The sequence below is a fragment of the Chelonoidis abingdonii genome, chromosome 10 (genome assembly GCF_003597395.2).
Source record: "Chelonoidis abingdonii isolate Lonesome George chromosome 10, CheloAbing_2.0, whole genome shotgun sequence".
NCBI lineage: Eukaryota > Metazoa > Chordata > Testudines > Testudinidae > Chelonoidis > Chelonoidis abingdonii.
Window position 1 is genome coordinate 7,983,689 of NC_133778.1, and position 136,378 is coordinate 8,120,066.

The following is a 136,378-nucleotide window of genomic DNA, read 5'->3' on the forward strand; positions in this document are numbered from 1 at the left end:
TGCAGAAGAGAAGAACGAAGGGGGATTTGATAGCTGCTTTCAACTACCTGAAAGGGGGTTCCAAAAAGGATGGATCTAGACTGTTCTCAGTGGTAGCAGATGACAGAACAAGGAGCAATGGTCTCAAGTTGCAGTGGGGGAGGTTTAGGTTGGATATTAGGAAACACTATTTCACTAGGAGGGTGATGAAGCTGGAATGGGTTACGTAGGGAGGTGGTGGAATCTCCTTCCTTAGAGGTTTTTAAGGTCAGGCTTGACAAAGCCCTGGCTGGGATGATTTAGTTGGTGTTGGTCCTGCTTTGAGCAGGGGATTGGACTAGACGACCTCCTGAGGTCCCTTCCAATCCTGATATTCTACGATTCTATGATTAATCTGACGTATGTACTTAGGATCCATTGTTGAATGTGTCAGAGAAACGAAAATTTCTGACCTGTTCAGGAAATATGTGTATTAACACCTGCTTAAGCATGGAAAAAACAGTTATAAACAGCACAGTCTTTGCAGTAATTCACACACTTAGCAGAGTAATAATTATAATGCTCCATTTTATCAGCTTGATGAGGTTGCGTCTAGGAAATTGTGAGTGTACATGTACAGAGAGAACAGGAATATGACTCTTTCCTTATTCATCCCACATGATGGTTCATGTAGTTCCCCCTGGTCTTGCTAACAAGAGTTTGCTGCAACACAGATTTATTTTAGAGAAGGTTTAGATTGCATTGAAGCTGAAGTACATTAATCCCAAGTGTTGCGCCTGTTCAGAAACCTGCTACAACCACTGAATGATTTCAACTAAATTCATGCCCCTAAGAAGAAAATTTCAAACACGTTTGCAAATCTACTTTTAAAGGAAGAACATGACAGTCTTCAAGCACCGATTTCAGGGCCAAACTCTGCATCCTTTACTGAGCACAGCTCTCATTAAGATCAATGCACCTTTGGCTCAGTTAGGCAGGAATTTTCAAAAGTCTGCAGGTGTCTGAGGAGCACAAATCCCACTGACGGTCAAGAGGACTCTTCAGCTCCTATTTTAGGCACTTGAACAAAATTCCACCATTAGGAACCATGGACTATGCCCTCAGAGAAAAGTTTGTGTATCAACCTGCCAGTTCGCCATGTTATTTCAGCTATGCAACCTGTTTGCTCTTTTGCAAACTGTACCACCAAGTTTCTATATTTCCTCCTCATTCTTTATTATTAGAGAATGTTTACCTGAAGGAAGAAAAAACAAACCCCAAACCAAACCAGGACTTCTAAAAAACTCACCTCATTTGTTTCTCCTGCCCACTAGAAGATAAATCCTCTGTTGGAGTTCTCCCAAAGGTCACGGGTTGCCTTCAGTCCCTATAGGCCCTGTGGTAGCTGTGGAATAGCAGGATTATCACAGCCATTTAACGTGTGCACCACAAGATGCTGCTGGTGCCCCAGACTCTTGTGAAGGATACGACAGAACCAGCTCTGCACGAGGGGCAAAGGAGGATGCATCTGCTTTGGGCTCCTTTTGTGCCAGTGTAACCAGTGGTCACCTTTTCGACCTGCTCAGTTATCCAATATTTGGCATCCCATGGGATGCTTTTGTTAGGAGAAGAAACTGAGGATGGGGTCAGGTATTTCTTTGATACAATCCTGTTTATTTACAAAGAATGTATAAAGTCCTGTTTCCCTGAACCCAGGAGGAATCGAACTACTGGAGGCAGTTTCTTTGCTCTTTCCAGCCAGCACTCTTCCTGTAAAGCGACTTCTCTTCACTTTCTCTCAGGGCCATATTCCCAGTGTTTGTCTTGCTGTTGGCTTGGGTTTTTTTGGTTTCTCTCTGCTTCTGAGTGTTCCTGCTCCCAGATACACACACCTCCATCAGACAATACCCAGTGAAACCCCTCTGCCCAAATAGCTCATTTTCTGACCAGCTTTGCATGTGGCTATGTTTTGGGTGGGGGGTCCTATAGTTCCAGTTATATTATTCCAAAAAGGAGCTTAACTGCTTCTTAGATTTACCCTAAAGGATGGCTGTCACAACCACTAGATTTGATGGTTTCACCCAACTTCCATCATAACACCTGCATAAAGAGGCTTCAAGACAATGGCAAATTGGACCCCAAGCCCAGCCCACTCGACTGGTAATTGTCAGGGGCTACTCAGTGGGACAAACTGACAGAGAGACCCTGTAGAGGGAATCTGAAGGAGCTGAGCCTTCCGGAGCTCACGGAATGGTAAGCCTTTGGGAGAGGCAGGCATGAGTATACCCTAGTTTATTGTTTTTAAATCTGTTTTCTCCTAACTGCCTCTGTTCCTACTAAAGGGTGTATTGCTCTGAGAAGGCTGTTTGGTTACTGGATATCACCATCATTACTCCCAGCAGGAATAAAATCGCAGGAGCTGAAGATAAGTCAGGCCCTGCTGTGGTAATCACGGTTGAGCACAGCAGATTGCAGCCCAGGACCTCGTCTGAGAGTGGGAGAATTCTGTGATTCCACCTTGAAAAAGAGCTGAAGAGTCACTTTGCTACCTTGTGCCTCAGTTTACTCATCTGTAAAATGGGGCTATTGCCCTCTTTTGTAAAGTGCTTGGAGTTCTACTGATGGAAAAACTATATAAGAGGTAGATATGCTTTTATTAGACATGTTGCTCGGTTATCTCTGGTTCTGAATGAAGTATGCCATCTAGTGGCTGCTGTTGATGACTAAATGGAGTTGAAGGGAAATAAGTTCAAATACTGGCAGTTATCTTTTTGAGGAAGGCAGAACAGGCAGGCTTTTAGCATATCATGCGCTAAAATGTCAGCCTCCAGAAAACACCACAGCAAAGCAGCATGGAAAGGTTAGAATAGACTGGAGCTGGTCCAAAAATGTGGTCAGCTTTTCAGAAAAATGTTCACAATTTTTCAGCAACATTTTAAATTACATTTTCACAAAATTTCAACCACCTCTGTAAGCTGGTTGAAAAATGGCAAAATAAATTGGCATGAAACTTCCTTGAAAATTGTGCAATCTTATGCTGAAATACTGGAAATGTCAAAGAGCTGTAGAATGTGCTCCCTTTGTAGATCTGCTCCTGTCAAGAGACAGCCCAGGAGCTAGGTCAGAGATTCAAGAGCGTATTCATGGGTTGAAAGTATTGTCATTCAGCATTGTGCTGCTTTAAGTGATTTAAATCACTAGTCAGGAAGACTCGATTGAATCATGGATTTCTACATAAAAGTGCATTCTTTTTGGTTGTTATAACCTTAATACATATTCTTCACAACTTCACAATTTTGAAAACTTTTCAGATTTGTTTTACAGCTATATCAGAAAATGAATGATTCTTTGGTTATTTCATTTACCAAAGTTAATTGAAGCAGATATTTATGAAGTCATTGGGAGGTGAACTATCTCCAATTCAGCAGGTTAATCATTAATATTTGGAGAATTTTCTTACCATGCTGTAGGGGAACATTAGCAGACAGACATTTAAATTGTTTTATTTAAATAAACAACAACGTTATATATTCTGGATTATTTTCTTCAACAGCAAACATAATATTTTAACAAATCAAGGATATGAATTTTTCAATTTAGTTAAACATTCAAGTTTTTTAAAATCGGGGTTTTTTTGTTAAAGTTGTTTCGAACTAAAATAGTTAAATGAAATATTCTTTTTAAAAAAACAAAAATTAAATAGCAAAAATTATGTCAGCCAGGTCAACATGAGAAACTTAAAATATTGGCTTCTGCAGCTAACTTAGTCATCTTCACCTTCATTTTCCTGTTTGTTCATAATCTGGAAAAGAAAAACAAGCTTTCCTGATTTTCAGGTCCCAAACGATTTCTCAATTTGGAATTAATTCATCCAAAGGAAGAAAATATTCTTTCTGCACCAGCAGAAGAAGCTACTGCTGTTAAAAGTGAGTTTATCACATCAACAGTCTCTGAATCCAAGTGCTTAAGTGACTTCCACCAGTTCACTGGCGTGACTTTCTTTAAAACATCACCAGCAAACACATATTGAATGGTTCACCCTTAGCTCGGAAGTTTATTCTAGTTGGCATTATGGAGGGATGATCGCTGGATGTCCATGTCATAGCCAACTCCTCTTCTTCAACAGTTAAGGTTTGACCCTGGTACCAAATATTGAGAATATCTGTAAGAAAATGAGCTGGAGATAGTGTTTCGTTTTTTTAATGCTTGTAATGAACTCTGCCATTGCATATTTCTCTTTTTAAGATCTCACTTCCAAATTTCAACAGAGTCAGCAATAAACCAGCTATTTCCCTGCATTTTGTTCAAGGCTACAGAAATAGGCTTCAGGCTACTCAGCGTGTGTTCAACATTTCTCATAAGCCCAATGCTGAGAACTTTGGCTGTGACAGTGCCATCTATTTTTTCACAATTTTGTTCACAAACTGTCATCAGATTAAGCCAGTTCTTGATATAGTGCTCAAAACAGTCCACTACTGAGTTCCATCGCACGTCCTGTGGGAGAGTTAGCTTGGTTCCTTCCACTTTTTTCAGAGCAGCTGCTGTAAAGTGGTTGTTACACAAGTATTCTGCAATTTCAACAACATTAGCCTTTATTTCTGGAACACTGAAGTCTTTGGCTAGGTGCATCAAATGAGCACTGCAACTGTATGTTATTAGCCTGGGACTCTCTTCACTCTCTTCTAAATAATTTCTTCTCATCTTGGATACATTTGCAGCATTGTCTGTGACCAAGCTGTATTCTAGACTTTCGAATTTTTTTTCACTGTTTGTTATAGGTTTTACTGCTACTTCTTGTTAGCATTCTGCTGTGTGTGCATTTCCTGACATGTCAATGGTTTCTGTAAGGAAGACATTCCCTTCTTCTGTCGTCACACAAGCACATACAACAGGATCATTGTGGGCGTTGCGCCACCCATCAAGACTCAGGTTCACAATTTCACCCTCTAGACCTTTTGCACACTGCTCAATTTCTCTTTAGCCAGCAATTTGCCTGCAACATCTGCTCTGTTGGGTGGGCTGTATCCTGGTTTTAATGACTGAACCATGTTAATGAAGTGTGGGTTTTCAATCATAGGGAAAGGAGAGTTTGTTGCATAAACAAACTGGACAATTTTTTCATCAATTACCCTTTTTAATAATCTGCTGGTTGTTATCACAGACTTATCTATGGTTGTTTCTGGACGATGGAGATTTTTTTTTCTTTTTACTGCAGGTGATATACTGTGGCTATGTGACATACATGATGTGACTGAAACATTATCATTGGCAGATAACTCTGAAACTATAGAAAATGATGATGATCTTGAAGGTGAATAGTCTTCAGAATCTTCTATGTTGAGGATGGATTCTCTTAAACAAAATAAGTCAATGCTGTTAGTTAATTATTATGACCATACTGCTCATTTAGTGTTACTCATTGCATGCACTGATACTCAGTACTACGTTGAAGGTGAAATTGTAAAAGGAAGATCTGCCTATTTCAGCTATTTATTTTTTTTTTATCACAACTGCATCTAAAATGATAGTATACCATAGAGTAATAACTATATTTTTTGCTCAAACATGAGAATTCAAGACCAGTTCAGAAAGAAGACAGGCAGTCCTTAAGAAAGAAGTATGAAATAAAAAAGTTTACCAACCTGAAGATCCTGCATGTTCAGACATGTTCCTTCCATCATCTTCAATGTAGCTTCCTCCTGAGAAGGAACACTTCTCATGATGTTTCATTCGGACAGCCAGGCCTTGCATTTCTTTGTTGCATTGCTTGAAGTTTGCATGCATGCCTGTCTTACCCACAGGTAGAGGACTTCATTACAATATTCCCAAACTGGGTCTCTTTTACAGCCAGCTGCCATTATAGGTTTTCCCTTCTAGCAAGAGAATAGTATGATAGATCTCAAATCAATGAAGGCTACACTCAGAAAGACCTCAAGACTTCTGGAATATGCTGCTCAAACAGTTTCACTTTTGTTTCCACTGTCTGTCCCTCTCTTCTCATATTTATCTCCAGACTTCGTCTCCTTGTCCAGATCTATTCCGCCCTCAACAATCTTCTATTCATTGAACTTCCTGAAACTTTGCACTTTTAGAGAGAGGTAAGGCATTGACTCTGTGTACACAAATTTGAAAAGGGACAGTAGGGTTGAGGTCTGTTATTTCTCACCTCTATATTTTATTTATTTAAAAACATTTTTGCTGTTAATAAGCATGTTATCTCTGGAGACACAAATCCACAGTCTGAGAACTGCAAAACTAAACATCTCTGATGGTATCTTCTAGATTGAGCACTGAGTCCCACTGGCTAGATAGAAAGATCAACCTAAATAATCTATACGGAAGCCCCTGAAACCCAAGGTTGGGTCCCTAATCCATGAACTATGGGAACTCATTTACAAAACTTTTCTTAAACATTACATGAATATATTGTCTTGTACTATAGAATTAGAATTTATAATCCTTATTCCATGAGATATCTTTGAACTATAATGTATCTTAATTAAAACCATCTTCAGATAGTTTTTTCCTAAAAAAGCATTTTATCAACAAAATCTGTTTTAAATTAAAAAAAAATCTGATTTAAAAAAAAATCATTGATTTTTATCCAGCCTGGTGCAGATCCAGCAGAGGGAGTCTTCATCAGGTATTGCATGCAGTCCTGCTGTGGGGAGATAGATCGGCAGGTACTCAGCAGTGGAAGATACAAAGAAAAGCAGAAGGAATATATTTTGTGAGGCTGCATCTTCTAGTTCCGGAGGGGGAAGATAAGAAGCTGTTTATTTCACCCTCACACACCTAGATACAGATATCCAGTGGGCTGGCTATATATGCCTTTTATCAGTTCCGTAAATTGTTTTATTACACCCAGGGCTGGTGCTACCATTTAGGCAGCCTAGGCAATCGCCTAGGGCGCCAGGATTATTGAGGGGGCGGCATTTTGCCAGGGGGGGCCGCAGGCAGCTCGTTGACCTGCTGCAGGCATGCCTGCGGAGGGTCTGTTGGTCCGCAGCTCCAGTGGAGCTGCAGCAGTCATTCCTGTGGAGGGTCCGTTGGTCCACGGCTCCGGTGGAGCTGGCGCAGTCATGCCTGCGGATGGTCGGTACTCGCGCAGCTCTGGTGGACCGCCCGCAGGCATACCTGCGGCAGCTCCACCGGAGCCACAGACCAACAGACCCTCCACAGGAATGACTGCGCCAGCTCCACCGGAGCCGTGGACCAACGGACCCTCCACAGGAATGACTGCGGCAGCTCTACCGGAGCCGTGGAACAAGCGCGGGGGGCCGCGAAATGGCCGTGCACCTAGGGCGCGAGAAACCCTAGCGCCGGTCCTGATTACACCCTGGACCACATGCTTAGATTGCAGTATAACAAATCCGTACAGCCTTCTGGTTAAGTGTTCACTCTTATTTGTCAACAGCTGAAACAAAATGCCCCTTTCTTCTCAAGGGGAAGGGAGATAACTTGCACTAACATTAATGGGGGAAAGTGTTTTTGGTGAGAGTCATAAGACGCACTGAAAATGGGAAATGGACCCCTCAATAAATTGGAGAGAAAAACAGATATTCTGCAAGAGGCTCGTTCCATCACATCTCTTACCACTTGTGCTGCATATTCCATATTTATCTATGAAACAACAAGCCGCAGAGTAAATTCCCAGGGGCGGGGAGGACGCCACACTAAGAACAAATGTGTTTTGATTTGGCATCTGTGTAAGTGTTTCTGCTTTCCCCATTCCCTGGAGAGTAGAAAGAGCACAGAAATATGTTTCTAAAAAAGAAATGCAGCTTTTTCTCTGTTAGCAGTAAGTGTATTTTGTCTAATTCTAGCAAGTTATTTCCCCCAACTCTCAGGAGCACCAGGACAGGCTATACTAGGGTGACCAGCTATCCCAATTTTATAGGGACTGTCCTGATATTTGAGGCAGTGTCTTATATAGGCACCTATTACCCCCCTACCTCGTCCTGATTTTTCACACTTCCTGTCTGGTCACCCTAGTCTATACCTTGAATCTGTTTGATTGTTGTGAAGTTCCTGGCTCAGGGCGCCAGCGATTACCGTGTTCAGGCTTGGGAAGGAGATTTCCCCTAGGGACAGGGAGAAACAGGCAGTACTTATTTTGTGGGAATGGGGTCGCATTTTCTCCACCCCAGCAATCTTTGCCAGTAACCAGCTCCTCGCAGCAGGCTGCCCTGGCACCTCTCCGGAGAGCAGCTGCAACCCGCAGCAGCCAGTCACCGGCACGTCGCCCAGCACCATTAGGCTTCAGAGTTAACAGCGGCTGCAGCTGCGGCGCCAACCCGGGCGGGCCCCCCAACAGCCTAAAGCTGGGAGCGGGCAGCACCCGGCGCCTCAGCCCGGGCCGCTCGGGTCCGCCCCGGGACCGTCTCCGGCGCAGCGGCCTGCGGGAGCCCGGCCCCGCCCCATATCCCGCTTGGCACGCCCCGGCCCTTGGGGGAGGGGGAACGCGCTGTGCGGCGCCGCGTTCCGGGGAGGGCTATAGCCGCTGCACACACGCCGAGCCCGGCAGCCCGGCCATGGTGGGGAAAGTGAAGCGTCCGCGGCTGCACCAGGCGGCCCCGAGGCTGAGGGGCCCGCGGTATCCGGGCAGCCAGGATGGGGCGGGCGGGACCAGCGGTTGGAGGGCGGAGCCCGGAAAGGTAAAAGGGGTGCACCGGGCGATACCATCTCGTGTGCGGGGAGCCTGTCGGGCTGTACCATCCCGCATGCGGGGAGGGAGGTGGTACGAGTGCGTGGCCGTGCCATGTGCTCTGCCTGGGGGGTGGGCTGTACCATGGCAGCGGAGAGGGGGTGTGGGGAGGGGTCAGAGAGGGGCGGGCTACACCATGCCCGTGGGGGTAGGGGTGCTGGCCAGGGTGGGCTGTGCCAAGCCAGCAAAGGGGGGTACTAGCTGGGGTCGAGGGGAGGCGGGCTGTGCCATGCCAGCGGGGGGGTGTTGGGGAGGAGTGGGCTGCCTGATGCCGGGGGGGCGTGTTGGGGAGCGGCGGGCCGTGCCATGGCAGCAGGGGGGTGTTGGGGAGAGGTGGGCTGCCCGATACCGGCGGTGGCGGTTGGGGAGCGGCGGGCTGGGCCATGGCAGCAGAGGTGGGGGTTGGAGAAAGGTGGGCCGTGCCATGGCAGTGGAGGCGGGGGTTGGGGAGCGGCGGGCCGGGCCATGGCGGGGGAGGTGGGGGTTGGAGAAGAAAGGCGGACCGGACCATGGCAGCGGAGGGGGGTGTTGGAGAAAGGTGGGCCGTGCCATGGGGGGGACGTGGGTTGGGAGCGGCGGGCGGGACCATGGCAGCGGAGGGGGGTGTTGGGGCGGCGGGCGGGACCATGGCAGCGGAGGGGGGTGTTGGGGGGCGGCGGGCGGGACCATGCAGCGGAGGGGGGTGTTGGGGAGGCGGGCGGGGACATGGCAGCGGAGGGGGTGTTGGGGAGCGGCGGCGCGGACCATGGCAGCCGGAGGGTTGGGGAGCGGCGGGCGGGACCATGGCAGCGGAGGGGGTTGTTGGGGAGCGGCGGGCGGGACCATGGCAGCGGAGGGGGTTGTTGGGGAGCAGCGGGCGGGACCATGGCAGCAGAGGGGGGTGTTGGGGAGCAGCGGGCGGGACCATGGCAGCGGAGGGGGGTGTTGGGGAGGAGTGGGGTGCCCGATGCCAGTGGGAGTTGGAGAAAGGCGGGCCGGGCCATGGCAGCGGAGGGGGGGTGTCGGGAAGCGGCGGGCCGGGCCATGCCGGCTGAGGGGCACTATGTGGGGTGACTGAGGCGTGGGGTCTGGCGGGCATGTGCAGTGCTGGTGTAGCTCTAGCACTGGTTTAAGGCATGTCCATGCTCGTGGCTGCTCTGGACCCTCGGCCCGTGTGAGCTGTGGGGCCTCGCAGTGCCCACGCTGACAGCAAGGTGCTGCCTTTGTTACCCAGCACCCTGCAGCGGGAGACCCAGGTGTAGGCTGCTGGGCCTGGCCTCACATCCTGCCACCACATGGGAGCTCTCTGTGCTGTCTCAGCCCGTGTCCTTCGCTAACAGTTGTCTCGCCTGTTCATGTCCTGTCCTCCTTGCTGGAACCTCCTCCACTTTGGCTGTCTCGTCTCCCTCCCAAAGACTGCTGCTAGGCCCAGGTCCATGGCTTGTGTGTGATCACCTCTCTCGTCCAAACGGCTGGTCTTCCCCTGCAACATTCAGCCATGCCCTTCCTCACAGGTCCAACCTCTGCTCTTCCCATAATGCTGGCCTTGATCTCCTTCTTATTTTCCTGCAGGGACCTCTGCTTTCTCCCATCCCTGTCCATCAGGACTTGCAAAGCCGCCCCATCCTCATTTAAATCTCCCCTTGCAACTTGCCTTTGCCTTCATCCCTACGCATGGTTCCTGTTGGCATCAGTTACATTGGTGGCCACTAGAGACTCCAGTCTTCCATTCTGCGGCCAACACTCTGCTCCTTGCTTATGTGTATCTTTACCTGCCTGCTATTTAAATGCTGGGTTGTGAGCTCTTAGGAAAACTCTTGTCACATTCTGGGAGAAGCAGGAAAGACAGTCCATGGTGAGTGGGTGACACTGGGAGGTCTATAGCGACTGTTTGCTTTATAGTTGATCACTGACTTGAGGCAGTAGTGGAGAGTCTGGGAAAAGAGTGTAAAAGCTTTTGATTTAAGGGATTATGTAAGATATTAGTCTCAGCCTTGTTCAGAGCTGTAACAAAAAGTACTCCGTTTAAGTATCTGTAATGACATTAAAAGCAGCAAAGTCTTGTGGCACCTTGTAGACTTACAGACGTATTGGACTATGAGCTTTCGTGGGAGAATACCCACTTCATCGGATGCATATGTAATGACATTGTATGTAATGACATTGACATTGAGCATTTAGTGTATCTGGCACTTTTAATCTTTAAAGTTGTTTACAAACATTTTGGAACATCCCATGAGATACTCTAGAAAAATACTTTAATTTTTTCGTTCACAGAGATAGGAATAAGATGACAAGGCATGGGGCAGGGGGCACTTGCAGGTTTACACTAGTGGAAATGGTGGATTCTCTGTAACTTGAAGTATTTAATCCATGATTTGAGGACTTCAGTAACTCAGCATGAGGTTAGGGGTCTCTTACAGGAATGGGAGAGTGAGGTTCTGTGGCCTGCAATGTGCTGCAGGTCAGACTAGATGATCATGATGGTCCCTACTGGCCTTAAGGTCTACGAGTCTATAAGAAACTTGCCTAAGGACAGACTTGCTATAGAGGTTTTTCGGCAATTCATACAGGAAAGTATCTTCAAGTTAAAACAGTGTGAGGTGTAGGACACCACCCTGGCTTTCTGTTTATTAGCTTTTTGTCCCTTAAAGTTTCCTCATCGTTACTACCACTGGCTCAGCTACACCAGCGGCAGTGATAATGGGAATGCTAGTGCAAACAGGCTGCTGGCTCTGTAAGCACTATGTTGCCTAGACTTGTGGGTAAAAAGGGGTGTGCCTGTCTACCTGATGAAGTGGGCTTTAGCCCACGAAAGCTTATACCCAAATAAATTGGTTAGTCTCTAAGGTGCCACAAGAACTCCTCATTGTTTTTATCTACAGTGGTGCATCTAGTGTCCTCGCACTGGTGGAGCTGAAATGGTGGGGAACTTTGGGAAAAGAAGGCTAGTGTAGGCACAAGCATTGTGAACACGTCACATTCCAGAGTAAGTGGGCAAACTTTAAGCCACTCCCTGGAAATCTGTTTGAGGCACATTCGGGTATTGTCTCAACAAACAGAAAAGCAGATGAGATTGGATCTGTTTTTCAAACCCTGTGTTTAAATATTCCTGAATGGCAGAGACCTATGCATGGCTTATCTTTTTTGTGTGTTTTTTGCAAACTGATTTTTTGCTCTTCTTGATCATGTTTGAAGGCTCACAGTAAGGGCTTGTCTTCACTACAGCTGCTGGTCGATTTAAGCTATGCAATTTGAGTTAGGTTAGCAGCGTAACTCAGGTCAAAGTAGCTTAGATCTACTTATCGCAGGGTCTATGCTACGCTATGTTGACGGGAGATGCTCTCCCGCCAGCATTGCTTCCGACTCTCATTGAGGTAGAGTACTGAAATTGATGGGAGAGTGCTGTCCAGCTGATTGAGCGTCTCTTCACTATACCTGCATCGATTGCAGCAGTGCCAATTTAGCTCATAGTGAAGACAAGCCCTTGGAGTAAGAATCTGTAACCTGAGATCTTGAACAGAGAGTCTAGCTGAGATGTTACATAAATCTTAGCTGCTTACAAGTCCATCTGGCCTGCATTGCTGGTTTTGCGAAAGATGTCAGAGATGTTGACTTTGGTGTGTTGATAGATGGAAGGGAGTGAGACACTACAGGGTTTCTGCACCACTGAAGGTGCTGTGAATTGCTTTCTGTTCGTTAGAGTTCTTAAGAGCATTTCTGTGGAAGACTCTGGAGCACAACCAAAAAGACTTCTCACCAGCAGGGCTTTGCAGTTGAACAGTGGGCACGATCAAATGCCCGTGACTTTTGTCCTATCTGAGGTAAGCAGAATTGGAATTCCTCTTGCCTCAAGGTAAAACAGATGAGCTCATAATAGCAATAGCAAGATGTTGATTTTAGAGATGGAAGAACCTTGAAAATGTCACTTGATCTTCAGACCTATTAAACCAAACTTCAGACTCATTCATAAGAACAGCCATACTGGGTCAGACCAAAGGTCCAGCCAGCCCAGTATCCTGTCGTCTGCCAATGGCCAATCATCAAGTGATCCATCCCCTGTTGCCCATTCCCAGTTTCAAACCCCTTGCACAGGTGGTCGCTAATGGAGTGTTCTGCGTGGCCAGGTGCTCAGCTTGAGACAGCTGGACCCAGGTTGTCAGCAGTGTTGAGCACTCACCTGAACTCCTTAGAATAGGAGTTCCCAAACTTTTTGCTGGCACAACCCCGTTTTAATGAATTATTTCCACCTGGGACCCCAGACAGCCATAGTATGCCATTTTGAAGAGCAAGGTGGTGCTCTCCGCACAGCATGGCCTTGCATGCACCAGAATGTGAGGTCACATCACAAGGAGGACGCAATTTTGCTGTTCAGAAGGCATCCTCTGCATCCCATGGCGTCGTGCGTATGGAGTATGTGAGTTCATGGGGTGCAGAGGATGCCATTTTGTAGAGGAAAATAGCATCCTCCATGAATAGTGACCTCACACACATTGTACATGCGAGGTCACTCTATACAGAGCAAAATGGCATCTTGTGCACAGTAGAGATCACCATCACCCCGAAAGGGGTTGTGGCCTACCATTTGGGAACCACTGCATTAGAAGTTGTGGTTGCTTAGCACCTCAGGCAACCTGGCAGTGCCATTGGCTGTCTCTGTGGACTTCCCGTTTCCCTCTATAAAATGGGAACAGTGCTTACCCACGGACCTCACTGGGCTGTTAGATTTCTGTGCCCTGCTTTGAATGTAGAAAAGCTACAAAAATGCACAGTATGCAGAAAAATTAGGGGTGTGCGATCACTGAGGCACCTGAAGTTAATAGTCACTTGTGGAATTTGGCTTTAAATTTCCCAGTCATTTCCCCTGCTGTAAAGCCCCTCACCGTTTCACAGGAGTGTTGTGCAGCTAATTCATTATTGTTTGTGAGGCTTGGATGATACAGCAGTCAGCACCATAGAGTTAACGAGGAAATTAATAATTCTGTATTTGGTCCAGGGTTTGATTGGCATGCAGTGAGTGAAGCAGGGACCACATATTGAGAGATGAGGATAAAGACAAATATTGAACAGCTACCTCTTCTTCCACAAGCCCATCCACCCAGTGCACTGAATGAGGCAGGGGTCCTCTGGAAAAGCTAGTATTCGATCATACAATCAATTAAAGATTGTATCACAATGCACATGCACAGGGGGACTAAACTAAAGATTGCACTATCAGCCTTAATTTTAGCTTTCCTAACTTTTGGGTGCTTGGCTTTGCAACTTAAACAACAGTCTTTGAATGTGGTTGTATTTGTGTGTTGCTAGACTCTAGCCAACAGAAAATGGATTGTTCCATCAGATTCTTCCAAGTGATGCAGGGAATGTTCATGCATCAGTAACACGAAAGGGCCTAAGGAGGCATGTCACATGTACAGTAAGAGAGAGATTGAATTTTCATGCTCTCCTCTATTTGGCTCTTATTACCATATCCTTGTGTAGCTGAGTATGACATTTTCTGTTAAAATCTGCCTTGGTGTCTCCCTCTTTGTTAATCACACAACAACTCTCATATGCAGTGATCCTGATAGTGTGTGTTTAATGTGTATGTGGGGGGAGGAGTTCATCTGTCATCTTTCACCCTCCGCCATCTCCTCTTCCCCCACACCTTGTTGCCTGCATGAGTCACAGGACTGTTTTCTCATTGAAGGAGTATAATTTGTGGTGCAGGTGCAGTTAATGTTTTGGGGCCTGCTCAGCCAAATCTGAGTAATCTCTTCTTCAGACTTCTTAAATATGCTAATATTAAAAAGCAAGGTGCAAAATTCTACATTTCTATGACTGTTCCGTGTGTAGTACTGTAACATCACGGTATCCCAGGGGTGGGCAAACTTTTTGGCCCAAGGGCCACATCAGGGAATAGAAATTGTATGGTGGGCCATGAATGCTCACGAAATTGGGGTTGGGGTGCTGGAGGAGGTTTAGGCTCTGGGGTGGGGCTGGGATGAGGAGTTTGGGGTGTAGGAGAGTGCTCTGGGCTGGGACCAAAGGGTTCGGAGGGGGATCAGGACTGGGGCAGCGGTACAAGAAGGGGTTCAGGTCCTGGCTGAGGGTGTGGGCTCTGGGGTGGGGCTGGGGAGGAGAGGTTTGGGATGCAGGTGGGTGCTCTGAGCTGGGATTGGGGGTTGGGGCCTGACGAGAGGCTTGGGGGTGCAGGATCCGAGCAGCGCTTACCTCACGCGGCTCCCGGAAGCAGTGGCATGTCCCTTTGGCTCCTACATGGAGGTGCAGCCAGGTGGCTCTGCGTGTTGCTATGTCTGCAGGCACTGCCCCCCGCAGTTCCCATTGGAGTGCCAGAGGGGGCCATTGGAGTGCATAGGAGCCAGAGCGGGGCCATGCCGCGGCTTCTGGGAGCCGTGTGGTGCAGCCCCGGCCCAGTGCCCCTGCCGGAGCAGGGCCGAGCTGTGTGGTGCGGCTCCCGATACTGCGCCCTGGCTGGAGCGCCAGAGCAGGGCCGAGCCATGTGGAGCGGCCCCCACCCTGCGCCCTAGCGGGAGCTCGCAAGCCAGCTTAAAATGGCTTGCAGGCTGGAGTTTGCCCACCTCGCTGTATCCCTTTGTTTAACTAAGGACATGTACCCTGCAGAAAAATCAGAAGTCTGAATAAGAGAACTATGCTTCATGAAGTCCCTTCATTTTCTTTTCACCCTCATGTTTACTGAATGAGATCTAGAACATTGCTGGAAGAATGCTATGGAAACAACTAAGAGAGCAACAGTGAACATGTGGCTTTCAGAGGCCACATTTGCAAGCTTTTCCCTGCAACCATGAGGGCTAGAAACTTAACTTCTTTTTACAGCCAAGATTCTCAAAATCACATGACTCCAGTAGCTGGGCCTTTGAATATTATGAGGTTTGTATTACTGAAGAGCTGGGAACAGTACAGGTCTCTGCGGTGAAATAGCTGTCCTTCTCTCTGATTTGTTCTGTGCTCTCGTTTCTAGATGGAGTCTCTTTTGACAACACACCATTAAGTAGGAACTTGCACTTCCTTCATTGTGTTGAGGTAGTGTCTGTTTTTAAATGTCTGTGATGTAGCCTAGGGTGTAATCTGGACTGTTGAATGGCTGTGTCCCTTTAATTCTCCAGCCCAGGGTGTCTTTTACGCTGCTCTGCTAGTGAAAAGCCACCAGCGTGTAAAGTCACTTCCAGCCAAGTTACATGAATGCCCTTCCAGCTACCCATCAACTACATAGAGGGTGATACCTGCAAACTCTTGGTCCCAGCTTTGCACCCAAGAAATGTACATCTTGCACTGTCCAGCATTCTGCTGAACAATGCAAGCTCATTAATAGCCTGTCATTTCATCAAAAGAAATGATTGTGCACCAGCCTTTGTTAACGAGAGTAGAGATTCCCCAAACTCTTCAACCAAAACGCGCTGGTGTAGATAAAACAAGTTTATTAACTAAAGGAAGATAGATTCTAAGTGATAAGACATAAAAGATAAACACGCAAGCTGTTTCCTAAGTTTTCTCCAAGGTGAATTGTTCTAAAAGCAAAATAGTTTGTCTCACTCACATGCCGTCAGCAGTCTGTACTGGCTGGAGAAACCTCTAGGCTGGACCACTCCCCCCAGTTCCAAAAGCTTCCTTTGTCTTCTAAGCCATCTTGCTGCCATGGGTAGAGATGCGGGAAGAGAGGTGGTTGGGGGACCTTTTTTCCCCCCTTATATCCTGACCCATTTTTTCCAGAAAAGTCCTTGCTGGGTCATGGGGTCAGACAGTTCTGTGCTGTCCGTGAGCTGCCTTCTGTTCTTCAGGTGAATTGTACATTTCTAGTTTACAACTTCCCTGCTAGTAAATCTCCCATTAAACAGATAATGGCCTTTTAGCACCTAGCTGGCAAGCCAGTGTGCTTTTGTCTTTGAGAAAATGGTCTGAGGGCATTACCCAGACCTACAGTATATTTCAGTAACAATCATAAGTAAAATCTCATAGCTCCACATATAGTGTTGATACACCCATTTTAACAGGACAATGATGTTCAGTAGATTATGCATTTTCAAAGGATACCTCACAAGGCATACATTGTACACAGTATAACCATATAAAAGTGGTGAACGTGGAATGCAGGGTGTCTGACTGTCTTGAATGTGTGTGTGACCCAGAAGCACATTGGTGGTTCACTGCTTTGTGTCAGCAACTCTTGCCAGGCCTGACAAACTGACTACACCCAACACATTGCTGTTATGATACCAAATGAAAGCCGGTGACACGTTAGTCGGTAATATCATCGTGAAGTGTATGTATTAACACTCCAGGAGGAATTATGGATACTCACTGATGATAGGCTTTGAAGTCTAACAAAACAAAGGGAGAAACAGGTTTTCTTTCAAATGAGAGGTAAAATTATTTTCTCCCTGTCTATAAAGTAAATTGAGCAGAATGATGTCAGAGACAATGGGCAGTTCATACTGGAGGGACAAAATATGCGGATGTGAAATCAGCAGGCGTTCATCCAGAGTCTGGTGACAGACTGTACACTTTGGGGAATGTAAGGAGAAGGAAAAAGACACGTTGGTGATCCGTCCCTGAGGGGACAAAGAGACCAGTGCTGTCTGTATCTGTGAAGGGTGGATCCCCTACCATGTTGGGGTGGGGCAATGTTAAAAGGTTGCTTTAGGTAAGAAGTGCCTTTAGTCAAGGATGGTAGCTGAAGTTAAATTTTAGTCTCACAGGGTGTCCTGCTGTTTTATTTGCAACCATTTCCGTCTCTCTTATTCTTGCTTAGTATCACTTAAATTTCAGCTCTTGGGTAATAAACTTCTCTTTGTTAGAACCTAAGTATATCTCAGTGCTGTTATATTAAGCGGAGTGTGAATTCCTTGTTCAGCCAAGCAAGCTTGTGTGTGAGTGCCCAGTGATGGGCTGGATGCTGCAAGGAGAGGCCTGTGGAGCACTGAGGCACTGAAGTGCTCCAAGGGTTAACCTGTAAGGCAAAGCTAGGACTGGTGGAGTCCCAAGGAATGTGTGATGCTGGCCAGCAAACTGGAATGGCAGGGAGCTGTTACCCTGTTTAGCAGTAGCAGATCCCTTTCACACTGAGACATAATAGGGGGACTTACATTTCTGGTTGCTCAGAGAAAGTGCCATAGCTTGGAATCCTATTGAAAAATGAAGAGTCTGTTTTAAGAGAAGGTGGTTATAAAACCAAGGTTGCTGTGTCAGTCCAGAAGAGAAGAGGGAAAAGGCCAGACACCTTGTCACAACATATAACCAACGAATTTAGGAAAGGCTCAATGGAAGAAGCTGAATTTTTTTTTTTTTCTGCATGTCTATAGGAAAAAAACCATGGCCCATTGTCTCATAAGAACAACCATACTGGGTCAGACCAAAGGTCCATCTAGCCCAGTATCCTGTCTTCCAACAGTGGCCAATGCCTGGTGCTTGAGAGGGGATGAACAGAACAGGCAATCATCAAGTGATCCATCCTCTGTCGCCCATGCCCAGCTTCTGGCAGACACAGGCTAGGGACACTTCAGAGCATGGTTTTGCGTCCCTGCCTGTCCTGACTAATACCCACCGGTGGACCTATCCTCCATGCATTCATCCAGTTCTCTTTTTTGAACTCTTATAGTTTTGGCCTTCACAATATCCTGTGGCAAAGAGTTCCACAGGCTGACTGTGCATTGTGTGAAGAAATACTTCCTTTTGTTTGTTTTACACCTGCTACCTGTTAATTTCATTTGGTGACCCCTAGCTCTTGTGTTATGAGAAGGAGTAAATAGCACTTTCTCCACACCAGGCTTGATTTTATAGATCTCTAGCATGTCGCTCCTTAATCGTCCCTTTTCCAAAATGAAAAGTCTCAGTTTTATTAATCTCTCCTCATATCTGTTCCTTCCTCCTAATAATCTTTTTGCCCTTTTCTGTACCTCTTCCAATTCTTTTTTGAGATGGGATGACCAGATCTGCACGCGGCATTCAAGGTGTGGTATACCGTGGATTTATATAGAGGCAATACGATATTTTCTGTCTATTATCTATCCCTTTCTTAATGATTTCCAGCATTCTGTTCTCTGTTTTGACTGATGCCGCACATTGAGTGGATGTTTTCAGAGAACTATCCAAAATGACTCCAAGATCTTTTTCTTGAGTGGTAACAGTTAATTCAGACCCCATCATTTTATATGTATAGCTGGGATTATGTTTTCCAATGTGCATTACTTTGAATTTCATCTGCCATTTTGTTGCCCAGTCACCTTACATTGCTTCACTTGCTCTTAATAATCTTGTAGTGAGCTCTTGTTCCATCTTTTCCTTGGCAAAGAGCTCATTTGGAATAGCAGTGAATAGAGAGTAGCAGTGGTAAGAAAGGGACAGTCCAGAGAGAAAACAGAGTGTTGACAGTACGTTTTCTGTCCTTTGTAACTCCCACCACCCCGCTTCCTGTGGTTGGGTGAGCCTGCTCTGTGGCCTGCAGGGGTGGCCCTAGCTGTTCTGCCAGCCAGGGTGGAAAACATTTTCGTTCTCACACCCCCAGACAAACAAACAGTGGCTAGCCAGTCAGGAGCAGAGGGGGAAAAGGGCTGAGCAGCACAGCAGTTCAGTGTTCCTTTCTGGAGGGCACCTAGGACGACTGCGTTGCTTGTCTGCCCTAGAACCAGCCCTGATGGTCTGTCCTTCAGTAATGCTGGAGGAGTTCAATGTTGCTTCTCAGCTCGGTGGGTTATGCAGTAGTTATAGGTGGATGCCAGGACTGAGAAGGTTGGAGACTGCTCTTTTAGTCCTGCAGTACTGTGCCCACACTAGGGGGTGTATTGGTATAATTGTTACGGTAAGAAATGATTCTCTTAACCACCGACAGTCAGAAGACAAAAGAATCATCTGCCTGGACACCGCGAAGTGGATGAAACCACACTGTTGATCATTACATAGATTGCTTCAGAAAAAAAATGACTGAAATCCTTAACAAGCTTCATATCTACCACAGTCTCTCCACCGCAGAGAGGACGGCCATGCAGTCTCTGAAATCCAGCCACCAGACAGTGATCAAACCAGCAGACAGAGGGCATGCCATTGTAATCCTCAACCATGATGGCAACGTTAACAAGGCCACTGACAACTCTCTGACACCACTTACTATAAAGAACCCAAAGAAGACCCCCACACCACAATTTACCCAGGAATTTAAGGATATCATCAAATCCTTCTCCCTCAAAAATCCAAGAGAAACTCTATAAACTCATCCCCCATGAACTCAGCCCAGCAACCTTCTACATGCTTCCTAAGATATACAAACAAAGGAATCCAGGCAGACCCATCATATCTGGCCACGGCACTCTTACTGAAGGAATATTGGGATTCATAGAAACCATCCTCAAGCCCCTCACCACACAAAGGGCCAGCATCCTCCAGGACACAACTGACTTCTGAACTGCAACATTAACAACCTCCTTCAGAACACCATCCTCACCACTGTGGATGTCACCTCCCTGTACACCAACATCCCTCACAATGACAGCATAGCTGTCTGCCATAAATATTTACGAGACAATCAACAAACTTCAGATCTCCACTGCAAACAAATTGCCAAACTCATCCATGTCTTCCTCACCCGTTACTGTTTTACATTCAATGGTGAACACTTTGTCCAAACCATGGGAAGAACCATGGGTACTAGGATGTCTTTCCAATATGCCAGCCTCTTCATGGGCCACCTTGAAGAAGAATTTCCGAACAAATGCATCACGAAACCAATGATAACCTCAGATACATCAACGATATTTTCATCCTCTTGACAGACGACCTAAATGCCCTGATAGATTTCCTCCACAGCTTCAATAACCACCGTTAAGCTCTCTCTGGAACACTCCCACACGATCACCAACTTCCTTGGACCCCCCAATAGCTTCAACAATGGAACTCTACAGAAAACTGTGTACAAGAAACCCCTGGATCACCGCAACTTCATAGTTCCCATAACCACCCCAAACACACCAACCAATCTGCTATCTACAGCCAGGCACTCGGCTGCCACAGAATATACTCTGAGGAGAAAGTCTGGGATACCCATCTTAAAAAAACGACAGCAACGACTCCTAACCAAAACAATCATGCCACTACAGAAACCATGTGCAGACCAGGGGCTGGCTCTACAAAAGTTAGGTGTCTAATGATGCAGAGAGGTGCCTAGTGGGGTTTTCAAAAGCACCTAATTGGGTTCAGTGCCTAACTCTTATTGGCTCAGAAGTCAGATGCCCAACCTTCTCAGTTCTTCTGCAAATGCCACTAGGCACCTCTGCAGTTTTGCCTTTGCGATCTAGTGCCAGGCCTTAGGAAGGAGCTGCTTGCCGTACTTCCTCTGGCAGGCAGGGTGGGATGATTGTGGGTAATGATAGCATTATGTGTTTGTTTTTTTTCAGTGTGAGTAAGCTGTGGTTTGGTTTTGTCTATGGGTGATGGTGAAATTCCCCATGGAAATGCTTGCTCAAACTTGGAAGTGCTGAAAATCTAGCAGGGAAGCTTGCTCTTAGGAGACTTGCAGTCCTTTTTCCAGACTGAAGGGGCTTGGCTAACCAAACAAGATGACACCTCTGGTGGCTACTTGTGGCTGTCCTTAAATGTGCTTAGAAGAGACTGTGACACTCTGTACCCTAAAGCAAGACCCTGGCACCCCCAAATTCACCATAGTGATAGAATTAGAATATGTTTTGTACAAAATATGCTTTGTAAGGGATCATTCTAAATGTCTTGATCTGTTGAACATTAATATCTTGTTGGATTGTATATGCTATAATTGTATCAGAAGTTGTGAATATTGACCATGTACCAGTATTTAAAATATGTTTGTTCCTGGGGTGACACCCAGAAGGTAGTTTACATCCAGTCTAGCCAGCACATTGCGAATGGACTATTCAAGCTGTTTGCCCATTAAGTAACACCATAGGCCTTAGAAGAAGCTAATGTCCACCCAGTGGACAATGGCTGCTATGACTCATCGACGCATGCAAAGGCATGTGACCAGGGCATATGACACTGGACTCCATTTTGTGCCTGTAGTTTTGCACAAACTGTGCTGTGGGCTTTGTTTGGGACAATGAAATTCTTGCCACATGGGAGAAGCTATAAAAAGAGGAAGTGATGTAATCTCTCCCCAGAACTTAACACCTGGAACAAAGACTGGACTGGGAAAGTGGTCCCAGGCAGGAAAGGAGGAATCCTAGCCTGTATATGGAAGATTGGTGAACTGTTTGTACCACCAGGGTGAGACACTGCTTGATTCAAATCCTGTCTAGTGTATAGAATTTAGATTGCAATTTTGTTTTATTTCTTAGATAACCTGCTTTGATCTGTACGCTATTACTTATAATCACTTGAAATCTATCAGTAGTTAATAAATCTGTTTTATATTTTACCTAAAAACAGTGTAGTTTGAGTGAAGTTCATGAAAAAAGCCTTAGCTTAGTTAATACAATCCTGTGCATATCCTCTCCACGTTGATGGAGGGGCAGACTGGAAAATAAACTTACACTGGTCAAGTTTTTGACTTGGACAGGACAGTGCAGCTCTGGAGTTCCTCGGCTGGGGAGCTGTGGGGAGCTGGCTGGAGCCTCTCTCTTGTTGGTTCATGAGTCGCTGGTGGAAGCTGGGTGTGTCCCTGCCTGTGAATGCTTGTGTGAGTGCAGGACCTTGAGGGATTTGCAGCTCGTCACATTATCACAGCGTGAGAGGCAGTGCAGGTTGGTGAGACAGAGGGCTCAGCAGTACCCCAGTTCCAGGTTGTACCCTGGGAATGCCCATCACAGAGACCCATAAATATTTATAGTAAAAACCAATGAGCTAGAAACCAGTAGTTTGGCTGTGTCCTCTGAGGCATGGTGCACACTTACGTACCATGAACCAATTATTTTATTCCTCTCAATGTTAAAGTGTGTGTTTAATTTTGTCTTTGGCTCAGGACTGGGCTTTTTTGTCCTCTGATGTCTTTGCTGGGATGAAGATTGATCCCAAAACTCTGGTGAAGAAGTTGGATTTGGACTCCCGAAGCGTTGTCTCAGCCCAGACAGGTAAGGGGTGCTCAGTAGGGAGCATTAACTGCTAGAGTGAGCACCTCTCTTCTGTAAGAGAGAGGAGGTGCTTGTACCTGCTGCGGGTTTGGCTGGATTTCAGTCACTTGGTTGTGATCTCAGGTCTGAGGTTCTGCACCCACTGGGATCTTGTATCATGCTCATAGCTAGGCATATAGCATGTGCATGTTGAATCAGGTGACCACAAGCAGCAGACATGAAGAAGTCAGTTCTATTATTCCTTTGCACCTCTGAGCCCAGATGAAATCTGGTGGTGGCCTGAAGGAAAAGCAGGTGTGCAATTACAGAATATACACGTGTTTGCAGTTGGCTACTGTTTGAATCCGCACTATCTTAGGTTGTGGAAAGACTCCTACGGGTAACCTCACTTACCCTAGCTGTGTTTGGATGTGTGTGTTCAGCATCTGGCCTTGCAGTGCCTGTGAACAATTAATACAGGGAGAATGAAACCACCTGCTAAATTCTGACCCAGGTATGACCTTGGGTCCCAGGAGAGGGTTTTAAAACTGGGTTCTGAGTGAGAGTTGGAGGCAGCAGTTAAGCGTTTGCCTTGCTATTCATTGAATCTTCCCTGACCTTCCTTGGGTCCGTCATAAAACAAACTGTGAGAAGAGAGTCTGTGGCAGGGAGGGAGGGAGAAGAGTGGGGACTGGGAGGGAGCACTGTGGACCCTCATCTGTTCTGTCTCCACAGGACGGGGAGACGTCTCCCTAAACTGCCCGGTGGCAGGTCAAGCTGATTCCACTCTCGCGTCCCTAAGCAGAAAGTGGCTGCAATGCTAATCTCTGTCCTGGGGCTGGAGACTATGGCTCAATGTACACTGATTCTCATAAGCATTTTCTTGTCCAAGTTTATTTTTTTCTTGCAAATTAACAGTGGTAACAAATAGCATACAGTGTCTTTGCTTTCCTTCACCATTACAGCTAGTCTGAGTCCTCTTGTTATCAAACGGGCTATAAACAAAACCTGCCAGTATTCTAGGCAAGATAATGACTGGTGGTGAATTGGAGCAGTCAGAGTGCACAGATTGATTGATTTGTGTTGGTACGGTGGAGTGAGGGAGCAGCAAGGTTGGACAGGGACACATTAGCCCACGAAGGCAGCCTTCTGTACAGGTTTTGTTCCATGACTGACTTGTATTGTCTGTGTATATATGTGTGTGTGTTGTACATAACTTACTTTCTAATCTGAGTAAACCATAGTCTGTCGCAGGCTGGCATCTGCAGTCTTAGTCTCGCATTGCAGACCACAGCTGTCCGCTGCTTTATAAATAGCCCTGTGCTGGTCTCCGTGGAGCGCTGCTGGTGCAGATGTGCAGTGCCTGCCTGTATTTAACCCTCCCCGCAGATTCTAAAGGCTGTTTTCTTCTAGACAGCGACTCGCTGACCCCCCCCACCCTCTGTTCAGTCTCTTCCTTTTGATTGATGCTTTTGGGGCCGCAGGCTGGGGCTGTGACTGGAGACCAGTGGGGCAGAAAGGAAGTGCTTTTTCTTCCCTTCACTGACGGCTGTGCCCCTTCCTCTTGTGTTGCTCTGGAACCCTGGGGCTGGCTTGATTTGGAAATCAGTTCATGTTTTTTGTGTGAATTCAGTGAACTGTGGCTGGGTCTTGCCTGCAGCAGCTGAGCACCCCAGAGGTAGAACAGAAGGGTCAGCAGTATTAGAGGTATGTGCTTTGTCCTCAGGGATCTCTGTGCTCAGGGGAGAGCATCCTCCCATGGGGAGTTCAGCCTGATTTCTCCTGTGGTCTTGGCTCTGTGGGTGGGGCTGAACAGGAATTCTCCTACACACGCTGTTATTTTAAGGCTCAGTAGAAAAGCCCAGAAGTGTTTCTCTCCCACTCACTTTCCCAGCCCTGAGAAGGTCAGGTTCACAGACTCTGCCGGTACCCTGCTGCAGGTCCATGAAGAGCGCAGGAGAGGCTGGATTTCGCTCCATTTGAAAGCTGCTACGGTGCATTTGAAGCTGTTGTTTCCTGATGCCCATGCTGCAGGAAAGTGCCGCACTCTGTAAGCCCGACGCGGCCTGGGCTGCCTGATCCTGCCCGGAGCTGTGTGAATCCCAATGTACTGTGGGCAGCGTCTCACGCAGAGCTCTTGTCTGGCTCCCAGCTATGTGCTAGCCTCTGCAGTGGGGCCGCTGTGCAGAAGTGAACGCGGGAGCCAGGCAAAGCCCCATTGGCTGCTTGGGGTGCTTCCGGGACTGGAAGGGGCCTCGCCATCGGCAAGAGTCAGGAATGGCCTTTCCGCTGGGGAAGAGGTGGATTTGGGCTCCAGCCGCTGTGGCACCGGTGCGCTCTGTGTGGTCAGGCTCCGTCTACACTGCCAAAACCCACCACGGCAGCGTCTCAGAGCCGGGCCTATCGGCTTGCTGCAATGCTAGCAATAGCAGTGTCGGAGATGGTGCTCGGGGGCCGGGGTGTGGGGGTGACGGCACCCGTGCTCCTGCCAAGGGGGAACAGCCACACCGCTATGTCTAGCGCTGCAGCGCGAGCCCCAGGCTGCAGACCCGGACTCCGAGGCTGGTGCTGCTTGCATGGTTTCCTGGTTTGCAGTGTAGACACAGGCCCAGTGGCCAGGGAGTGAGAGGCCCCGTCTCTGCAGTTCCTGGCTAGTCAGGAGTATGGAATGACTCTTAGTGCTTCCGAACTGGTCAGAGACAGAGAGTCCAACAGCTGCTGCCCTGGGGGGCTGTGTGGGAGGGACAAAGGGCCCTGGGGTTCCCCTTCCTATTTCCCTGTGGAGAATGAGACTGGCTGCCGCAGTCTCTGCTTCCCACCAGTGGTCTCGCCGACCCATCTCCCAGGTGTCCCGGGTCTCCTCTTCTTCTCTCCTCTCCCGCGTCCTGAGTCCTGCCCTCTGGCTCCCCACATTCCCTTGAGGTCGTTCCCGTCCCCCCCCCCGCCCTCCCAGCAGCCAATCTCTACTGCTGGGGTGGGGCCCAGCCACCAGACCAGACTGTCTCCTTTCCATGTCTGCAGGAGGATGTTTTTGACCCCCACTGCTCCTGAGTGCAGCTGGGGGGAGGGAGGAGGCAGGAACAGGTTGTCAGCTCCCTGGGCAGGGACAGTCTTTGTACAGCATCTGGCCCTGTGGGGCCTTTGGTGAAGCCTGGGGTTCCTGGGCATTAGGATCATCATCTTCCCCGGGTGGCCAGCTGCAGAGGTGCTCTGCCCGTGGCTTTGGGTTGGTGGCGCTCTTCTTTAGCAGCTGATCTGTATCAGTGGCTTCTTCCCTTTCACCCCTTCCTAGGGGACAGCAGCTGGGCTGGCTTTTTTGTTAGGTGGAGAGCAGGGGGACTCGAAGTTGTCAGGGGGCTGTCGCCCCTCCATTGCTAGGCCCATGCTCCCCACCTTCCTGCACAGTTTCCTGGCTGCTGTCCTATGGTTTCACACCAGTAGCAATAGCAGCGTAGGAGGACATGAAGACTTGCCCCCCCTCTTCTCTCTGGAAGGGATAGCAAGGTGCTAGCATGGCTCTGAGCCCCTGTTATTGCAAGGGAGAGGGGTGTGTTTCTAATACACACACATTGGAAGCAGCGCCACTTCCCCCTACCCAACCTCCCAAACCCCAAGGGACTTAATTCTCACCGCCACCTTGCCCTAACTGGCCATTTGGCCAGCGATGGCGGTCCTGCCGGCTGTGATTGTTCTGCCCGCCGAGGAGAGTGGCAGCTGTAGCTATTCTCGCATTGTGTCTGAGGAACCTTGCCCAGGTCTCTCTCAAATGCACAGCCGCAGCACCAGTGCTGAGAGGTGTCTGCGGCAGGAACACAGGCACGTTGGGGGCTGAAAGGAGACTCAACCAGAGCATGCTCGGCCTTGGTCTGTAGCTATGTACCCAGCGGGGAGCCAGTAGCCGGGCAAGGAGCAGAGTGGGGCAGAAGCTAGGTTCCCAGTGGGGAGCTGGTTGCAGGTTGGGAGGGGGTAGCTATGTTCCCGGTGGGCAGCCGGTAGCCAGGGGTTAGGGGGAAGAGCTACCTTCCTGGTAGCTGGGGCAGGGGGAGAGCTAGGTTCCCGGCAGGGAGCCGGTAGCAGGGTGGGAAGCGGGGAGGGAGCTAGGTTCCCGGCGGGGAGCCGGTAGCAGGGCGGGAAGCGGGGAGGGAGCTAAGGTTCCCGGCATGGCCGGTACAGGGCGGGAAGCGGGGAGGGAGCTAGGTTCCCGGCGGGAGCCGGTAGCAGGGCGGGACACCGGGAGAAGAGCTAGGTTCCCGGCGGGGAGCCGGTAGCAGGGCGGGAAGCGGGGAGGGAGCTAGGTTCCCGGCGGGAGCCGGTAGCAGGCGGGAGCGGGAGGGAGCTAGGGTTCCCGGCGGGGAGCCGGTAGCAGGGCGGGAAGAGGGAGGGAGCAAGGTTCCCGGCGGGGAGGCAGTAGCTGGGAGGGAGGGAGTAGCTAGGATTCCAGTGGGGAGCCGAGAGCCGGGTGGTAGCTGGGCTCTCGGTGGGGAGCTGCACACTGAGCTGAGAGCCTGGGCTCCCCACACTGGCCCTTTTCAGTCGGTAGAAATGTTCCTGTTGATTACAGGCACGTTGCCTTTTTCCATTTATTTATATATTTTGGCTGGCACCCTTGGCTGTAACATCACTCCACAGTGAGTCCCTCTTACCCTTTGCACTGAAGGGTTTGGCCAAGCTCGTGAGCAATGTGCTGCTGTGCACTGGCCAAGGCCTTGCAGCGTTACGCACGGAATGAATGTGAATGTGTCCAGTCGGCATTAGCAGTCGTTTCACCAGAACTCTTCACGATCTCTGCAGAGAGCCGAGGAGAAGAAAATGAAAATTAATGTATAAAGACAAAGAAACGTGCACCCTTTTGGTGCGCGTTAAAAAAGAAAGTGTGTGTGTTCATGTGTGAAGCTCTGCTGGTCATCCTTGCTCACTCGGCCGAGTACCATTCATACCAAAGCTCCCTGGAGCTGGTTCTCCAGCGCTGGTGCATCTTGACCGCCACACCCTGGTTGATAACAGCAGCCAGCGTGGGAGCCTCTACTAGCTAGTTAAGCTCTTGAGTCACTCACTCTTTGAATGATGACTTTCTGCTGGTACAGTTGAGTTTAGACACTGCCAGTGTGTAAGTCAGATGCCTTCCCATAGTCTAAGCTAGGCAAAGCCGTGTTCTGCTTCTATGAGAGAGTAACTCTCAGCCGATTGAGCCCCTGCAGCGTGGGAATTAGCTATTTCTGACAGAGGCAGGAATGACGGAGGGTGAGGAGTTTTGCTCTGGCATTCTTTATTCACATGTGCTTCTTGAAATTGAGATACCAGTGTTGATCTGACAGCCCATCACCCTGTAACCCCTTTCTCCAAGAGTAGATGAAGCAGCAGCTGTGGAATGCCATGAACATGGGACTACCCTGAGAAACCTCCCTCTCCCTCTGCCTTCACCTCCGACTCGCTGGGCATGGGAATGGCCACAAGAAGTGCCACTGGGAAGGAGCAGAAGGTCCAACTGGTTAGGTTAGAATCTCAAGTGAAGCATTTAGGTTTGATTTCCTGACTGACAGCCTTGGAGCGGGGTGGGAAAACTTTTTGACCTGAGGGCCACATCTGGGTATGGAAATTGTATGGCGGGCCATGAATGCTCATGAAATTGGGGGTTGGAAGGCAGGAGGGCTCCGGCTGGGTGTGCGGGCTGGGGCTGGGGCAGGGGGTTGGGGCATGGGAGAAGATCGGGGGGGCAGGCTCCGGGCAGCACTTACCTCAAGCAGCTCCCAGAAACAGTGGCATGTCCTTCCTCTGGCTCCTTTGCGGAGGCAAGGCCAGGTGTCTCTGCGCACTGCCTTGTCCCCAGGCACCGCCCCTGCAGCTCCCATTCGCTGCGGTTCCTGGTCCATGGGTGCTGCGGGGACTGCGCTTGGGGTGGGGGCAGCATGCAGAGACCCCTGGCTGCCCCTACACATAAGAGCCGGAGCGGGTATGAGCCCCTGCTTTTGGGAACTGTGCAGAGTGGGGCAAGCCCCTAACCCTGCTTCCCGGCGGGAGCTCGAGGGCTGGATTAAAATGTCTGGAGGGCTGGATGTGGCACCCAGGCCATGGTTTGCCCACCTCTGCCTTAGAGGAACAGCTCCTCGTCGCTTTTCTTGCTGTGATGGATGGGCTAATGCTACAGGCAGCTTTGTGCTCATTCTGCTGTATCTGACACTGAGGGCAGCACTGTTTCCTCAGGGGCCTTTGGCTCTCATGCTGCTCAGCCAGGCTGATCCTCTCTCTGCCGTGGGCTGCATTTGTGCCTCTTGTATTGTTCCCCCTTTCTGCAGTCCCCTGGCATCTTGTCTGAAATGCCCAGCCCCCCCCTGACCAGGTGTATTAGGGTGAGGTCATTCTGACAGAGACTATAGGCATCTTGCATTCCTTGAACATGGTGAACAAAATTCAGTATTTGGGGTGGGGGAACTGCCGCTGAATAGTGTTAAGTGCTGGGCTCTAGTGGCCCTCCTTGTTCCGACGTGGGGAAGGCTGCCTGCGCTCCAAGGGGAGTACAGAAGATATTTGACTGCTTCTTTACAGGCGCCCTGCTGCCCAGCACGTTTCATTGTCACGCTCCTGTTTACTGCGAGGGGCTTTCCAGTCGTGGGAGCTGGGCGCAGCAATCCTTGTTTATCTCCGAGTCACAGGCTAGATTCTCCTGGGTCGTCATTCCAGGCAGGCATCTCTGAACTCGTGGTACTACTTGCATCTCAAGAACTCGGCTCTACCACCATGGGGAAATGGTGTTTTCTCATTACTTCCTGAGTCCCCTCTGCCACCCCAGGCAGGTTGCCTTCAGAGTCTCAGGAAGGCTGTTTATTGGGCCACTGGGAAGGAAACCGACCTCTAGCAATGATTCTGCATCACAAACAGGCCCCTTTAGCTTTCCCATCCAGCGCCTGAGGGTGGCCATGCGGGCAGCTTTCTGAACTGTGCTCAGCTGTTTCTACCCTACCCTACCAGTGTGGCGTTTAGGTTCCTGGTCTACATAAAGGCCAGATGGTAGCGACGTTTAATGTCTTCATTTAGCTGAAGTAACTCTCCTGCATATGGCACAAAGTAGAAAATATCTGCCCAGCTGGCAATTGAAGCCCCAGAGATCATCTCTGTGCATTTTGGTTGGAGAAACAGCTGACTGACTTTCCCTGGAGGGTCCAAGTTGATGGCATGGTTTGCACCTAGGAAGTGCACAGACAGCTGTGGCCTCTGCCTTGCTGTCCCTGCCCTGTCGCATCTCAGCTGCTCTCGGTGCTGCTGAAATGCAGACAACGGGCTCTGCTGTGCTTGGTGCTGTACCCAGATATAGCAGAAACAACCCCCGCCCGAATGCGCATGCAGTGAAAAACCCCCCCAGCAGGGGGGGTGACTGCTGGCCAGGCTGGGGCAGGGAGCGTGGGGCAGGGGACAAGGGCCATGCTCTTCCCTAGGCGAGTAAGCGCACAATTGGCGGCTAGCAGCTTGTAACGTACGAGAGGTATGAAAAGGGCTACGTGGGTGGCTGCTCCTCCCTGCCTGGGGGCGTCTGCTATTGATGTGGGGGAGCAGACGTCTGTGGATGTGAGTCGGCCTTTGCTGAAGGAAGGGTGGAGGGTGGTGAGGCTGCAATGCTGCCTTAACCCACTGGGGGGAGTTTAGGTTCAAGCCAAGGCCCAGCAATAGGGAACCCGGCAGCTGAGCTGGGAAAATGTTTGTCCTCTGCACTCAGCTGAACTCATCAGCGCTGTTCATCTCACTGTTCGCCAGGCGGGGCCAACACTAGGCTCTGGGTCGGGCAGGGCATTTCACGACTCTGCAGCTCCCGGTCACCCTCGACTTGGATCCCAGCTCCCAATTTCATTTATTTCCCGGAGGGGGGATGTGACTTTCTCAGGCTCCAGGAAGCCTTTCCCCACAGCCCTGCTCGTGTGTGTAACAGAACCGAGTACTCTTTGGGCATGAGAGAGAGGCTCTGTCATTCCTCGCTTCCTGCCTGCTGCTGTCCCAGGTGGATTCCCAGAGCTCCCCACACGAGCTGTGTTTGCTTTTCAGGAGGGAGTAAGTCAGCGTCCTTTGTTCAGCCACTCAGGTAACCCCTTAAGGGATCCAATCGGAGATGGGCAAGTCAGGGCCTTCACTCTGTTTACGGATCTGAATCTGGTGCATGGCCAGTTGGTGGAGCCGCTTTGAACCCGAATTGACTCTTCTCTGTGGTCCTGGGGCCATGACGGCGTAGCTGTGGCTGAACTGCTCGGTAGGAGTTACACCTGCCTTGCTCTGGTGCTGTCAGTCCGGCACCTCTGTGGGGAGAGTGAGAATGTTCCATCCCCATGTGTCCAGCTCCCCCCTTGCTCTTCATGCACTGCCCTCCCCCTGAAAGCCTTCCTGCTTGCGTAAGATTCCCATCGAAACCCGTCACTTCTTGGCCTCGGGCAGGCTCATCCCACCAGCCCCTGAGGGTCAAGGGATCCTCTGCCCAGGAGACTTACAGAAACTCTTGGATCTCTTTGATCCATTTATAGGGAGAATCCCAGTGAAGAAACTGCATTTCCTAAGCCTTTGTCCCAGGGATAGTTGCATTGCTCCCTGCGGCCAGATTGCTTGTTCTAGCAGGACTGTCGCACCCATTCTACCAGGGCAATGACGGCCTCTAAACCCTTCTGCGTGGGGCTTCCCGAACTGCTGTGTGAAACTCCGCACACACTGTCTCTCCTCACAGCTCTCCACAGCCAGCAGCTGCATCTAGCTGTGTGGGGCCATTAGTCTCCTTCTCCGTCGCGCTCTCCAGCTCTCCTCCTTTGGCTTGTTGCTGTTTGTAGGCCTAGAGAATGGAGCAGTTACCGGAAGGAGGCAGCTAAGTTATTTACCAGTCACTGGAGTTCTTCAAAGTGCACACGACTTCCCTCCTGCCCCCATTGCGTGGCATTGCCTGGCCTTGAATTCATTCTCAGTCCGGGAGGCTGGGAGCTCTGTGCCTGCCAGAGGGGATTCTGCATTCACCCTGCTCACGCTGGAGTAAGGCACTGCTTAGTGAGCCAAGGGCATCCCACTGGCCCTGCATGGTTCAGGGCACATGCTAGTCACCGCGCCCCCTCTGGGCTTAGAGAGTCTAGCCCCACATGGCCCAGCGCCCGACTGCGAAAATGGCTCTGTGGAGGCCATGCTGTGGGAGGACCCATCTGCCCTCTGAAGGGCTAGCCTTGGCTCTGCCTAGGCGTAGCCCTGAGGTGATATTGGGTTACTGTGAGATGGGTGGGTGAGGGGTGGAAGGCGCGGGGAGTGAGATCAGCCTCTGACAGAAGAAACTGCGTGGACCTGTTGGCATCAGTCCCAGGGTGAGGGCAGTGCTGGAGAGAGTGCCGTGTCCATGTGCCTGCATGGCCAGCAGTCCGTCTCCCAGCCTATTCCCACTGCCTGGGCTTCTCTCCCGCACACCCTTCCTGAGGTGCCCTGGGGGCCGTTTCCTGCCCACGCAGTCACTGACCCTGCTCCTGCCAGATCCCTGACTGTCCTTCCTGTGTCCCAGCCTCTCTCCTCTCCCAGTAGCCTCTCGGATCTGCTGCTTCCTCCTCGGGCTCTGTGGCTGCTCTCCTGGTTCTCTTCTCCCTCAAATGGTTCCCGGCAGCACCCCCTGCTCACAGCTTGTCATCCTCGCGGTCCTACCATTGGTCTGCTTGGCTTCGCCATGCGTCCTCGTTTACTCTCTGGCTTTGGCTGCCAACTCAGTGGGGACAATGCCCACTGAACATTTCCAGTGCCAGCCTCTCCTGCTCTACCATCTCTCCAAGCCTTGCCTCTGCTCTGGCTGCCTTTCACATTACAGCTGCAGCTCCCTGCATTCTGGCCTTCTCACTGCTAATCTTGTGCCCTGTGCAGAACGCCCTTGCCCAAAACCTAGCCTGCCCTGGCTTGTCTCAAAGCCTTTGCTAGCTACCCATTGCTCAAGCTCCAGGCCCCACTGGCATGGCATTGCCCATCTCTGCCATGCTCACTCCTCGCTCTGCCTCTCAGCCCACGGCATTAAAACCTGCCCCTTCTCCATACAGCCTCCCTGGGATAATGCCCCACAAGCTCTGCGCCTGCAGGGGAAAGAATGTTCCTACAACCTTCAGTTCTGGGCCTTCCTCCAGCTCCCCAGCGTGTGTCTGTGAGACAGGAACATGTCTTCCTCTGGGGCCTGGGCACTGCTCAGCAGTGCAAGGCGGAAGGCAGGGTTCCTCACCTCGGCTTCAGAAGCTTTACAGTCTGGTTTTGGTCCTATTTCAGTTTCAGCGAACACGCCCTTCCTCCATGTCAGCAATCCCGGTTTTAAACTATTGCTGCTTTTTTTAAGTTCAAGGATGGGATAGTTTTAAAGCTTGTTTTGCTCAGTGTCCTTGGCACAGAGCATTGTGAGATCATCAGGAGTTTGCTACTGTCAGGTTCCTTCAGTATTTATATTCTGTTAATAGCTGTCGTGCCTGCTCACTGTGTGCTTTGGACTGTGTTATGTCCTACTGTGCTGCTCTCAGAAACAGAAAGGGAGGGAAAACTGTTCGTTGTTCTGTGAGATCTTCAACAGAAGAACTAAGGCCTTGTCTGCACTGGGAATTGAACAACACAACTTTTGTCTTTCAGAGGTGTTAAAAACACGCACACAGACACACACAAGTTTTGCCGACAAGCGCTGGTGTGAACAGCACTTTGTCGGCAGGAGGGGAAGCAGAGGGCTGGGAGCCAGTTACGGTTCCTTGGTCTCAGCTGGGGCCTACTCTCCCTTGTACTGGCGGGGGGTACTGAGCCTGCCGTGTGTCCAAGGCCTGCCCCAGCACACGCAGGCCTAGGGGCTGCCAGGAGGGAGGCGTGTGAGCTGGGGTACGCCCCGCACAGGGCAATCCTTGCCAGAGGTCTAGGGGGTGATTTCTGCTCCCGTGGCATTGCCTGAGCTGCACAGAGGGAGCAGAACCGGCCCCAGAGTGTCAGTTCTGGCCTCCTGAGCTGTGTAAAACAATACGTTCCACCCCCCGCAGATAAGGTTGGCAGTTACGGCAGCCCCGCACTCTGGCTGAGGCAGTCTCATTCCCAAGAGTGCACTGCACTGGTTCCTGCTCCCTCAGCTTGGCGGGTTGTGGGGCTCTGTAGGACTGCGTGTTTATGTAAAAACCCACACTGTTACATGGGCTTCAAGCAGAGCCTGTCTGTGGAGTAGAATGGCCATCCTGAAATGGTGACCCATGATGTACTCCTGGAGAGCAGGCAAGGCCCCAGAGGCATGGCCCTCCTCCCTTCTGGCTGCTTCTGCGTTGCATAAAAACCTGGATTCCTTCCGAAGCAGCTGGAACAAGAGGAGTTGGCATCATCTGCGTCCAGCAGGAGGCACTGTGATAAAAAGAGAAGATCCTGGAGCTGCTGCTCAGCCTGGAGTCAGGAGCCTCACAGGGGATAGAGCCCCCTTGGGACACGATGGGAGGGAGCCCTGGCAGCGTGTGCAGGGAGAGGAGAAGGGCAGGTTGGCAGGGATGACACTGTGATTGTGTTCCATAGGGACGTAACACCTGCTAGTTAGACGCTGTTCAGGTCCATAACTACCCTCCTCTTCCATTGTTCTGCACAGGGTTGTCCTAGCCAGGCTGGTCCCAGGATATCCGAGAGACAAGGTGCGGGAGGGAATATCTCTTATTGGACCAACTTCTGGTGGTGAGAGACAAGCTTTCGGGCCACACAGAGCTCTTCATGTCTCTCTCGCCAACAGAAGTTGCTCCAATACTAGGTATTACTTCACCCCTAGCCATTCCCACAGTGACTGGAGTGTGGGTGAAAGGGGAGGGGGCTCGTAAGGGCAGGCCACATGTTTGAACACCCCTGTAATAAAGGCTGTAGAACAGGAATGTGCAGGGAGAAGGGAAAGGCTCGCTGGGCTGAAGGGAGCGAGATGCGCTCCCCACAAGATAATGAAATGCAACTCCAAGTGGATGGTGTGACTCTACATGGCTGTGTCCTCTTAGAAAACCTGACGTTGGCAGTTGCTTCGGAGTGCACTAAAGGAGAGATCGTTTTGTTCCTCCTTTCAATCCCTTGCAGAAAGGTGTGAGTGTAATTTTTCACTGCTGTCACGTCCTGCTTCCTATGACACCCCTTTGGCTTTTGCTTAATTTACGTGGGATTAAAATGGCAAATGTTCTGCAGGAAACAACACCACCTGGATCTCGTCACATTGGAAACAATTTACTTCTAAAGCAAGGCGCCTGCCTCAGTAGCTGCCTGGAGAGTTCAGTGTTGTGCTTAATGACTTGATTGGGGACAGGCCAGTGTTTTTTGCACACTGGCCTAATCTCCTTTTTCCCACTGCCTGAAGAAGGGCCCTATGCCCAAGTGTCATCTCAGATCCGCTTCTCAGAGGCTGTCTCAAAACACAAGCCGACTTAGCACCAGTCTGGTTCACATCACAGTTGTGATGAGTCGCCCTGGTGGCAGTCTGCTCTGTTTCAGCCCTCCTGTCCCTTGCTGTGGAGATTACACTGTGTGTACAAAGCCCCATTTAGGAATAGTTCATTCCCAGCACCCCTTCCCTGTCGGTGCGAGAGAGAGGGTGAACCCCCTGGCAGAGAGGAGATGAAGAAGCGAATCTCCAGGGCTTTTCTACCAATGCACTGCAATTGCTGTATCTCCTTGCTGCTGTTCTGCTGCATCTCCTTGCTGTTGGCAGTAATTTAAGGACAGTTTGACTCATCTACAGCTGGGCTCAAGGGATGTCAGAGGTGATCTGGAAAGCTGTGATCCTGGAGTGCTGGCCTCATGTAAAGCACAATGAACTGCCTTAGCCACTCTGCAATCTGAGCACTTGGGCTCAGGGCTGGTCGAAGGCTTCCGGCTGCTTGGGCTAGCAGACACCGGCTGCTTGTGCGTTCTTCAGAACTGCTGTAAGTCCTGGCAGCCCAGCCCTACCACTTGTGCAGCAAGAAAGAGGCTCTGGGATACACTGCTTACTGGGGTGCAGTGTGGGTGAGGCAGTCACAAATGGCAAATGCACAGTAAACCAAAATTAAAAACAATTTAAATTTAAAAAATGCAAAAGCCATGGGATTTTACCTCTGTAATACACAGCATGGTATGATTTATGTTAGACAAGTTATGGCGGGAATGTTCAGCCCTGGCCACTAGATCTACAGTGTCAGGATTGTCTGAGCCCAGAGCAGCCCCAGCTGACTTCATTGAGGATTCATAGAATCATAGAATATCAGGGTTGGATGGGACCTCAGAGGTATCTAGTCCAACCCCCTGCTCAAAGCAGGACGAATTCCCAACTAAATCATCCCAGCCAGGGCTTTGTCAAGCCTGACCTTAAAAACCTCTAAGGAAGGAGATTCCACCACCTCCCTAGATAACCCATTCCAGTGCTTCGCCACGCTCCTAGTGAAATAGTGTTTCCTAATATCCAGCCTAAACCTTCCCCACTGCAACTTGAGACCATTGCTACTTGATCTGTAATCAGAAACCACTGAGAACAGAAAAGCTCCATCCTCTTTGGAACCCCCTTTCAGGTACTTGAAAGCAGCTATCAAATCCACCCTCATTCTTCTCTTCTGCAGACTAAACAATCCCAGTTTCCTCAGCCTTTCCTCATAAGTTGTGTGCTCCAGCCCCCTAATCATTTTTGTTGCCCTTGGCTGGACTCTCTCCAGTTTTTCCACATCCTTTTTGTAGTGTGGGGCCCAAAACTGGATGCAGTGTTCCAGATGTGGCTCCGCCAGTGCCGAATAGAGGGGAATGATCACATCCCTCAATCTGTTGACAATGCTCCTACTAATACAGCCCAATATGCTGTTAGCCTTCTTGGCAACAAGGGCACACTGCTGACTCATATCCAGCTTCTCGTCCTCTGTAATCCCCACGTCCTTTTCTGCAGAACTGCTGCTTAGCCAGCCAGTCCCCAGCCTGTAGCAGTGCATGGGATTTTTCCATTCTAAGAACAGAACTGTGCACTTGTCCTTGTTGAACCTCATCAGATTTCTTTTGGCCCAATCCTCCAATTTGTCTAGGTCACTCTGGACCCTATCCCAACCCTCCAGCGTATCTACCCCTGCCCACAGCTTAGTGTCATCCGCGAACTTGCTGAGGGTGCAATTCATCCCATCATCCAGATTATTAATGAAGATGTTAAACAAAACAGGCCCCAGGACCGACCCTTGGGGCACTCCGCTTGATACCGGCTGCCAACTAGACATGGAGCCATTGATCACTACCCACTGAACCCAACAATCTAGCCAGCTTCCTCTCCACCTTATAGTCCATTCGTCCAGCCCATACTTCTTAAATTTGATTCACTTGTGCTCTAGGCTTCTGAAAGCCAGGCTGCTGCTCTTTAGATCCCTGAGGGAGTCCAGCTTTGGGCCCCTTGTTTGAGAACTTTGCCCTAAATCTCTCAGCATCAGCATAAGCTTCGAGAGAGAAGCACTTGGGTTGGGCCTTTTCTCAAATGGTAGATCTAAGCTCTGTTCCCTGCTGCTGCGTAATTCACAGAGTTCAGCTTCCTTAGCTGTTGGCAGGTCTGGATTTATACCTTAGGTGCCCCTAGCTGACCTTCGTGTTTTCCATAAGAAATGAAACTTTTAACTCATTTTTAACTTTTAGATGCTCCTAGAATGCTGACGCCCCTAGGCACTTCCCTGCTGTGCCTAACTGGAAATCCGGTCCTGGCTGTTGGCTAGATTGCTGTGCCTGGTGAGAGAGAGAGAAATGCAGTGAGGCCAGCCAGCAGGTAACGCTCCTGTAATCCAGTGCTCACTGGAGAGGTTGTAGCACTTAGTGACTCAGGGAGATGTGCCCTGTGATTCCCTGGATCTGTCACTGATCCCGCTCGAATTGGAATGGGATCATACTGCGCTTGTAACTCCAGCACGTGCTCCTGGGACAGAGAGCATGGGAAGACGGCAGTGTCCGTGCCTGTCTAGAGTAAAGGAGGGCTCTCTTTCCTTGCAGAGCATCGGTTAATTTGTTTTCATGAGATGATTTCCTGTTTAAAATGTACTGGTTTGTCAGTGTTGGAAATGCTTCTTTCATGGAGTTGGAGAGAGTACCCCAAAGTTGAAGCCTAAGTCACCCCTTCTCAGGAATGCTGTTAATCCACTGACCATGAGATAGCTACCTGTGCCTTGTAATGAAAAGTCTATAAAGAACTTGGATTAAAGAGAGAAGAAGGGGTGTACGGAGATCTAGGAGCTGAGACTGTTGGCCATACTTGCAGCATGGGGGACTGTAGCCTAGAAAGCTGTGAATCTGAAAAGGATTTAGGGATCCTGGTAAATAACCAGTTTAGCAGGAAGGGATAATATGATATTTGGTTGTATAAACACAGGAATATCACCCAGGTTTAAGGAGGTGGTATTACCTCTGTATGTGGGATTAGTGAGACAACAGCTGGAAAACTGTGTCCAGTTCTGGTGTTCACACTTCTTAAAAAGGATACTGTGAAACTGGTAAGGGCTCAGCCATGACTTGTGGTTGGGAAAATGCAACTTCTGATGAGACTAAAGGAGCTCAGTCTGTCTGTTTTCAAACAGAAGGAAGATCTAGATGAAGATGTCTGACATTAGAGGCCCTTTAATATAGTGGACAAAGTCATATGAGGTTCAGTGGCTGGAAGCAGGAGTTGGACAAACTGAACTAAGACTCAGGGTCTTGAGTGAGGGCTATTAACCAGTGAAACAGCGTTCGGAGGGAAGTGGTCAAGTTGTCATCCTGGGAAATCTCTAGGGGGGAGTTTCAGAAGCACCTAAGAATTTAGGTATAAAAATCAATGGGATGTTATGCGCCTAACCCCGTTATTTACTTTTGAAAATCCCACCCTTATCAGCACTGTCTGTTCATCCAATGTATGCTCTAGTTCAACCACATGTTATTGGAGTGGGCGGTGGTTGCTCAGTGCGGAAGAACAATTCCTTCCACTGCAGAAATCGCTGGGAGAGTTTCTCTGGCTCGTGCTGTGCAGGAGGTCAGGCTGGCGAATCCCTGTTGTGCTATCTCATCTTAACACCTGCGTTGTGTCAGGTGCCTTGACTTCCCTTTGTGGAAAATTAGGGCATTGTACAGCAGAAGAATGGTCTAACTCAGTGTCTCATGTCAGACTGTAGAAATAGATTCCATATTGTGAAGTACACGGGAAGAATTAATTGAGTGCTTTATTCTAGTACCAGCTAAGACTTGGAGCCTAAACTTTAGCAACAAAAAAACAATCCTCCATTCTCTGTAGTCCTGGGCACATATAAACGTCTACAATTCTCATATTGGACAAATGCAAAGTCTGAGCTGCCGGGAATGCCACAGTACTCCTTAGGGGGACCAGGCTGTGCAGTTCTGGGGAGAACCTGCCATGATCTCCCTCCTCTAGAGCGCTTGTCCTTGGAACTCTGTTCAGGTCTCCCAGCGGGTAGTGAGAAATAGGGTTCAGTGAACTACTCAGTGTGTTCCTATTACGGCTGATAATTCTTGCAATGTCATCTACCTGACGTGTTCCCTGACTTGATGAGTAGGGCTGTCTTGATATGGCTGGGGGACCGGTTGCTGCGCTTGTAACTGATATCTGGCTGCCAGGTGAGTCATCCACCCTACTAGTTGCCAAGGCAAAACTCTCACAGGCTGCTGCAGCAGCAGCCTTTATAAGGTTATTTTAGCTTGCATGCAGGGGAAGGGTGGAACCAGGCATGTTCTATGGACATTAAGGGTGGTGAATGTGTGGCTGTGAATGTCTAGAATATGAAATCCACCCTGGTAGGTTTGTGCTCTGAGGTCTCTGACGATTCCTTGTCTTACAGGGCTCAGTTCTACAAGAGCTGGCCACGATCCAACACACCACTTCAGTGTCTGCCTTAGCTTTAAGCACATGGCTAGTCCCACGGGCTGCTTAAGTGCTTTGTTGAATGGGGGCCTGAGTGCGCCGCACCTCCAGCCCTCTGTGGGACATGACCGCTGGGCGACTAGGATGGTTTTCTCTTACCAAACCAGCTCAGCATGGTCAGGTCTCATTACTGACTTCAAAATCCATCAGCCTTCCTTTGGAGAGGGCCAGAGCACTATTACTGCAAGAGAAGGCAAGTACTGGAGTTGCTGTCGTCGCTTTTGGAATTTTTCGTAACTCTGACATAACCCTGCGATTCTGATATTACCAGCTCTGTAAAGAGACTGAGGGCAGTACTTTGCTCTTACAGCCCCAGTTCCAGGTCGACCCCCGCACAGGGCACAAAGGGAACAATTAACCAGTGAGAGAACCTAAAGCGATGATCCCCTTGTGAAAGGAGCTGGGCTGACCGCTCTGGAGAGCTAGAGTCCAGTCTTTATCAACAGAATGGGGACAGCCCAGAGAGGTGTGTTGAGCTATCAAGTATATTTCTGGGCTTCGCATGGTGGGAGCTGAATATTTAATTCCCAGTCTGTTTGGGAAACAGGCAGAGAATGCCAGGGAGCAGAATGAAAGGCATGTGAAGGAAATATCCCCTTCTTTACCTCTGGGCTCTCCTGGCCCTGATTTAGAGGGCATGGCCATTTGGGATGAGAGGGTATCAAGTCTTCTCTCTTTTGCCCGTGTCCGCAGGAATGCCCAGTGCGAGTGGGTGCACTTTCCATTGATACAGGATTGAGATAACTCGCTCATTTCCCAGAGAGGGAATGCCAGTACGCATAAGGTGGTAACACCTTTTACTCGCTGCTGACTCAGATCAGGTTTGAATCTGTAACCGAGAGGCCATGTATCTAACTACTGATCCCTAGAAACAGCCAGTCCTATAATAATCTCTTACAAACAAATTAAGCATAATCTATGTTACTCTTCTCTGGAAGTTTATCCTTAAATGGAATACTAATAGGGTTAATTTACTGGAAGTCTCCTGCGAGTATTCAGTCCCTTAGTGAGAGCACTTCAGTTACAATGGAGATGGCATTTAGAGTTATAATTATGGGAAAACAGGATACTCTCCAGAACATGGAGTCTTCCATGCCTCTCAAACCCCTCCCTGCCTGGCTATCTGGCATTTCCCAAGGAGCATAGGGGTTTTCACCTCTGTGCTGGGCCCTGTTCTGCTCTGGGAATCTATGGACTAGCAGAGCAGGATTACAAGTGTTCTTTGTACACAGTATGTAGAGATTTAATTTCTTACTACCCTTGGGGTGAAATGCGGCCATAGAGGCTGCTGAGAAGTGACATTATTGGTACAAGGGGGATGTCATGGTGGGCATCTGCTATAGACTACCTCATCTTCCTGGTCCGGTTGACGAGGCTTTCTTCGGGCAACTAACAGAAGTTTCCAGATCACAGGCCCTGGGTCTCATGAGGCATATCAATCACCCTGACACGTGCTGGGAGAGCAATACAGCAGTGCAGAGACAATCCAGGAAGTTTTTGGAGAGTGTTGAGGACAACTTCCTGGTGCAAGTGCTGGAGGAACCAACTAGGGGCCGTGCTCCTCTTGACCTGCTACTCACAAACAGGGAAAAATTAATAGGGGAAGCAATGGAGGGGAACCTGGGAGACAGTGACCATGAGATGGTCGAGTTCAGGATCCTGACAAAAGGAAGAAAAGAGAGCAGCAGAATATGGACCCTGGACTTCAGAAAAGCAGACTTTGATTCCCACAGGGAACTGATGGGCAGAATCCCTGCTTTGAACAGGGGATTGGACTATATGACCTCTTGAGGTCTCTTCCAACCCTAATATTCTATGATTCTGTGATCCCCTGGAAGGCTAATATGACGGGGGTGCAGGGGAAAGAAGTCCAGGAGAGCTGGTTGTATTTTAAAGAAGCCTTATTGAGGGCGCAGGAACAAGGGCGGTTCCAAAGAGGATGGAGCTCGGCTGTTCTCTGTGGTGGTAGATGACAGAGCAAGAAGCAATGGTTTCAGCATGCAGGGGGGGAGGTCTTGGTTGGATATTAGGAAAAACTGTCACTAGAAGGGTGGTGAAGCACTGGAATGGGTTACCTAGGGAGGTGGTGGAATCTCCTTCCTTAGAGGTTTTTAAGGCCTGGTTTGACAAAGCCCTGGCTGGGTTGTTTTAGTGGGGGACTGGTCCTGCTTTGAGCAGGGGGTTGGACTAGATGACCTCCTGTGGTCCCTTCCAACCTAATCTTCTATGATTCTATGATACTTTATTTATAGTGTGTTTGGTGACAATGGATAATTTGGCTTTAACACTGCAACTAAGAGGTTAAAGAGAGGGAAACCTTCTTTTATATCCCTTACCTCTGTATTGTTGGGTTTTTTTTAATGGGTGGTATATTAAAGCCCAATGACTCGTATTTCAGAAATGTATTTGGCAGCTATACATGATAGATGTAAAGCAGAGGTCCCCAAGCTGAGGGGTGTGCTCCCCTAGGGGGCACAGAGGAACGTTTGTGGGGGCTGGGCCCATCCAGCCCCACCACATCCCCAGCTCTGCTCAGGCCCTGCTCCCAGCCCCAGCCCCACCTCCAGCTATGGCCCAAGCCTCGGCCCCCTTACTACTGTCTGCGTCCCCCCATCCTGAGCCACAGCCCCTGCTCCTGGGGCGGGGATGCGGACAAGGTAAGGGGGGGTGGCGTGACCCTGAAAAGTCTGGAAATCGTTGATCTAAAGAGATGTTGTTCCTCCTGAGTTCTGAAAGATAATCCAGCAGAGATTAAATGGCTAGTGCTCCAGGCATGTTACAGTTGTAACTTCAGCCAGACTTACAGTTGCCCAAGGTAGCCATGTAAACCAGGTTGGCTGCATGGCACGGGCTGTGAGCTTCTTGTGAAGAAAGAGAAGCCAGTCCTTTTGGAGAGTTGTTCCCATATGAAACAGAGCCTAAGCCTGTGCCCTGTTACAAATCGGGACACAGAAATAGCTGTGTGTGTTGGGAGTTGAGAGCACAATGAAGTGGACGGTTTTCAGGGCTCTGGGTGGCGTATGGTGTGGACAGGTAGGAAAGATGGCTTTATTGTGTATGTGTGTGTAGTGTCCGTGCCAGTCACACCATATTGACTGACCTGATCACTCTCCCTTTGTGCAGAGTGATGGCAAGAAAAAAGAAAATCTGCCTGACTGTAGCAAAATAATTTGTGCATCCTCTGCTGGGAAGCTCCATCTGCACACAGGCTAAACAGACTGCAGCAGTGTGTGTGACTACAACTCCACTTGTATGGTGTCTTTCATTTTCAGATGTTCATTTACTTCAGTTTTTGTGTGATTTCCCTCCTCCCCCTTTTATTCGTGTTGAAATTACAAAGTTATTTTTAAATGCTGCTTATCGTAAATATGCTCCCAGCTGCTCTGAATACAAGCTGGGTCTCAAATGCGTTAGAAAATTACTACTACCTTTAGAATGGCAAGAATACCATGGGGGAGACAGCAGCCAGGGAGGAGAGAAATGTGAACTGTGCTGGAAAGCGGATGAGGCAGGAAGATAGATGGAGGCTGTTCCATACTGCGGGAGCCATCAGACTAAAAATAGAAACCAAAATCTCAGATTCAAGTACCTTATTCAGCCAGTGCATTTATTTGCTTTAGAACATCAGTAATGATTTCTGGGCAATTCCTGCGTCTCTTGAGTCTCGTTGGTGCTCTGGTATCACCGATTGCTGTGTAGTCTCTGGGAGACGCAGGCCATTTTGAATGGCACAATTCATGACCCGGCATGATGGATGGTGTTGCTATTCATCTGGTCGAGTCCCAGTCCTCTCTCTCCTTCCTGAGGCACTTTTCCGGATCTTTCTGTGTGCACAATGGCTTTAGGTCCCTTGTCTGCACCATTGTTCTGTGTATGCAGATCACACACATTTATTTGCATATGCTCTCTGTATGGGCACTGGGATTCTAACGGCCTCACGTTTTCTACCTTCGTGCTACACAGACGGATGGGCAAATTTGCCCAAGGTCAGCAAAACCAAGAATTCACAGTGACTAGATTTGGTGTCAAACAGCATTTCTGTTGCTTTGCCCTTTCGAGTCTTTATTCCCTGGACTTTGGCTGCTGCTGTTCAGTGCTTCCCACGAGGGGTGCCAAGACCAGGAGACGAATTCGTTTTCTTGGCTGTGATTTTAGTTCTCATCCTGGAGGGCATCCCGTAACGAGGCAAACCATCCCTGTGTGTCAGATCACCTGCTCCGTGTGAGAATGCTTGTTCTGGTAATGTGTGCAGTTATTGGGATTGATAAGGTTGACCCAGAGGGTGTGGTTTCTGCATTGGGAGTCATCTGCTGGAGTCAGTGCAGCGCTGCCGTGGTCTGGCAGAGGGAGTCAGAGCTCAGGGGTGTCGGGGAGCTGAGACGGCTCCTGTGGGTGCAATGGAACCTGGCAATTGCCAGACTGGATTAGAGGCCAGGTCCGTCTAGCCCAGAGTCCTGTCTCTGACAGTGCTCAGCACCCTGTGCTTCAGAGGAGGGGGTAAGAGCCCTGCAGAGACAGGGGTGGGATAATCTGCGTAATTGCTGCTAGTTAGAGGTTGGCTTGAGCCTGGCAGCGTGAGGTTTATTATCCCTTCCATGAGTCTTTATTCTAACAACTCTGGTTATTCATGTTCCTCATGTAAATACCGAGTCCCTTTGTTCACTTCAGTGCCTTCACCTGGTGTGGTTCCACTGTCTGATTTCATATCAGGTGAAACCGGTTTTTTATCCTTTGAATGAGCAGGCCTAACCCATGGGTACTGCCCAGATCATCAGGAAATGTCTGTGACTGCTTGTTTGCCAAATGCAGCCGGTGTGCCCTAGGGAGAGAGGTCCAGCGACAGGGAGATACAGGAGACTGCTGTGCTCATTTGCTTATTGATACACAGAAAGCTCTGAGCTGGGAAAGAAATTTCATAGTGGGGAAGCTCTGTGTAAGTCCTGGGAACACACCCAAAGGGCTGACACTTCTCGACACTGTGTTTCTGTGGCCTGCACATCCTGATTGTGGCTGGTATTCTCCTCTGCTCCTGTGTGCATGTGCGTAGGGGTGTTGTAGGAAGTAAACAGAGCCGGGTATCCTTTCTGATTTGAAGCGCACATGCTGTAGGTGTTAAATAATATGGACGTTAGGGGGCAGTGAAAAGCTCTGCCTTTTTCTAGGTCAGTTCTCTATTTCTGCAAGACGTCTTTTTCTGCAGGACACGGACACACACACACACACACACACACGCTCCATTTTCTCCTTATTTGTCCTCTTGTGCAGCCAGCCACGAAACTGGGGCATGTGTGCAAAAACTTTGCCCCGTTGCAAATGGTTCAGGGATTTCTCTGGTAGTAAAACTTGCCTCTCAGAAGCTGTTTGGGGGCAAAAGAAAAAAAATGAAATGAGAGAGACCTGGAGTTGGGCAGCATTAAAACAGGCAGGCTAATGCAGCATGGGCATGTGAAAGGCATCACAGACGTGTGGTTAGCAACCAACTTGCTTTCCACATTGCCTAATTCTTGGTTGGACTGTGTCCATTCAGCAGCTATTTGATTGTCCACTGCACCAAGCTCCCCCAGCTGCTCCCTCCTTTGTCCCCTCTCAGGCCACGTCTACACTACGCACGAAAATCGATTTTAGATACGCAATTTCAGCTACGAGAATAGCGTAGCTGAAATCGAATATCTAAAATCGATTTACTTACCCGTCTTCACCGCGCGGGATCGATGTGCACGGCTCGCCATGTCGATTCCGGAACTCCGTTTGTTTTGGTGGAGTTCCGGAATCGATCTAAGCGCGCTCTGGGATCGATATATCCCGTCCAGATCAGACGCGATATATCGATCCCCAAGCAATCGATTTTAACGCGCCAATACGGCGCGTAGTCTAGACGGGGTGTCAGAAAATGCGTACATCAGCCGACTCTTTATGGGAAGGCATTTTTGAATGAGGTTTGCATGTGGGCCTCTGGAGTATAACTCCTGTCAATAAATCCAGCACAACTTTTACAGGGCAGGCGAAGCCGGGACTCTCAGCCCAATGTCACATTGCTTTTATTGAATGTACTATGTAATGTGCATAATAGAATGTCAGTGCTGCTTGGCTTTGCCGTTGTCGACAATGACGCACCAGCTAGGACAGAGGCTGTCTGGAAACCCTGGCTGGAGGTGAATTGCTCTGGCGCATGTTCTGCTTAGCAGTGGTTCTCAAATGGTGATGCTGCCCACCCCCAGGGACACATACAAATCCAAGGCACTGGAATGGCAGGGAGAAGGGATCTTAGGCTTTAGCAAAATTACCTGCTAGTGAGCAACAGTCAGATTGGCTTCTGCTGGGTCTTCAGCAGAAACAAGCTACAGTAGCAAGACCAGATGGAGGCTTCCAAAATGTACAAATATATGGTTTCCAGGGAAGAGACCCCTCTCCTGCCCCCGGTTACTCTTCCCTAGATCAAGCAGTTTAGCAAAGTCCAAGTCTGTTTGTATGGGAGGGATGTCGTGAGTTGGAGGAGATACATTTCTGTGACTGCAAAAATGCATCTGTGCAGCTGCTTCTCATTAGACTTTGTAAACTGCAGCTTCCTTCCTCGTCCAGGAATTTTGCCGGGCGCTCTAGAGATCAGGCAGTAGTTTGCTCAGCCTGTCCCCAGCCCTGTGTATTCTTCGCACTTGCTGACACATTACCTGGGAAGGCTCTAGTGCAGGGGGATCCCTGGATTGTTTCATCCTGCCCCACCTCATCCTGGCAGGGTGTTATACAGAACCCCTTTCTGCTTGATTTTGCTGCTGTTTGAACAGGTTGTGGCTATTAATGCGAGACTAGGGGAAAATGGCAGTGAAGTGGATGGGGAGGAACCAACATGTCAGGCAATGGAGTAGTGAAGTGGAACAAGGCTTTGAAAATCAGAGGCATTACATTCGACAGCTCTTTAATGGCAAAGCCTTGTTTTCAAATTGTGTGGGTATTATTTTGCATAGTTATTCACTAGTGAAGGAGAAGGACTTTGAAGTCAACAGATAAAACAGGTTTAACTTAATGTGGAACAAGAAAGCCATAAGGTGCATCTCCGTTAAACGTACAGAAAGAGACTCTAAACACAGAACAGACTGATCTGTGTTGGGCAGTGAGGGATGCTGGGATTTGTCCCAGCCGTTCTTTGTACAAAGAAAAATACTTCTTGACAATGTCTCTAGTGAAACTTTGACGCGTCTTCCAGGGCTGTCTCACTTCTCCTGAACAGAATGGGCTGCTTTCTTGGGACTTGGGTCCCTCCCTTGTTGTTTGAAGAATGTGTGCATGTTTTTGTTTGGAGAGGAGGAAGGGGATATTGGCTTTTCAAAGGATTATTTTGGGCACAAAGATAAATATGGCAATGTCACTGTGCAGGGAAAGGTCCTGTTTAAAGGGCCATGGTCATGTGCCTGACTCCCTAATTGTGAACAATACGTACGCGGCGGTTCTCATCCATAGACCCAAAGCACTTTGCCCAGGAGGGGAAATATCAGTCTCCCCATTCTACAGCTGCGGAAGTTGAAGCCAGAGAGATGAAGTGAATGTGCAAAGGTCACACAGTGGGTGGGAATGGGTCTGTATTGGCTCAGTTTGCTGTCCTACCCCTGGATGGTGCTGCGGCCCATGGGATCTGTGGATGGTTGGCATCTCTGGAGATCAGGCCCAAGATGTCTTGGCTCAGGCGCCTGGAATTAGTGGATGCCCTTTAGCATGTGGGCATTTTTGCAACAGTTTTCTGACCTGTGCGAGCCCAGGAGGGTCATTGCCGGCCTCCTCATGAGGTGGTGCCTGCTAATCAGGTATGGAGCCAGTAGTGGAGGAGGCTGAGATTTTATATTTTACAGCGCACTTCCACCATTGTTATGGCAGTCCAGTCCTTCTGGGAGAGCTGGTGGAAATGTGGCAGCGGGTGGTTGACGGCACTTTCCTCACCGTCCTTGTATAACCCTGTTCAGAGCAGGCTGGTGTGCTATGCCCACCAGCATTCTGAGCACCACCAGCATCCTGTCTGGAGACCTTGGGCAGAACGCCCTGGGGTATGCAGCAGTGCACGTGTGGCTAGCACTAGGATTGCACTTGTCCTGGTGGAGAGCAAAGGGGTGGCTGAAGAGAAGATAGACGATGCTGCTGTCTTCCTGCTCTGTGTTTCCGTTTTACAGATGGGGAGACTGAGGCCTGGTGCCAGGAACAGACCTCTGAGCTCCTGGGTGTCCTTTCACCACGAGCTCTGCGGTGGGTGAGCCAGAGAACTGAGCTGTGCAGTGGGCGTTGTCCATTCAGCGGTGAGAGCTGGGGTACTGCATTGTCTGGTGGGGTTATCACAGGGAGTCTCACTATAGAAGCTCAGTGTCTGGTTTAGAGCGTGAAGAGCAGCATGCTGGAAAGGAAACGTGATCCCTGTCTTAGTAGAGCGGCAGGCTGGAGTATTTCTGGTGTGTATGTACTCTTGGGCAGTAGAGTGAGCGGAGCCCTGGGGCTTGTCAGGCAGATCTCCATGGCTGATCTTTAGTGCTGGAGGCTGCCGTAAGTAACACAGTGGGGTGCGTGTGAGGGTGGCTGTGTGGGAGAGGGGGTGCGTGTGAGGGTGGCTATGTGGTGAGGGGAGGGCGCCGGCGGCGCATGTGCGAGGAGGCTGTGTGGTGAGGGGAGGGCGCCGGCGGGGCACATGTGAGTGTGGCTGTGTGGTGAGGGGAGGGGAGGGCGCCAGCGGGATGCGTGCGAGGGTGGCTGTGTGGTCAGGGGAGGGCGCCGGTGGGGCGCGTGCGAGGGTGGCTGTGTGGTGAGAGAGTCTTGCTCTGTGTTTCGCTGAGCCTGCTGCTGTCTCTGGTGGCAGCAGGGAGTGTGAGGGCACATGCCAAGTGCTTGAGGCTCAGAGCCCTCTGTTGTGTTTTTTCTCCTCACGCTGCTGTGTTTCCATGTCAGGGACCAGTCTGGGGGGAATGAGTGTCTCCTCGTCAGCAGGCTCAGAGACAGAGCTAAGGGAGCAGACCAGGACCTGCCAGAAAGGGTTAGGTGCTCTCTCCCCTCGAGAGAGCCAGAGTCTGGCAGCTGCTGCTGCTTCCTCCCTCTCCCCCAAATGATCCAAATATTATACAGGTTTGAGTCAAGTTGGAAGCTGACAGACTCAGCAGCAGAGCAAGGGTCATGCACAGGAAACCTGCTGGAAGGGCTCAGGGGGTTTCTGAAAGGTCCTCTGACAAGCTCGTAATGTCCACCTGTGAGAGGTGGGAGTAGCTGCAGTACCAGTCCTCCCATTTTGTGTGTGTGCTTGGGCAGGGCCCTTAAAACCCAACCACCCAGTGTCCTCGTGCAGACAGTCTCTGCGTGCCTCCCGGAGCAGGGGGCTTGGCTTCGGCATCAAGATGATCTCTGGTTGGCTTGAGAGGGGAAGGATGATCCCTCGCACTACAGGACACGGGGTGACAGTCTCTGGCAGGACGTCAGGCTAGATACTCATAATGGTCCCTTTGGCTTTAAAACTAGGACTTGCCCATTCTGGGAGAAAGAGCCCGGATAGAACGAAAGCAACTTCCCCACCAAGCTTTGAAGGGCTCGAGCAGACTGGCTTCATGGAGGGGACAGTCTGTGCTCCTGCCCACGGGGATGTGGAGGGGGACGGGGAAATAAAGTAAATGTCAGTCACTCAGCGCCTCTGGGATGAGTGGTGTTTTGTCTCAGACTAAATTCTTGGAAGACTTGCCCTGATGGAGGAACCAAGGGGAGTTCACGCTTATCAGTCTGCGTTTCTCTCCTAGATTCTGTAGTCTGCTGCAGGGTGTCTCATGAACCAGGTTACTCAGAGGTTTTATGGCTAGAAGGAATCATTATGATCATATAATCTGCTCCTCTGCCTAGCAGGGACCATGGTATTTCAGTCATTCCTGCAGTCGTCAGTAATTTGTAGCGGAACTAGAGCTTATTCTGTAGAAGGGTACCGAGCCTGGCTCCAGTGAGAGAATTTGCCGTATCTGGTGGTGGTTTAGTCCACTGTTCAGTTCTCTCCCTGTTAAAAACGTGCATTTTGTCTCCAGTCTGAATGTGTCTAGCGTCTCCTTTCAGCCAAGATCTGTTGTACCTTTGTCTGCTGGGTGAAAGACCCTGCAGCAGCACCAGGTGCCTTCTCCCTGTGATAGGCACGTGGAGACTGTGACCACATTGGCTTGTGCCCTTCGCTCTGAGAAGCTAAGCAGACTAAAGGGATGCCAGCTGCCATTATCGGGAGTGCTTTTTCAGACTGTGAGTAATTCCTCTAGCTCTTTTCTGCCCCCTTTCCACTTTGTCAGTGTCCTTTTTGAAGGTGTAGACCCCAGAACTGGGCTCAGGATTTCACCAGGGCTGTGTCTTACCAGTACGGTATGGCCATGCTGGCCTTTCCAGGGGCGGCGGTGAAGGAGTGGCAGTCCAGTTGTCTCCAGCTGGGTGAGTAATGGGCCCCTCCGTCCCAGATCCAGCACACTCCTTCTAACTCACACTTGTTCTTGGCCTCATTGTTGCAGCTCTCTGCACCGCCTTCGTTTTAGTAAAGCTACATGAACCGTGTGGTGCTAATGGATCTGGCCATGTGAAAAGTGGCCAGCGTCTGTCCAGTGATCAACCTGCTGATTTTAGAAACAATGAATGTGTGTTGGCACTAAACAGGCTGGCTGGGGGTTAGGGAAGCCCTGGCATGGGTAGAGGCTAAAAATATCTTCTCGCTTTCCACAGTGGTGAAGCAAGTGAGTGGAGAAGAGGGAAATTAATCAGTGTAAATGTAAAGTGCAGAAGGAGGTCTGTGAGTTTGCCCTTTGCCTCCCCCTGTACTGTAAAACGTGGTGGGTTTTTGGGTTTCTATAACTCTTAGCAGCTGCAGATTGCTGGATTAACTCATGATGTGTAGTTATGCAATAGATTAGTGTGTTGCCCTTCCCTCTTCTGTTCTGACCTCTCTTTTGCAAAGATGTAAAAATCAAGGGCAAGCTCTGACATGTGATTACCTTTTTCATTTTCTTTTGAACGCATGGAGTGTTCTGGTAGCAGAGAAAACTAACCACAGGGAGATTGAGAATGGATGTGTTAAAAGAACGCCAAGGAAATCTGCCAGAAAAATAGATTTAATCAGTGCTTCCAGTAACCTGGTAGAAAATGTTTCTTGGGTCCTAATTAGCTCCAAGATAAAAGTTCTGAGTAATTACTTCATGCAGCTTTTTAATCAGAGCAACAGGGAGCTCTTAAGATCTCTGCTGCTTCTCCTTGTGTAATTTCATTGATATCTGTGCCCCGTCTCTGTTCCCATGGCGTCAGATGGACAGAATGTGAGTGGGTCTGCTGAGCTACTGTTTGAACTAACTTCTTTCAAAATGAGGGTGCAGAAACCGCAGTCCATGAGCAGCACATCTAGAGGAAGTGCTGAGTGGTCAGCCTGACTATGGACTAGCAACAAAACTAGCCCTGTATCCTGGGGTATAGTCACCTGTGTATTCACTGATGAGTAAACGCCATTCGCTCCATGATACCGATGGCGTAGCTTGGACGTGTTGGTTAAGGCCCAAGTTTTCAAAAGTGGCTTCTCATTTTGGGCGCTGGAGTTTTTGGGTGGGCAGCATTAAATAGTTAAGGAATGATTGTGGCAGAGCATCTGCTGCTGTCAGTGACCCAGCTGGAGTTGTGGTTACACACCATGCAGTGTCGAGGCAGACACAGGGATTTTCCTCCCAGCTCTAGGGTCCCTGCCTAGCACCGGATCCACTGACTCCAGTTTTAGTGCAGTTGGCCCTTTGTGTGGTTTCTCAGCAGATGCTTTGGTTGCTTCCCTGGTGAAGCAGCCCATCCCAGCACCTTCGCTGCATGGCTAGGAAGTATGTGAAAGCACTGTCGAGTGTTTCCATTCACGGACACAGACTGATCAGATCCTGAATCATTACAGTGCTGATCAGTAGTGGTGGATGTGACATCTGTGATCAAACGTGTGCAAGTCTCTAGGGGGCCAAGCAGTGGGCTAGAAGAACTCTTCATATAAATCCAGACAGGAGGAGGGAGAGGGCAATTAGTCTGGGGATAGAGAGTTAGGGGAGCCCCTTTCTAGATAGGTTTCAGAGTAGCAACCGTGTTAGTCTGTATCCACGCAAAGAACAGGAGTACTTGTGGCACCTTAGAGACTAACACATTTATTTGAGCATAAGCTTTAGATACTTTCTGTGGCACTGACCATGTCGATGGTCAATGCTGCCCAGCCACCCTAGAAGCTTCTCCAAATGCAGCGGTGGCACATGCTAAGAGCTGCCTTCCCTCCCCTCTTGGTGTTCACCAACTTCCCCCTGGTGAAACGTTTTCACTCATTGGAATTCTGTATACTCCCACACACCCCTTCATTTCCCCACCACATGGGAGCCGATAAGTAGCTCCGATCAGGAGACACAGCTCCAAAAAATCCCCACCCCAAACTCCTGTGCACCTGTGGTGGTTCTTGAAAATGCTGCTCTCTGGGTGTTTTGCTGTGGGTGTTTTACTGTGGATTGGACAAAGCCCCCCCCCCCCCCATATCACTGATTTACTTATTCCAAGATCCAGGGGAAGTGAAGCTGACGTGGCAAGTAATATGCCAAATGCTGTCCATTATGTTACCAAGGTGGTTCTGCAGCGTTGCTCCAAATGTGTTAAGTGACATGTCCTGCTGGAGCCTGCAGCTAAACTCAGAGTTGGAGACTGATGGCTAAAAGGACTTTGACAAGTGTCCATAGTAAAGGGCCCAGACTTCTTTGGGACCCTTTAGATACCCTTGCAGCAGTGGTCAAACAAGGCAACAGAATGTGAAGAACCATTAGGAAAAGGACAGACAATAAGACAGAACCTTTCCTAATGTCGCTATATAAATCCATGGAACGCCCACGCCTTGAATACGGCATGCAGGGCTGGTCACTCCATCTCAAAATAAATGTATATAGAATGGGAAAAGGCACAGTGAAGAAAACAAAAATGCTTAGGGGTATGGAACAAATTACTGAGGAGAGATTAATGAGCCTGGGACTTTTCATCTTGGAAAAGAGATGGCTGTGGGGGGATACAGTAGAGGTCTATAAAATCATGACTAGTGTGGAGGAAGTACATAAGGAAGTGTTATTTACTGCTTCTCGTAACACAAGAACCCAATGAAACTACTAGGCAGCAGGTTTAAAACAAAAGGAAGGATTTCTTCACGCAATGTACAATCAAACTGTGGAACTCTTTTCCAGAGGATATTGTGAAGGCCAGGACTATATCAGGGTTCAAAAAAGAATTAGATAAGTTCATGGCGAATAGGTTGCTCAGTGGTGGATAGAGCACTCAATGGCTATTAGCCAGGATGGGCAGGGATGCCGGGCCATGCTCTGGGCTAGATGGACCATTGGTCTGACCTAATATGGCCATTCGTATGTCTCTCTCCATCGTCTGCAGAGTCCTCTTAAATGCCTGAGAATAAGAAACCTTTCTGCAAGTTTGACAATCTGTTTTTCAGCCACTGATGCCTTGTCTCCTGCGTTTTTTCCAATTTCCCCCTCTCCCCTCATTTATGCACCAGCATCACCAAAGATGGCAGTAAAATGCAAGTAATGTTGTTTTGTCAGTTCATTGTTACAGCAGTCAGCCAAGGAAGCCTAAGAGCACAAAACACTTCTTTTCTATCGCACTGGTGTGAATGCTGCCGCTTCATTTTAAAATTTCTGGGCTACAGTATGCTAGGTCTCAAAGAAACGAAAGAGTGTTTAGGTGAGGAGTGCCAGGGCTGGTTCCAGGCACCAGCTTATCAAGCAGGTGCTTGGGGCGGCCACTCCGGAGTGGGACGGCACTTTCAAGGATTCGGTGGCAATTCGGTGGAGGGTCCCTCACTCCTGCTCGGAGCAAAGGACCTCCTGCTGAATTGCTGCAGATCGCGATCGTGGCTTTTTTGGGGAGGCTGCTGGGGGCAGCAAAACCCCTGGAGCTGGCTCTGAGGAGTGCTACTGTAGCCCCTTAAACTAGGGGCTTGTCTGCGCAAACATTTCGTTCACGGTAAGCTGGGGTGTACAGCTCCCCACGCAAGCCTGCTGCGCACTAAAGTGACTCACTGCAGTTTGGTCTATTCCTGGTTCAATGCGGGAGCTGATCGGAGTGTGCTAAGAAACTGCTGGTGTGCATCAGCAGGGTCCACAAGGCAGGCGCATGCAGGGGAGAGTTCCATCAACTAAATGGTTGCTCAGCCAAGCCCTAATTGCACGTTGGGCTGAGCCTAGTCACATGGGGCCAAATAGGAGCTTGTCCAGCGATTGCCGCGGGACTAGGGTTTAACCCGTTTTCCCTTTCATCTAGTGACAATATGATTTGGAGGGAAACATACATAGTGTGTGCTAGGAAGTCATCCCAAAGAATCGAATGCCTGGAACCAAACTCAGCAGAGCATATCGTGATTCCTTCCGCAGCCCGCTTCACCCTCACAGTGAGAATTCCTAAGGACCTGGTTGCTCTGGGTTCTGAGCACAGCAGAGAGAGGAGTGTGGTGCTGCCCAGACGTCAAAAGCTGCTCCACAGCGGTTTGCTAACGCACGAGCTTTTAGTGAATCTTAGGGAGGAGATGCAGCCATTCCAGGTTTCTCACTCCGAGACGGACTGTGCAGGTTTTGTCTGGAAGGTGAGTGCTGCGGCCAAGAGTGGGAGCATGGGCCCAGCACTGTTCAGGCACAGAAAGCTGGTTTTTAAAACGGAAGGCAGTGGAATTATTGATGTTTGGCTGTGTGAGGAAATAGTATCCCAGCGCCCCGGGCTGACCTGCCACTCAGAAACAACTGTTTGTCTGAAGGTCAAGTGGTAAGTGGATACAAAGGTCAACCAAGTAGGGCTGAAATCAATTGGATTAATTACCATGGACCGAAGAGTCAGCCCCCCTCATTTAATTATTCACACTCCCACAAGAAATGGAGAGTGCTCAGACTTCCGTCGCCGAAGGCACCAGTCCCGGGAGCTCACTTCTTAGGAGTTGGAACACGTGTTCTGCGAAGGATTGAACTTAACTCTGCCTCTCTTCCCAGCAAATGGAGTCATTCTGCTAAGTAACTTCTGGTGGCCTATCTGGCACCTGGTTCTATTGATGGCCCTGGTGTTTGACAAAGTGCAGCTTGTGTTCCGTAGTTCTGCTGGGCTGGGAGCATTCAGGGTTTGGCTTGTTCGCAGGACAGGATTTCAGCTGGGAGTTGGGAGGAAGGAGCCCCTCACCCTAGGGTAGGAGCAGGGATGCTCCCTGGCCTTCTGCAGAGGGCAGAGTGGGAGACCAAAGGGGGCCAGGCTGAGGGTTAACTAACGTGTCTCTGTTTTGTAGCCGCACAAAGACCCGGGCAATAGATGGGATTCAATTAAGTGTTACGCGACTGGGGTTCAAAGCAGGAATATTAAAATACGAGCCTGCTTAATGTCTCTGAAAAGCTCGTTTTTGGGGCGGGGAAAGCCCAGTGCAACACTACTGATGCCCCACTACACATTAGGGTAAATAAGTTCTGGACACACAACTCTCACCGGATCCCTTGCACTAACTAGTTTTGCTTGCTCGTGTAACTTGCATCTTTGGTTTCTTTGTAAACATTCTGTGGAGCGCCTCTGCGTTCAGCACTACTCTGCCACTCTTGTGTGGCTATGGATCACCTGAGCTTTTTATTTCTGTCAGTCACCCTGTTGCCTTTGTGTGTTACAGTGATGTTTAGCGCACACCTGAGAAGTGACTGCCAAGGGACTGGTGCCCAGAGGGTTCTTCTGAAGGGAGGGGGCTTGGGTGTTCTTGCAGAACCTTTGTTGTTTGTGGTGCTGTCTGGGAAGGGAAGGGCCAACTTTCAGCTCCTGGGTGGGATGTGTCGGACTGGCCGCCGTAAAAAGATGTTTTCTTTGTAATCTGGGCACGATGGACCCACTGGTATCCAGTCGACTCCAAGTCCATATCGAGTATGCTCGGTTTACAAGTAAAGGGGGAGGGATAGCTCAGTGGTTTGAGCATTGGCCTGTTAAACGCAGGGTTGTGAGTTCAGTCTTTGAGGGGGCCATTACGGGATCTGGGGCAAAAAAAAAAATACTTGGGGATTGGTCCTGCTTTGGACTAGATACCTTCTGAGGTCCCTTCCAACCCTGATACTCTGTGATGCCTGTTTTGCACACACAGCCAGGGCTTGGTGAGCCAGGCTGGGCTCTGTTCTCTCATGTGTCTCCACTCTCACTAAAGCTGTCACTGTGACACCCATGCAGCCCCACTCCTCCCACTGACATAGCACTTATGCCGGCGTAATTTATGTCTCAGGGGATGGTTTTTTCACTCTTTTATGCCAACATAAGCTGTAGTGTAGACAAGGCCTTAGTCTGGTTACAGAAGCTGGAGCCTGAGCGGGCTGGGTCATTCAGCTTCTCCCGCCCCCTACTTTAATTTGTACACCCCCCTCATGGCAGGAGCTGTGGCGGCTGCGTGCCTCATCCTCCTGGCTGGCTTGTTTGTCAGGCAAAGGGGAAACTTGATTGGTACATTCTTAGATTCAATGGGAAAAAAGGTTCATTCCTCTGCTCCATGAGCTGGTGTTAACGCAGCCCAGAAACAGTAAATCTGATGTTGGGACTGTGGGCTGCAACTAACTGCAGTTCTTGTGCCTTTCCCACCTAGCTGCCCTTCGTGCTTTATTTCCTAGTAGCCTCTGACACCTTACCCACGTTCGGGGGAGAGCTGGGCCATGCTTGTGGACAGGGCCGCTCTGGCGCACTGAAGCCTCGAAGAACTCGCTTTGACACCACGGCCGGCTGGCCGGCTGTCAGCACTGGTGCAGAGTACCTGGTCCTTGGAAACATTTTGGCGACGTGATTAAAAAAGAAATGTGTGGAAAGCATCAGGGCAAGAGGCTACATTTCAGGGTCTTTCGTTGTTTCCCTGTGTGCTTGTCTGAACAGTATGCGGCATGCTGGGGTATAAATCTCCCACTCGCTGACTGTCCACTGGACACTAGTGTGCTGTGATCTGCCCTGCTTTGGAACAGGAGTAGCTCCAAAGCAGGACAGAACCTGTAGTGTGTGTCAGCAGGGTCCATGTGGCCAGTTAGCCTGCGGCACGCTGGTGCAAGATGGGTTTACGTCCCAGTGTGCAAGGCACTAGCTGTTCGTCTGGCCAGGCCCTTAGTTGTTATCCTCTAATACTCCAGTCTCCTCCGTGCTGGAGAGTGAACGGCACCTTTACTTCTAGGATTGTGATGGCATGTTCCAGGAGGGAGGGGTTTTGATCTCCCTGCAGAACTACTGTTGGAGCAGATTTGTCTAATGCCATGACAGTTCAGGTAATCTGCTTAGTCATTTAGGCAGACACAAGGTCATGCTAGTCCCAGATTACAGCCTCTCATCCCTTCATTATTATTTTAGTGTGAATTTAATGGATTATTGAAAAACAGATTTTTTTCCCCAGGAGGAGCACGGGGAAAGAGGAGGATACAGTGGTTTTTATTTCTTTCCACTAAGCAAACTGCTGAAATCCACCCAAGATCCCTTGAAATATCAGAATATAAAAATCTGTCGGCCAAGGCACTTTCTTCCATTGCCAGTTATACGTCCTTCTCAGGGTGAGCCTCCAGGACAGGGGCATGGTGGTAAAACTGGACATGTTGGAAGCCATTCTCTAGTCTCTGGACTTGCCTATGAAAAGGGCTCCCCGTGGCAGTGAAACGTGGTGCTGCCAATACTCTTGTTATGCCAGAGCACCCCCAGTACCTCCCTAGGCTGGCTCTCTGGCTCCTCATGTCCCCATCATGTTATAGTTTGGATGTCTGGGGTTTACCCCCCCCCAAGCTTTATCAGAAATCTGGATTTGCTGTTAATGGCAGACTCAAGTACTTGGGGGAATTTCATATGAATCCTTTCCTAGCAGAAGCCAAAAAAAGAGCAAATACCTTTCACACATGGACCGAAACAGTTCTGCAGAAACCAGATGATTCAAGCTTTTTGCTTGGTACCTGGAGACCAGGAAAGCATAATTTAAAACATCCCCAAATGTGCATGTGCCTACAACAGTGATTACCCAGAATCTCCTCTGTAGCACGTCCTCATGCATTCCTTCCCCTACACAACCAGCACCACCACGTGCTGCCCCAGAGTGGCATGGAGGTAAGCAGGATTAGCTGTTTGTCTGGGGGGGGGTGATCCAGCATGAAATTGTGCTCAGGGCCGTGTCTTTGTAAAGGGTGTGTGTGGCCAGGAGTGCGAGGCAGTGCTGTAGCATTGCAGTGCCAGTCACAGCCTGGCCGTATACCCTTGGCGGTATGTGTAAGGTTACCGACCATTCTGGAGAAATGCTCAGAAGATCGCTGTCTGGTTTGCCTTTCCCTGGACACAGGGTAATTAAAGCTAATACCAATAGTCAAATCAAATTTGGCATCTTGGAGCTGGCTTCCTGGTTTTTCTCCAGCTACAGTAAGACATAATTAAAGATAGGAACAGATCAATAGCAGTGTTAGCTAGTGGGAGCTCTTTGTTTGATAGCTTTGTAAAGAAGACTCCGTAGCACTGGGGGAAAGTCCTTGGCAGAGCACAGGCCAGAACAGCCCCTGCAGAGGGAGGTGGTAGTGTCAGCATCCCCACAAGTGGGTGCTGTCCTGGGTCCAGAGGGATCGCTGTAGGATGAGGGTCTGAACTGCAGTGCCCAGAATCATGGGATCTCACTCCCGATCTGAGGCCTCTTCAGGCTACCATAATATTAAAGAATTCCTGCTCTTCCTTGGCTTCCTGCTGACACGTTTTGCACTGAACAGCTGTCTGCTGGGAATTGAGCTCTGATTATTGACATTTCACTTTACTTGTTAAAAGAATGAGTTGTACTTGTTACAGTAGTGCGTGGGGCTCCGGTCAGGGCCCCCTTGTCCCAAGGCATTCAGACACAGCAGATCTGAGCGCAGTGCCACAGAGGACAGCAATGACCTGCGGGCGCTAGTGGCCTACAAAGGATCTGTCACGTTTCTAAGCCCCAAATCAATAGAGTCCCTTTATTAGATGTCACTTATATTGGCTCTGCTCTTGGCTCAGCCCAGGGCTTCCTGCTGGAGTGGGAGGTACTTCTCCCTGTTGTTCTATAAACCTGGTTTTGAGGGGTTTAGCATTCGCCTGTGCTAATTCACATCAGGCTAAAGAAAGGGCAGAGAGCTGGTTAGTCTAGAGAGGCATGTTGCTATTAAATATTTGTCAGTGTTCTGTAAAATGTGGGGTAAAGGGAAGTGTGATGGCTTTGAGCTTCTTCTCAGTCTGTAGTAACCGGCTGTCTTTGGCCTCTTGCCTTAGTCTTATGTAGCTGGCCATATAAAGTGCTCTGGGCCTCCTTGCTCAGTGCCCAGGACCGTCTGTGTTAACGCTCCCCACATTGCGTGTTGGTTTTCCCAGTGACGCTGTGAGCCCTGCCTTTCCATGTCATTAACAGAGAAGTCAATTAGTAATTGATTTATTTCCCTAGTTCCATTAGAGAGAAGTAATCCAATATTCCATGCATCCTACCCGTCAACAACTGAACACCTTCCCAACCCACTCCTTTCCCCTCCCCTATTGCTGCTGCCCTCTCAGGGAGACTGGTAACTGGGAATGTTTGAAGAGTCTGGGTTTTTCCGGTAAGATCCTGTGGGCCAAAGAAAAGCTGAGACAAGGGCTGATTTTCTTAGCTGACCCATTTTCAATTGACAAGAACAGATTTAAATTTTTTATTAAAGCTAATATTAAAAAAATTATATAATACATAGGTTGGGAAAAGAGTGTCTGTACATCTGGGTATAGTGCTTGGATTATTCACAAATACAAAATTTTTTTTTAAAGTCATATGATAATAGAATGCATAATCAGCAATAATTCAAATTTAGGTGAATAGATTTAACAATACAGTTTAGCTATTAGAATACGAATACTCAGGTACATCACTCATGAAAAGCTGAAGAGAGATTTGGTTGTGAAAAGCAAAATATATCAGCAAGTGAAGATTGTCCCTCAGTAATTGAGAATTAGGATAGGTGGTCCATTTAGAGAAAAAAAACAGTCCATCAAGAAAGTATTTGAATTCCTTTCCGGTCTCCACTTCTCATCTGCATTCTGGCTCATCCCTCCTGGTATTGCCGATGTCCGGTGTTATATGTAGATGTCCCTCGACCACCTGGTGGCATCCGATACCGTGAGTTGCCACATCAGCCGAGCGTAGCGTTGACCGATTCTGCATTCTTTCAGCACTTGCTCGTTACCAGGGTCCCATGCGCCAAAGGCTCCGACGATCAGTTTGTGTGTCTGGACCTGGGAACCCTTAACTCCCAAAGTGTCGGCCAGAAGGGCATATTTCTCTACCTTTCGAGCTTGGGCATCATGAAAGGCTGGACTCCTGTTCTCTAATGGCACTGTGACATCCACCATGATGATCTTCTTCTAGTCCTCGGTGATGACTATGTCCGGTTGCAGTTGGCTGTCGATTCCAGGGATGGCTGAGTTTACGGCAACCTTCCCTACGGGTGACCGGATGGCTTTGGCTAGGCAATCTTGGATGGTGTTGTGTCACAGCTGCCAAGCTCTTGAATGGGGCTTGCAGCTACTCAGGATGTGAAATAGCATCTCGTTGGCATTGCCACACTTCCTGTATTGCTTGTCCCAATTCCCATGGCAGAAAGCTCCATTCAGGGGGATGCAGTTGAGCCAGGCCCTGTGGATGAACCTCCAGTTGGCAAATCGGGTGAAGCCGCCCCTGGGGAGGAAGTGGTTGCTGACGTTCCATGTGCACGTCACCTCAAAGGCCTTGCCCTGGTCTCGCTTTCATGTATTGGCAGCAGATGGCATCCTTCAGAGTTCTCTTCAGCATGGTTCTAGCTCTTGGAGTGATGATAGTATAATCTACATTCTTCACCTGTGGCACTAGGACTCCCAGCTCCTGGCATTCCTTGCACCGCGTCCAGTGGCAGCTGATACACTTCTTCAGTGGTTGTGTAGTGTTGCGGGCACGAGTCCAGAGCAAAGCAAAGTCTCCCGTCTCTTCCAAATCCACCTTCCAGCGAGCCACTCAGGTGGGTGGCGACATCTTCGTTGGAGTGGGTTCTGGCAATTTGCATCTTGACGGCATCCTGCAGAGCGCTCTCTGCGATGTTCCTCACCGTGGCGTCCAGACACGTCAGAAGGCGGAAGACGTGAAAGATCACACATTTGAGGGACATTAAATATAAAAAAGAATAGGCATATCTCCATATATTATTATCTCATAGAACTGGAAGGGACCCTGAAAGGTCATGGAGTCTAGCCGCCTGCCTTCACTAGCAGGATCAAGTACTGATTTTGCCCCAGATCCCTAAGTGGCCCCCTCAAGGACTGAACTCACAGCCCTGGGTTTAGCTGGCCAGTGCTCAAACCACTGAGCTATCCCTTCCTGCCTGTGTGAGATGTACACCAGTTCATTGCTGGCCCTCTGGGGAAGAAACATCCACTTCTTCACCAGCTGCCTTGTTCAGAGGTACCTTCACCACAGCAGGTGCCCTAAAGATGAGTGAGATATGGAGGAACAAGGAGGTCTTCAAGGCATTGATCTTTTTGCTATGGTGCCAGTAGGGAGGAGTTGTTCCTGGCCACATCATGTAGGATCTCTGTGATGGTATCCTCAGATGTCTACTGGATGCAGAAACCCATCGGCATGCCAAGTTGTTGGTCTGCTTGCCTGTCGGCGAGGAAGATCATGGGTTCACACTGGATCTGAAAAGATGTCGCCTGGACCGAATCCCTTCTACTGCCATCGATATGTAGGGATGCACGCTTCCTGGCATTGAAGCGGAGTTCCATCCAGTTAGCAGCCTGGCTGGTGATGTCAAGTATTTGTTGGGAGACTTTCGGGGTTGTCTGCGATCAGGATCAGGTTGTCTGTGTAGGCCAGGATATTCACTGTGTTGTCGTATAGATCGAAATTGCTGGAGATCACTCATGAGCGGCTCCATGGCTGAATTGAAAACTATGGGACTCAGTGGGCAGCCTTGCTTCATGTCACTATGGATAGGAATTTCGGGCATCTATCCCTCCATGGAGTAGATGGTGGTGGTGCAGCTTTCATACAGTTTCCAGACCAGTTGGAGAAAGTTTTCTCTCTGTGTTGGTGACTCACTGATTTACCTCTTTACTCAGGACCTCTCTCTCTCTCTTGCTGTCTCTCCAGAGTCAAATCTCCACCTGCCTTTGACATCTCCTTGTGGATATTCAGCTGTCAACTAAAATATAATATGGCTACATCCCAGCTCCTTCTCCTCACTCCCTTTCTCTGTCACGGTGGAGAACACCACTGTCCTCCCTGTCACTTCACCCATAATCTCAGCTCTGGTTTTTTGACTCGTCCCTCTCTTTTGAAACAACACCCACACATCAATCTTTCTGCTTCTTCCTGCACTAAAACCTCTGGGATCTGACCATTCCTGTCTGCCCACACTGCCAAAACTTTTCTTGTCTAAGCCCTGAGCATCGTTACGTTCTTGGGATGGTTCTTATGCTTAAGTTAGTGATTTGTACTCTCAACTCCATCTAGCTCCAGTTTTTTGCCTGGGAATATAGAGAGGTATTGATTGCCTTAAGTCAATGGAAAGCAAAGAGATTGCTGAACAATCAAACTGGCTCATGCATTAATTCTGTTACTGCTCTAGAAAACCTGTGTACACACAGATTTAAACTGCTTCTCCGTGGTTTAAAAAATGTGTGCCTGTGTATGTATGTTTTCGTTTTCCTCTTTAATTGCAGTAATTACTTTGGCCCAAGGCACATCCTGGGGATTGATGATCTGCTGGAGTTCTTCGAGTGATTGCTCATGTGTATTCCACAATAGATGTGCATGCTCGTCAGGCGTAGCAGGACCCATAGGGGAGCATCCCAGTGACCCCTGAAGTGGCGCCTCTGTGGTGCGGTATAAAGGGCGCTGCGCGCTCCCCCCACCCTCAGTTCCTTCTTGCAGCCAGTGAAGATGCATTGGAACTGCTCTGCTCCAGGTTTGCTGTAGCTCGTCCCCAAAACTGCTTGTTCATTCAGTGTATGGTACCTGTAGTTAGTTGTTTAGTTTAGAGCGCCCAGGCTGAGTCATGCCCCATGTCCTGGGTTTTAAGTCGCACAACAACACTTGTAGGCAATCTGTGCCACTGAGTGATCCACACACAGACTGTCTATGCTGTTTGAGGGAAACCCATCTCAGTGATCGCTGCAAGATTTGCAAGTCGTTTAAGCCTCAGACCAAGAGCGAAAGGGACATTAGGCTCCAGGCTGTCCTGATGGAGTCGGCGCTGACCCTGGCTCCGCTGTGCTGCTCCGAGTCAGTGCATGGCGACCCTCTGGTGCCATCGACTTGTCAGCACCGCTCCCTGGCCATGGGGCAGGCCAATAAGGCTAGGAAGAGGCCGCCTTCGCCACGGCACCGGAGTAAACCTGAGACAGAGGCTAGACCCACGTCGGGCAGTCCCTGATCCCCACTGGCCTCTAGGCCTCCGACTCAACTCAAGCGGAGTAGTTGGCCTATTCAGAACAGGCCTCCCCGGATATGCAAATGCCATCCACACGGAGGCCTTGCAGGCAGCCTGGGATGTTATGTCCATGCCGGTACCAGGAGCACTGCCGATATCAGCCATGCACTCCAGAGGCAAGCCACCGCTGGGATCTCCGCAGTCGCCCCCGGCTTGGTACTGGTCTCAGTTGAGGGAATGTTCCTGACGCCGTTTGCTGCCCAGTGGCTGTTCAGGGCAAAGTCGTCGTGGATCGTCCTCGACACCCACCAGGCTGCTGTCTGGCTGGGTTCCATCTGACCAAGACTCTGGGCACTGCTCTGCCTCGAGGAGTGAACTCCGACAGAACCGAGGCTGACGTCGCCAAAGGTCCTTGTCTTGGAGGGGTTTTTGCAGCCAGTTACAGCACAAGTGTTGACATTGTTCCAGTTCGCTGTCCTGCTCCAGGACCCCACCATGGCAACGGTATCGCCTCCACCGCCCTGGGCGTCAATCACCTTCGTCTTGCCATCATGGGTCCAACCACTGGAGCCAATTGCGAAGCAGCTGTTACTGACGGTACCTCCATGTACCTCCAGGTACAGATCGCGGTCCCATGGTCGGCATCGCTCCCGGTGCCGCCGCTCCTCCTAGTCCAGGGACAGCAGCAGGTTGTATGTAAGCCTGGCCTCCCTTCGTAGTCGTCCATCGATGGGTCATGCCAGCCAGACCGAAGAGCCGGCTCCACCGGTGCCAGAGCAGGTGCAGTGGCACTGGACCCTGTGGCCGGCCCAATAGTACCAGTGGGCACCGTGGCCCCCAAAGCAGCCCCCAATGGGGGCCTGCTCGGTGGCCAAAGCTTCAGAAGCACCATTGGCCTCCCTCTCCACCTCTGAGAACGGAATCAGTGGGACGTACATCCTTGGCACCATGCCCAGAGAATGACCAGGTGGTGAACCCTCCGGTGCCAGTCGACATCCAAAGTACCACACCAGCCTCCTCACCCTCCCTGAATGAGGCAATTATGGCCCCTCCTCCCTCCATCGCACAAGAGGACTTTAGGGCCCTCCAAGAACTCTTAAAAAGAGTGGCATCAAGCCTCCACCTCCAAGCAGAGGAGCTGGAGGAGCCCTCACACTCCCTGTTTAATGTGCTGTCCTCCTCCGCACTGGGAAGCATGGCCTTGCCTCTCCATGAAGAAGTGGCAAAAATTTCAAATACCCTGTGCCAAACCCCAGCCTCACTGGGCCCCCATCTCTAAGAGAGCGGAACACAAGCATTTTGTACCTGCCAAGGGACATGAATGCTAATACACCCACCCTGCTTCTAACTCCCTGGTGGTTGAGTCGGTCAGCCACAGTGAACGGCAGGGCCAACCAGCCCCTGCCCCAAAAAATAAAGGTTCAAGGAGGCTGGACTCTTTGGGAAGGAAAATTTTATTTGTGCTCGAGCTTCCAGTTACGGGTGGTGAACTACCAGACTCTCCTGGGCTGGTATGAGTTCAATCTGTGGGGCTCCCTGCCCAAGTTCAAGGACTCCCTCCAGGAATGTGATAGGAAGGAGTTCAAAGCTCTGGTGGAGGAGGGTACAGCGGCTGCCAGGGCAACTTTGCAGGCAGCTTCAGATGCACCGGACACAGCTGCGGTGTCCACGAGAAGGGTGTCGTGGCTTCTGCTCCCTGGGCTGTCCAGAGAGGCGCAGACCGCTCTGCAGGACCTACCGTTTGACCGGAAAACACTGTTTGCGGAACAAATGGATATAAAGCTGCATGGCCTGAAAGACTCCTGCACAACTCTCCAGACTCTGGGTCTCAGGTTTAGCCGGAGCTGGAACATAAAGTTCAAGCCACAGCAGACTCCTGCTCAGGCCACCCACCCAAAATACGAGATCGCTTATAAGAAGTCGCGGGACTATAAGAGGTGCCCCCAGAGGCAGTCTCGGCCTGTCCCTCAGCCTGGGTCCTCCAAGAGCAAGCAAGCGGGGAAAAGGCAGTTTTGATGGGAAGCCCGGGGGTGCTCTGCCACTTCTCATCAGGGATTCACCCTCAGTAAAGCTTCCCTTCTCCAATCGGTTGTGTGCTTTCCTTCTGGAGTGGTCGTAGCTGACCTCGGACCGATGGGTCCTCAACACCATCTCCTGGGGCTACACCCTCCAGTTTACTTCCTCTTTGCCCCTGTCCCTCCTGGGGGACCCCTCTCATGAAGCTCTGCTTGAGCAGGAAGTGGGGCAGCTCCTGGGCTTAGGAGCGGTGGAAGCAGTACTGAGGAGTTCAAGGGCAAAGGGTGCTACTCCCGCTATTTCCTTATCCCGAAGGCTCAGGCCCATCTTGGACCTGCGAGGCCTGAGCCAGTACATGGTGAAGCTCAAGTTCCGCATGTTCCCTGGCCTCTGTCATCTCCTCCCTCGAGCTGCAGGACGCGTACTTCCACATCCATATATTTGAGAGGCACAGGCTCTTCCTCCATTTCATGGTCAGGCAGGAACACTGCCAATTTACGGTCCTCCCGTTTGGCCTGTCCACTGCTCCCAGGATATTCACAAAATGTATGTTGGTGGTGGCAGCCTACCTCAGGCACCAAGGGATCAGATCTTCTCCTATCTGGATGATTGGTTGGTCAAGGACAGCTCCCGGTTGCAGGTGCGGGATCACATGGTGCTCCTTCTGTCCACGTGCACCACTTTGGGTAAACAACACCAAGTCCACATTAGTCCCGGTACAACGCATAGAGTTTATTGCGGCAGTCCTGGACGCTTCATTGGCCAGAGCCTCCCTTCCACCAGATAGGTTCATTGACACGGTCACAAGGTTTCCGGTGACAACAGCCAGAGCGTGCCTCCAGCTCTTGGGTCACATGTCGGCGTGCATGCATGTGGTCCGTCACGCCAGACTCAGGATGAGGCCCCTTCACCTCTGGTTGGTCTCGGAGTTCTCCCAGGCCAGTGACAGGGTGGACAAAGTCCTCACGGTACCCGAGTCAGTGATCACCTCCCTACGGTGGTGGTCCTCCCCAAGAAACATACTCCAAGGGGTCCTGTTCAGGGGCAGGACCCCGTTGCTGGAGTTGGTGTCCGACGCGTCAGACCTGGGATGGGGGGCCCATGTGGGGAATGTTCAGACCCGAGATCTGTGGTCAGCTCAGAATCTGACCTCCACATAAACCTCAAGGAGCTCAGAGCGGTACAGCTGGCATGCATGGCTTTCTGCTCGCACCTGGAGGGCTGGGTGGTCAGGGTCCTCATGGACAACATGGCCTTGATGTTCTACATCAACAGGCAAGGTGAGGCCCGATCCTCTGCCCTCTGCCGCAAAGCCCTCAGGCTGTGAGATTTTTATATAGCCCACGACATCTGCCTACAGACCTTCCATCTGCCGGGCGCCCGGAACACGTGGGTGGATCGCTTGAGCAGGGACTTCTCCTCTCAGCACGAGTGGTCTCTCCACCCAGAAGTGGTGCACAGACTTCCAAGTGTGGGGAACTCCCCAGGTGGACCTGTTTGCGACTCAGCAGAACGATTGCTGCCCCTTGTTCTGCTCAATGGGGGGGTGCTATCTCCAAGGCCTTCCTGCTGTCCTGGTCAGGCCAGTTTCTCTATGCCCTTTCCCCCATTCCCACTGATCGGCAAGGTCCTGGAAAAGATAAAGATGGACAAGGCCCGGGTCCTTCTGATTGCCCCGGCATGGCCCAGGCAGCATTGGTACAGGACCCTTATGGGCCTGGCGGTCATCCCACCGTGGCCGTTGCTGTCCCACCTGGACCTGCTCTCCCAGGACCGGGGCTGCCTCCTCCACCCCCACCTAGTGGCACTCCACCTCACAGCGTGGCTGCCCAGTGGTTAGGTTGAGAGGAAAGGACATGCTCAGATGGGGTTCAATGCGTCCTAAAAGGCAGGCGGAGCTCCATGCGCTGAGCCTACTTGGCAAAGTGGTCTCTGTTTTCCAGATGGGCAGACGAAGGGGGCGTTTCCTCGATGGCTGCCCCGATCCAGCTTATTTTGGACTATTTCCTCCACCTTAGAGCCCAGGGCCTGGCGCCCTCGTCAGTCAAGGTGCACATGGCAGCCATATCGGCCTTCCATCCACCGGTGCAGGGCCACACGATATTCTCCCATGCTGTGACTGGCCGATTCCTTAAGGGGTTGGATTGTCTCTTCCTGTATGTTAGGCCCCCTGTCCCGCAGTGGGATGTATACCTGGTGTTGGCCCATCTCACGGGGGCCCCCGTTTGAGCCACTAGGCATGTGCTCCTGGTCACACCTCTCGTGGAAGATGGCCTTCCTGGTTGCGATCACGTTGGCTAGATGGGTCTCGGACCTCAGGACCCTGGCCTCCAAGCCCCTGTTCATCGTGTTTCATAAAGATAAGGTCCAGCTCCACTCACACCTCTCATTTCTTCCGAAGGTGGTCTCTGCCTATCACATGGGTCAGGACGTTTTTCTGCTGGTCCTCTGCCCCAAACCCCATGCATCTAGTGAGGAGCACAGCCTCCATACGCTGGATGTGAGACAGGCTCTGGCTTTCTACCCAGAGTGAACTAAGCTGTTCAGAAAGTCCTTGCAACTGTTCATCGCCTCGGTCGAGCGCGTGAAGGGTCGGCCAATCTCCACTCAGCAGCTCTCCAGCTGGTCACCTTGTGCACCCAGACCTGTTATGACCTGGCGGGAATCCCGCCGCCACCCATTGTGAGGGCACACTCGACTCGGGTGCTGGCCTCATCGCCTGCCGTTTTGGCCCACGTCCTCATTCAGGACATTTGTAGGGCTGCCACGTAGTCTTCAGTTCACACGTTCACCTCGCACTATGGGATCATCTCCCAGACCAGGGATGATGCTGGGTTCAGTGGGGCTGTGCTCTGTCTTGAGAATTTGTGAACTCCTCCCACCTCCAGCAGATATAGCTTGGAATCACCTGTTGTGAAATACACATGAGCAATCGCTCGAAGAGAAGACAGTTCCCTTTTCCGTAACTGGTGTTCTTCAAGATGTGTTGCTCATGTCTATTCCACATCCTACCCTCTTCCCCTCTGTCGGAGTTGTCTGGCAAGAAGGAACTGAGGGTGGAGGGAGCGCACAGCTCCCCTTATACCGCACCAGGTAGGCGCCACTCCAGGGGTTGGGGGGGGCGCTCCCCCCCCACGGGTACTGCTAGGGGGAAAACTTCCAGCACTGATGCATGTGGCGAGCATGCACAGTGACTGTGGAATAGACATGAGCAGCACATCTCGAAGAACACCAGTTACGGAAAAGGGAACTGTCTTTTACTTGACCTCCGTTGTTGCTTGGGTGTTGCCAGCCAGTCATCAAATCCCAGGAAACGTCCTGTGCTCCCTCAGTAGTTGTGGCTTAAATTCTGTTGGTTTTTCAGTGCACAGGTTCAAGTACACCTCTATCCCAATATAACGTGGTCCTTGGGAGACAAAAAATCTCACCGTGTTATACCGTGTTACAGTGGGGTAGGGAGAGGGACCACTTTTACTGCTCCCTGCCCCAGCTTCTTACTCCCCAGGCTTGCCACGCCGGTCAGCTGTTTGGCCACCTGCAAGCCTGGAAGTAGGGGGGGAAAGGGAGTGGCACACACAGGGGAGGAGGTGGAGATGAGCTGGAGTGGGGAGCAGTTCCTCTGCGACCCCCGCCCCCGGTTACTTGCTGCTCACCTCTGCTCCATCTCCTCCCATGAGCGCACTGCAGCTCTGTTCCTCCCTCCACCCCCCAGGCTTGCCGGGCCAATCAGCTCTTTTGCATGGCAAGCCTGGGAGGGAGGGGGGAGAAGAGGAGCTGCAGCATGCTCGTGGGAGGAGGCGGAGGTAGAGGTGAGCTGGGGCACAGGGGCTGCAGCAAGTAATAGGGGCGGGGCGCAGAGGAACCGCTCCCCTCCCTAGCTTGCCTCTGCTCTGCCAGCTCCTTCTCCTCTCACGAGCACGTGAGCACGTCGCTCAGCTCTTCTTCTCCTCCCCTCCAGGCTTGCCGTGCAAAACAGCTGATTGGCACGACAAGCCTGGGAGGGAGGGGGAAAGCAGAGCTGTGGTGCACACGTGGGAGGAGGTGGGGCGGAGGTGAGCTGGGGCAGGGAGCAGTTCCTTTGACCGGCCCCTTACTTGCACAGAGGAACCGATTGCGGTAACACGAATTTGGATACAATGAAGTAAAGCAGCTCTGTCCCCTGGAGCGCTGCTTTACCGCGTTCTAGCTGAATTCGCATTATATCGGGGTAGAGGTGTACTGCGCAATCACAATTCCCAGCCGTTTGGGTGCCTCTGTTAGAGCCTCGCAGGAGGACTGGGATCCCGCAGGACCCACTGCCATAATCGCAGGAGGGGTAAAATGTGCTTTCTTGTGGGCAGGATGGGGTGGGCAAAGAAACCAGACTGCGGGAATTTGCAGGAAAACACTAAATATCTCATCAGGTTACCAAGAGTGGCCTATTTGGGAAATTGCTAATTGTTGTGTTTGAGCTTCTCTTTTCTATCCGTGTTTATCTCCCTCACTGCAGATCCGGTGTAGTGCACCGGCTCAAGTCAGGGCAGCGAATCACACTCATAGGTTTTGTTTTTCTGATGCTCCCTAAAGCCATCCAGGGGACCTTTGTTTTGTTTTGTTTTAAATGAAGGTTTTAAGACTTACATTTAAGGGAGGGCTAGAAAGAGATTTGATGTCTGTTATAATGAGTTGAAGTATTGTTTTATGTGGTTTAAGCAAGACTTGTTTTATTCTTTTAGTGGTAAAAATTGAGTCTGAATTCTGTAATATGTTAACCGACTGTGGGCTTTTTTAGTAGCCTGGGGGATCTCTCTTGCGGGATCTAAGGTTTTTGCGGGTGGGAATGGAATAAAAATGCAAGAAACAATATGGGAGCAGGTGGGAGTGGGGATTGCGGGGGGTGAAGGGGTTAAAAAATAGGCCGGCACAGGGCTCTACCTCCTTTCTAACTGTCTAACAAAAGACATGGAATCTCTTTCTTTGTTTGTGGAGGAGCCGATGGCAGGAATGTTGCTCTCAGCGATGGATGATGGACGGGCGGTTATTTCCACAAGAGGCTTTCCTCTACCAACCCTCCTTCTCAGAGAGGGACGGAATTAATGAGCCTCAGTCTCTTAGTTGTAACTACTGAACGTTGTAATGTCAGTCAAAGGCTTGGTAGCCCAGATTGTCTTGGCATAACTGGAGGGAGGGTGGTACCTGTAATTCTGCTATCTCAAGAAGTCAGGCTTAAACCGTGTGGTTTTTCTGCTGTAGAAGTCCTGGTACATGGATTCCATCCAGCAAGCAGCTATGAAATCATTGTACCGAGCAGGTGTTGGAAATGAACATTATATCTGAGACATAAGCAATGCCAAGGCAACCGTATTTCATACAGTACTCAGTGTTCAATGTTCCCCCACAAAAAAGCTATTTCTTTAGAAAACAAAAAATCCTGTACCAGTTCAATGCTAACGGTATGTGAAATTAATTAAAAGGCAAGTTTAGTATTGCGTTAATAGCCTCGATGCCATAATTGCGATCTAATTAATTTAAAATTAGGAAAAAGACTTGTATACAGGGGCCCCTCAAAACCTAGTAGCTACTGGCCTACTGGAGAGTTAATCCAGCCCTGCCTGTGAGTATCTGCTGGAAATAAATATTTACTAAGAGGCTCTTCAGTCTGGCAGGGAAAGATCTGATATGCTCCAATGGCTGGAAGCTGAAGCTAGACACATCCAGACTGAAATCAAGGTGCACATTTTTAACAGTGGGAGTAATTAACCATTGGGACAATTTACCCAGGGTTGCAGTGAATTCTCCATCACTGTTCATTTTTAAAGCAAGACTGGATGCTTTTCTAAAGGATCTGCGCTGGGAATTATGTTGAGGAATCTCTCTGGCCTGTGCTATGCAGGAGATCCGACTAGGTGATCAGAGTGGTCCCTTCTGGCCTAGGAACTGATGGAAAAAGCCTTTCCCAAGCTGATAGCTGCACTGGTAACTTGCCATGAGCCCAAGGGCTGCAGTTTAATTGAAATGAAATGGAAGAGACTGATTAGACTTAAAGCCAATGGGTATTGGCCCAAGCACGTAATGCTCAAGTTTGAGCGGTGTGGCCTCCTGCTTGGCTGAAGCTGGGATGCTGCATCTCTGCTGTGACCTGGAATGCCACTCGCAGCCCTCCTGAGGGAGTTGTGCGCCGTCGGATGTTTTGGTGCACAATCACCCCAAGCACCCTTAAAATACTAATCGCCATGGTACCCTGTAGCTGAGAGCCACTGCATAGTGCGTGGCGTGGATTAATGAATTGAGGAGTGCTCTCTTGTCGGGGCATGCGTAGCCTTCAAGCCTCTATTGCAGAACTTCTTTTGGCCCTGGGCACATTCTGGACTTTGCTCAAAGTCCACCTCCTGGTCAGCAGAGAGTCTGCAAAGGTAATCCAGAAATGCCACGCGAGGAGCACAAATGCAGAGGAGAGCCGTGGTTAGCGCCGGGGTCTGACTGAAAACAGAGGCTGTGACCTGCCTCTAGGGATGTCTGTAGAGGTGTAAGCACTTCCTCCACACTCATTCTCTCTCTCTCAGGGTGGCGCTCTGTTGTACCTAGATAATGTTACTGCTGAGTCAGGATATGCCAAAGCTAAATTTGTCTGCGGAATCTTAACTTCTGCCCCTCTTTGTGTGTGGTTTAATTACACTCACATACTATTTCTCAAAGAACACAAATATTATACAATATTTTTCCTTTAAACCTAGACACAGAAATAGAGTGTCTTGTAATCTTATTTTTCATTGATAGTTTTATGTTTAGGCAAATTGCATGTCTTAAATGCTGTAGTATTTCACTATTGAACAAAGCAGAAAGGAGCATGTTCTAGGACAACCTATTTTATAGGGCAGGCTGGGAATTTTGTTTCAACTTTTTTTGTTGGGAAATGTCAGTTTGTCAAAACCAAAATTGTTTGTGGGGAAGGGTCAGTTTCAATGAATTTCTTTTTTGGAAGAGTTTCAAAACGGTCAAATCTCCTCATCTTGACATTCTTCCAGATGAAGAGTTCTAGATTTCAATTTGAAATGACTTTTTGTTTAGAAATATAAATTAATTATAGTAATAAAATAGATTTAACAAATTAAAGGTTGAAGTGTAAATGAAACATTTTGATTGACCTGACCATACTGTTTCTTTGGCAGATTGTGTGCTCGCTCTTTTTTTTTTTTTTTTTTTTTTTTTTTTTTTTTTTTTTTTTTTTTTTTTGAGACTTTGACTTTTTGTTCCTATTTAGGACTGCAAAAAAATTCAAATCCTTGAAAACTTTGCCAGGCCAAGAACAGCATTTCCTGCCCAATGCTAGTATTTTAGGAGTTCTTTTGGCAACCTTGTACTATTCCTATTTCTTTTCATCTGGCAGTGCAATGTTCCGACAATGCAACCTGTTCTGTTATGTGCATGCACACCTGCACCATGCGGTTCTCTCCCATCTGGGTCAGCTACGTGCACCCTACCACAGCTGTACTCTTCCCAGGGCTGGGGTGTACAATATTACGAGTCGTGACTCAGTCCAAGAGATCCCAGTGTTCACTGAAATATTCAAAGGCCTTGCCTTTTTGGAAGCGCTGCCTCCTGTCAAAGCCCAGGGTCTGTCCCTAGCTATTTTGGTGCTAGCGCTTTTTGTCTAATGTTAGAAAATATTCACATCATTTCACAGTCACCCTTCTCCACAGCTTGAACTGTTTTTCCTCAAACTTTCTAAAAGATATCGCTATATAAATCGTTCCCAACTCTGAGCCTGGAATAGCTCGGTGAGAAAGAGCAAACACTTCAAAAAAAGATAGGGCCACTGGAAAACGGAGGACTCCATATGCAGCCTAACCTGTAGCATTTGCTGCTGCCCCTGCTATAATTAGGTAATGCATAACAGTCTTGCAATTCACCCTGAAGGCACCGATATCTTTCTGTTGCCACCCTGCTGGGCTTTTCTTCCTGTAACAGATAAAAGCTTATACGTTTGCTTGTCCATGCTCACAGTTCCATCCTGCAGACAGCTGTAGGGTGAAAGTGTTAGTTGTTCTGCTGGGTGCCTGAAAATGTCTACATAGGAGCAGCTCGTTCGCTATAGCCTCTGCTGTGTTCTCTGCTGGCTCCCTTTGTGCTGCGCGCTGCAAGCTCCAGTCCCATCCCAGATATAGTTTTAATCTGCAGCTTGGTTTAGACACTACCATTATCATGATGTGTGCCACTCTCCTGAATTAAACAGTAGCCTGAGAAGGCAGGAAGCACATGTATTCATTATATTTAAAAATAATCGTGTAAAACCAACAGCTGAGATAAGATGCACTCAGAATCTACAGACCAGCAGTGGAGACATCCAGGAATGTTCCCATCCAACTCAAATGCAAACAAGGTTTTCTCACAATAAAATCCTTTGGCATGCAACCACTTAATCTGTGCATTCAGAGACGAAACAAATTTAGCCATCCGAACAGCACAGGTTTCTGAAGGGGCTGAGGAGACTTGCTCCAACATTAGGGGGAGCACAACATACAGTAGTGCCAATGTATAAATACCTTCAGAGAGGAAAATGCTAGGTACTAAGGCCTCTTTGATCTGGCAGAGAAAGCAGAACACGAGCCAGTAGTTGGAATCTGAAGCCAGACAAATTCAAACTGGAAATAAAGCACAAATGTTTCACAGCAAGGGTGATTAGCCACTGGACTAATCTACCCAGGGAAGTGTTGGGTTTTCCATCTCTTGAATCCTTCCAGTTGCAACTGGCTGCCCTGCTGGAAGCTGTGCTTTGTTGGGCTCAATACAGGGAAACTGGTGAAGTGTGATGGCCTGTGTTATACAGGAGCTGAGACGAGATGGTTTAGTGGTCCCTACTGACCTTAAACTCTGTGACAATGACAGTGGAAGTTCCCAAGAATCATCCTGCTGTGAGACTTTGGCATTCGCAATGAGGTGTCTCAAGCAGTGGCCCAAAGTCTCCTCTCTACCCTTCCACACTTGGAATCCTACAGCAGTTTCCATACTTTCCTGGGTCAGGCCTTTGAACTGGCCTTGGATGTAGGGAAGAGAAAAATTACCCTTTCAGTTCTGATTAGACTACCACCTTCCAGAGGTAGAGACCAGACTCTCCCAGTCTCTGAGCAAGAGGAATGTCCTGTCGTCATGGTGTATCGCAGAAAGCTCCCGGAACCAATTAAATACAAACATGTCAATAAACGAAGTTTACCCAAGTGAGATATCAACTAGCAGAGACACTGGCCACTCTGACACGGAAACAGTTCCTCCCTTGCATTACTCCTATGGATCTCGATGGCAGATGAAGCCGTAAAGAAGAAAATACGTGCATCAGTGGTGAAAAATATAAGCAGATACTTTGCCTCAGCCCTGAAATTCCTTGTGCTGGTGTCTTAGACTTCAGAAGAGGCCAAGAGATCCTACTTCTTCATCATAAGTCACTAAATTGCATCTCACTGAACTATTCTTGGGCGTGAATGGTTTTGCCAGCCTTTGCTTAGCTCCAGAACTAAGTAGCAACCATGCTCCCCATCAAGAATTCTGCCTGCCATACAGGAGAATTTGCCTGCATTCCAGATGACTTCCCTGGATGCCAGGAACCTTGCCTTGAGTTCAGATCCAATCATAGGATGTCTTCTCTGTCAGAACTCCCTCCCTGTCTAGAGAGGAAGGATGATCCAGTGGCTAAGGCACTAAATTGGGGCCCTGGCGACCTGCTCTGCTCTCTTCCTTGCTCTGCCACATCCTCCCCATGTGACCTTGGTCAAATCACTTAGTTTCTCTGTGCTTCGGTTCCCCAGCTGTATCCTGGGAGTAATTGACCTGGGGCTGTAGGATAAACACATTAATGACTGCGAGGCGATCAGACACTGTGGTAACGGGGGCCACAGAAAGACCTCTGATGGGAAATCCTGCAAGTACTGATGGAAATCCCAGACTCTACCTAGCCCTCTGATCCTTGCCTTCCTGGCCATGAGCGTATCCTCTTCTCTTTCTGTACAGAGGTAACTAAATCATCACCCCTGAAGTTCACAGTAGACTGACCAGTAATGAAATAGGAAACAAACAAGGAAGGCTGCTGGATGCATTCGACCCCAGACTCTCCCCTCTCATTCTTGCACGTGCTGAAACACTAATGGAGGTCTTCCGTTAGCTTCGGCTGCCTGCTGCCAGTCAGCCATGCTGATGGTGCCGTCAGCAAGGGGCATTCAGATCATTGCTGGATCTCTCTGTGGAATGAGACCATCACATGGAATGAGACCATCGCTATGGAATGCTGCTGTCCCCCCGTAAAGAGGTAATGCACTAAGGGGCCTGCTGCGCTTTCTTCCAGGCCCACCCCACTTGGGGGCTGTTTCTCTGTCCTTGGAGTCCCTCTGTGGAGTGCCACCAGGCTCGAGTGTCTCCTCCTGCCCTGCTCACACTTCGTGTGGAGCTGCTGGGGGAGACTGGGGGACGACACAGACTCAAAGCCATCAATGAAGCGCTGACACTCAGTTATCCACCTTCCCTACGTCCCCAGCAGAGCATTGTCTCGCAGCTCTGCAGAGGTGATACTGGGAGGGGTGCTTTGGAGGTCTCGTCATCACCTCTGACGCCATCAGGTCCTCAGGTTAGTTCTTGGCCTCAGAGTCTTCTCAGATAGCGATGGTGGTGAAACGTGCCTTCCTGCACTGTGCCAAGGCTGTCCCGTTCGGACGTGCCTGTGGGGGCTTGCAGTGAATCGCAGCTATTGCAATGCAGTCTCACTTGGGGAGAAAGCGCCACTGGGTTCTGAATGCAGCAGCTTGCCTACTTCAGGCAGGCAGGCAGGCCTCAGAGCCTGTCGCTCTGGGAGATTGCACAAAAGCCTGGGAACGTTTCCAAGCTCTGAGCTGTACCAAGTGCTCAGAAGGAGCCTGATGCAGTCACTCAGAAGGAAATCAAGGGCAGTCTCTGTGTCGAAAGGTGTAACGTTGGCTCTTTCCTGGAGGTGTGGCTTGAACACATCAAACGGCCACACCTTTCTCATAGGGATTTTTCCTCTAATTTAACCTGCTCTCTGGAGATGCAAGGTGTTTGTGTGTGTGCAGGGGGGGATGTAGTTCAGAAAGGGGGTATTCCCTTGTCTCTCTCATTTGTTTAACTAATTCAGAATTGTATTTAACAAAGGCAAACAGTGAAGGTTGCACGGATTCCTCACGCGTCCTGGGTGCCCAGTCAGGATTTCACAGCCAGAGACTCTCCATAATTGTGGAGGTTCCCAGACTCCTGATCCCTTTTACGCCTTCTGTGAGAAAGTCGAGTGATGGGTAATTAAGTGACTTGTGTGCGGAATGGAAGGTTTTGGGGAGAGGTTTTAAAATGCAGGCCTGCAAGGCATTGTCAAAAGGGCTGTCACAATTTCCTCTCACATCACTAAACCCGGAGGAGTCTGAACTGTTGGTAAACGTGGCTGTTTCTGGGCCCTGCAGGAGAAATCAGACAGCTTCCTGGCTTTGTCTGGTGTTTCAACTCTGGGAACTTCTGTCGGACCTCAGTGGAGGCCGTTGTCCTCATTCTCCGCGGTTGTAGGAGCTCCGTGTTAGCATCATTCCCCATTGCCCCACCCACACACAACGTCTCCTGTGCGAGCTACCCTCTTTATTGTAAAGGAGCACTTTATTCATTGTCCCAGGGGACTCCTGTGGCTGTCTCCGGTCCACATGGCAGTGGGTGCAGGGATTGCCTGCGATGTCACAAAGCATGGAATGTTGGGTAGAAAAGACGGTGACCAGTCCAGAGAACAGGCTGCCCCTTGGCGCTCTTGGACAACGCTGAATTGGATGGCAGCAATAAGGAGCTGGTCTGTCCCTGCGGCTTCTGCAGACATTATGGGGAACTTGCTACCCAAGTGGGGAGGGGGAGAGCTTAGAACTGTGTATCTCCGTTGTGTCCCTGGCGGAGTTCTCTCTTCACGTTGTGAGAACAAACCAATGACTCACTGCCCTGGAGGTACTTACCAAAGGAGCACTGTTGCCAAGGCACTTTTTAAACTCTTGCTGAGTGAAGGCAGGTTTCTCATGTACAGGCAGCCAGGAACGTGTGTGTCTGCTCCCCTCTTGGCACAAATATCGGATGGATTCGAAGTGGGGTGGGTCTGTCTGCGTCACAGTTGTCTCTGTTGGGGTTATGAGCTAGGACACTGGGGAACTTGCATGTGAACAGAGGGCAAAGGAGCAGCTTTGTATTCCATGGATGCTGGAAACTAGAATGGAACTATGCGATAAAAAGGCATTTCTGCCTGGATGCCCTTTGTCTTTTAAATCAGTCAGGGTAATGCTTCACGCCTGCCCATCTTTCTCTGCAGCGTAAGCCTGTTCACATTGCCCCTGCAGACCATGGGAATGTTGTTTGGAAAACCCCATCAGTGGATGAGGATGGGACGAGAGAAGGAAAACTGGTTTCAAAGCATGGATGTGCCAGCCTAGGTCAATTCGTGACAACTTTGGTGTGTGCTGGAGTGTTTGCCCCTTGTTTCTTCCTGTGCCGTAGCTCAGAGACTTCTATGAAGCTCTGCAGCACTTGAGTATGGTGGAGGCATGGCAGTGACATTCCAACGCTTTCCACTGGACGTCTGCTCCTTCGATTGCCAAGAGTTCTGCTGCCTCTTTTTCAGGTCATTGTTCAGTGTGTATCTCTCTCCCACCTTCCTCCTCTGCACTCCGGCCTGTTCTGTTACTTGTGAGAAAAGTGCATGAACCAGGATATTTCCCCAGTGTCTGACAAGAGGCTGATTAAACACTGTGCCGGAGAAGAGAGACTGGTCTAACAAATGCCCCTTCTGAACGTCGCCTGGGAAATCCTTGGTAGCTGGGAACTGTTCATTGGTTAGGCTGGCCTTCAGCTACCGTAAGTCAGTCTGTTGGCACTGTGGCAGATTCTGATAGGTGCGACTCAGCGTGAGTAAGGCTTACTCTGGAAGTAGTCCTATTGAAGTCCATGAGACTGCTTGTGGAATAAGGTATCAGAATCTGACCAATAGCAAGTAGATACGTAAGCAGTTTGTGTGTGTGTGTGTGTGTGTGTGTGTGTGTAAAAATAGGTACAACTGTATTCATGAATACAGCAGACCTTTGGACTCTTTAAAAGGGCTTGCCCATTAGAACCTTCCCTTACAGAAATGTATTGTCCTGATATTGAACTTCTCTCTGTAACCATTCCATATTCGGCTGGCTGTTTAAAAATCTAGCAGAGGAGAATTTTATTTTTAAGTCAGCTGTGGTAACCAAGTGAAAACGGATGGACTTTCCTTTGGAGCCCTTGCTGTTAGATTTCTGTAAATTAGACTAATCTGATGCTGACGCTCTTCCTTTCATTAGAGCCTCTGCTGCGCTCGCTGGCTCACTCTTGCTACCGACATGCACAATGTCATCTCCAGTTTCATTAAAAGTATATTCAAAGGAATTCAAGTCAAGCTGCCTCTTTTGTTGCACCATTATTGCTGCCGCCACGGCCTTTTAATTCAGGTCTTGTGTCCAGTGTACCAGTAACACACAATACTCTGCACTCTTTCAGCTGCTGGGAGGGAACCGGCAAAGCAGGAACTGCAATGGCCAGCTTAACCAGTTGAAAATCAAGTTTCATTTTGCACTTTGATAATTGCAAGTATGGAGATGATTTGGTTTCACACTAGCTGTAAGAGATAGGGCAGAAGTGAACAGAGAGAAGGGGATGGCAGGAGGGGGTGACAATCTGGGACAAGGAGGAGAGGGGCAATGTTGGACTGTTAGGTCCTAAGTAGGAGAATCCACCTACAGTGTGGGTTTCTGGATAACTTGACTGGCTTTTCTAGAGACAAGTGGGACAAGAGTGTGTGTGTTTGTGAAATGAACAGCATGAATGGGAAGTCTGAGACTCACTTGATCCTTCCAGAAGCAGCTGTTGGTGTCTGAGCTGTAAAAGTCACAAAGGTCTTTGTCAAATGTAAACCCCGCAAGCCTGGTCTACACAGCTTACGTTGACCTACCTCTGTAACCGTTACACTGAAATGTGGCTTCCACTGATGTAACTCGCCCACTACACCAACGTAATAACTCCACCTCTGCGAAAGGTGTAGTGCTTAGGCGATGTAGTTAGTGTGATAACAGTGTCCATGTAGACGCTGTGTTGCTTACACTGACCATTGCTGCCTTTCAGAAGCCGTCCCACAGTGCCCCACACTTACAGTTAAATCGGTGCAAGCGCTCCTGATGGGAACGTGCACCGCTGACATAAGGAGCGTAGTGTGGACACGCAAAAGCAATTTAATGACTGCGGTGGCTGTACGTCGCCATAACTTAGGTTGACTCAATTTTGTAGTGTAGATTTGCCCTCGGTCTGTTTGGCCTCCCCCGTCTCTCATGCAGTAGTTCCTCCTCACCTGGTTCCTCGCTAATTCCCACTGCTGTAATTTCATAGCCACAAAGCCACTCCAGAGGGAGATCTCAGAAGCACGCAAAGGATTTAGGAGCACAAATACTGTCAAAGCATGATGCTCGGGCAGGCAAGCACAGCCCATTCGGCCCGTCCCAATCCCCTTTGTTCTCACACATGGTGAAGGCACCGTCAGGGCTCTCTCCTTCCAGCTGTTGGACTTCTGCCCTTGTGACTGATTGGGCAGGGGCAGAGGATTAACTCTGCCATCACTTAGACAGGCTGACAGTTCATTGTTCAAGCAGCTCTGCTTGTGAGCCTGTCTGCGCCCCACTGGACAGCCTGGAAATCGTATCCTGGACATTGAACGTTTGTTTGTTTGACTTCACACGCAGCATTCGAGATGGCGTCTTAATAGTGGCTAAGGAGAGGTTGAACTCTAGCTAGCGAAGTGAGTGCTCTCCTGGTAGCCATTTTCACAGCAGAGGCCGAGTGCCCGCACGAAGGGAGACATGTTTTTTCTGTGTCCTTTGAACAAACATCAAATGGTGCAAAGACTCTGAATAACAGGACAGAGAAAGGAAAGCGCACAATGACCAAGTGGATCTGATTGTACCTCCCACCTGCTTCTCAGTGGCCATGGCCTTCCCCCGACCGTTGGTCCTGGGTCAGACCTGAGCTGGCATGTACACGATGGTCATCAAGCATTGTTAGTGCCCTGCTTTTGTCAGTGAATGATAAGGGGGGCCTAGTTCACTCCGGGCCAGAAACCAGGGGCCAAAATCCTCCTTGAACATGGTTCCTGCTCTGTCCCTTTCACGCAACTTGGCCAGAGAACGCGAGAATGTTCTAAGCTAGAACCCAGGCCTTTAAACAGAGCTGAAACGGTTTGGTTCCCCCCTGCCCCCGCTGTTACTTGGCCAAACCTTGGGGTGGCTGGTACTGTTTCTAATGTTTATACAGCTCCACAAGTTCACGTGGTACTTTACAGAAATAAACCATCTCCCCCAGACAAGCAGAGGAAACGGGCACCAGGCTAGGGAGGGAGCGGGTGTTAAAGCAGAGATGTTGTGAGTCCTGTTTCTAAGCTCCAGGAGGCGTTGCAGGGGGAGAGCGGCACACTGGGTGCGCTTGCCACAGGGCTCCTGTGTTAGGCTTGTTACTAGAATTCCTGTTTTCTCTTCCATTGGTGTACGGCAACACTGGCAGTGCTACTGCAGTCAAGGACCCTTTGCTGCTGGAGTCTTCCTACTCCCTGGTTAGTGGTTTGTTTTCTGGTGCGATGTCCCTTGGGAGAGGCGGGAACAGCATCCATGTGTGGTAATGTTCCAGGCCTTAGCTAGTGAGCTGGAGGGACAGCAAGCCAGGTCTGTGCCATCGAGCAGGGGGTGTGGTGCAGTCTGTCTGCTGACCCAGCCCACGGGTTTGCTGCGCGGTCAGTGGGAGGTCCTACTGTGCTGTTTGGTTTGCCATTAGATTTTAGGTACCATTTTCCAGACTCGCTAGTGACACCGTTTTCTCAGACTAAGCACAAAGTAGGCTCTGATCCTGCAGCTGTTCAGTGCTCGCTCTCGCTGGGCAGTTAGGAGTGCTAGAGACAGTCTCTGCCCTCAAGAGCTTGCTGGCGCACTGGATGCACCAAACAGTAGCACACAGAGAGCTCCAACGTACAGATCTGGGTTAGGTTTCTTTTCCCTAACCCATCTCGTTCCAGGCCGGGGGCCTCCACCACAGTGTCCTTCCACTCAGTGCAGCCTGACAATGTTGTGGTGCTTTTATGACCCCTCCCTAGTGTGTCTGACTCCCACCGTACACATCTACTGGGCCATGTGGCCCTGGAAGCAGCATTCCCCCCCGCTGTGCTCTCTGACTGTCCCGATGGCTTTAAAGCTGTGCTGTTGTGATTGGGCTCCAGCCAGCCCTGCGTCTCTGCAGCTCAGTGCTCCCCGTTCACCACTGCCCCACTGGTCCATGTCCTCGGGCAGTGGAGGGTAGGGGGAGGAGGGCGGCGGGCAGTGGTGAGCTGGAGCAGGTTCCCAAGAACTGGTTGTTAAAATTAGACCTCCATGAAGAACCGGTTGTTAAAGGGCCAGGGGGTGGGCAAAGAACTCCGGTCTGTGGGCTGGACCATCCTGTTGCTCCCAGGATTCCCAGCTGCAGAGGCTGAGGCTCCCCCGGCCCTTCCCCTGCTTCCCCCCAGCTGCAGTGTGGCCAGTCTCCGGCATCAGCTGGGCAGCTCAGCTGAGCTCTGGAGTTGCTTTGAGCTGCCAGCAAAGTAAGAGGGTAGGGGACTGCAAGTTCTAGGGCTGCTGGGGGGGCAAGAGGGGCAATTTGCCCCGGGCCCTGCAGGGGCTCCCGGCCCCACAAGTATGTCGCCACCTGCCGCGGCCCCTCCCTTGCTCCTCCCCCTTAAATCAGAACTTTTTATAGGGAACCGGTTGTTAAAATTTTGGTAGCTCATCATTGGCAGCTTGTACCTTCCCGTGCCCTGAATGAGGCTGCTGCCAGCTGGGGAGTGACTGGGTGTGGCAGGGGAGGGTCAGCTGGCTTCCCACCACCATACTGCTGCTCCGCGGCTGTGTCACATCTGTCTCTGCAGGGGAGCTGTGGCTGTCCTGGGGAGTTGGCTCGTGGGTTCTGCCATGTGTCCTGGGAGACAGGTGGCAGACTGGAGCAGTGAGTGGAAATGCAAGGCTGTGCTGCTGGGATCTGGCTCCTCCGTTTGGCTTGAGTATAAATGAAGGCAACCCCCTTAGGTTCTGGAGCTTCTCCTGCTTGTCCCAGCTAAAGAGGCATGGCAGCTTGGCCAGGAACAGTCACACCCTGTTGCAGGCTGCTCGCTGAGAGACTGCGCGGCACGTGGCACAGCCCGGGGAGCAGGGCCAGTTGCTAATGTCAGGTGGAAGGAAAGATGGAAATGAACGTGATGGGTTGACCCGTGTAACTGGGAACGTGGTGGAGGCTTGGGCAGTTCGGGCAGGGAAGGCACAAAGGAGGGGTACTGAGGGACTCGAGCGGCTGCTGGCCCTGGTTGTGCTGAGGGCATCTTGCCATTCGACTTCCACGCGGCATTGTCTGATGCTTCTCCGGTAGCGCAAACCAAGTCAGGTGACTTTCAGGCCCTCCGGATTGGCTAGCTTGGAAAAACCACCTTACCTGGGAGCCTCTCCATTGCAGGTTGGACACCGAAGGAATGCAGCCACTTCCCTGAATTGGAGCCCTTTCAGTTCCTGCTGGAAGCCAAGTTCCCCCACCCCTCTTTGCTAATGGACTTCAGGCATTGAGCTGGTGCCTCTTCACTGAAGTCAAGGGCAAAAAACCCAACAACGGCAATGGGAACGTTGTTGTTGGTTGTTGTTATTAATGACTGTTAATCGCTCCACAGGAGTTCAGGACACGATCTAGTGAAAGATCATGTCACCACTCCAGTAATGGAATAACATTTGTAACACCATTACAATTAATGAGAGCGACAGTGAAACCCCAAGAAAGTTACGTCTTTCCAAACACACTTTCTTACTGTGTTGTTTCTTGTTTCTGGCTGCCTGACTCTCTAAGAATTGCAGCCTTTCTGCGATGAATTAAAACTCTGCATTTGCAATGACACTTTATTGAATTTCTGGATTTCCCCCTCTCCTATTCCTGTAAATTGCAGAAGCTGCAGTGTCTTAATAGGATTACACATTTCTGTGAACAGGATTCAGCCTCTCTGGTCTTACAGAGACACTGATGATCTCTTCTGTTTGAAAAGGTTATTAGCTGGACAAATCCTCACACGAGGAAAATGAAATAAGGAAGAAGTGACTTTACTGTGCAACCGCATGAATGTTATCCGTGCTTAGCGAGCGCTGTCTGCACGGGTAGACACAGTCCCTCCTCACAGGCCTGTCTCCTGAAGGTGACCCCATTTTCTCTCATTTGCTCCCTTTTCCATCCTTACCTTAGTTCTAGCTCAACAGCCGCCGTCCTTCTGGCTGAAGAGGGGAGGAACCGATCCCTGTGGACAGCATTTGTGTCACTTCCTAGGGGTGATGCCACAGAGGTGTGTGGCTCTCCCTTCCCAACAGGGAAGCCTGTTTAAGGGGCAGCTTCTTGGCCTCCAGCAAGGAGCTACCCCAGGCCCAACATCACTCTGACTGCTAAGGTGTACGTGTAGCGTGTGCCATATCCCTTCACAGACCTAAAGTGACACGTAGAACTGGCAGCAGAGCATGATTTGGGCTTGGCTTTCTTTAAAGGGACACGCTCGGCTGGGAAATCACACTTCTCTGGCAATTGTCAACAGTCAGTAAACAGTTAGAGTCAGCGCGTAAGATCACAATAATGGAAAGAAACTGACAGAAAAGAAAAACCATTTTCAGTGCATGTACTGTGTGCATGTGACAGCAGCTGGCATACAGTCAGTTTCTCTGCTTCCCCAGTGAAATCAAGGTGGAAGCAGAAAAACCTGATTGTGCTTGAAAGGAAGATGTTTCAAGACCCTTTCAGGGGATGCTATTGAAAGGGGGTTCTGCCAGCATTTGGAGTTCTTAAAACTCACTCCATTTAACACACAGGGCCAGATCCACTGACCACACCATCCTCTGTGCTGCTCAAGCCATGTACGAGGCCCCAAAGCTGGCCAGATCTTCCCAGTGGGCATAGAACTAGCATAACCAGCTCCTAGATCACCTTGCCTGCTATTGACCCCTTCGGGGAGGAAGCACATGACCAGATCCTCAGCGGGCTCCTTGGGACCTGTAAATATCCGGCATAGCGCTTAGAGCAGCCCTCTGCTCTTGAGCCAGGAGCAGGAGGAGGGTGCTGTACCTGGCTCGCCTTCCCCTCAACCCACCTGCGTCCCACTTCCACTGGGTACAGTGCGGCGTCATGTCCGTTAAACTTCTTGCAACCTCAGATCAGTCCCTGAGCCTTTGTAATGGCAGCAGGTAATAGAAATTGGCAGACCAGCATGTCCCTCTGGCCAGCGGAGAAACCGAGATTTGTTAATGGTCTTACTCTGACCCAGCCGCCCTTAGCAGGCAGTAAACCGCTGAGGCTGAGCGGCTGCCTAGCCTGAGAAGGCAGGGCTGATTCTGGTCTCACTTGGCCTCACTCTGCGTTTCTCAGCATGACCAGAGAGCTGTGCTGGCAGGACAGACGGGGGCCTCTCCAGGAAGTGGGGAGTAATCAGGGAACTAAGAGAGGGGCTAGACATGTCTCTGAATAATTCTGTATGTCGCTGCCATTTGATCATGTGCTTTATCGTTGGACTAGGAAAACATGCCTCTAGCAAGCAAGGGTGGCACTTCTTAGGGACTAGTGGGGCTAGTTCTGGCCAATGAGGCCACAGATATCCGTTAACTGGAGACTGTCCGGAGAGCTGTGCAATCTACAGAGCTGGCTGAAAACGGTGCTCTGTGTTTCACAGAAAGTGTAGAGGGAAAACCAATATGTTTCGTTTTTTCATGGAATCTTTCACCTGTTTCTGAATTTTCTAGAAAACGTTTGAGAAGGTTTGATTGAGGGGCAGAAGGAGGGCCTCACTTCCCCCTCTTTCCAGCAGGGGAGAAGGAGGTGGGGGTTTCCAGCCTGTTTTCTTTATTGAAAAACAAAAAATTTCCACACAACTGAAACTGTTTCTTGATTTTCTGCCTTGTCTGAAAACCCCCTTTTTGGAGTGAGAGATTTCCGGCAGGTCCAGCGGCATGGCTGAAGCTGTGCAGTCCTGGCTGGCAGCAGGACTTCCTGGTTCTACCATGCATGCACTTCTAGCTGCAGAGAGCAGCTTGTCCAGGGCCAGATCCTCCATTGGCGTAAATTGGGGTTGATCTGTCGAAATTGCCTGCAGCCCCATTGGCTATAGTGGGTTTCTTGTTCTGAGTGTCTTGCAAATCACCAGATCTGAATTTGAAATGTGCCCCTTCATTTCTTTGGAGGTAGAGCAGACCTGAGGCTGGAATGGGGCAAAAATGATCGAACAATTTTTTTCTCATAAAAAGCCTTGGAGGCTGGGGGCAGAGCTGTGCAGCAATCGGCGTACTGTCTGCTTCTGCTTCCAACCATGTGCTCTGTTTTGTTACAACTCCTCTTTACGCTCCGCGCTTGTGTGTGGATTAGTCCAAGTTGTGCGATTCCTGGGGGTTAGGACTGGCTTGTATGTGCCCAGGGAGTAGAAGGCTCGATTAAGGAGTCAGTGGCTTCTGTTTCACAATGTTCCCTTTTGCTTCATGGAGACGCAATACTGGGCAGCCAGGTTGTGCTATTCTCTAGAGCCAGCCAGGACAGCGCTTCATGCAGGTGCATTCAGTCTTCACTGAGCTGCACTTTGGTTATCGCGCTGGCTAGGATCCCCATACGACGCTGAGTGGTAAAGGGGAGCTTTGACTTGTTCCTCTGAAACCGGATTAACAAACATGGACTACCCTTTCCGTCTGCTTGAGGCTCCTCTCCTGAGAGAGCAGTTCAGAAGCGGGCTCAGTCTCGTGATGGGCTGTATTTGGACTTTCATCATGCAGCAGCAAAAACGATGCCGCTGTTTCTTTCTGTTCATTACCAAGCTGTAACCGTAGAATGGCCAAGATGCCCCATGTGAGTCTGACCAGCACAGCAGCTCGTTTGGACGTGGACAGTAGCAATCGCTGAATCGTTTAGCAATGTGGTGAGGAGGAGGAAATAGTGGAGGCTGCCAAAATGTTCAAATGTGGGTGCCAAAGGCCCCATCACTCCTCATTGGGCATGTAAGTAAAAGTATTTGATTTTCCAAGGTGTTGCGTGCCAGCAGCTCTGGCTGGAGTCTGTGGGAGATGTGCGTGCGCCGCATCCTTAAATATCAGGTCACTGAAATGCCCTCATTTAGGAGCGCAGAGGTGTGGAAATCTTAATGGGTCCAGTTTGGTTCTGCCTTGAAAAGTGCCTGTGAAAAACCTGTTGTGTGGGGCTCCATGTTCCTTGTCTCTCATGGCTTTCTGTATGCCCTGTTGCCAAGGCAAAAGACGTTTATTTCTGCTTTCCAGCTCCACAGGCTCACCCTGGACTGTCAGACTCAAGCTGGAATCTTTCCACCTCCTGGATCATCCCTAGCAATAAAGAAGCAGCAGACTAAACTGAGCTGTCAGTTACACTTGTGCAGCTCTGCTAGTCTTCGCCAGGTTTACATAGGAGTAACTGACTGTATAATGAGGAGAAAAATAAGGACATAATTTGCCCTGCAGATCAACTTTATTTTCTGGTGATGAGTGAGATGGAAAAGACCCAGCTTGCTAGAGAAGGCACCTAGCCTTGACAATCAGGGCACGTTAGATAGGGAAATCAGAGATACCCAATGAATAGGAAACACTCCAATGCCAATTATAGAGTAACTTTTCTGGAGAGAACTATGTGTCAAAACTCCTGCTATTATGGGAAGAATTCTCAGCTGTTCCTTGAATTAGTGTGGTTTCGCTTTCCAGTCATTTCTCTTGTACCAAAGTCAGATTGTCTGTCTGAAATCTGGATTTAGGAGCTGAGCTGTACCCTGAAAGAGAAGAGCACGTCCCGTGGTGAAATTGTACACCAGCTGAAAGGAGCAGTGCCGCCCTGCATGGGCAGGAGCTAGGCCTGGGGAGCGTGCGCAGCCGGCACTCGGGGCTATGGACGGAGACCAGTGGGAACGATACCTGCACGCTGGTGTAGTGCACAGTGAAGAGGGAGGTTGGAGAGCGGGCTCAGTGCACGGGGGATGTGCCTGCTGTGATTCGTGCACACTAGTCAGGGCTCATCTCTACTGATAGGTAAACACGGGCTGAGCCCCCTTGGTGAGCTGCTTCCCACCTACTAATGCAGCCCAAGCACTTTCTCTCCACAGTGGGGGCACTTGTTGGGCTAACCAGTTTAAGGAGAAAACTCTGAATTGCCACAATTCCCACCACCCCCACTCCTTTGACATCGGGCGCAGCGATCCCCCTACAGCTCCTTCAGCCTCTCCAGCTCTAGTTCTCCTCTTGGCTGGAAGCAGGTGGAATTTGGTGGGTGTCTTTCAAATGTGGCTGGCCTCCCCCTTCCAGTGTCAGGGTGGCCCCGACCACTCCTGGAAGCTGCAGTGTGCTTTTCTGAAGTTCACCTAACCACTTGCATGGCTGATCACTGTGTTGTTACTCTTCTATTGTCATGTCCATCTAACTTAACTGGATACAGTTGCTCCCTTCCCCAGAGTGGGCGACTGGCCTGTGCTGCAGTGTGTAGTCACAACTGACACCTCTTATTCTTGGATTCAGCTTCAACAGGCAGAATCCCACTGGCTCTGTTCCTGCTTTCCTTGCTGTCCAATGAAAGGCTGCAGGAGAGCCTCGATAACTTTCCATTATCCTCCCAGGAGGCAACTGGAACTGCAGGCTCTGGACTAGAGTCTCAGCTGCTCTCAGCTAGGGATATCCAATGCAAAAGAGCCAGATCGCTTCTCAGGATCTGTTCCTCTGTCTCCAGCCCTGTTATTAAGGGAGCGCCAGCCCCTTGCTGCCCTATCCGAATGGCATCTGAGCTTTGCTCACAGAATGATCTCCTCACTTGCGCAGTCTTCAGCAGCAGCAGAGAGGATCTCTCATCCACTGCCCTATATTCTAGGTCAATTTTATTACCACTGCGTTGACCTCTGTATGTTAACTGGGCATTGTCCTTCCTTATTCCAGTCTGCTGGCCTTGAAGCAACGCTCCTCCACTTTTTGATTTCTTTGGCCACAGCAAAACCATTTAAAGCTCAGTTATTCTTTCTGACACTTGGCTAGTGTGGTGTTCATTTTGGTGCACATCATCCTTATTTTGTTGCCATCTCCACTGACACAGCAGTATCCGCGTGCAGAATTGTGGCTCTGGAGACACCAGGGGGTTCATATTTGATTTGTCTGTCTGCCAAGAAATGTGCCATCGATCCACATTCTAGTCCTGCACCACCTGTTCCTTAGGAAGGTTGTGCCTGATGTACGATCTGAGGCTCAGCTATGTCAGAGAAGGGGCATCTTGGCTTTAACTGGCATTTTTCATCTGGCTTTGAGATGAAATTGTGAAGTAAGCTCTCTTGATTGTTGGCTGCACACAATAACGCAGCCAGGGCCCTGCCTTCTCACCTACTTGCTGTGGAAGCAATACCAGCCGGGGCTGGAAGGTTGGAGACTGGAGTTGTCTGGGCCACACCAGTGAAGATCTGTAGGCCAGAGTTAATCGTCAGGTCCTAGCTTGTCTCAGTGGGAGCCCCCTGCTGCCGCCCAGGGTTCGGCAGGTGCAATAATTACAGCATTGACAGATGTCCATAGAGTCGCCGCACCAGCACCCCAGGAGTTGCCAGCAAGTCTGCAGAGGAGTGGGACTCTCAACTGGATTTTGGCATGTCTGCTCCATGTGTTGAGGAAAGGACCAAGAGTGGTCAAACATTATCACCAGATAAGTAGGTTAGAGCTCAGAAGCGATTGGTTGGTTGTTCCGAAGACCTGCGGCTGGCAATGAGCTAACCAAGTGGCGAGATGGAAAGAAGATGGCACCGAATTTCAGTGCATTCAGTTTAAATCTCCACTTCAAAAAGTAGTTGGCCACGGTGTGAAGGTCAGATGGCGGGCAGATCTCCAGCTCCTCAAAACTCTTTGTGGCTACTGCCAGGCAGGGGTCAGCAGTGCACACAAACCTAGCTGCTGAGGCAGGTGGCAGGTGAGCTCTGGGTGCATGTGTATGTATATTAAAGAGCATCGAAGCGCATTGAGCTCCCTGGGGACATCTCTTGTCTGTATGACATGAGTTGACGATCACAGTCCCGTTAGAAATCATCTGCCTGATAAACTCTTCAAGTCTTTTGTCTAGGACCATGGGGGATAATTTTAGGACTAGTCCATAGTGCCAGCTGTGTTGTATGCTGACAAAAGGTCAACCAAAACAGTGCTGACTTTCTGTCTGGCCTTAGTGGCACCCTCAGAACAAGAGTTCTGACTGATCTCTTGATTCTGGTCACTATGGTCCAGTCAGAACCCTGCCTGGTAATGAGATACATGTGGGGCAATTAAAGGCAACGGTCATTTAAGCACCAGTGTATTGAGTGACGCTGATCTGAGTAATTGGGTTGATAGTTTCCGGGTCATTGACCTTCCTTCCAGGCTTGAGAAATGCCCCTACATGTGACCTTCACCAGGTCTTGGGAACCAGGCAAGTACTAGAGACTCTTTGCAGACTTTCATCCCAAGATGAGCTCATACGATGCCAGAACTCTCCATGGATGTTGTCAAGTCCAGGAGCCTCGTAAGGCTTGGAGAAAGAAATGGCTGATCCCAGTTCTTCCTTAGTGAATGGCTGGGATAAGCAGGAGGGATTGATCGAACGTTTGAGAGCAGACAATACCTTCCAGTCGTGATTTCGGTAATTCTTGGTTGTCTGTTGGCCACAAGTGGGCTGCCACAGCATTTGCTGAGACGTGTCAGGCATTTAGGAGTCTCCTCCACCCGAAGGTGATGAAGACTCCGAGTCCTACAGTTTGAGGGCACCAAGTGCAGACTCTCAACACATTCATACCACTTTTTCTGCCTCGTAACACTAAGATGTTCCATTAGCATATTAGTGGCTGGTTTTGTCCCCTCAGGCGAAGCAGATTGCCTCTCCTTTGTGTAGAGGTCATCACAGGTCCCAGCTGGGGTTATGTGCCCTGTGAAAAACATGTGGAATCGACTTTCTCGCCACGCTTAGCTAAGTCTCACCGAAGAGCTTGTGAGACAGGTTCCCAACATTAGCCACATGCCGTGGCTCCCTGACTCTGAGGAGTCTGTCTCTCTCTTCTCTGAGGTGGTTCCAACTGGCACACCAAAAGTTCTGTCTCTTGGCTGTGTTCATCTCAGCCGCTGTAATCTCTAGCTCTGCTATCGCCGTTAAGAAGGGGCAACGCTGAGACTGTGAGTAATTTCCAAGTGTTCACTCAGCGATTGAAAATGAAGCCACCTACAGAGGTGAAAACAAGAACCCCAATGGGCTGAATGGGAAGTAGGACACTTCTTGGGATCACAATGGCAAGATAGGCCCAATCAATGAGAGTTTTGCTATTAGGAGACTCAGTGGGATGGCTGGAGTTCTTGGGAAGTGAACTGAAATTTCCACACACCACTGCAGGGTAAAGAACAAGAGCGAGTCCTGCGTCTTGCCACTGTTCATAAGGGGGCAGGAAACATTTTTGAACTTGGCACTGTTCGCAAGTATTGCAGTGTCAGGTGGTGATGTCACCTTCCTCCGATTGTCCAAGTTCTTGAAACTTAAGTCCAGGTTTCACATAAGTGCAAATCTGAGTGGTCAGTGATGAGTGAGAGCTGCAGTCTGGTAAGCCCTGATTTCTGGCTGAGACTCCATGCTGGAATGGGTTTCTTGAAGCAATAAAATGTCTGTGATGATTACGGTTAAGATTCTGTCCATGTTTATTTCTAGTAAAAGTCACGGACGGGTCGTGGGCAGTAAACAAACATTCATGGAAGCCTGTGACCTGTCTGTGACTTAAAAATAATGGGGGAGACTGACAGCTCCAGGGCTGGCAGCTTACAGCTCAGGATCTCTGCTACCCGCAGCGACTCAGAGCTGCAGGGCCCCTGCTCCCTGTGGCAGCTGACAGCTCGGGGACCCCATGGCGGGTCAGAGCTCAGGGGCCCTGCGATAGCTGACAGCTCCGGCCTGGGGCACGGGGCTGAAGTTGAAGTGGAAAATGTCCTGGAGGTCTCTGAAAGTCATGGAATCCGTGACCTCCATGACAAAAACCTTAGCCTTGGGGATGATGTTAGCAGTTAGCAGCCGAAGAGCCTGACGCTTAGGGGCAGAGCTGCCTTCTGGATTCAGCTGTAAGATTGTTAAAGTCCCCACAACCCTTGTGGTCCCTTCTCACGCTGATTCTATGGCTGAGATATCAGGCTTGGTCCCTCCCCTCCTGGGGGTTAAGGGGTTAATGGAAGATGCCAGCAGGACAGCTCCTGCCATTGTTAAAGAGCTACAGTCTCTGTATAACTCTTCTCTTTGACATTGCTGGGGCTGGGGGTGGACACCGTTTATTTCCTGGATAGGGATCTTTCCCGACATGCTCTACAGACTGCGCCCAGTGTGTGGATAGCCCCAAATAGCCCCATCCCAGAGCTTGACTTCATTAACAAAAGGAACACAAAGTTCAGCTAAAATCTTCTCCCGGGCTTTGCAGCTCCTGTGGGCCCACTCAGCCCAGACCCTAGGTCCTCTGTCTAGAGAGCACTTGCCCATTTGTACATCCATGTGCCCCACACCGCCAGCCTGTGGCAGGAGGGTGCCTTTGTGTATCTGCTACGCTACAGAGCCATTCATGCAAAGTCTTGCAATACAGCATTGCCAACCCCTGCAGGAGTCACCGGAGGGGGGAGGTGTCCAAGAAACCCTACCACTACAGCTAGGCTAAGAGAGATCTTTATATATAGCAGAGGGAGGCAGCAATTCTGGGGCTGCTTTTTCATATCCTGCATTTATATAGAAGATCTATAATTTAATACAGACTATTAAAAAAAAAAAAAAGCCCCAGAATTGTGGCTTTTGTATCTGCTTCGTGCTGAATACAGAAACCCATGAGCAAAGTCTGTCTGATGGGGCATTAGGGAGGCCAGAATTTGAAATGCTACCTGCTGGCATCTATAGAGGGACCATGTTTCCCTGTGTTGAGTACAGGACACTTGGTAAAATTACTCATATTCAAAGGCGTTCAGCGGCACTCAGTCAGAACTAAGCAGTACAAACGTTCAAATTAACATCAAGTTGACTGAGCCTCTGTTAAAAAGAATTACTGCGTAGTTGGATTCTTTTTATTTATCTCATCTTTAAGGCTTTAGGGTTCACACACGCACACGTGGGGAGAGGTGACACATCCACACTCCTGTACATCTCTCTCAGCGGGGTGGGGAAGGGTGACTGACTGACTGCAACCCTCCCTGCCTGGAGCTTTCTGCCCTCCAGACCTGACTGGGTTCCCGGGAGGGACCCGCCTCACCTGGTGCCATGTGTCCCTGGGGGGGTGGGCAGCACACAGGATCATATGTCCCCCTCTCCAGATTTCTGCCAGGGTTCACACCAAAATGTGGTCCTTTTGGTACTGTACAGACGGGAAGGGACAGGAGCTACTTCCAGCCACTGGGTGTGTGTGTGTGGGAGAATGATCTGGCGTGATATGGAGGAGCACCAGGGCTGTGGGGTGAAGGGGCAAAGGGAGAGAACAGCGAGAGGGGGCGCATGTGAAGGGCTGATGGCAGCAGAGGCGACATGTAACTGGCTGGCGCCTGACCAGACTCACCAACCGCCACAGAGCGCAGCCAGTGCCGGCTGGAAACGAGATGGGGGTGGGGCCCTGTTGGCCGAGAGCTGGCAACAGCGGGGACTGTGCTGACGGACCGGCAGCGGGAGCAACCAGCCCTGTGCGCTGCAGCTGTGCCTGCCCCCCTCATCCAAACTCCTAGAAACTTTGCACACCCACCCGCATCGTCAGCCACTGGACACTCTCCCTCCCCCACTGCTGGTGGGCGGGCAGCTGGCAAGCAGAGATCTGGCCAGCAGCATCACCCACCAGTACTGGTCGGGGGGACAGAAAATACGGGACAATTTGCCTGTTTTTAAGAAAAAGTTGGGACACCTGCAGGAGGACTTAAATGCTTTAAAAATGGGACCTCTGGTTACCTTATGGCTTCTACGACGTCTCCAAACTAACCGTCCCACCTCCTTGGTCTTTGTCGGGCGTGTGTACTCTCACTGCCATGGCTGTGGTGGCTTCTGGGGGCAGAGGGATGAAGGAGATCTGCAGTGGCAGATGGATTGCATTGAATGTGCCAGTACAGAAATGGGCAGCAAGCCAGCCGGCAGGTGATAGGAATGCCTTGTCTAGCTGACGGGTAGGGGCAGGTTTAGCCACCTCCTTATGATGGTGATCTTATGAATAACTTCCCAGCTAGCTTATTTGTAACTTTATTGCTAATGATTTTTCTAGGAAGAGAAGAGAATGTTTGTTAATGTTGCTGCATTTGTAGCCATTCCTGGGGCATGCAGGGGGTTGTGGTGTGGATGCCTTTCCCCGCCCCTCTCTCCCATTCAGAAACCTTTCAATTAAAGGGATCTCAAACAAGTTTAAAGCAATGCTTTATAATGAAAAGAGAAATTACCCTCTATTGCTCAACACCCTCTTAAACGCGGTGCGTGTGTGCAGCATTTGGAGGGAAGAATAGCTTTTTCCGGGTTTGTGTTCCTGTTGTATGACTGGCGCTGAAATTAACACATCTGTTGTCGTTCAACTTCCATTGATATGGTACCCCATTGTGCCAGAACATTGTGTTTGTGCAACAGCAATGTGGACGACATAACCTCAGCAGCATTCTGGGAAGAGCGTTTGTTAAATCACAGCTCCTGCAGAACTGACCCAAAAATGGGGGCTATGCTCTGCTTTGTGGACTTTGCATAGTATTTGGAGCTCTCCAGTTTAGTTAAATTGTCCTCATTACATTGTAACGATACCAATAATAACCGTTTTTATCATGAGCTGCCTGATATATGCTGTTACTGTCCCGGTTCCTGGAGTCATGGGATTTGGTGATCATCTGTTTTCTTTCCTTTTCTTAAGTAAATTCCTAGCCCTCATGGCTAGGGTGGAAATTTGAAAACATGATCTGAGTGAACCCGGAAGGCTCAAAACCAAACAGAACCCAAGAGGTATTAATAGTTTTTAAGCCAATCTCATGATCGTTTGGGGCCTGACCCATACGATTTGAGTGCAGGGGTTGGGGAGCACCGAGATAACTGCAACTGCAAGGTAAAATAGCTCTTTAGTCTACCAAGCGTGACAGTCAGTGTTCCTTCACCTACAGCCACTCAGCAATACAGGAATGGAATGGAAAATGAGGCTTTTCTCATCTGTCACAAAAGCAGCATCTGGAGAGATGCAGAGAGTAGGAAGCTGGCATTTTGATGCAGGAGGCACCAAGCCTTTTGTGCGTTTACAGTTAAAATGTTCCCTACTGCATAGATCCCACAGAAAAACACCTCCCACTAAGAGGAGTAAGTGTCAAGGTTATAGAATGTAACTAGCACACAATGAATGTAAGTAGGTGTGTGCTGACTTTGTTCTCTGACCAAGGTTTTAAGGGCTAATTTCACTAGACTGCTTCTAGAAGGAAAAAAGAAACCCAAACCCTCTGGATTTCCCTTAATAACAGAAGTACAATGGAGCAGGAGTTTGTCTTGGGCTCTCAGAGGTGCCTGTGAGCTGACAGAAAGTAAAAGCTATGCTGAGAGAGCATGGGCTGTAATTAAACAGGTGGAGGAATTTATTGTCTGAAACATTTCTGAGCTGCCAGTTGCTTTGTGCATATTGGAAAAGCATCAGTTGCTTTTTCCTTCGGCTGCCGTGATGTTGGAGGAAGAGGCGTGTGAGTGGCTGTGCTGTGCCATAGCCCAGGAGCGCCTGCAGACTGCAACACTAGGGCTGTGATGGCAGCTGGCCAGAAGCAAGTTGTGTAACTTGCATAGCGTGGAGCCCACTGTGGGGGGCGTTGGCTTGAATCTGGAGGTGAGGCCCCTGGCTGCAGAAGCAGATCCTGGCAACAGCAATCCCTGAAGCCTTGCTTGTGCACTGAAGAACAAGCCAACTATGGAGTCACTCTGTGGGCTCGTGTAGTTCTTGGGCCCCTCCTGGCTCCTGGAGTGAGACTCCAGCATAACTGAGGTGTCCTGAGAGGTAGGGTCTAGTAGCACCCGCTATCTAGATGTATGACATACTGTTATTCCAGCCGCTGTTTTCGACTGCTCCTCATTCATGGTGTTGGGTCTTGAGCTGAAGTTTCCAGGCTTAGCTTTGCCTGAAGGAGAGAGAGTTTGTTGTTGAAGTCTGAGCAAATCTTTTCAGCAGCATCCGATTTGAATGAAGATGGAGGGACCCAGCTCACCCTGATTTCAGGAATGGGGAGAGACTGGGAGGGTGCCCCAGAATTGAGGAGGGAGGAGACAAAGAAATGAGCACCTGTAGGGTGGGGGAAAGACCTTGGAGAAGAGAGATGTGGGACTCCTCATATGGCCCCTTTGTGTGTGGAGCCCAGAAGAGAGGGGGCAGCTCTGCTCCAGAAGGTTATGGAGTGTGTGTGGGGAACAGGGCGACTCTCCCCTCCTCCCACCACCAAACCTTACAAGAGAGTTGCAGGCCAAGCAGCGCTTTGCTCCTTACTTGTCTTCAGCAAGAAGCCAACCACTGCTGGGGGATGTTGTAAGGGTGGAGTGTAGTGGGAAGGAGGTTTCTGGGGTCTGATAGGGGACCCCTGTTTGTCTGGAGACTCTTCCAGACTCCTAGAAGCTTATCCAAAGCCCAACTCTTCCGTCCTGGATTTGAGCTGCTCACTAACATACATGGATACTCAGCTCCCTGGGGCTCAGGTGGAGAACGGGCCCTGAAGACTTCTGTGACTTGGCACACCCATGTGTGCCGGGTGGGCGTGGTAGCCAGTATTTTGCAAGAGGGCCAAGATTGGTTTGGCAGGATACAAAGGTGCAAGTCTGTGCTTCTGAGCATGCTCCCCATGAGCAGATAGAGACACCCCCTCTTTGTGCTGTCCCGTTGCCCTGCCTGCTTTTACCCCGGGCACCACAGCATCCATACTCGAAGGAAGCCATTTTGGGGAGCGGGCAGGGGAGCACATTAGTGAGACAGCCCTGCCCAGGGTGGGGAGTTGTGGGGAGCTGTCCCCCTCTGCCCAGCATCAGGCACCCCAGGGTGCTGTAGAGATGGCACAACAGGGTTGGGCTGAATGCCTTTGCTGTGTACACAGGCGTGTACTTCCCTGCGCTGTCCCCCTAAGCATGCACAGCTGACTCCACATCCCCCTTTCTGAAATGGGGGGAAGAACACACCTGTATCTGAAGAACAACACGCGACAGCAGTGATATAGCCAGATGGAGCAAGTCCTGCGAAGGGCCAGGCAGACGGCCCAAACCAGCAGCGTGGGTTGGGTTTATTCTGCCCTTGTAAGAGTAGCTACTTATCCTTGGACTGTCTTGGATTCTCAAGATCTTCTGTGATCCCCCAGGAATGCAGGAGCCCGTCCGTCTCTGTTGGCAGTGTCCTGGCAGGGAGAGGATCTGAAGGGGGACATGGCAGTGTGGGCAGTGGGCTGTTGCTCACAGGGTCAGTCTCAAGACAGTGTGCACTGGAGATCCACCTGGCCATGCAACAAGATAATGCGAGTTCTGACAGATGATTCCTGCTGGCACAGCAGGATCAAGGGCTTCTGGCACGTCCCTGCGCTCTCCCCTCTTCTTGTGAATCGTTTCTCTAGATGTGAGCTCCTGAAGGCAGAGCTGCCAAGGGTTTGACCCTGTGGAGCCTGTCGCAGTCCCTCTTCTCACACCACATAGAGATCAGAGCTCCAGCATGCCAGGGTCGGGGTGAATGCAAGGCTGTCTCGCCTGCTTGTTCTGTGCCCTTGTGGTCATGCTGAACATTCACAATTCACTGCATAGGTGCTGAGGTGGGGACAGTGCACAGGACAGAGGTTGCAGCTGTTTCAGTGAAGTAAACCTAGAGAAATGTTCCCCCTTCTCTCCAACCCCCAAAAATGCCTTGGCATCCAGCAGAAGAGGACAGCCCCAGCTGACAATAGCCCTGCCTCATTCACTGCCTGTCCTGGGCGTAAATAACTCTCATGAACTCTGGCCTGCACAGGGCAGCACTCAGGAGTAGAAGATGCTACACATGTCCAGATAAAGTGACAGAAAAATGTTGTATTTTATTATATTTTAATTTTTTGTTTAATTGATTATACCTTCCCATACAGCCTTTAACACTGGCAGTTCCTGGCTTGCGTCTGTATCTGTGTGACTTCAACACCCAATCGCTGTTTGTATGCAATGTATGTTCGGGGGGTATTAACAGTGACAGGGCTCAGCATGTGTGAGACACACGAACACGTGCCCTGCTTGGAGGAGCCCCGCCCAGGACAGTGCATGCATGGCTGAAAGGATGGCTTCCCAGGTCCTGGTCCTGCCTTCAGTTCAGCATAACCAGATGATTTCTCCCGTGGACATTACTGGCTCCATGTGGGCTCAGAGGTCCAGCTGCAGGCAGGGGCCCTGCAGTTTAAATTCCTGCTGATCACAAACAGTATACGGAGCGTGTACTGGGATGGAGTTAACATTGCTGCTGGACCCTCTCTGCTGTGTGACCTGGCTGTGCAGGTTTAGCTCTGGGATCTAACATAGCTCTAACACAGTGGGGTTCTTGTGTTTCTGTCTAATTAAAGTATTTACATTTCAGGATAAAAAGCCTCAACACTTTAAAGAGACTTTGCTCTCTGCCCATTGGATTCTTTTCTCCCCAGTCTGTGAGTAATTTCCTGTTGGGACTTTTGCAGGGAGCCCTATAATTTGGCCAAGCAGGCAGCGTTTGAGTTCCCTTGAATATTCTGCTTCAGTTTGGCAAAAATAAATATCTGAATTACTGTTATTACTAAAGCTAGGTAGCTGGTTGTGGTCTTTCTCATTAACAAATCATACCAGGCGCTGTTTTCCAGAGAAGTAATGAACATGTTTTCAGACAGGAAAAAACCACCACTAAAATACAGAACCGTTCGGTAAGTATTAGTCAGCAATGAATGTTAAGTGTGTTTTTGTCAATTCTGGGCAGTTGTTCAGCAATCGTTGGGATATTTTATTATTCATATTCCATCCTGTTCTAGTGATTCACTCTTGCTTTCCGGTGCTTCAGTCACAAGGATTTAGTGCAAGGAAGCAGTGTCTGGAAATCAGTCAGTGGGAGCATAAGTAGGTGAAACCACAGATCAAGGCCTCAATCATGTAGGCATATTCCTGTGCTTGGCTTTATGCACATAGGCAGTCCCACAAAAGCCAATGGGGCTAGTCACGTGCTTTAGTCACATGCTGAACTTCAGTATGTACAGGTTCAAGGGCTAAATGTGTACCCAGCAGTGAACACAGGGTGCTTTTGTGACTGTCTGTACCCTATGTTCATCCTTTTTACAAGACTGTGATAAATTTTGTACAAAATATGCTATGTGAGGTATCATTTGAAAACTCATTATCTACTGAACATTATTGTCTTGGTAGAATAATCCAATGGACTATCACTTGGTTAAGCGGTCATTCTTTGTCAGGAAAAAGGGTGTGAGCGAGAAATTTACATGTTGGCAAAGAAACAGCTGGAAGTTCCCAACCCACAGGCTTGCTGTTGTCTGATCCCCAGCTGGAGATGATTCTCAAAGAAGAGAAATGCTGCAAGAAAGGGGAGCAAACTTCTCAGATTACCTCTCTCCCCTCATTTCTATTCATGGCGTCAACAGCATTTGAAAGACAAAAGGAAGCATCACTGAACTGGGGTACGGGTTCTGGCTGAAAGAATCCAGCCAGACTGCTCTAAACATGTGGCGAGAGAAACCTTTTTGCTTTGATTTCACTTAACTTGTAAAGTTAGGTAGTAGTTTTCGTTTTACCTTTTCTCTCTTTGTAACCAATTCTGACTTTTATGCCTCATTACTTGTAATCACTTAAAATCTAACTTTCTGTTGGTAAACTTGTTTGTTGTTTTATCTAAACCAGTATGTGTTTGTACTGAAGTGTTTGGGAAACTTCATTTGAGATAACAGGGTCTGTGCATATTATTTTCTATTAATGAAATGACAGACTTTCTATGAGCTTGTGTTGTTCAGAAGGAAAGAGCTGGGCAGCACAATACATGCATTTCTGGAGACCAGTCTGGGACTGGGAATTTGCTGCTGTCACTTTGCAATGTAAGGAGTGGCTGGCTAGAACACTCGTAGATAACTCAGCTGGGAGTGATTTACATGCTAGAGGCTGTGTGAGAGCGGGCCAGGAGTGGTGGTTCTCGCAGAGAAGCAGCGTAAAAGACCCTCCGGGTTGGAGAATTGAGGGGACACAGCTGTTCAGTAGTCCAGATTGTACCCAGGGGAATGTCACAGCTTTATCGGATGTTTTAGTCAAGAGACAAAGACATTGATGCTAACTTCTTCCGCCATGACAAATACTACCCTATGATCCTAACCATAGTGAACACACTCCAGTGTCCAGAGAGGGTTTTATTTCTTCGGTAACTGCAGTGGATGTAACGTGGGGTTTTGGTTTGTGTTTTAGCCACAGGAAAATACAACTCGAAAACAAAAACCTGATCTAATTGAAGCCTGATTTAAGTTTTCATAGTCTAAAATACCAAAATATTTATTTCCTCTTTCTACAGAACCTACGTTTATTTTTAAAATCTAGCCTCTGTCGGAAAGTCTTGATATAGAGAAAGGTATCATTACATTCTCTCTCTCTCTCTTTTTAACACTATAAAATTTCATTTAATATTGTATCCCTGCCTTAGAATTCTACAGGATGGTTTAAACAAAACTGCAGAAACGCTGTCTTCTGTTGACTTGTATAGGCTTTTAGAGAATTGTTGACAGAACCCTACTACATTTCTGTGAAATCCTATTGGGTTGATCCATCTTTGAGAAAAGAGGGAGGTTGTAAATCGCCTGTTTATATATTTTTCCCATGTTTAAGAATAGTTCCTCTGCACGGAAGAGGCAGCAAACACGAAGCAAATAACTCCTTAGCACGCAAAGTTCTTCCTCTGTCAACATTCCCAGGGCTATGGTCCATCCTGGGACAGACATGTACCGTAGCTGCTTTTGTGGGAAGCTGATTGTAGTCAGGTTTTCCTCTCGTGCCATAAGGTAAAATTCTTCAGTCCCTTTTGTTTTCTGCAGTACTAGACTTCAGAATGCAGATGTTCATTTTCAGCTGGATGACTGGCTGTTGGCCTCGCTCTTAGGCAGGGCTGGCACCAGCACAGCAAGCAGGTACCTGGGACGGCCAAGGGGAAGGGACGGCACATCCGGCTCTTCGGCGGTGAGTCTCTCAGTCCCTCTCAGAGGGAAGGACCTGCCACCGAAGAATGAAGCAGCAGCGGAAAAGCTGCCATCGAAGTGCTGCCAATCGCAGCTTTTTTTTTCCCCCTCCCCTCTTGGGGCGGCAAAAACGCTGGAGCTGCTCTTAGGCACACAGATTATTGTTATTAATTAGTGCCCAGCTGCCGCCACCAAGATCCCAAGTAAGGGGCAGCCCCTTTCTCAAAGAGCTCGCAGTGAGGGGAGGGAAACAGGCACTCAGAGGAAAGCGTCTTGTCCAAGGTCACACAGCAGGTCAGTAATAGAGATGGGAATCGAACGAGGTCTCCAGACTCCCAGTCCAGTGGCACAGCCAGCGGGCCATGCTGCCTTCTCAGTCCAAATGTATCAATAGATCCTTTTGGTAGTGTCAGGCCGGGACAAGCAGGGAGCGTGTTTCTAGGGGATGATTGCACTTCTGGCCCTCTTGAGTCATCTTGCGGTGTCTTGCAGAGTCGTTTCGTGCCTTACTACCTAAGGTGTCTCATAGCTCTGAGCAGTGGATAAACCTGTGTTTGTAATGTGCTGCCCCCTCCCTAGCTCGCGCATGTTCCCTGTAGCGCACCGCTGAGCGCTTAGTGCAGTCTAGTGTTGGATGGCCAGCAGCTTCCACTCCCTCCTTGGAGACTTTGGTGGCACAGCAGTAGTAGACTTTGCTTTAAGGAAATCGTCTTGTTTACCAGGCTCAGTTTCCCCTCTGAATGTTTCCCATTTGTGCTCATTGTACCCCTCTGACTGTCCTAGTCCTTTCCTGTCCTCCCTTCTTGTTTGAGCTCTTCAAGCTCTTACACGTTGCTATGGTGCTTCCCCATTGAGCCAAGCTAAGTGCGAGTCTGCAGCGTTTTCCTACGAGCAAGTCCTTGTTCATCATGTTTGCTGCTCTTCTCTGAATAGTGTGTTGAGTTCTTCCTGGGGTTTGAGGGCAACACTAACTAGGGGTAGTCTCAGGATGCCTCAGTCTGTACAGCCCCAAATCACATGGGCTCCTCTTGCTGCTACATCTTACGAGAAGCTCATTTGTGGTTTGCTGTTCACATCCCTGAAGGTCTCAGCGCTGCTGCTTTGTCAGTTCCTCTGCCCCTTTGACGGTGTGTCGCTGGCATTGTTTGTTTTTCTCAGGCCCATCAGTCTGTATATTTCCAGTTTTGAAAGTAATTTTCTAGCTTCTCCCAAGCTCCCTTTGAATCATCGCTCCATCCTTATTGGTCTCTTTGACCCCTCCCACTATAGTAACACGCTGTTCACGTGCTTTTTCTAGACCATCAGTGGAAATGTGAAGTAAAACCAGGCCTGGTAGTGATCCTGCTAGACACCTTTGCACACACTGAAGATGAAGTGCTCAGCACCCACAATGGCATCAAGGTTTTCACCAGAGTTCTTGTCCCATAGAATCATAGATTATTATTAGGGTTGGAAGGGACCTCAGGAGGTCGTCTAGTCCAACCCCCTGCTCAAAGCTGGACCAATGCCCCAATGGCCCCCTCAAGGATTGAACTCACAACCCTGGGTTTAGCAGACTAATGCTCAGACCACTGAGCTATCCTTCCCCTCAATAATAAAATATGGTAGATGTATATATCTCAGAGCTGGAAGGGACCCTCAAGGGTCATTGAGTCCAGCCCCCTTCACTAGCAGGACCAAGTACTGATTTTGCCTTGGATCCCCAGGTGGCCCCCTCAGGGACTGAACTCACAATCCTGGGTGTAGCAGGCCAATGCTCAAGCCACTGAGCTACCTCTCTCCCCACTTCATGTAGGCCCCTGAAGAAGGGCCAGATTATCATAGCTCCCAGTGTGCTGTGGCGAAATCCTGAGATTTTCTGAAACACTGGCCCAGATTGTGGCTGCTCAGCCCTACAAAATATGGCCCTGGGCTTTTTTGAAAATGTGACCCTCATTGACACTCTGTCCTTCAGTCAGGTCCCTTCAAACCAATTGTCATGAATTTTTGAATGGTGGTTTCACAAGATGCTTCATTGCCACCCACCAGTACCCAGCCTCTCTGGCTTCCTTAATTACACACGTGGCAAAGGTTGAGCAAAACTCTTATTGCAGATTGTCTGGCCTGTTCCAATGGAGTACATCCATTGACCTCCTGCGGGACGAGCTGGAAAAGCCACATCGGGAAGCACCACTCAGACTGCCGTGTGTTCTTATTTTTCAGGTGTCGAAGAAAAAACACTTCTGCCAAAAAGAGAAAAAATGAAGCTGAGAAAAGACAGGTGGCTGCAGAGTAAGTATTCCCTCGATAAGATCACGCGTTCAGGGTGGTTGTCTCATCAGAGGGCCAGTAGAAGCCCTGCATTGCACCGCTTCCTAAAAAACATACATGCCACATGTAGCAGAGTGTACTGGCCCTTTGAGGCTTAGAAAGTGAAACCTCGTGAGCCCAAGAATGATCCCTGGGGATCAGGCAGGTGCAGTCGCTGAGGGAGAGGAAGTGGACTCAGGGAAGCGCTGTGTGGTTTGGGGAGAACCCTGACTGCTGACTGGAGTTCCATCAGCAGGGTGGGTGGGAAGCCCCCTCCTCTCTCCCAAGTCGAGGACAAGGCTGGCTGGAGATAATTCCCAGTGATTCTCTCCCTGTCCCGGAGAGCAGTGAGTGCTGGGAAATGCTGTCTCTCCGAGAGTCCTACATGCAGTGGCGTAGCCAGGTTTTAAGTGTAGGGGGAGCAAACATAAAAAAGGCGCCCTCCGTTGGCTCCTCCTCTGGCCACGCCCCCAACCGGACACCACCACCACCCCCCGTTCACCTTTCCTCCTGCACTGCTGCCTGTCCCCGGTGTGCTCCCAGCGCTCGACGCGCTCCACGAGGGGCTTGCCAGCCAGGCGGCCTTAAAGGCACAGGGGCCCTTTCGCCTCCCCCTGCCCTCTGCATTAGCAAGGGGCGGGGAAAGGGGGCTGGGGAGCACTTGGCCGCCGAGCACTGAGCCGAGGAGCCAGCCCCCTCACTCCTCCGGCCGCATCTGCCGCCCCAACATGCCTCCTCCGTCTGTGCTGCTGTCAGAGCTGGCTGGCAGGCGCAGCTTCCGCGCCTGCCGCTGCTTCTGCGCCTGCCGCCCCACAGCTCCTCTGGCCGTGCTGCTAGCAGCGCCAGCCAGCTGGTGCCACGTCCGCGCCCGCCGCCCTGATGGGAAGCGGCTGCTTCCACTGAACCCCACTAGCTACGCTACTGCCTACATGGCATATGTGGAAAATATGGGAATACAAAACCAGCCCTGGAGAGCCCTGGGAGGAGTTAGGTTTGCTGCTGTTCTCTCCTAGAAACTCAGAGGCGTGTGCTCCCGTTTTGGCAGCTCTACTTTTTGCTGAGTTTGGCCTGTTATGCCAGAGCACTTTAAATGCCAGGCTGCTGTGTCCTATTAGGAATACTGCTCTCCTTGGCACTTGGCTGGGCACTCTAACACGGGTGGGCAAACTACGGCCTGTGGGCCACATCTGACCCACCAGACGATTTAATCTGGCCGTCGAGCTCCAGCTGGGGAGCGGAGTCTTGGGTCTCCCATGCTCCAGCCGAGGAGTGGGGTCGGGGACCACACTGTGCAGCTCCCAGAAGCAGCAGCATGTGCCCTCTTCACCTCCTACGCAGAGGTGTGGCCAAATTCCCCAAACTCTTCACATGATGGCAGTTCACATGGGGTTTGTGAGTTAAAGTTAGAATGCGATGTGCCTAAGGGATTCGCTCCCAGGAGTAACCGAGCCGAGCGAAGGGCCAGGACCCCCCTGGGCCAGGATTTGAGGAGATATCGCACTGCCAGGCTCTTAGAAGTAGTGATGCAAAGGTCCTGCTTGGACGTGATCGTCTCTTGCCTCAAACATGTTGCGAGGCTTCCTCCAGAGTTTCACGGGAACTTTTCAAACCTTCCCTGGCTGCTTCTCTCCTTTCTGTGTCCCAGAGTCGGCCATTTCTCATGTCCATCCCAAAGCCTGGAATTTACTCTTTGCTTGGGTAACTTGCTTAGCTGCAAGAAGCCACAGAGTCCTCTCTTGATTGCATAGCCGGGTTCCTGGAGCTTGGGAACACTGGTTCTTTTAGCCCAGCACTAATAGAGACCTTGTTTCAGGAAAGCAGGTAAGGAGTGTATCCTTACATCCACTGGCTTACAGGGGAGCTGGAAACGTGTCAGTGCTTGCCTGAACCCCTGTCGAAGAGCAGAACTTCATTCTGGCACAGTTTAAATCAGGGGTCTCAAACACGCGGCCTGCGAGCTCCTCGTGCCCCCCCCCCAGGGTTTACCTAGAGCGGCTCTGGCCCACCGTGCACCGGGGGCAGGGCAGGCTCCCTGCCTGGCTGCCCCCCCCACCCCCAGCTCCGGGAAGTGGACAGAACCTGGGGGAGGAGAGGTGCAGGGGTGTCTGGTGGTGATTCTTCAGGCACCGCCCCCAGCAGCTCCCATTGGCTGCAGTTTCCCGTTCCCGGCCAATGGGAGCTGCTGGAGGTGGTGCCTGAAGCAACAGCAACACACACCCCTGTGCCCCTGATCCTCCACGTTCCAGCCGCTTCCCAGGTGCACACTGGGCCAGAGCCCACCCCCCGCACCCCTCCTGCAGTCAAACCCCCTGCCCTGAGCCCCTTGCTGCACCCCGACCCCCTGCCACACCCCTCTTGCACCCCAACCCACTGCCCTGAGCCCCTTGCTGCACCCCAACCCCCTGCCACACCCCTCTTGCACCCCAACCCACTGCCCTGAGCCCCTTGCTGCACCCCAACCCACTGCCCTGAGCCCCTTGCTGCACCCCAACCCCCTGCCACACCTCTCCTACACCCCAACCCACTGCCCTGAGCCCCTTGCTGCACCCCGACCCTCTGCCGCACACTGCACTCTAACTCACTGCACCCCGCGCCTCTCCTGCACCCCAACCCACTGCCCTGAGCCCCCTGCCGTACCCTGCACCCTGAGCCCCCTGCCGCACCTTGCACTCTGACTCACTGCACCCTGCGCCTCTCCTGCACGCCAACCCACTGCCCTGAGCCCCCTGCTACACCCTTCCTGCACCCCGATCCCCTGGCTTGACCCCCTGCCACACCCCTATCCCTCCTGCACCCCACACCCCAACTCCCTGCCCTGAGCCCCTGCCACACCCCACACCCTTCCTGCACCCCCTGGTGCAGGCGGAGTTGAGGTGGGGATTTCGGGGAAGGGGTTGGAATGGGGGCAGGGAAGGGTTGGGAAGAGGCGGGGCATGGGCGGGGCCTCCTGGAAGGGGTGGAGTAGGGGCAGGGCTTTAGCTGCTGTGTGTCCATCACTTCTTTCACTCCAAGGCTTGAGACTAGCCCTTGAGCGGTCAATCAGTCTTTACTCACAGCCCCAGGCGAAATCCAAGAAAACAAGCAGCACTGCACTTTTTTTCACCCGGCATGGGCTGGATGATTAGAGCTCAGCAGTCCTTTCCACGCAGTGTGGTATGGGCTACATGCAGTAAATGGCTCTGAGCAGTTTCACTTGAGCAGTTCATTCATCTGATGCTGTTTATTCCATTGTTCCCTACAAAGCCACCAGGATTATCCTCTAAAAACTCCCTTACATGTGGTGGGGAGCAATTTGCTACTGGTTCTTTTTTGTTTGTTTTTGTAACCTTGGAATGAAATGTTTTTCTTGGGTGCCCTTTCTCAGTGCATGTTTTGGCATCCAGTCCCAGTACCCAGTGCAGTGAAGCTCAGCCCAGTAGTGTAATGCAAAACTCTCAGCACATATTCCATTCCAACAGAAATAAATCATAAGAAAGAGTCTCAAGGAAAAACTGATGCAAGGCTTTGGCCATGTGAAGCATGCACGGTCCCTGTACGGAAGGAGATTTCATAGAAGAAGAATTCGGTGTTTTTTGTGATGCGTCAGGCGCGTAATGCGTGGCAGCACTGTGAAGTAGCCACCTCCAGAAATGGTGCAGAACAGAAACCAGGGCCCCTGGCAGAGCCTCCTGCAAGGAGCAGTGTTTACAATCCAGATTTCTCACAAACCTCTGTGCATTGCAGAAATCACAGCTCACCCAGGACTGGTGATGGTAGAGACCCAAGCACCTCACTGGTTTCTAAGTCCAGGACTCGTTTAGTGCTGGGACAAACAAGAGAAAATGTTGAAAAGCTTGGCCCACAAGATTACTGGCGTAGACGTATCAGCCGATGACCACGGTCAGGGCCGTGCAGCCCTACTGCGCTAACTGGCTGACTCTCCGCCAAGGCCACGGTTGATACTGTAGGGCAGGTTCCACAGCCTTTGAATCCCTCAGGGGATGCAAGGAAGGAGAAACGTTCTATGGAGCTCCCTCCTGGGGAGTCCTCTGCTGTGGGGGAGACCCCAAGGGCCCAGAGAGTGGCTAGCCAGCCCCCACGCTGCAGGGACAGGAGCACATTGTGCACCTCCACATGAGTTTGGTTCTTGGGGTACCAGTGCCAGCTCAGGCAGAGAATGGGGGAGCTGTAACTGGCTGTTGGTTCTCCACTCTTTTCCTCCTCTCCCCAGCTGGATCCACTGGTAGGGGCTCCCCTCGACTCAGGCAGAGCCTGGGCTCCCATGGCCTTGCAGGGCAGGCCCTCCCATGGCTCTCTCTCCCAGCAGCGGAGCAGGAAGGCGAGCACAGCAGAGGAGAGGAGAGCCCCCCCATCTCCCTGCAGTGCTGGGGCCGAGTCACACAGCACTGAAACAGTCCCGTGGGGCAGCTCAGCTGCTTTCAGTTCATCACCAGTCCCCATGTTCTTGGGCGCCCTGCCTGCTCCAAGGGCCCCAGGCTCAGCACTCACTCAGGGTGCCTGGCTTGCAAATGCTGCATTTTGGCCAATCAGTTGAAGTCCCCAGTGTAGACGAGCCCCGGCTAGAGCCATGAATCGAACCCGGCTCTTGTGAGTCCCAGGCCAGTGCACTTGCCACAAGACCATTCTTCTCCTTGTACATAAAGCCAGAGTCAGCCAGGTTCATGGTTACAGAGACATCTGTCAAGGACCTTCCCCTAACTCTCCAATCTCACTGAAGGGTCCATGTAATTCTAGCACATTGGTTTGATTTCAGGTCTTTAGTACTCCTCTTCTCCGCTCTCAGCAGTTCCCCCCTCGCGGTGCATGGGAGGGAAACACGGTTCTCTCACTAGCCAACCTCCCAAGGCAGTTTGTTCCAGGGCTTAACCATCCTGATGGTTAGGAAGTTTTTCCTAATGTACGACCTAGACCTAAACCACCCTTGCTGCAATGTAAGCCCATTGCTTCGTGTCTTGTTCTCGGTAGATGAGAACAATTTATCACTGTCGTCTTTATAACAACTTTTTGTGTGCTTGAAAACTGTTATCACGTCCCCCTCAGTCTTCTCTTCTCCAGACTAAACAAACCCAATTTTTTCAGTCTTCCCTCATAACTCATGTTTTCTAGACCTTTCATCATTTTTGTTGCCCTTCTCTAGACTTTCTCCAATTTGTCCACATCCTTCCTGTGACATGGCGCCCAGAACTGGACACAATACTCCAGCTGAGGCCTAGTCACCGCAGAGTACAGTGGCACAATGACTTCTCGTGTCTTGCTTACAACACTCCTGCTAATACCTCCCAGAATGCTGTTCGCTTTGTTTTACAACAGTGTGACACTGTTCACTCCTGTTTAGTTTGTGATCCCTTTCTGCAGCACTCCTTCCTAGGCAGTCATTTCCCATTCTGTATGTGTGCAACTGATTCTTCCTTCCTAAATGCGCTAGTTTGCATTTGTTCTTATTGAATTTCATCCTGTTTATTTCAGACCATTTCTCCAGTTTGTCCAGATCATTCTAAATTTTAATCCTGTCCTCGAAAGTGCCTGCTTGGTATTGTCTGCAAACTTTCCAAGGATGCTGTCTAGGCCAGGGGTTCTCAAACTAGGGGTCGGGACCCCTCAGGGGGTCATGAGGTTATTATGTGGGGGGGGGAACGGTCACGTGCTGTCAGCCTCCACCCCAAACCCCGCTTTCCATCCAGGATTTGTAATAGTGTTAAATATATAAACAAGTGTTTTTAATTTCTGAGGAGGGGTTGCACTGAGGCTTGCTGTGTGAAAGGGGTCACCAGTACAAAAGATTGAGAACCGCTGCTCGAGGCCATTATCCAAAACATATTTTTCCTCCCTTAGCTGTAGTTCGAGTGCTTGGAAATTGACAGTCTCTTTTCGGTCTTGTTTCTGACTCAGAAATAGAAGGTGTGAAGCTGGCCAGACAGAAGCAAAAAGCCGAGGCAAAGCGGAAAGCAACACCGGTGGTGGGAGACATGCAGCCTTTGATGGAAGCCCTGCCTGAACTTTCTGAACTGACCACAACCAGCAAGGCCAGGAAGCAGCCCAAGAGGTAGGTACCCTCTGGTGGGCTGCTTTGTTTTGCTACTTCCTGCAGTGGGTACTGTTGTCATGGCACTGCCAGCCGGTTACCTCGGTGGCTGCACACGGTGGACCGCTCCCCTCACCCAGTCCCTCTGACTGTCCGTGCCCTCTGCTCTGCATGAAACATGTGGCGGTAGCATGCTGCTCAGAGTAGCTCGCCTGGGTGTCCAGGGTGACTTGGTGCATCGCTGTGGGCACCGAGTGTCACTTGCTGGGGGGGAGAGGGAGGCTGGCGTGGCCGAGCAGGGTTTGCAGCGGTGGGAGCAGGCTTTGAACAACCAAGTGCTTCCGAAGCTAGCCCCAAAGGCAGGACAGCATCATGCGTACAGCCAGTATTGCAGCATAGCCATGCTGAGGCTCCTGCCATGTGCAGGCAACTGGTTAATGCGAGAGCGTGTTCCATTGGCCATAACAGCAGCGCGGGATTTCTGCCCAGTTCCCCAGGGACACTGGGGGTGGGTCCGTCACAGAAGTGCCCGATGAATTAGGGCTGGCATTCCCGGCTGAAAGGGCACCACTTGTAGCTGACTGCAGAGCTGGGCAGAGACAGACAAGGGGCTTCCTTTGGCAGCAGCCAGCCTCTCTTGGAGCAGTCGTGCGCGTTCCTGTTCTTCTGACCATTTGAGCTTTCTCTGAATTCCCACCCTACCCCCTGCATGTGTGGACCTGTCCCTGGGACTTCTCTCTAACCTGTCTCCCCAGGCCAGCCATGACCTCTGACCAGTGTCTTTGCCTGCCTGGTGTTGTGTTGGGGGGTTTCTTGTGAGTAGCCATATCAGAGAGAGAAGCCTTCATGCTCTATGTAAACGTATCCCCATTGGCACACGCTCTGCTGGGCCTGCAGCCGGGAATGTGCATTTACCATAACGGGCAGGGCTTTACATTCAGGCTCCAAAGACGCCTTGGCGAAGCACTCGAATCTCTTTGCACATGGAGCGAGACTGGAGACCCCACAAGCACAAGCTCTTGTGATGGTCCAGGGCTAGTTGGAAGAACATGATGAATTGGGCTGCTCCCCATCTATGCAGACTGTGTCTGCTGCTCCCTCTGAAAGGGAAGGTTTTCAGAGGCACAGGAAGCAATTAAGCACCTAACTTGTAGCTGTGCCTTTGAAAACCAGCCCCCAGCAGCCCCACTCTGGCAGGGGAATCCAGGGCCAGCCAGTGCAGCCGGCAGAGGGCTAAGATTGATGCAGGGGGGCCAGGGCCAGCCAGTTGGCAGATAAGCTGATGCTGTAGATCAGGGGTCAGCAACCTTTCGGAAGTGGTGTGCCAAGTCTTCATTTATTCATTACATTTGAATGTTTTTAGAAAGTCTCTTTCTATAAGTCTATAATATATAACTAAACTAGTGTTGTATGTAAAGTAAATAAGGTTTTTAAAATTAAATTAAAATGCAGAGTCTCCCAGATTGGTGGCCAGGACCTGGGCAGTGTGAGTGCCGCTGAAAGTCAGCTGGCATGCCGCCTTCGGCACATGTGCCCCAGGTTGCCTACCCCTGCTGTAGATCTTCTGGGCAGCCCAGCCACAATTTACTTGCCTGCTCCCCAGGCAGGGTCAGTAGCATGGAGGAACAGCAGCTCTGCCTGCCATCCAGGGAAGAGCCCCCACCCCAGCTCGGGCTCTCCCGCTGTGGTGCGAGTGCGCATGTGGTTGTTTGAAATCCCCAGAAGAGGCTTTGATAGGAGTAGAAGCATAGCATAAACGCAGGGTAATGCTCCAGTGGTTTGTCAGCATTATTAATAAAAGATTAGATTCTCCAGGAACTGGATCTCCTGCTGGGTAAGAAAGCATCGCAGTGAGATTTTTATTCTCATTTATAATGAATGAAGGCAACAAAGTGTAATGAAACAAGGCTGCCATTCATAGCCAGAGCGAGCCGACCAGCATCTCAGCATCGCGCTGCCGGAGTGGGGAACAAGCGCTTCTCCGGGCACTACAGCTGGCTCACCCATTGCGAAAAGGGCTAATGTTGTTCTGGGCTGTCCGAACAGGAGTGTTGGGTTGGACACAGGAGGCCATTGTCCCATGGACCCCACCCTGGTGAGGCCTCAGCTGGAGGACAGAGAGGTGGCCAGATTGGAGGCTGGGAGAGAACCACAAAAATTATCAAAGGTTTAGAAAACCTGACCTATCAGAACAGCTATGTTCGGCCTTGGAGGACATAATGAAGGGGAGAGCTTGATAAGTCCTCAAATATATTAAGGGCCGTTATAAAGAGGATGGGGATCAATTGTTTCGTCCATGTCCACTGAAGGCAGGACAAGAACTAATGGGCTTAACTGCAGCAAGGGGGATTTAGGGTAGATAGTAGGAAAAGCTTTCTAACTCCAGGGATAGTTTAGGGCTGGTACAGGCTTCCCAAGGAGGTTGTGGATTCCCCGTCACTGGAGGTTTAAGAACAGGTTAGGCCTGCCAGAGATGGTCTTAAGTTTACTTGGTTCTGCCTCCCCCCAGGGGGCTGGACTTGATGTCTTCTCAAGACCCTTCCAGCCCCATATTTCTGAGATTCTGTCTCCTGGGTCTGGGTCTGGATCAGAAGCATAGTATGGCTGCAAACAGAACTGCTGCGATTTCTGCCAGAATTGTGCATTCTCAGGAGCTGCTGGATTCTCCTGGGAAATGCCCAGAGAGATGCCGTGAGGAGCAATTCTGCCTCCAGTAGGCGTTGTGCTTTCAGAGGCTGGTGTTTCTAGGAACACTTTCCTTTAAATGGGATTTGTTTCTTGGAGAGATGCCAACTTCAAAGCTAATCCTTTCAGAAACTGAGTGTGAAATAAGTTTAGAGCAGGCCCAGCCTCTGCTTCTGAACTCCCCCTGCCTGTGTTTGTAGCTTTGCAATCACACCGTAAAAAACAAATGTTTTCTATCCCTGCTGCTGTCAGTGACCCAGGAAAACAGGGGACAGTGACAGTGACAGGGAGGAACTTACTGCTCACAAGGTGCTGTTGCATACACAGCGTAAATACCCTGAGCACGTGGAGCTGTCCCCTCTCCTCTGGGGACTGTAGCTTTTGATGTTCCTTTAACAATAGTGGATGTGCAGTGCGATGGCTGCATATACCCTGCATGCATGTGTCAAGCTGACTGTGCCCCTGTAGGAGTTTATCTGCTTTTGCTGTTTGTTCCCTTCCCAAATTCGAAGTCCTATCTGTGGAACATGACGAATGACTGTCACGTTACATCACATTCTGGCTGGTGGCTCTGAGCAGCAAGCTGGGGGTCAGCTGACACCTCCCGAGGAACTGCTGTGTGGACAGCCCCCATGTCTCATTCAAGAGATCACAGTTTCCATGCTGGAGGGTTGGGCTTGGGACAGAACACTGATGTTGGTGCGTCAGTCGTCCCACTTGATTTGGAAGATAGTGTCATTGAGGAACCCTGTGGTGTCTGCTGTACGCAAGCCAGGATTCGGAGCACAAAGCAATACGGGGCAGAGGAGAAGCAGAACAAAGGGAGGAGAACAGGAAGAACGTAGCAAAGTGAGGCAGAGAAATGGAGTGGAGGCCAGGAACTGCTGCCGCAGGAAACTGCTATGGGGCTGGGAGACCTAAGTCACTCTGACCAAGAGGGAAGTGGAAATGGCTTTCCCAGTGTAGGCCAGGAGGATGCTGTTGCTGGCAACTAGTACAGAGAGTATTAAAGGGATATCTTGGGGGAGCAACCCCCACCCCTCTGGCTGTGCTGGGAGTTCAAAACTTTGAGCAGGTCCCCCCCAAACCATTTTATTCTGGCTGTTTTGTGCCAGCAGCCGCTTGTATCTCTGTGCTGGCCCTCGAGTGGAATAACCCTCCTCACTCTCTGCAGCTGGCTACAGTGCGTGTTGCTGGCAGAGTGCTCAGGAGCTCTGCTCATGACCAAACATGGGCTGGGCCTGACAGCCCCTCTTGGGGTGGGAGTCCTGGGACTGGAGATGGAGTCATTCTCATCTCAGCCCTGCAGTCTGTGCTCAGGTGCTTTGGGGAGGCCATGCTTAGTGACTCAAGTGACAATTCCTTCCTTGCGGATCGCGCCACTGGCTAATAGCCCACACCCTTGGGAAATGCTAGGATCCTAAGAGCAGACATTTGCTTTGGTTTGTTGTGGTCCACATTACTCCTCGCTTTGTCCATTGAATTCCCTCATTGGGGGAACAGTCCCAGTACTCGCAGACATGTCTCGAACTCTGTCAGCTCACCAAGCTGTGCAGGGGTGGTTGGTTAAGCTGTTCTTGTGAGCCAATCCCTCCAGCCCCTTAATCACTCCAGTGCCTCTCAGGTCCCCCTCCAGTTTGTAGCATCACTCTGGTGCTGCAGCACCCAGAAGCCAGCTTCCCTGTTAACGAACCTCCCTCTTCACTGGCGAGTCAGCTCTCCTCAGCTCTCCAGAGCCTTCTGAAATAGCGCCACTCTCTGTGCGATTTCCTTGGCTCTCTCCTCAGTAGGTGGGACCCAGACAGTCTCTCCAGGGGGTCAGACCCTTGGTCAGGCAGCTGCAAATCTTGTGCGTTCCTTGTGCTCCCAGCATCTGTATACAGGCACGAGTACACTCCTCCGCCCATTCCTTCTCTTCTGCCCCAGGCAGGGAGCCAGTGTTACCCCCTGGATGTACATGCCTGGTATTTTAATTGGGATTTGATCCGTTCCCCTCTGACTCTCTCTCTGCACTGCTCCCTGCCAAAGGCTCCCTGTAACTGTGACAGCAGGAAGCTGCTATTCCACCTGACTCTCTCCAAGTAATGAGTACCCATCCCGATGCTCCATGAATTCCAGACACGCACGCCGTCCCCTTTTCACGTGCTTCAGTTGGTCACCAGGGCTGGCTTCCAGCTTTCTTCTGTCCCACATGGCACCAGGGAGCTGCCACCTGCAGTTCTCTGCACAGGCCCCTAAAGTCGCCTACAGTCCGCATAGATGTGTCCCAGCTCTGTGTGTGGGACACTGTGAGCACAAACCCTGGACAGTGCTCAGGCTTTGCTGGGCCTATCTGCTCACACCTCAGGAACATGCCGTGTAAAAGGGGCTCCCAGGTCACCCGGTCTGACGAGCTGCCTGGCACTGGCCAGCAGCACCACTCAGCACCCTCACGCTGCACCCAGCAACCCTGAGACCTGACTGTGATATGCCTCAGGCAGAGAGTCAGGGGGCCCCCCGAGTGCATTGATGACAGGGAAACACCCTGCAATAGACCCAGGTAATCCTGGCAAGTGACCCGCACCCACACACTACAGAGGAAGGTGAAACCTGGAAGGGTCCCTGCCAATCTGACCTGGGAGAAAATTCCTTCCCAACCCACCTGTGGTGATAAGCTAGACCCTGAGCATGTGAGCAAGAACCAGCCAGACAAGCACCTGGGACAGAGAATGCTTGGCGCCAGTTTGAAGCCCTGGCCAGTCCAGGCCAGTGTCCTATCTCCACCCATGGTCCATCTATAAAAAGGGAAATAAAAACAACCCAGGAAACTACAGACCAGTTAGTTTAACTTCTGTGCCAGGGAAGATAATGGAGCAAGTAATTAAAGAAATTATCTGCAAACACTTGGAAGGTAGGTAAGTGATAGGGAAATAGCCAGCATGGATTGTAAAGAACAAATCGTGTCAAACCAATCTGATAGGCTTTCTTTGATGGATAACGAGTCTTGTGATAAGGGAGAAGCAGTGGATGTGGTATACCTACTTTAGTAAGGCATTTGATACGGTCTCGCACGATTCCTTATCGATAAACTAGGCAAATCAATTTAGATGGGGCTACTATAAGGTGGCTGCATAACTGGCTGATAAACCGTACTCAGAGAGGTGGTTATATATGGCCTCCCAATCCCTGCTGGATAAGATATACACAAGAGTGGGCGTCTCCAGCAGGGGTCTGTTTTGGGACCGGTCTGTTAGCAATGTATTCATCACGGACCCTTGAAGTTGCATAGAAAGTACGCTTATAAGTGCGGATGGACCAAAACTGGGAGGATTGCAACTGCTTTGGAGGACAGGGCAAAATTCAAAATGGATTCTGGACAAATTGGAGCAATGTACTCAGGTAAACCGGATGGTTCAATAAAGACAAAATGCAAAGTGCTCCACTTGGAAGTGACAAATCAGTTTCACACATACCAGAATGAAGAGGACTGTCTAGGAAGAGTATGGCAGAAAGAGACTCTAGGGTCATAGTCGACCACAGCATATGAGTCAACCAGGTGTTTACTGTTGCAAAACAACAGCAAACGTGATTCTGGCTTGCATTAACAGGTGTGCTGTAAACACGACACGAAGAACGTCATTCTCTCCTGCTCTACTCGCGCTTCGGTTAGGCCTCAACTGGAGTATTGTGTCCAGTCTCGGGCATGCATTTCAAGAAGATGTGGAGAAATTGAGAGGGTCTCAAGAAACGGCAACAAGAATGATTAGGGTCTTGAGAACAGTCGAGCTATGAAGGCAAGGGCTGAAGAAGTGGTTTACTGCTAGTTTAGGACTGAAAGAGAAGACTGAGAGGGGACACTGGATACAGCTTTCAGGTGAATCTATAAACGGTATGTGCATCAGGAGACGTGAGAAAGCTTGTTCACCTAGCCTTAATTAGATCAACACAGAAGCAAATGGCTTTAAACTCCGCTAGCAAGGGAGATCTTAGGTTGGACTTTACGGAAAAGTTCCTAACTGTCAGGCCGTGGTTGGCACTCTGAATAAATTGCGCTAGGGAGGTTGTGGAATCTCCACTCTGGGCAGATATTTAAGCGTAGGCTTACGATAAAATCTTGATCAGGGATGGTCTGACCAGATTGTCCTGCCGTGAGGGGCAGGGATGGACTCGTGAGTTGCTCGAGATCCCTTCCAGCAGAACTACTGAATCTATGAATCCCTGGATTGCTTGGCAGAGGAAGAGAAAAAAAAAAAAAACCTTCCAGAATACACTGGGGGGAAGAGCCCTTCCTGACCCCTGTCAGAGGCTGACTGAAACCCAGAAGCATGAGCGTTAGGAACATAAGATATGACCCGAAAGTGAGCACCAGGCTGCAGAGCCCTGCCCCCACCCTCATGAGCAGACCGATCCAGCAATTACACGAAAAAATTGTCCAGCTCTCTTAAAACTAATTACGTTGTTTCCCCCAAAACTCATAGAGAGAAGCTGCTCCAGACCCTTCCCCGCTCTGATGGTTAGAAACCTTCTTTGAACTTCCGGCCTGAATTTGTTCGTGGCCTATGCCCAGTTCTCTGTTGTCCTCACGCCTTACTGAAACCAAGTCTAAAAGTGCATCTCCTCTTGTTGGTTCTCGTGGCCTGGTGCCAAGCGGTAGCTCGTTTGTGCCATCTTTCCACCCCTTTAATCAGTCATCAGCAGTAACTAGGCAGAGCTTTTAAACAGACACAGGACTTTCTGTTCCAGTGCTTCCCCTTCCCGTCTGACTCCAGCTCTCCTAGCTGAAGCTCTGGTGGTGTTTGTGCCCCTGCTGTATGTGTGGAGAGAGCCTCCTGTTGCAAGGAGCTGGGCTGGCTCTGAACCAAAGTGGGGCAGTGCAGGAACGGACACAGCGATGGGGGGACATGCTCCCTGGATAACTACACAAGGCAGCTGGACCGGCCAACCCTCCCCTCCACACATTGTTTGGGGGTGTTCAGTGCATACGCCACTGACCCGCCTGCCTCACTGGGGAGTCCACGGATTCAGCCGGGAGCTCAGCCCAGTGGCTCTGGGAGACGTGGGGGGGGGGGGCAGTAACTGGACAGGTCACTCCAGAGCACCTGAGGAGGTTTTTGCTGCAGTTTGACCCCTAGCTTAGTTACAAGTAGGAAGTGACCCTGCTGCAAAGTACAGAACTCGAGCCATGGTGGTGAAGAAGTGGCTCTGCCTGCCATCCTGTGACATGGAATTCCCCTCTCCGTCCCTCCGCCGGGCATAGCAATTTTAAGAGAGCTGGACAATTTTTTGGTGCAATTGCCTGATGGGTCTGCTTGTGAGGGTGGGGGCAGGGCTCTGCAGAACCACGCTGTATGGGGCTTGTGGCTGGGCACATGCATGGCAGAGATTTCCCTCTGCCTCCCTAGCGGGGACAGCTTCAGAATCGCTGATCCCTTTGCCATCCGGCACGTAAGAACAGCCAGACTGGGTCAGACCAGTGTCCTGTCTGCAGACAGCAGCCAGTGCCAGGTACTTTTGGCAAAGTGTTTCCTTCTACAAACCTGTTCCCGTCTGTTCCCCTCTGCAGCCACGGGAGAGCGAAGGCAGAACCCACCGACTTCAACCAAATGAAGCCAGCCCAGAAGCGCAAGCTCCTGTAAGTACCCAGCTAACAGAGTGAATGCGTGAAACAGCTGCCTTTGGCGACGCTCACGCACCTGCTCCCCGCGGAGGCGCCCCAGGGCCGTGTGGCTGCTCCCCGCAGAGGCGCCCCAGGGCCATGTGGCTGCCCTGCTAGAAATTGGGTTTACCTGGGGCGTGGTTTTCCACATCTCCTAGTGCAGCGTCACACATATAAACCAAACCCTCTGTTGCATTCTGGGTGGGGGGTGGCCATTCCTCGCCTGCCACGGTTTGCCTGGGGTTTGTATTGGGGAGAATGGGCCCCTTGTGTCACACAGACATGTCCCCAGGGCAGTGGGGTTTGGCAGCATCGGCACCCATGTTGCCCTGGTGTGAAGGACAGCGCCATTGCAGGGCATTGGAGCTCTGTGCCGGGAGGGGGGGCTCCTCTGAGTGACCTCATGCAGAGGGTCGGCATGAGGCCGATGCCCCAGGGGAGCCCTCAGAATGGAGTGTGAGGGACCTAGGGAGAATGGGGCTGGTGGCGACCAGCCCCTGCTTGGCCCCTTTTGTGTCTCCTGATGGAATCAGCCCATGTCTGCTCCTGTGCACCACACAAGCCCGAGTTAGTACAGGAGAGCTCGTCCTTCCACCGCGGGCGCTATGGGCCTGCTGGCCTAGGCCCGAGCCTTCTGCACGCCTTCCCCTGGCCGGCTGCCGTGGGGTTGAGTGGCCAGGCCCTGGGGAAAAGGAAGTGCCACCTGCTTGCTCTCCCCATGTGTCTGGTTCAGGGCCCATTTCTCACCAGAGGGAAGCTGGCAGGTCTGGCAGAGTGTGGGGGCAGCGCTGCCACTGTAACTGTCCACACTGGAAGCTAACGAGCAACTAAATTAAGAAATCCCATCAGTGGCTTGCAAGTAGCCTGCAGAAGCAGTGAGCATTTAGTGCCCATCTGCACAGACCAGCCAAGCAGTGTCCTTGGTAGGGGCACAGTCACTGTTAGCTGTTCTCAGCTACACACGGATCATATGCTGGCGGCTCTTGCTGTGGCTGATACTTCCGGACAGTAGCTTTAGAAGAGGAAACTGTCCCAGTTCTTGTTTTTGGGGAACACTTTAAATGATTCCAAAATCTTCAGAAGACTCCCCCAGTTTTCGCTGTAGAGAAGGGAAAACCCTATAGAGCTACAAGAGTTCTCATTGCAAGCACTTACAGATGTCCATTGCTGTGGTATCTGGAGTCACTTTACAAGGCTTCCTGCCCAGTCAGCCCCGGTCGGCCCGGCTCCGGTGCGGAGATGGGCCCGGCCTGGCGATAGGCACGGACGCGGAAGTGGGCGCGGCCCGGTCAGCCCTGTTCTGGCTGGTCAGTGTAACACCTGGACAGTCTCATTCAGAGTTCTCTTGCTTTTCTCAGGCAGGAGGAAGTGGCCAGGTTTCATGAGGTCATCGCAAACCCCGTGTACAAAGCCAATCCCCTGGCAGCCATCAGTGAGCATCTGTGCAAGCGACTGAAAGAGGAGGCAGGAAACACTGTCTAACAATTCAGCGAGGACTGGATGAGCCTGGTGCAAACGAGTCCAGCTAGTCACCACCAAAGGCTCCTTGAAAACAGTCCAGCAGGTGATGAAATCCAGCGGTCCTGTTCTCTGTCAGCAGGACTAATGTGATGCGCTCTGGACAGTGGCCGCTGTTTCTTGGCCAGGAGCCCACAGAAGGCAGCGTGTGTTACGAGTATCTGTGTGCCCAAGTCACACACGGTGAAATCTGGACAGCTTCTCCCTCCCTGTTAAAAGGCACCTTTACGTTTTATGTTGCGTCTACTCTCAAGGGGTGTTGAACCTGCTTTTTGCTGCTTCCCGTTGTGATCAATAAAGAGATCCTCCAGTAACCTGCAGTGATGATCCAAACGGCACATCACGGAATACTGGAACTGCAGCGTGCCGACCATTTGTGTAGAGATTTATATAAAGGTCAGCGCCGCTGTTTAAAGAGACACTTAGTATGTTATTAACTTGGAAATAAACCCACTTTGACATTGGTCTCACTGAGTTTGTCTGGATTGTGTTTTGGCAAAGGCCGGTATAAGCATAAAGCCATTACTGTATCTAGTTACAAAGAGCAGATCACTTAAACACCCCCCACCCCACCCCAAGCCTCTCTTTCTATACTGTGGTGTAGGAATGAAAGGAGCTGTGCCCCCATTTGAAAGGGTTGCAAATCTGACTTTCAACAAGTTAGAGAACTTGTCTTTCAGCAGCACTGAACCTCTGACCTTTCAAATGGGGGCGCTGCTGCCTTCAGGTCAGCAGTGCATTCTCCACCTGGCCTGCCGTCTGGAAAGGATCGCGAAGAGACTGAACATGAGTTGGCCTGGGAGAGCTGAACAGAAGTTCCTAAACAATGGCAAAATATTCAAAAAACTCCTCTGAAAATTCTTTATATTGTTGCAATACTGAGCACTGTTACTTAGCAGCCAGCAGGGTTGGATGTCAACAGTGTGCCCTTGTTGCCAAGAAGGCTAATGGCATTTTGGGCTGTATAAGTAAGGGAATTGCCAGCAGGTCGAGGGACGTGATCATTCCCCTCTATTCGACATTGGCAAGGCCTCATCTGGAGTACTGTGTCCAGTTTTGGGCCCCACACTACAAGGAGGATGTGGAAAAATTGGAAAGAGTCCACCGAAGGGCAACAAAAATGATTAGGGGGTTGGAGCACATGACTTATGAGGAGATGCTGAGGGAACTGAGATTGTTTAGTCTGCAGAAGAGAAGAATGAGGGGGGATTTGATGGCTGCTTTCAATTACCTGAAAGGGGGTTCCAAAGAGGATGGAGCTCAGCTGTTCTCAGTGGTACCTGATGACAGAACAAGGAGCAATGGTCTCAAGTTGCAGTAGGGGAGATTTAGGTTGGATATTAGGAAACACTATTTCACTAGGAGGGTGGTGAAGCACTGGAATGGGTTACCTAGGGAGGTCGTGGAATCTCCTTCCTTAGAGGTTTTTAAGGTCAGGCTTGACAAAGCCCTGGCTGGGATGATTTAGTTGGTGTTGGTCCTGCTTTGAGCAGGGGAATGGACTAGACACCTCCTGAGGTCCCTTCCAACCCTGATATTCTATGAGTCTGTGGTGTCGGTGCCAGAGTTCTTCAGCTTCTTAACTCCTGGGACTTCCCAGTCAAGCACATGCTAAATTAGGAAGCTATCCCTAGCGAGGGCCAAACTTTCACCTACGTTGAGCTTGGGTCCAAGAGTGCACCCAGGCCTGCCCCCCACACAATGGGCAACTGCGCGCAAACTTCCTTGATTTGTGCAATTTTTGAGGAGGAATCTTGGTGTCTCTATTTTTCCTTTTCCAGATGCCGTGTCTTTTACAAGCTGGGAAATGTGGCCTAGGTCTTCGGCATTGAAAGGATTAATGCTGGGAGGAAATACAATGACATGAAACAAATTGAAATGTTCAGATCCCAGGTTGATGCTGTGACCTGCAAGTAACTCAGTGGGTGTTGCTCTGCAGAGAGCTCTGGGCTGCTCCACGCTGCACAGTTAAGTCGACAGACGGCAGCTAATGACGTGTGTGTACGTGCTACAGCCTTCCTCCTGCTGGTGTAAGTGCCCGGCTGCACGGATATCATCGTGCCACCTCCCTGCGAGCTGTGGGGCTTGTCAGCGCAGCTAGGGAGACAAAGGGCCTGTGTAGAGCTGGGCGGTTGGACCCTGCTTCTGGCTGGGAGCTGTGAAATTGACAAGGCTCCTAGCGGGAAATGGGCAGGGGGGCCGAGAAGCCAGGGCAGCTGGACCCGCTCCTCAGAGGCGAGAAGCCCTGGGTGGCTTCCCCTGGCTCCCAGCGGCGAATGGGGAGTGGAAGGGGTGGGCAGCCCGCCAGGAGCTTGTGGGGCAGCTGGGCTCCCAGAGCTGCCAGTGGAGCTGAGCGACCGGCTTTCGGCTCCACACGCTGCCCCTGCTAGCTGAGTGGAAGTGCTCCTGACTCACATTTCTAGTGTAGACATGGCTGCCGTGTGTGCGGCTCTGCACCTAGGGGGCAGCGCGGAGGGCGTTTCTCCTGCGCTGTCGCATAGCGTCCTGCCACCTGGGCCGCTGCTGTGCAGAGACTCTGTTCTGGGCTGCCCGAAGGGTGAAAGGTAACTGAAGCCCAGCTCGGCTGGTTATACAATTGTTTCTGAAATCAGTAAACGCTGGTGACCGAACCATACAAACTAGTTTGTTGAGTTCCAAGAGCTCAGGGATCTATGGCTGCCGCTGAGGTCACAGGTTAACATGGTTACAAGCTGAACGGCGCTGCAGGAAACGCTGGTGATTGCTCTTGTCAGCAGTGCACTTTCACTGGGTACTGATAAGCGGAGGAGATTGACACGCCTTCCTGGGCGGGGGGGTCTGGGCAACTCCAGGAGGGGCCATCTTGAGCAAATAGACCTCCCTATGGCAGCTGTTACCCATAGGGTGGGACTACTCGGCCATCCTGGTCCTGGTTCTGAAAGATCCTCAGGCCAGAGCAACAGCACCACCTCCTCCAGGCCTGCTCCATGTTTACACCTGGGATGTGAGCCTGCTGCCCCGTCCCTCGTGTCATCTTTCTGCCACCTCCCCCCCTCCATTTCCCCCTCTGGCTAACAAGCCTCTTCCTTTGCCAGCCAGCACAGCTCCCCTGGCACTGCGGGGAGAGGCAGCTAAGGCAACGCTTCCGCAGCCTGGCGCTGCTGTTTGCCAGGGCTCAGAGGGGCTCATCAGACCATGGGCTCTGCCTGTGGCTCCCTGTGGCTGCTAGGCCGCAGGTGAAAGAACGCGCCCTAGACAGAAATGGCTCTTGCTCTCTTTGCTAGTCTCTCTCTCTCTCCCTGGGCCTCAAAGGAAACAAGATCTAACTGCAGCCACGGTTACAGCAGCAGGGACCAAACCCAACCCCTTTTCTCTCAAAGGGAAAGCCTCGCTACCGCTGAGGGAGTGAGGGAAATGTCTGTGGACGGGACATGTGGTGTAGTGGTTAGACACAGGAGAACCAAGCCCCAACATCAGTATCTTCCTTCTGAAAGGCAGCGTGGGGGAAACGTGACTCTCTTCTGTTACAGACCAGGGCTTTGTTCTCTGCCCCGTCTGCAGCAACTTCTCGGGGGTCTTATTTATCAAAGGGGGCAATAATATGTGGCTGATGTCCAGAATAGATGCTGAAGCTGTGCTGAGATGGGGTATAGACCTCCCCGGTAGAGACAGTGGGAGCCAGGGGACACTTTGTGCCCCTGGCCAGTGGGGCAGGCCCCTGTTAGGACCAGCCCCAACAGGAGAGGAGTTGAATAGCTAATAAAGGAAGGACATCAGGGCAGTAGGAAGGAGGCAGGAGGCTAAGGTAGAGAGTAGTAGGATCCTCTCTTGAGAAGAGCACTGGCAGAGGGCCAGAGAGACTGGGAAGGCTGGGCTGGAGTGAGCTCCTGTGGCGAGGCAAGACCCCAGTGAGGAAGCCGGGGTTGGGTTTCCAGAAGAAAGAGACACAGAGACTTTGGGGAGGCAGGCGGAAGCCAGACCTGCAGGGGGAAAGCCCTGGGAGCTGTCACTCAGTATGAGAGCTGGAGAGAGCTCTGCAGAGCCTGCAGTGGGCTAACAGCCTGAGGGGACATCTACACTGTAGTTAGACACCTGCGGCTGCCCTGCCAGCAGGCTCAGACTCCGACTAAGGGGCTGTTTCCTTGCGGCGCAGTCTGAATTGAACTAGAAGCTCCACCAACTTTGGGGGAGGCTAAGGACGTGCTTATGGAAATGACAAACAGAAAGGCAGCTGGAGTTGCTGAAATCCCAGCTGAAACATGGGGGTCCTACATGTCTCAGAGCTTTACTAGACCGATTCGCTTTCTGCTGAGAAAGGAGGTTTTACCCCAGGATTGCCAAAATGCTCAAATCGTATCTATGAGTGCTAAGGGGACAGGCATGACTGTGGTAATTATTGTGGCCTCTCACTCCGCTCCCTCGCTGGTAAGGCCCCAGGTAAGCTATTGCTGAAAAGGCTTTAGGTTATTGCAGATGAGGTTCTAGTGTGGTTTGCGTTCATCACACAGCACTGCAGACATGCTGTTTACCCTACACCAGTTATAGGAGAAAGCTGCTGAACAATAAATGCCCCGTATGTTTGTGATGTTCCCCAGGCGTCATCTGGACCAGTGATCTGCTAGGTCATGCCAAACCTCGACTCTGGGAGCCAGCCTTACCCTGCTCAGCTGTGAGAACCCCCACTCCTGGGCTGTTCATGCTCAGCCTCTGCCATGTAAGCTGCTCCCAGCTACGTGAGTGAGCACTTTGGCCAGCTGCTGCTGGGATTGTGCAAACGAATGACACTAGCCAATATCTCTGGTTCCAGATACAACCCAAGGAACCTCCGCCTTGCAGTGTCCAGTTATGGCCTCTGGACACTGCTAGATTATATAATCAACCTTATATGCTGCTTCCTTGACAACATTCAGGCCCATGTGTCAGTTGGGCCAGTTCATCTGATCCTTTTCCTGTACCCCCTGGGGTTAAACGGGGCTGTGGGCTTGTCCCTACATTTACTTGGTATCTGGCTGGAGTGCTAGAAGTCACCACTACAGGAGTCACTCAAACAACACAGACCTCTAAACCTCGGCCCATTCAAGGCCAAACGCAACTCCCAGCAAAGTGAAGTAAAGGAGCGACTGTATGCCAACGACTCAGCGTTTGTCACCCTTTCCGAGAACCACCTGCAACATTTGCTGAATTCCTTTGTTCATGCGGTATCCCTATTTGGCCTCTGTATTAATGTAAAGAAAACAGAAATCCTGTACCCGCCATCTCCTGGCAGAAACCCACCACTTCCATCACCACCAGAAATTAAATTGAACAGCTGCCAATTAAACAATGTTGATTCCTTCTGCTACCTCGGTAGCACAGTTACTGGCGACGCCAGCATTGACAAAGAACTTTCAGCACGATTAAAGTTGCTGCCTCAGCGACAAAAAAGACTTTGGGCAAGACGGAGGATCAAAGTGTCCACAAAAGGCCATGTTTATACAGCTTTTGTGTTCCCTCATCTTCTGTGCTTATTAGAGACCAGCCCCTTTTATCGTCACCTCATTCCAAAACCTTAACTGTCTGCAGCAACATCACCTACGTAGCAGAATGGGAATCAAACAGTCTGGCAAAGTCACCAAAAGTGAAGTGCTATGGCTGGCAGCCATGCTAAGCGTGGAAGCCGTGCTGGCCTGGAGGCAAATGACCTGGCTCAGCCACATCCTACGTATGGATAACAACCGACCCCTAAGAGCGTTCTGTGCAGTGACTTGGGAACAGGCAGTAGGAAGGTTGGCCAGCGCAAGCTTTGCCACGAGGATTGCATCAAGTGGCACGTGCAGGATGCTGGGCTAGACTTAATGGCCTGGGTAAGACTCATGATGGATGCGCTTGGCACTTAGCTACGATGGAAAGAGAATGTACAACACTATATCGTTGCGCCACCTTGGCCAGCGGTAAGCAGGAACGAAGCATGTTCCCTGAACCCTAGACATAGAAACTGATTTCCAGTCGTAGTCCTGCTTGGATATGAGCTCCAGTCATTATGATGATACCTGTTTGGGCTCTAGGACCCTGCGAGTTGCAGGCCGAACCCAAACACCTACTCTGCAATTAAACAGCCCTTAGCGGGCACGGGCCAGCCGCCGGTGTCTAACTGCAGTGTACTGAGCTCAGGAAGGGACTGGGGGAAAGGGCCTAGCAACAGGCTGGGGTAGAAAGTGGTCCAGGGACCAGGCAAGGCATCTGAGGCAGCAGACAGTAGCTGCTTGGTTCAGAGGCCCGGGGTGGGGATCCAGAGTCGAGGCGGGCCAGGGTTCTCCTGCCAGCTACTGAGGAAGGTGGGGTGAAAGCCCTCTGAGATAAGAATGGAAGGAGTACCCAGAGCTGAGCTGAAGACCTGGTCTGAGGTCACTGGACTCTGTACCCAGGAAAAGGTGGGAGTGAACGTGAGCTGACCGGAGGGCCAGGTCCAGAGAAGAAGTAGATCGGTGGTTCTCAACCAGGGGCACATGTAGCCCTGCGGGTACTCAGAGGTCTTCCAGGGGGTACCTTAACTCAGCTAGATATTTGCCTAGTTTTACAACTGGCTACAGAAAAAGCCCTGGCAAAGTCAGTACAAACCAGAATTTCATACAATGACTTGTTTATACTGCTTTATTTACTGTATACTGAAATGTAAATACAACTTTTGTACTCCAATCAATTTATTTTATAAATATATGGTACAAATGAGACAGTCAGCACTTTTGTCAGTAACACTGTCCTGTGACACTTTTGTATTGTTATGTCCGATTTTGTAAGTGAGTAGTTTTTAAGTAAGGTGTAACTTGGGGTACGAGAGACAAATCAGACTCCAGTCATCTGGAAAGGCTGAGAGCTACTGAAGTGGACCACTGTAGGGTCAGAGCAGCTGTCAGCAGGAGGCACCAGAGAAGGAGAGCCTGCTACGCCACACCCAGCTAGGAAGTGGCATGCTGGACAGTGAGCCACGCTCCTACATTTGCTCAGTGATAAGGGAGGGCACATAGCCCAGTTCAACAAGGCACTTAAGCATGTGAGTAATCAGATGGACTTCTAACTCTAGTGCTCAAGTTCTTGCTAAATTGGGGCCAGAACCAGCAGTAACTCAAAAGGTGATCAGAATTCATAGTCACCTGGTTCCTAGCACAGTGCACCTTCCTTTAGACTACAGGGCATTTGTGGGGAACCTCTCTCCTCTGCGTATTCCTTTATTCTCACATCTTTCTCTTCAATGTAGTATCTGAGTGCCTTCCAGCTGTGCATTAAGTGATGGGACTAACGCCTGTTACATGTTGTTTGCTCTTGCTTCTCCTCTCCTTGTGTGAGTAGTGCAGTGTTTTCAAGTTGTTTGATATGGCTATGCTGCTCTGTATCTACACTAGAGACGGTAGAGTGGAGAAGTGCTCCTAGCACTTTGAGCAGAAGGCGTGAGACTTTCCAGGGTCCTGTCTCCATGCACTGTATACAAAGACAGTCGTGTTTAAACATGTCAGTGACTGGTGGTTAACACCTGGGTTACAAGCTGTGAAATCCAGCAGGGCCTGATAGCCTTCCTCCTGAGGGAGGCTTTGCTTAGTAATAAGGTCTATGAATGCACAGAATGAGTAACACCAGGCATTCGAGAGAAGCTGGCACTCCTGGCTCAGTGCACTTTCCTTTAGGCCAAAGGGTATTTTGTTAAGGGAAGGCAGGTAGAGAATCTGTCCTGCATATGTCTGGTGTGAAAGTTCAGGGCGCTGAGGTTGCTCCAGAATGAGGAGGGAGCTCCTTGGAGCCAGAGGCATGCTCTGTGCAGGTGGGATGCTAAGAAAAGGAAGGCAAAGTCCAACAACTAGAACTTTTCCATAATTTCTAACTTAGCCTAATATGGGTAGCTTTTCATGGAGACAGCAAAAGGCACCTCCTCAATCCCAGGACTGTCTCCCTGGCCAACTTTCAAGTCCCTATTCCCAACTCCTGGGGCACTAGAGCTGTTCAAAAACTACCAGGATTTTTCTCTTAAATTGACAAAACCTCCTATTTGTCATTCTCAGCAATACCTGGACCTCTCTCTCTCTCTCTCCTCTAAAAAAAAAAAATCAATCTAAGGTCAAAACCAAGCATGAAAACCTTCAGCCCAACCCATTTGTCAAAGTCAGAAGCAATTGAAAATGGGGCTATAATGGAAGGTAACTATAACCATTGCCCTGCCTATGACCTACTCTTTCCTTTGCATTACACTTGCAACTGCTTTCAGTAAAAGGAATGTTAACAATCAAGCTCTCCGATCAGCCCCACAAACTCGGCATTGCACATTAACGCTGCCCGCTAGTAACACATTGTCCACTGCTAGCTGATGAACAGTTCTGCCGGTGGAGCGTCAAACTTTCTTCCTTCTTGGCTCTGCCTGGGGGCTGGCCTAGCTCCAGCAATCTCAGCTCCCAGCAGTTGTGCTAAGGAGTGTTTGTGTCCACATGTGGGGTGGGGTTGCATGCACACTGTGTCTGAAGAAGGTAATCTGACTCCTCTCCGTTGGGGCCTGGGAATGAATTGGGACCAGATGTTCTCTCTGTGGCTGCCAGCAGAGCGCAGCTGCCGCGCGCTGGCCCAGACAGCATCACACATGAGGGAGGTGGACTCTAGAGCCTTGCAGAAAGGTGAGCCCAGAGGGTGCCCCACAAGCGCCCCTTTGGTGCTGAATTTCCCTGACTGCTTCACTTCCTTCCCCAGCTGGAGGAGCAGCAGGCTGCCCATGGTCAGAGTTGGAGGTTTCTCCCATGTCCCAAGCTCTTCTCTGGTCTCTTATTCTCTGGACATGCCTCTAAGTAGTTTGACTTCAGGTCGTTTTAGATCTTGCCTCTTCCCCTGCCACATCCATTGTGCCCACGTGTTGCTGGCATTACTATGGGCCGGGCAGCGCTGAGAAGTGTGCACAGCCTGGAGGTCAGGGACACAGTGCCGAAGATGGAGCCAGTGCTGGTGAGCATCACCTCTGTTTTAGGGCCGTCTTCAGGCAGCCTGGGTGGGGGAGGGCACCTCTGCAGCACTGGGGTGCGGTTTCTCGTGCTGCTGCTAGGGAGCAGTGGCGTGAGAAACATGGCAGCACATGCATGCAAAGGGAGCCAGGCCCCTCGGCTCTACTCTGTGCACGCGTCTGTCTCCGGAGCCTCCTTGCCCTTGTCCCCTCATCTCACAGTGGGAATGCTGTGGGGCGTCACCCCGGGGGCCTGTCCCACTCGCCAGCCTGACTAGCTCTGCTGGGAAACGTGCTCAGCTGGAGAGAGAATGAGAAACTCTGGGCAGATACCCTGCATTAAATCAAAGACATTTGTAAGGCCTGGTTTGCTGGGACTGCCTGGGCAGTGTTAAGCCAGACAGCTCTTCTCTGCAGAGCTGGGTCCGACAGCAATCTGTGATCATGGTTGGCCTCCCAGACTTGAGCACGCCAGTGTTGCTAGAAGGGAGCTGCTGTCAGCCGTACTGCGTCCTGGAGCCTTGCGGGGGCCCCCGGCACCATGTTGTCCATCTGCATCTTCTGCTGCACAGCCCAGCCCCAGCTCGGTGCATGGTTCCTTGGTGGGTGGGAGGGAAAAGGAGTGCTTGCTCCGGAGTGCCCGTCCCTGCACACCTGCTGCCAGTCAAGGCCAGGGCAGCTGAGGGGTCCTGGTCTGGTACTCGGGGCTCTCCTGCTGGTGTCCCTCACTTCTGCCATGGCCTGACACTCACAGTGCCCTTGGCTGAGCTGCAGTGGGGGTAGAGACTGTTTGCACCAAGCAGGTGCTGCAGGCATTAGCTATTCTCCATGGCTGGGGACTGAGCAGAGTGCGGAGCCAGTGCAGAACACCCCGGAGGCCTGTCTGGGGGTGGGGATTAGCCAAGGCCTGAAGGGCGAGTCGACCCTGGCGCCCATTGACTGCCACTGCCTACCTGCCTTGTGGGCCTCTGAAATGAGGGGCTGGTTTCAGTCCAGTCTCTGCTGAGCAGGCGGCTTCTCTGTCATGTGTGGCTCCAGTGCTGAGTCTCCCGCCCGCGTGCTGAGAGCATGGAGCCCTTACAATTTGATGGGGGCTAATTTAGCTACAAGAAGTCAGGAAAAGGATCTTGGCATCATCATGGACAGTTCTCTGAAGATGTCCACGCAGTGTGCAGAGTCGGTCAAAAAAGCAAACAAGATGTTAGGCATCATTAAAAAGGGGATAGAGAATAAGACTGAGAATATATTATTGCCCTTATTATGAATCCATGGTACGTCCCACATCTCGAATACTGTGTACAGGATGTGGGGTCCTCACCTCAAAAAAGATATTCTAGCACTAGAAAAGGTTCAGAAAAGGCAGAACTGCAAAATGATTAGGGTTTGGAGAGGGTCCCATAACAAGAGAAAGATTAAAGAGGCTAGGCTCTTCAGCTTGGAAAGAGGAGACTAAGGGGGGATATGATAGAGTATATAAAAATCATTGAGTGATGTGGAGAAAAGTGGATAAGGAAAAGTTATTTACTTATTCCATAATACAAGAACTAGGGGTCACCAAATGAAATTAATAGGTAGCAGGTTTAAAACAATAATAAAAGGAAATTCTTCTTCATGCAGATGCACAGTCAACTTGGTGGAACTCCTTACTGAGGAGTTGTGAGGCAGGGACTATAACAATGTTTAAAAGAGAACTGGATAAATTCATGGTGATTAAATCCATAAATGGCTATTAGCCAAGATGGGTAAGGAATGTGTCCCTAGGCTCTGTTTGTCAGAGGGTGGAGATGGATGGCTGGAGAGAGATCACTTGATCATTTCCTGTTAGCTTCACTCCCTCTGGGGCACCTGGCATTGGCCACTGTCAGCAGCAGGACACTGGGCGGCTGGACCTTTGGTCTGACCCGGTACGGCCGTTCTTATGTTCTAAGGGGCAGGGTTGGGGGAGTCTGGCCGCCATGACGTCTCTGTGGCCAGAGCACTGCAATGCAGGCACCCTGCCGCCATGGCAGGGGAACAGGAGACAAAATGAGTTCTGCTGCCATCAGATTCTGGGGCGTTCCCACCAAGTCTGTTAATGGTGGGGGTGGGAGTGGATGAGGGCCCCAGCACAGCTCTGAGCTTGCCTTCCTTCTGGGGAAATCCCACTTCTGTCAGTCTGCCTCTTCCAGCGTCGTGTTTGGATGCAGTTCCGAGTCGGCTGGCTGGTGATAAACGGCTGGACCAGGCAGCGCTGTGCAGCACAGGGGTTTCAAACGCTCCCACGGGACACTACGTGGGTTGTGTTTCAAGCGTAGGTGCCGTGGGCTCTATTTCCAGGAGATGATGCCTCTGGCTCAGCTCAGTCTATGCCTCCGCTGCAGCAATCTTGTGATGGAAAATGGGGAGCTGGGTGAAAGTGCAAAGAGCATTTCCCTGGGAGCCCTGGGCTTTGAGCTGGAGCTGGCTGGGCAGGGCTTGTCAAAGGCACACGGAGAAGTTAGGCTCCAAAGCAAGCTGCTGGAGTTGGGTGCTTAGCTGACATTTGTGCCTTTGAAACTCTCCCCTGTGCTGGGGTGGAAGTTTGGCCTTGTGGTCAGGCCCTTGGCGGGGGCTCAGGAGAGCTGGCGCTGCCCGCAGCGCTGCTACAGCCTGGGCAGGGCATAATCTCTTTGCGACTCGGTTTCCCAGCTGGGAAGTGGGACTGGGGGGACTGCGGGACATCCCAGGGGGCGGGAGGAGAAATGCGCTGCCTGCTGCAGTGATGGGTGTTGGGTTGCGTAGGGATCGCTGGGCCGCTCCCATTGTGTCTTCGGCTGAATAGGTGTCTGGGCGGGGGGCTACGGCCTGCAGGGAGATATGGACGCTGCTGAACTCAGTGACGCCCCTCCTCCCTGGGACACGAGCTCAGCCCCCGCCGGGTGTCTGGGGAGTGAATAAGAACAGAGCCCAGAACCGAACCTGGTGCCTCTGCCTTCATTTCTGTTCAAACCTGGGGCTAAGGTGAGACGCCCAAGGCTAGGGTTTGGTACCGACTGCCTGAGGCCTGATTTTCCGAGGTGTGGCCACTCGCCTCTCCCTCACCAGGCCCTGGGACTGAACGGTGCTTGGCCCTTTGCCGGCCAGGCCAGGCCCAGCCCTGGGGCGCTAGCTCGGTGTTGGGGAGCTTTGCTTAAACCCCAAGTGTGAAGTGTTTGGCCTCCCTCGTACGCCTAGGACTGTTTTATCTTTAATTGCAGTTTGCAGCCACTGCCGCATAGTGTAGCTCCTGCCCCCTGGCTTGGATACAGCCATTACGCAAACATCAAATCTTCCAAGACCCAGGAGCCACAGAGGCAGGGTCCTTGGCAGCTGGTGGGGTTCAGGGTGGTAAGACGCTTTCACACCACTTTTTAAAAACGGAAGAACTGGGGGGAAAATAGCTTCCAAGCCATGGAAAGGAAACTGTAGTAGGAACAGGGAGGGAGGTTGGAACCCAAGCTGGCAGCTCCAGACTTGGCAACATACAGCAACCACTGAGCAAGCAATGAGCTTGCTGAGCAAAATCCAGGCCATGCAAAAGCTTTGTGCTTTGTATTCTGGAAACTGGTTTTGGTTTGATCATGAAACCTGTTAGTGAGCTGGAGCTGGCTCCCAGAGCCAGCGCTGCCTGTCCTCATCAGCGCTCAGTGCCAGCAAGGCCTGGCCAGTGCTTTCAAGTGCAGGCATGAATAGGAATGGGCCTAGACATGGTGCCTGAAGCTTCCTTGGTTATTCTCCAGCAGTGACTCCACAGTAGAGTTGCTCCATTTACTGGGCAACAGGATTTTTCTTGGTGCTGCGAGTCTGCAATTCCCAGGTGGGAGGTGGGGGTGGAGGCAGGGGTGGCGGCAAAGGCAGCAGTGATACTTCTGCTCCATTCATCATCCCCTTCAGAGATCTCGGAATCACAACTCAGCTGTGGTGGAGACAATGATGGAGAGACTGAGCCCCTTGCTATGGTGAACAGGATGCACTCGAGCAAGCTGCAGCGTAGGGGCCTGGTCAGTAGGGCTGCAGATACAGGGCTGAGAGGAGGGGTGGGACAATTCCTCTCCCAGAGCAATGCGTGCAGGGAGGAGCCTTCCCATATGGAATATCAGGCAGGAGAGGACTGGCAGGAGCAAGCTCCTGCAGCGCCTTGGCCTGGATCCGTGATCTCACAAGGTGACCTGTAGCGGCCGGAGAATGGGGCCTGAGCCTTTAAGATGCACGAAGGAGGCCACAGAGGCTTGTTTTTCTGTCTGTATTTTCCCCCTAACGTTGTCTTTTCTGCTTGTTTTCACCCATGAGGCGTTGAAGCCACATGCCCTGCGCTTGCTGGAAGGCTTTGCAGGCAGCTGGGCCACGAGCACCTCCAAGGAAGTGGACCCTGGTTAACCGAGCGCAGGAGGGTTTTTGATGCCAGGGTTTTAAATCTCTGGGTTTTGTTTAGTAACCAACTGTGCAGCCAACACCCCCCTGTGTGTGCAGCTGGAAGACGAGGGCTCTGCTGAAGAGCCTGACGTGGCCGGGATCCAGGAAGCTCCTAGGGCTCTCATGGACTCTCTGAGCAAACCTCCAAACAGACAAGACTTGACATTCCTAATGCTTGAAGGCCTTGTCTCCACCTGAAAGGCTTTGCTGGTGGAGCTGCAGAAGAGTTCTCTGGCCAGTAGAGTTACATCAGTTCCCTGAGCTGGGCCAGCACATGGACTTGTAATCCCAGGGCTTTGGCTGCACAAATACATCAGTAGGGCTGGGGAGGAAACCCAGGCTGGTCCAGCATCGCTATTCCAGCAAAACTCTTTAGTGTAGATCAGGTCTAAAGGGAAACAACAAAGACAGAAAAACTCCTGCAGGCACCTTTCAATATCAGAAAGAAGCCAGGATGATAACCTTCTGCGCTGCTGGTCACATTTATCTGCTCCAGTAGAATTTATTAATAAGTTGCCCTTGTTACCTGAGGTTTTCAAAACCCAAAGCCATGGTACCTTAATCGTTTCTCTCCAGGTGGTGTCAGGAATAAATCAATGGGGACACAGCAATTCTGTCAGATAAATGATTGACAGAAGCATGCAGGCTCTTATCTAAAATGACTATTAGATCTTAAGCACACACACATGCACATACACAGTAGGGTTAGGAGGACATCCCAAATATAGTTACAGTCTGAGATGGTTTTGAGTGATCACCAGCCAGGCTTTCAGGGGGCCTCTTTCCGTCCAGGCGATGGGGGGTTTAGATGTCAGGTCCTTGCCCAAAGAAAAGCTCTCTTGGACTGCTCCAAGGTATTTCCTTTTACCTAATCTTTTATAGCTAACTCTGACAAAGCACCTAACCTGTAGTGACTCCTAGTGGGTCAGCATAACAACCTCCCACCTTCTTGTCAACTGTTATGAATGGGCCACATCTACCATGATTGAATTGGCCTCGTTAGAACTACAGAAAGTAATTTCCCCTCTGTTGATATTCACCCCTTCTAGTCTACTGTTGTGAATGGGCTACATCCACCCTAACTGAATTGGCCTCAGGCACTGACCTCCCACTTGCTAAGGCAACTCCATCTTTTCATGTGCTGTGTATTTATACCTGCTACTGTACTTTTCACTCCATGCATCTGATGAAGTGGGTTTTAGCCCACGAAAGCTTATGCCCAAATAAATTTGTTAGTCTCTAAGGTGCCACAAGAACTCCTCGTTATTTTAACTTCTACTGGGTTACCAATTTCATCTGATTTCAACCAACTACTCATTATCTCAAAACATTTCTAGTATTACTAGCCATAACCGGAACATGTAAGGGGCACCTAAAACCAAGGTCGCTCTTCACTCCCTCTCGTCCATAACTCTCTGTCCCACCCAAGCGAGCAGCCGTCTGACCTTGTCTCGCAAAGGCCTAAGGCTATTTCTACCTGTGTGATGTTTGGTTTTCAGCTGGCAGTGGCTGAACACACAAAATGGCTGACTGCAGTATTGTCATGTTCTGGGGCAGATGCAGGAATGTCACATTCTGGGTTAACACCCTCTCTACAGTAGTTTTTCTGGAGTACTAACATACTGGCTGCTTCTGCATGGGAAGCTGAAGACATTGTCTTTAGAGGGAATTCTGACTCAGCTTTGCTTTTCCTCTGTTATTAAGTTTACAGTGCTGCCGTAGCTGTTTTGGTCCCAAGTTATGAGAGAGACAACGTGGGTGAGGTAACACCTTTTATTGGACCAACTGCTGTTGGTGAAAGAGAGAAGCTTTCAAACTCCACAGAGGTCTTCTTCAAGAAGGGTTCAAAAGCTTGTCCATCCCACCACCAGAAGTTGGTCCAATAAGAGGTATTACCTCCCTCACCTTGTCTCTCTCTTATTATTAAGGACATTTGTCTGAAAATGGGATTCCCAGTGCTCTTGGAGTCTATCTGCTCCTTGTGCTGATTGACTTATCCAGAATCGCAGCACAGAGGCAGTACTTTCTCCCTAGTTAGGTCTCTTATTTACACACCCAAGTTGTATAGCTGTATGGTTAAAGTGGCACCACCCCTCCTAGTGTGGAGGCAGTTCTATCAGTATAAAGGTGCTCATGCCTCTATAATGATTTCCACATGGAAAAGGGAATAAGCTATAGTGGTATAGAAATTGCATATCTATAGATCAGTTTTTAAAAAAAATCACACCCCTAACTAGAATAGTTATGCCAGGATAAAAATTGTGCAGCCCAGTCCTTAAAGTTGTGCCTGTGTGAAATCACTACTTTGTCATTTTATTTCTTAATACAAATGGATGTCTGAAATTGAAAAAATGGAAATTTGTGACAAATTTCATTGTTGATGTGGAAAAAATTGAAATACAATTTTTCATTTCAAATGAAAAATTGATTTTGGTTTGGTTTTCAAAAACAACTTTTGCTTTTTTCATAGTGATTTCTTTGGGTTCCCTTTCTTTTTTATTCTTTTTTTTTCCTTCTTAGTGGAAAAGTCCGTGTGTGTGTAATGAAAAGGAAGAGAACGTGGCCATAAGGAACAGAAGCGCCCTGCTCTCCCACCCACTCACTGAGAAGCCAAATGTTGAAGGAAAGTAGAAGAATATTGAAGGGAAAATCATACACATTTTCACCCTCTTGCTTTTTGCTAGAGGTGGGACCTGAACTAAAAGCTCAGAAGTCCAAGGAAGGTCAGATCTGGAGCTGAACTTTGCTCCTCAGGCCCATACCTATTCCTAGCCAACCCATCCAAAAACACCCAGTCACCATCGGCAGTGCCTATTTTGCTTTATTCCCCAGGACAGAGATCAGTAGCTTCTTTAGTCTACTGAGAAGCACAAGGAGAACATGTTTAGAATAAACTTGTTTTTATTCTCCTCAGTGTATCTTGCTGGGCTTGCAAAGGAGAGATCCTGTCCTCCATTTCTTTTATAACAGCTATTCAATCTTGTCTTTCTGAAAGCTACAATCCTTTCTTGGCTTCCAACCTCCACTTACAAACACCATGTCCTCTGGGAGCGAGCCGTTGTCTCACTGTGTGTTTATGCCAAACACCCTGACGCAGAGTAAGCAGGAAGGCTCAAGTTTCCAGCTGCCCAGGGCACCACTCTGGGCCATACACTCACCCCGCTAGATAACACAAAATTACAACCTCTTACTTTAAAGCCAAGAGTGTGACTTATTTCTCAGAGGTGCCAGCATCCATTAGGCAGTAAAGGCTCCTCCTCTGCACTTAATGGAATTTGTGCAATGAGTTGTCCTCCTGGGGTTGCTGACTTCCCCTGTCCCCTGGTGGTAGCTGCCAGGGCTGCCTTAGGCTCTTGCTCAGATGGTACAAAACATCGCACTGGGAGGAGCAGAGAGCACTTTTGTCTTGAATCCCGCTCTGGTTGCCTCTGCCTCCATAGGTTCCCTGGCCACAGCTGCTTCTTTGAGACTTATTTGAAGCCTGCCACATTTGAAACTCCCTGTCCTTTGCCTTCTCTGCTGCTTCCAGTCTGGCCAGCTCTGGTTTTGTAGCTGCCTCACTGGTTGTCATTTTTCTGCTTTCTTGTGCTCATTTCCCTCACCTGAAATAAACCAACAGAAAAACAACAAATCTGTGACCTCCTCCCGACTGTTCTTAGCCACTATGCTTAAGCTTCACTTAAAATCACAAATATCAGTGCTTAAAGTGTGAACTCCACTTGCTGTATGTGCAACTCGTTACTCACTGCACCACTGATGTTTCCCTGGTGTTATCTGGACCGGTCACTCCAATCCTCGACTCTGGGAGACAACCGTACCCTGCTCGGTTGTGAGAATCCCCACTCCGGGGCTGTTCATGCACAGCCTCTGCCACATAAGCTGCTCCCAGCTACGTGAGTGAGCACTTCTGGCCAGCCGCTGCTGGGATTGTGCAAAAGAATGACACTAGCCAATATCTCCAGTCCCAGACCCAACCCAAGGAACCTCCTAGTTATGCCCACTGGACACTGCAAGCTAATATGAGTTCATCTGTTTCACAAAGAAATTGATATGTACCAGGCTTGTTATTCCAAGGGGAGCCTCTGAGACGCTTCAAACCAAAACACACTGCTTCAGGCAGAACAAACAAACAAAATTTATTAACTACAAAGATAGATTTTTAAGTAATTATAACTCAAAGCACAACAAGTCAGATTAGGTGAAATGAAATAGAATCATAGAATATCAGGGTTGGAAGGGACCTCAGGAGGTCATCTAGTCCAGCCCCCTGCTCAAAGCAGGACCAATTCCCAACTGAATCATCCCAGCCAGGGCCTTGTCAAGCCTGACCTTAAAAACCTCTAAGGAAGGAGATTCCACTACCTCCCTAGGTAACCTATTCCAGGGCTTCACCACTCTGAGTGAAAAAGTTTTTCCTAATATCCAAGCTAAACCTCCCCCACTGCAACTTGAGACCATTACTCCTTGTTCTGTTATTGGGTACCACTGAGAACAGTCTAGATCCATCCTCTTTGGAACCCCCTTTCAGATAGTTGAAAGCAGCTATTAAATCCCCCCTCATTCTTCTCTTCTGCAGACTAAACAACCCCAGTTCCCTCAGCCTCTCCTCATAAGTCATGTGCTCCAGCTCCCTAATCATTTTTGTTGCCCTCCACTGGACTCTTTCCAATTTTTCCACATCCTTCTTGTAGGGTGGGGCCCAA

The 136,378-nt window shown here is 50.4% G+C and overlaps 1 protein-coding gene across 1 annotated transcript; it reads left to right on the top strand.

The window, feature by feature from the left end:
* Window positions 1-8,455: 8,455 nt before the first annotated feature.
* Window positions 8,456-118,802, top strand: SLX9 (SLX9 ribosome biogenesis factor). The gene is made up of 6 exons (XM_032787708.2): window positions 8,456-8,615; window positions 22,584-22,692; window positions 102,390-102,458; window positions 108,366-108,519; window positions 116,726-116,794; window positions 118,177-118,802. The coding sequence occupies exons 1-6, from the start codon at window positions 8,493-8,495 to the stop codon at window positions 118,298-118,300; spliced, it is 648 nt and encodes a 215-aa protein (XP_032643599.1). The 5' UTR covers window positions 8,456-8,492; the 3' UTR covers window positions 118,301-118,802.
* Window positions 118,803-136,378: the final 17,576 nt, after the last annotated feature.

Coding starts and splice junctions, on each gene's coding strand:
- SLX9 (XM_032787708.2), top strand. CDS start 8,493: ATGGTGGGGAAAGTGAAGCGTCCGCGGCTGCACCAGGCGGCCCCGAGG. Junction 8,616..22,583: donor GGAGGGCGGAGCCCGGAAAG/GTAAAAGGGGTG, acceptor TCTTTGGCTCAG/GACTGGGCTTTTTTGTCCTC. Junction 22,693..102,389: donor CGTTGTCTCAGCCCAGACAG/GTAAGGGGTGCT, acceptor CTTATTTTTCAG/GTGTCGAAGAAAAAACACTT.